This window comes from Blennius ocellaris (genome assembly GCF_963422515.1).
Source record: "Blennius ocellaris genome assembly, chromosome: 5".
Classification (NCBI taxonomy): Eukaryota; Metazoa; Chordata; class Actinopteri; order Blenniiformes; family Blenniidae; genus Blennius; species Blennius ocellaris.
The window spans coordinates 21,604,472-21,711,768 of record NC_137654.1 but is presented as its reverse complement, the minus strand read 5'-3'; the positions used below and the strand labels follow the sequence as shown (position 1 = coordinate 21,711,768).

The 107,297-nt window shown below is 41.0% G+C and overlaps 3 protein-coding genes across 7 annotated transcripts; 1 reads left to right on the top strand and 2 right to left on the bottom strand.

Annotated features, from left to right (window-relative positions):
* Positions 1-8,647: 8,647 nt before the first annotated feature.
* Positions 8,648-9,712, top strand: LOC308130208 (rhodopsin; the record flags this gene model as incomplete). The annotated part of the gene is made up of 1 exon (XM_080496429.1): positions 8,648-9,712. The coding sequence occupies one exon, from the start codon at positions 8,648-8,650 to the stop codon at positions 9,710-9,712; it is 1,065 nt and encodes a 354-aa protein (XP_080352555.1).
* Positions 9,713-11,762: 2,050 nt separating this feature from the next.
* LOC308130423 (membrane-associated guanylate kinase, WW and PDZ domain-containing protein 1-like) lies at positions 11,763-57,972 on the bottom strand. Of its 5 annotated transcripts, none has more exons than XM_080496797.1 (23): positions 57,845-57,972; positions 45,422-45,541; positions 42,703-42,891; positions 41,546-41,768; positions 40,839-40,921; positions 40,324-40,362; positions 38,133-38,190; positions 37,898-38,010; positions 36,924-36,959; positions 36,409-36,531; positions 35,669-35,854; positions 34,938-35,549; positions 28,984-29,018; positions 26,120-26,375; positions 23,448-23,539; positions 22,445-22,640; positions 22,052-22,354; positions 19,530-19,733; positions 18,082-18,166; positions 17,926-17,977; positions 16,511-16,654; positions 16,236-16,374; positions 11,763-14,818 (listed from the first exon to the last, which is right to left on the bottom strand). In XM_080496797.1, the coding sequence occupies exons 3-23, from the start codon at positions 42,776-42,778 to the stop codon at positions 13,713-13,715; spliced, it is 4,161 nt and encodes a 1,386-aa protein (XP_080352923.1). In that variant the 5' UTR covers positions 42,779-42,891; positions 45,422-45,541; positions 57,845-57,972; the 3' UTR covers positions 11,763-13,712. The 5 variants fall into 5 exon arrangements, with proteins under 5 accessions (XP_080352923.1, XP_080352926.1, XP_080352925.1 ...); XM_080496800.1 differs by having other exon boundaries at positions 19,530-19,697; XM_080496799.1 differs by having other exon boundaries at positions 37,916-38,010.
* On the bottom strand, positions 45,372-91,373 carry LOC308130510 (membrane-associated guanylate kinase, WW and PDZ domain-containing protein 1-like; the record flags this gene model as incomplete). Its single annotated transcript, XM_080496913.1, has 3 exons — positions 90,974-91,373; positions 65,514-65,630; positions 45,372-45,541 (listed from the first exon to the last, which is right to left on the bottom strand). Exons 1-3 carry the CDS (start codon positions 91,269-91,271, stop codon positions 45,372-45,374), a joined length of 585 nt encoding a protein of 194 aa, XP_080353039.1. The 5' UTR covers positions 91,272-91,373.
* Between the last annotated feature and the right edge of the window lie 15,924 nt (positions 91,374-107,297).

The window sequence follows — 107,297 nt, the reverse complement described above, 5'->3', positions numbered from 1 at the left end:
CCCGCTGCTCCTGGAGGCTGGATCTGAAGCTTCTGAAATACATCTGTCTTTCAGAGATACACCTGAGTCTTTCACAAACAGTGACTTTACTAAAACACAGAATTCTCTGGTATTTAGACATTGAAGCACTTTTAATTTTGACATATACCTACAGAAAAATACATCTCAGAAACACTTGATCTATAAATCAAGAGATTTAAAAAATTTTTTTTATATATATAAAAGCCAAATAGAAGAAAGTACGAAGCCTTTAAAGCCTGTTCCTAGTAAAACCACTCAAGAGCTCAATTCATCTCCTTCATCTGTTTCTGACACTCTTTTTGTCCCTCCCTTTCATTAAGGAATGAAAGCCTTAATTGGAATTTGTGTTAATTCGGTTACGTGTTTGAAACTCAATATCCCGTCCCTTCTCCTAAATTGGATACACACTTGACAGATTTGGGGAGGCAGCTCCACTGATGCATATCCTGTTTGAATGTTTTCATCCTCGCCCACTTTCTAGTATTCACGCCACATTATGAATTCAATGATTAACGGCATCAAACATTACAAGCATACTGGTTCACCACAACTAATCTGTGAAGGAACATTGGAATGACTCGTGGTGATTTGTTTTTACAGTCATGCATAAATAAAAATGTTTCAAAGCCAAGATGGCTACTGCGCTTTTTGAGGACGTCCATTTCCTCTACCGGCATACAATAACGGACTATAAACATCCAGTTGTTTTTAGTGTCAAGGCTGGGTATGTTTTTATATTCATAGATGTTATTGCTAAAATCAATATTATTTGAACATTTTGTATTTCTAAACCTTCATTCCATCTCTTGGTGGATTGCTGCTGCCTACTGGATTATTTTTATTCCTTGTTTTCATCTAGGAGCAGACAAAGGACAGACAGCCACTGTGAACATGTTGGTCAAAACGTTGCAGCTGCCAACAGAAACAGTGGACTGATATACTCGAACAAAACTTGAGCAATCTCTTTGCTCAACTGGATGATTTCTTACCGCAAATTAATTTTCTCTCTGTGTTTATGCTCACAAATATGTTTCCGTTACAGCCCCGAAATACTAATTCAGACAAAGTACCTCGACTCCACAACTTTGACATGTTTATTCAATTATCATCAACAGTTGATCTGCACATAATCTCCCTGCTTAATTGGTTTATTATTCATTTGTGGAAATAAAGCAGTGTAATTATCATTGTGCAAGATTTTCAGGAACAAATCAGGTGGTAAACAGAGAAAACAATAAAACTTTACCAACAGAAAGAAGCTTGGACAAAGGAGGATTTATTTGCTTAAGAAATTATTCAAATGGACTCCAAAGTAGGTGTTGAATATTTATTGGATAATTCAAAGAAAAAATTTAAGCTCTTGGGATTACAGTCGTACTAACATTGGTATTAGCAGCAGTTATCCAGCCCTGTCAGTCTATAGAAGGCTAATAAGGTGGATATTTATGCAAATTTGTGCAAATGTTGATTATTGATGACATACCAGTCAGCCATAAAAATATGACCAAGGAGAGGTGGCGTGAATAATTATCTGTTTGTGACGATGCATGTTACCTGCAGCTCCCACAAAATCATGTGTGAATATACATTTGATCTTATTTCCAATGTTACTCTGATCTCACTTTGATGAGAAGAATGCATCACATCCCAACATGTCACAAAAACATCACTAAAGCAGACGAGAAAAGCCAAATCGTTACAGCTAGAGTATCTCCAGAATTGACTCATGGCGTGTTTCTGGTCTGTTGTGATGGGTTTCCCTGAAAAAATGGTGACAACAGGCCGGAGTCTGCTCTCACATGAGGCTCAACCTGCAGGGCTTAATGATCTGCTGCTGTCGTCCAAATTCTACAGCAGAGCCTCAGAGGTCGAGTGGAGTCGAGGCCTTGATGGCTCAGGACTACTTTAGCAGCAGAAGTGGGACCCTCACAGTGTCAGGCAGGTTTTCATTGTGTCGTTGCTGATCTGTGTATATATTTGTGTATTCATCATTCGATGACACTTTAGTTCAGACTTTGTGGATGGAGATAAGAGAACAGAAAATGAGCTTTTCATGAGTAGTTTCGGACTCATTCGGTCTGCCCAGACTGATTGAATTTGGCACATAACAGGTGACTAGTCTGGCACGAGCTGGCTATTTGATTAAGAGGTTCCTGTTTGGCTACCTGGCTCCATGTGATCACTGCATCAGAGAGATTCAGGCAAAGCGGCGCTTTTATCACTGCACCAAATGCAAAACAGGAGAAAACATTTGTTCGTACAAGCTTAATAAAAACAAAAACTAACACCAGCTGGACAAAAGCCTGACCTGGTGTTTACCTTCCTTACTGCCATGCTCTACTTTACAACCCCAAAATCCATGTGGCTGTTTAGCATATGAATACTGAGATATGATAAAAGGAGTTTAGAGAGATCTGATGAATACGTGTGGCTTTGAAGCGGTTGTTGTGTGATAGTGTGCAGATGAGAGCGTGGGAGGTGTTTGCGCGTGCGCATGTGCGCGCGTGTGTGTGTGTGTGTGTGTGTGTGTGTGTGTGTGTGCGTGCGTGCGTGCGTGCGTGTGTGTGTGTCTGGAAGTGTTTGTTGATGAGGGTGACATTTGAGCGCACAGCGAGAGGTTTAACCGCCAGCATCTGGGACATTTTTCTCTAAATCCTAAAACATAAGGGCCAAGAGAGGTAACAACTGAGTCCAACCTCCAATTTAATCCACATAGTCAGTATGTGTGTGTCAAACCGCTCTCCACACACTCCGCAGGATTTCAGCACTCTGCACATACACCGTGGATTCATCACCTTAGCAACCAGTCGATTCAAAGATGATGAATCATGCCAAAGACTGCTAATTTCTTTGCAGTTGTCAAACATGAACAATGGGTGGTAAGAGGGAGTCACCGTGCGTGTGCGTGTGTGTGTGTGTGTGTGTGTGTGTGTGTGTGTGTGTGTGTGTGTGTGTGTGTGTGTGTGTGTGTGTGTGTGTCTTTGTGAACTTGAACAATGATAGTACAGAGAATGCCACAGAGAGCAGGAAAGAAAAATCAGGGCTAATAGGGGGACAATGATGGAAACAAGGCCTGAGAGGGACTTGATGCTTGCTCTTTGAACTCGTGAATAAATTGAGATATATTTTTCAGCGGATTGCAAAAATTGTCTTTACAAAAAAAAAGGAATACCAAAAAAATCTCACAATATATGGGCTTGTCTCTGCAGGAATGGCAACTTACCAAAGTATCATCAACTGGCAGACTGCAACAAGTGTGCATATGATTGCACACTGGAGACCAAAGGCTCTGGATAAATAAATATAGGTCAGAGTGTAACAAATACCCAGCCATCTTATTATTACCACTGCACTTATATGGTGCAATGAGATTTCCAGTAAATGTGCAAGTAAAACCACCTCTGACCTCATCTCCTCCATACTTGAAGATGGCTGAGTGGGCCTGAATGCTCCTCCTTACAAATAGCGGCGTTGGGGGCGAGTCAGCGAGGCCCACGTGATACATGCTTGTACAACACAGTAATATCAACAATGGTGTCAAAGATTGAATAGACTCACATCGGTGCAGGATGCAGGAGGAGTGGTGCTGTTACAAACGTGTGGTGTCATAAATAAACCCCTTAAATGCTGCCAACACGAAGCGGTGCTACTAATTCAGCAACAAGATGCAAATGTTGCTTCAGTCAAATCCTGTTGAATCAATAATAATGCAGCGTGAAAGCCTTATGTCACGCTGCGTACTGCAGACAAACAGCGCCCACTGCTGGTAAATGGGAGGAATTGTAATACATAAGGAAAGGCGCATGCTTTATCATCATAAGTGGTATAATGGAGTCCAGTTCAGTTGCAGTGAAAACTGCTCCCGGGTCAATAATACTGTAATGATCTCAAACATATTTTTAATCTTATCACTTTGAAAAAAGCAGAGTTCGTGCTCATGTCACATTGTACATGTTGACTTAGAGAAGACACAGTAGTGAGTTTATCAAGCTCACAATCTAATCTGCCATCCTTCCACGAGAAGTGTAATGAACAACAGAGTTTTCCTTATCTGGACATTTGAACTCTGATGGAGTTTCAACATGCTCAACCCGATGTTATTTTCTGCTCTTTTGGGTCGATGATGTATAACCGGGCTGTGTGATGTATGTGGGAGCTGGAGGTGTGTAATGTGCCATGTCCTGGTCACAGTGTTATCTTCTCTCCACTGGTCACTCAGCAAGAGAGTTCCTGTGGGCAGAGTGAGAGAGCATCACACACTACCCACACGTTTGTTCCTCTAAAAACCACAATCATCTTCATATGCAGAGAGAGAGAGAGAGAAAGAGAGAGAAAAGGAGAAAAGCAAAAGAGAGAAATAAGCAATGTAGTTCTGACTGTTTGAAAAAAATCAAGCTTTAATGTTACTATCAAAAGAACCTCACATAAGGAACCAGCTGTCTAAACGGTGAATCTGACAGTGAAAACTCACAGCATCACTCATATTCAAGTTTTAAATCTCACATCTTACAAAATATAAATGCCACTGGAGAAAGAAATCGTTCATTGATATGGCCTGAATGGGAGATTATTACATCCTGAGCTAATCTTCCTTCAGACTGCCTCACAAATAAATAGACCTGTGGGCAGTAACAGTACATCTCCCTATACTTATCTGATTCCCTTTGGAGAGAAAGTGATGCAATATTCATGAGAAGGCTGACTCTTGGTGTATTATTCATGAGAAGGCCCTTGTCTGAGGCGTCAGCCACACAAGCCACAGATAGATATTTTTTATATGCCATGGGGACGTCTGACAGTGGAAATCCAGCAGTTCATCAAACCCATCAGTCACATAGATGATGTATGATGAGATCAGTCTTTACACAAATAATTCCAGCTGTGTAGTAGCAACTCCAGCAGACGAATCAAAGCAAACTCCTGAGTCAGCTGGTTCAAAAGAAAACAGCTGCAAATGTTGGAAACATTTCAATAACTAATTGGAATTCATGTGATTACAAAGCTTTTCTGTTAGTTCTTTGGTGAGAGAAAACATCAACATAACTGTGAGCACTGTGATGTGGTTTGATGCTTTGAAAGTATAATAATAATACATATGAGACAAATGGTTTGTAAATACTTCTAAGGTAGAGTTCACCAGACAAACAGTCACTCATTCACACTTACCTACATTGTTACAGCTTAACTAACCACAGCTATGTTTTTTTTTTTTTTTTCTGACTGTGGGAGGACACTGGAGTATCTGTAGAATGCCCCGGCACACAACATGCAAACTCCGCTCTGAAAACATTGTATAATAAGAAAAGGAAGAACGAATTGAAATAATCCAGTTTGATATTATTATGCACAACTGTGCCTTCTTTGTCTTCCTGAAGAGGGCAGCAACATACCAACTGATCTGAAAGAGGCGCGAATCATGCAGCTCAGCAACAGGTTCATTCTCTTCCCCTGCAGAGTCGAGAAAACCCTTCCTGGACCTGAGATGAGCGAGTCTCTTTACACACGCCTGCTCGTTGTTTTTCTTTTTTGTTTTGTTTTATTGACACATTAAGCACTTTGATTTAATACCTCCCTTGGACGTCGTTGCGATCAAAGAAGAACTTTATTAGCTGTAGGTCTTTCCAAAAGCTTCCCCGAGGTTATAAATCACCTTATAGTGGTTTGCATTCGGTAGAATATCCAATAATGTCGGAGTTTTTTCATGTAATTCTGGGTTTTTTAATGCAATATTCAGATTATAATTTTGTGCTGTAGTAGAATTTGTCGATTGTCAGAGTGTTAGAATTTTTTTTTTAATACATATTAGTAATTCTTGGGGGTCCATCAGTTTCACACCACAGTTCATGTTCTTCAGTGACGAGTTTGATCAGCAATGCTTTGGGTTATTTCGTAAATAGAATTATTCTGATATACCCCACATCACATACTGTATAAAAGGCTGTTTTATTGACTCATCGACAACAATTCATTGTTACCCAATGAGGACATAATTTAAAAAAGACAAGAAATATTGAAATCACGTTGTTGATAAGATTCTTGTTCATTGTTGTTCTGCTTGTTGAAAATTGTCTCATGCAATTTGGTTGCTTTTGCCATTTATAAAAACAATAATGTGTTGAGCAATTGAAATGAAAAAAAAAACTCTTCTACACAAATGAAGAGTTGTGTACGAAGCATGACAAGCAGAATAAAAGTATTTGTTAGTGGAGAAAGAAGCCGAGGATGTTGTTTCAAAAGACAATTGCAGTGGTATATAAAAAAGAATTGATAGCTTTTTTGTTTGTGTAAATATCAAGAAAATTAGCCGTTTGTCTGGCCAGATGAGAGTATCAATGTGTTTGGTTTTTAAGAATGAGGAGGGAAAAAAATGTATTTCTAGAACTAATCTGTGGCTCTGGAATGAGTTGACAGACGCAACAGTTTCAGTTTGACAGTCCAGCTTTAAGAGTCTCAGCTGATCTCCACCAGACAGCACAATCTTCACAGAAAGCACTAATTTGAAATGATTTTAAAAATAAAGGTGATCACACTGTCATTTCTCACTGGTCTTCCAGTGATGGAGTGATTAAACAATATCATGCATTAAATGTGTTATAAGCCTTCAGATTCCTGCAGCTTTGAACAGGACATGTTGAGCAAACATATGAAAGTCTCTCCTGTCAAAGATCAGCTGATTTTGAACGTTTTTAATGTAAACAAGCAAAAAATTCTCTAAAAGAAATTTATCAGTTGATTTTTTTTTTTATAAATATATTTCCTCTTTTTTCTCAATTAGGTCGAATTTATAATTTTTTTTATGATTCTGCACATTTGTATAATTTTAAGTAATGCCAAACAGTCAAACATGACAACATATCGGTGTGTGTGCGTCAAACATTACAACATATCGGTGTGTGTGCGTGTGTGTGTGCGTGTGTGTGTGCATGTGTGACATTCTTTGCTTAAGTAAATGTATTTTAAAACAAACTTTGTTTCAATATACTGTACACTGTACAAATTTAATTCAATTCCCTTGCTTTTACTGGGACATTTCCAAAGTGATTATTTGAATTACTATTTCAGATGCACATGTGTTGCACTTAATAATCAACTAAATGAGATGACATCCTATCATCAAGTGGACTATTAAATGGAAGAAGCACAACAAAATCCTATATTCAGCTCTAATCTCTGATCAAGTTTTTTTCTTCACTGTGGCTCCTGGCAAACACTTGAGAACACAAATACCCCACAAAAGCAGAATATCAGCACCTCTTTAAAGTATTACTAAAACACTTAAAAAGGACCGTTTCACACCTGCATGACTGTTTCTACCTCTAATCTGGACGAAGATTTACCCGGTACTCTGGCAAATGTCTATTGTATTGGGACATTAGATTAAATAAAGAAAACAAATTGTGTCAGCGGAATATAATGGTGCAAATAGAGCAAACAAAAATGGTTCAGATAGTTTTTTGTTTGTGTGCTGGAACGCTAAAGCCTTAAAACAAAAAGTTTACAAGTGTAAAACAAAGAGAGATGGAGTCAAAATCCCATCCTGTCGATAACAATTCATACATTTTCAATGCTGTGACATGTTGTTGTGCTTTCATAACTCAAACAAAAGGAGTAGTAAAGACAAATATAGTATAATACATGAATGGCCTGCTGCATTTCACTGAGCACGTATGACCCTCTGCAGCATTAAATCCATTACAAGCTTGAGAGGAACACATCTATAAGCCTCAAATCTCTTTAATGCAACACCCATTAGGAAAGTGCTGAGCTCTTTACCAACAGCTAAGATGGACCAGCACTCAGCAGCACCGCTGCCTCTGCTCTATATTCAGCATAGTGCAGAAAATCACAGATTAGCACACATTAATTTGGAAGATCGGAATATGAGTTGATCATTTTTGATGGTCTCTTTTTTGCCGTGCTGCTGTTTTCATCAATATGACAGGGATAGAATTCATTAAGCTGGCCTATTCAAAATATATATTTTTTGATAAATATTTGAGAATATGAGAAGGTGTCTTTGGTATAAAGTGATTCGATATCTTAGAAAAGAAGCTGCAGTTGATATCAGGGGATTTGATAGGCTTCTAGCTGAATGAAGAGACTCATTAAAAATGGTGTTTAAAGGTGAACAAAGGTGAACTGTCTCAAGCTGGAACAAGTATATATTTAAGCAAATTATTCAGGGGAAAAAAGTCCTCTCAAATGTAAGGCTTTTTGCTTGTTACCTGTCGCTTTATTTGCACAAAACAAAACAAAACAAAAATTTAAATACAGCTAAACTATACACATATCAAAGTAATAGTTTTATATTTCACAAGATACCATGTTGTTTTAATGGTTCAAAATAAAGAGTTGTTGAGTTGCACCTTGATAGGCATGATCAGGTGTAACCTTAATATCTTGATGAGTGGTCAGTTATGTTTGCAGTGATGGCTGGATTAGATATTAACTGTGGCCTAAATCAATTTGTGCTGACGGATTTGGAAAATGATAATCCAAGGTGTGCCTTTTATAAGCCGGACTGTGGCCACCTGAGTCCATTTGTAGCAAGGTCCCTCTCCATCACTCTTCCACGCAGCCAGAAGAATCACCACCGAAGGGCTGATCGCAACCGCTAGCCGCAACCATGAACGGCACAGAGGGACCCTATTTTTACATCCCTATGCTGAACACCACTGGTGTTGTCCGGAGTCCTTATGATTACCCTCAGTACTACCTTGTCAATCCAGCAGCTTTTGCTGCTCTGGGCGCCTACATGTTTTTCCTCATCCTTTTTGGCTTTCCCATCAACTTCCTCACTCTGTACGTCACCCTTGAACACAAGAAGCTGCGAACCCCTCTAAACTACATCCTGCTGAACCTCGCGGTTGCCAACCTCTTCATGGTGTTCGGAGGATTCACCACAACGATGTACACCTCCATGCACGGCTACTTCGTCCTCGGTCGCCTTGGCTGCAATCTGGAAGGATTCTTTGCTACCCTTGGTGGTGAAATCGCCCTCTGGTCACTGGTTGTTCTGGCTATTGAAAGGTGGATGGTCGTCTGCAAGCCCATCAGCAACTTCCGCTTCGGAGAGAACCACGCTATTATGGGTTTGGCCTTCACCTGGGTAATGGCCTCTGCTTGCGCCGTGCCCCCGCTCGTCGGCTGGTCTCGTTACATCCCTGAGGGCATGCAGTGCTCATGTGGAGTCGACTACTACACGCGTGCAGAGGGATTCAACAACGATACCTTCGTTGTCTACATGTTCGTTTGCCACTTCTGCATGCCTCTGACTATCGTTGGCTTCTGCTACGGCCGTCTGCTCTGTGCTGTCAAAGAGGCTGCTGCCGCCCAGCAGGAGTCTGAGACCACCCAGAGGGCTGAGAGGGAAGTCACCCGCATGGTCGTTCTCATGGTCATTGCTTTCCTGGTATGTTGGTTGCCCTACGCTAGTGTGGCCTGGTACATTTTCACACATCAGGGCTCTGAATTTGGACCGCTCTTCATGACCATCCCAGCCTTCTTTGCCAAGAGTTCCTCCATCTATAACCCAATGATCTACATCTGCATGAACAAGCAGTTCCGCCACTGCATGATCACCACCTTGTGCTGCGGGAAGAACCCCTTCGAGGAGGAGGAAGGAGCATCCACTACTGCCTCCAAGACCGAGGCCTCCTCTGTCTCCTCCAGCTCTGTGTCTCCTGCATAAAAGGGCCACCAAACGAAGGCTCCGCGATCCACCATCCAAGAAGAAGACTTCTGCTTCCCCAGGGAAACGACTGAAGGCCAATGTCTACAGAAATAACGTCCTTTTTGTATTTTTACAAATGAGTTGGTTCAACCTAAAGACAGTTGCAGGAAAGGTCAAGCCCATTACAGAGTTGTTCCTGTCTGTACAAAATATCCAACTTAAAAATCTATGAGATTTTTTTTTTCCTGAGAAGAAAGGGAAAAATGTTAATCTTCCACAGTTGGATCCTATATGATACTGGCTTATTTTTGATTGTAGAGGCATGTAATCAAGGCAACGTAAAATAAAACGCACTTTGCAAATGACATTCTGTTTATGTTTTACTTACTATTTGGGTGGCAGGATGCATATTTGTACGTAGTAAATTCATTCAAATGAATAAATGTGAATGACCTATTCAGAATGCATTTATGTCTTGAGTCATACATTTACAGTGACATATAAAACTTTCAAAGAAGTGTGTGGGCTTCTTTTGCATTGCTGCTGTAATCCCATTAAAATCACAGGTCACCTTGGACTTGCACTTGTCCTAATAAAGGGATTATCATATTATTAATCAGGAATGAATGTACACATGACACAACACCCAACTTATCTGATAATGGAAATGAATCATACTACTTGAAGGTCAACAAAGATTTGCTTGATAACACTAATCTGGATGAACAAGGGATGCAAAGGTTACAAATATAAATGTTGAGGTAAAGCCAGTGTCAAAGGACGACTGGACAGGACTTTACTGCAAATGAGCACATTTAGTGTTCAATGCAATATATAGACTTGTGGGGACAACAGTAGTGGTTATGTGTCCTTGTGAATTTCTTAAAAACTTGAACACCAAAAAAGGGACATTCATCAACACTACTTCATAGGTTGTTTAACGGAAAGTAATTTAATTATTAATACTATCATATAGCTCACCATTGGACTTCTATGCACGTGTTCTAATACAGCAGTGACAAAAAGAATAAGTAGGAGGATTAATAAGATGTTTTTCAGATTTTGAATTTTGTTCGGTAAATATGAAGGTTTTGTTTCCCACTTCAGCAGCACTAAAACAGGAAATGCAACACAATTAACTCTTTTGTTCTTCAGTGTGTATAAACCAATTCAATATCCTTTCGGTTTTGCTTTACAGGAACATTCTTTGTGTTTCAGGCCATTTCTCCTCTCATTTACATTTCTAAGACAAACATCACAAACTCAAATAATGAGTGAGGTGTGTTTGACTTGGAGGAAGAAATAAACCGCATCACGATCCCGCCTTTAATGACCTTCATGTGTCGCTATGGCAACCATAATACCAGAGGATCTTTTGTAGAAAAAAGATATTCCCGCTGAGCGGTCTGAAGTCGAGCTCCAGCAGAGAGCTGAGAGAGAAAAAAAATCTGTCTTTCTCTGCTGAGTCTGGGAGCAAATTGGGAAGAGCTTCACTTGCAGTGGTTACATAAAGCAGCTTTGAAAGGTTATAGTAAAATAAAATGTATCTAAAGACTCATTGTTTAAATGACCCGTGATTATAATCGACACAAGTATGGTAATACATCTGGAAGAGAGCACAAGAATAATACAAAATCTGTACCACGAGGTGTGAAGCTCTATACTCTTTTATGACTGTACCTCACTGTGATGTGACGTACAAAGAAGGTGAAATGTGTCTCAAAGTAGACGATGCATGAAACACTGCAGGCACATTTCTTTTTAAACATGCAGAAATGTGTGTGCCGTTTCTGTAAAAAAAGTGTTTTTCTCCAGTCTTCAAATCTGACACACCAGAGTGACTTAATCAAAGGGGGAACAAACTAAAAAAAGCCTCTCCTGAGACGTTGGACTGGATAGAAATATAAAAATCCTTTTGAATTTGTATGGAAAACTTTATTTGATAATAAAAATAGCATTCACAGACTTCTTTTGATAGCTACATATACATTGTAATCCATCTCAAGGAAAGAAGCTGGATAAGTCCACATCTACTTGTACTTTGACTAATGTTATGTATAGCTTCATGGGTCAAATAAAGCTATGAACAATGTAGTATTTATATATGCATAGTTATATAAAAAAGATTGGCCCATATACATGTACTGCTTTTATCAACACAGAGACAGCATTATGTCTGGAGCACATTGCAAGAAATAATGCTTGAAGAACACAGACTGCATACAAGTGCTTTATAATACAAAGGCAGGCTAACCATCGAGAGAGATTCAAACCATCAAACAGTTTATGATTGATCAAATACAGTCTTTCATTGTTAAAATGTCTTTACATACCTGATCCGGAGTAAATCAACACATTTCCCATAAATCATCAGGTCCATTTCAGAGATATAAACACAATATCACATTCCTCACTGCTGAGGCTTTTTCATAGATTTCTCTTTTATACAAGAAAAAAGGCAACATTTTATTCCTCGACAGGTTTCTAGGAGTTACATTGTAAAATTTCTTTACAGGTGATGGCCAACATGTTAACTTTTAAATGTGTTTTTTCAGGGGTTTTTTTTGTTTGTTTTTTGTTAAATACAGTACCATGGCGACAACAGTGATCAAACAATGCATTTGTTGTGGTTCATCCAATATATTTTTAGTTTTAAAATGAAACATAAAACAGAGAATACACACAAAACACATTAAAAAGCAGCAGTCAGACTCCAGTGGCGTGACAGCATGGCTCAGCATGGCAGATTGGTTGTCTCCTGTACCGGGACTCTCCACATGTTACCAACACAACAAACCACAGCAGCTTTTTGCGTGAGGACCCAAAAAGGAGGTTGGTGGAAAAAAAAAGTGGGTTATCACAAACGGGGCGAACAATCACTGTGGCTTTACAGTGCATCTTCCTCATCACTTATTCTCCTTCAGACCTATCAGATAAAAGTGGTTAAACTATGGTTTAATTTACACATGCATCTTGCACAGGGAGAATTTACACATTTATCTGACTTAGTTTTCTTTTTTTTTCTTTTTCTTTTTGGCATTTCCGAAAAATCATACTGTATGGCAGCTTCAGCTGGTATTGTGGCAAAATGCAGTCTTGTCTAATCTAAAGTACTTAAATTAGTGAAGCAACAAATTTGGATCAGAGAACAGTTTTACTTGTGGCTGAAAGTGAGTCAGTCTCTTCTCCAGGGGAAGCGAGGACATATTTTTGATATCCTACTACAAGGATAATACAATTAAAAAGAATAAACAATGGTAATATCAATTGTCTGATTTCTAAACCTTGCGTGTGGTTGGATGTACTGTATTTAAGCAAAGCAGGGCGAAGTGCAACACATTTCAATGATAGTGTACAAGTAACAAGTACAGCATGCTTTCCCAGGTACAGTTTTCTACCTCGGTCCTTAGAGATTTAATGCAGCTCGCTCGAGATATGTGCCAAATCAAGAAAATAAATAGTGACCAAATGCAAAAATGTCATATATTAGGTTTTATAATCAGATATTAAAATTTGATTCCTCACCTTGTCCAATGTGATTTTCACAGTTCTGGCGAACCATCAGTGTCTTGTGCTATAGTTTGTTCAGTAAAGCAATTCAGAAATTGAAAAAAGAACATCTAAAAACTGTTTGAAAAGAAGCTTAGTCACCCACAACTGGAAGCATGTTTCATACCTCTGAGGGAACAAATATTTAGAGTCAGCAAATGCCTACAAAAAGCAATATCACTGATTTCATATGCAGGCACATACAATACCTTTACTATAGTACAACAAGCTTTGTTATGTTCAAAATAACAATGACAAAACAACCAGTATGAACTGATAGAAGGATTGTACTCCTGCTGTATGAATCTCTGGATGGGATCACAAGTAGTTAAGTCAATCAAATCAATCAATAAACCATTCGGCCAATTAAATCACAAGAGTTAGTATCCTCTGATATCCAATTCCAGTGTATGGTACATAGTTTGCACAGTTAGAGGAGAGAGTGGTGAGGTGGGATCTCTGCTCTGCTCTAGATGCTGAGGTCTTTGGGGCTTTCTTTGTACAGCCTTCTCTTGGGCTCAGGGAGCTGCTTCGGACTGTGGTCGACTGCGTTGTTGTTATGGCCTGTGTTGTTGTAGGCAGCATTGTTGTGTGCAGCGTTGTTCTTCATCATGCTGTAGTAGTCTTTCAGTCTGGGAGCTGCAGCATAGTTCAGCTCATCCCGGCTGTAATTGCTGTCAGGGGAAGAGTCCCGTTCCACTCTGTATCGTCTCTCCGCCGTCCCGTTCGTCCGATATCTCTCCTCCATCCTCTCTGAGGAAGAGTCCCTCAAAAGGTTGCCGTTCTTGGTGGCTCTTTCATACGTACGGCCCCTGGACAGAGACAAGGAATCCCCGTTGTTGTTGGTGCGTTCGGGCGTTGACAACTCCATGACTCGCCCAGGTGTATGAGAGTCCTTGAGGAGCCTTCGCTCATAGAACTTCCGTTCAGGAGTGGCTGCGAGGAACCCTCCGTCATCGTACTCCCGCTCAGGTGTGTGGTCACGATGCGCTCGCTCGGCCCGGCGGTCCATGGACTTGGCCCGCCGGCGATCAGGGGGAGAGGCGCGCTTTCGGGTTGGTGAGCGGTCGAGGGAGCCGCGACGCTGCAAGCGAAACCTCCCGTCCAAAGTAGAACTGCTGCTTGAGAGCTCTCGCCCTCTCAGTTTCTCAGGAGCTGCAGCCTTTTTCCCTGAGCTGTCTTTCCTCAGAGTCTTTAGGAGTTTCGAGATGCCACTCTCCGACTCAGACTTTTTGACTTTGCGGCCACGGCCCTTCTTGTTGCCACCGCTACTGCTGTTACCGTTGTCAGGAGACTGCTGCATGGGGGTGCTTTGACTGTGATTGTTATTCCAGGGGTGATGATGATGGGGGTTAAATTGCCGACCTTGGTAGTCCATCTGATCCGACCCGGCCCTGTCCCTGTTCCTGTCCATGTCTCGGCCACGCGCAGCCTCCTCCTGGCGTGATGGTTTGTGAAGGTCTGGTGGATAACTGGACTCCAATGAGGTGTGAAATCTGCTATTGTGCGGCAGCATTCTCACTTCCGGAGTGTTTTGTGCCCCGGGTGTGGAAGGGTGCCCGTCACTGCTGCCGTCTGCAAGAGAAGACAAAAAAGCTGACTGAGTACTATTTTCATGTCAAATATGTAACATTCATCGCGTTCAGCAGACATGACTTTCCTTTTCGATTTATGTGAGCTCTTGCATTGATGTGACACAAACTCAATGCAGAGATTTATGGAAATCATGCATATGCGAACTCGTTCATATGCTCTATATAAATCCCAGAAACAATCAGACTCATCTAAATGGATATATAAAACTGTGCTTTGCTATTACACAAGTAAAATACATTGAGGAGATAAATCACTTCAATATATTGTCACTATAGTGCTGCAGGGTTGAAACACGAGGTGATGCCAGCGACAACAGCAGGTACAACACATCAGCCAGTGTAGGGCAGGGGTTATCAATGACACAGCAGGCACCTAGGAGATCATTCAAACACAATGGTGAACAACTCAATGTGCATCAACTGGAAGAACAAACCCAAAAAGAGAAAAAGAAACTGAAAAACTGCATTTAGCCGAGGGTCTGCCAAACGAGAGACGGTCTGGGATGGCAGCAGATTGTGAAGAGCGATGACGTGATTAGTCCCATTCAAAAATATGTGATGTAACGCTGGGAGGGGTGGTGGGGGTGGAGGGGACTGTTGTGCGTGTGCAGGTCCGTAGAAGTTAAATAAGTAAAGTTTATTTTCAGGCACGACGAGACATTAAGCATGTACACAATGTACAACAACCAAATGCAAACAGACACAAAGGTAGGATGCAAGGTAGGGATGAGCTGGAGAGAAACTCAATAAAGAGGGAATAAAATGACGGGGGGAGTGGATTGCGACAGACTTTTGGCTACAAACCGTTGTCTGATTTTGGCCCATTAGGTAGAAACAGGGCTCTCCCATCTTGTCATTCCTCATTGTACCAACAGCGAGATGAGGAGCCATCATCGCTGGAGAGAGGAGGAAGAGCCCAGCAACAGAGACAATCAGAGAGAAAGGAAGAGTAGAGGACAAAGCAAATAAAACAGACAAGAGGCTGTTTTACATTGCACCTTGATATAGAAAAGAAAGGGTTTGTAGTGAAAGACTATTTGCACTCTTTATGATCAAAAACAATCTGAAAGGGGAAAATGTGCGAGATAATTGAACCCAGTAACTTTTACTGATAAAAATCATATTGTGAGAGGGATAATCCTTCAGCAGAGCACCGAGCTCTCAGATGAGGACATCTCTTCAGCATTAAAGCACCTCTGATGCAGATCCCACAGAGAAATAAAATCACCTAACAAACTTGTATCACACAAGAATTTCTTCATCGATCAAATCACAAAGTGTCTTCTCTTTCAATGTTTGTCATAAACAATAACAGCATGTCTGTAAAGTGTACAGGTTGAACAACCATCAACCATATATTTACAAGAAGCACAAAATACAGCAACATGTTTACCTACCATATTCTGGTACTGATCCATCTCCCCGTTTAAGGATGAGCCGTGCCCTCCGTCCCCCATTCTTGATCAGTTCAATGGCACGTGAATGCTTCATATTTTTTGTGCTCTCACCATTAATCTCCAGAATCTCGTCCCCTACCTAGAGAGAGGGAGAGAGAGAGAGAGAGAGAGAGAGAGAGAGAGCGAGAGAGAGAGAGAGAGAGGAAAATTTGAGGCTTTCATGGAAGAAGAAGTAATTTGCAAGATTGTAAAGAGGGGGAGAATCAGTTTCATACCCTCATCTTTCCATTTCTGACTGCAGCCCCGTCCTCTGCTAGTCTCAACACATATAGGTCCATGTTGTACTCCCGTCCTCCTCTCAAACTGAAGCCAAATCCTTTATTGTCTCGCTCGAGGTCCACAGAGTAAAATTCAGCATCCTGAGGAGATAAAGGAGAGATCAAGAGAAAGTTAGCAGAGAAGACTGACTAATCCATAGTGCATAGTGGAGTCAAAAGGTGAGTGCAAACTTCAGGACTAATCAAGCGATGTCCCACAAAAACTCCCAAAATGTCAATGGCACTGCAATACCTTGGGATGCATGAATAATTAATGATGCATTGTCCTGTGAGGAGGGTGTAGATCACTAAGCAAGGGCACCACAAGGGCTGAACCCAAAAACCTGCCGCGCTCATCAGAAGTTCACTCCCGACAGAACTGTCCCTCCAAAAGGCGAACATACTTCATTTACAGACTTCACACGCTTTAACTCCAAGCACATCACAGCTTGTTTTTGTATATAAAGAAAAAACTAGTGGCAATAAAGACAGCTCTGCTAAAACTGCTTGAGGTGTAAACCTTTAGCAAAATTAACTTAAATCCAAATTTTCATCCAGCAGCAAAGTGGTGTGGTCATTTGCATTCTGGCATCACTGTGAGAAGACGACACACTGATCTCCAGTTTGTGGAGTTCATATGTATTTCCATGTGGAAGTGTGTGTTTTCTCTGGGTACTCCAGCTTCCTCCCACAATCCAAAGACTTGTTGGGAGAACACGACCTCAGAATTGTCTGTATGACTGTCCTGTGTTGGACTGGTGACCTATCTGTGTTCAAACTTGGATATGTGGTATACACTGTGCATTGATGGATTATATATTTAAATGTACTTGCTTGCACTCTTTTCTTTGCTTTGTAGTATATCTACATGCATTACTGCATAATAAACAAAACAGGGACTTGAGATTGGAAGTTCACAGGTGCGAATCCCTGTCCCTGAGCGTGACCCTAATGCGACTGTCCACCGCATCGTAGAAATAGGATGTGTATAGTATACTTTCTTCTACTCACAGAAGGGGCAATTATTACAGTTACTTTATGAATTTGACTTTGTTTTTGTCTTCTAAAAATCCATTTCAATTAAGATTTTAACTCACGCCAAGTACACCCATGTTGTTCTTTTGTATTTCCTGCTATGCTTTGTTAACGTGTAAACCACTGCATGAAAGAAGCTCCGCAGATAAAGTTTGAATGATTGAATGAACGCTCGATTGACAAGAGGTTACAAAGTAAACAGGAAGCATTGAGAGGATTTCAGACACTTTCTTCATTTTGGCCCTGCAAACGATCGGAGGCTCTCCTAGTGGTTGTGCTCTGCTTGTTTTACCACTGATGTTAAATCAAGATCATCAATGAAAAGCATCCGTTCTTACCTGTGTTTGAGTTTGTGTGGGAGGAGGAGGAGGAGCTCCTTTTGACTTTAAACTAGTCCATCAAACAAAAACAGAATAAGCTCATTAGTATACACATTGTGAAAATAAAGCACAGTGTTGTCAAATATCTCACAATCAGAATATCTCTTGACCTACCGGGACTCTGAGGACTGAGGTGTGTGTGTGGTGGTGATGGTAGCGATCTTCTCAGCATTGGTCAGTAGAGAAGCGTTGGAAGATTCTGAGAAGATGCCACACAATATGAGATTAATAGAGGGAGCAAACAAAGCTTCTATTAAATGCATTCGGCCTGTAGCTGTGTTTTCAAAAGACACTCTGGAGAACAAAATGTTACTGTCCAGAGGAGCCCGGTGAACCGCCCACAGGCGGCTGTGCTCAACCTGACGCTAACTGCCTGTGATGTTGTCATTTGCCATTTGTTCAGGGACAACACTAAGTCCTCTGCACAAAAGGAAAAAAAAAAACAGCCGTAAAGAAAGAAAAACTATGACATTCATCATCTTCCATCTTCTGTTACATGAGATGAATTTAATGGGGTAAACCTCTTTTCTCTGTTGTTTTTAATTCTGATCACAGTGCAGCAGATGAAATGTTTCCTCAGACATTGGCAGGAGTACAGCTCTGTCTGCGGTTAGCGGGAACATCAGCTTGACACATTCGTCTCTGGGCTCGTTATTCACTCTTCCTTCATTACTTGAAGAAATATGGCTTTCTGTCGCCCACCTCCAATTCAAATATTTTGCTGAAGCAACCCGTTCTGCCCCCAAAATTTGCATTTTGCATTTTTTTCTGCATGCACAAGACTTGTTAGACATGAGTGTGTGGGAGTGATTCTACCTCTCTCACCTCGAGTTTCAATCAAGCTTTATTTTATGTCTCTATGGAGAAAGCTGCAACACAGCTGTGCTCAGTGGCTTTTTATTAATTGACCAGAAGCCCAGTCAGCAACATGCACCCTTGTTTCAGCATTTGACATATTTTAGCCAAAATGTGTAGGTCTGAGTCACACAAGCTGCTTTTACTGAGATATTCTGTAGTTGCATTTCTTTTTTTCTAGGCTAAGCTGAAGAGATTATTACCAACAGGAAGTGCTTGATTAAATGTGAGCAGTGTCTTTAATCCTTTCGAACTGATAATGTATCAAGCAAACAAACAGAAGCCAGTGGGGGGGGAAGAGAGAGGGAGAGAGAGAGAGAGAGAGAGAGAGAGAGAGAGAGAGAGAGAGAGAGACAGAGAGAGAGAGAGAGAGACAGAGAGAGAGAGAGAGAGAGAGAGAGAGAGAGAGAGAGAGCGAGAGAGAGAGAGAGAGAGAGAGAGAGCGAGAGAGAGAGAGAGAGAGACAGAGAGAGAGAGAGAGAGAGAGAGAGAGAGAGAGAGGTGTGCTATTATAGTTTCTCAAGGCATATTCACCTTACCCCTACTCAGTGACTCACTTTCTGAGATACAAGGGTTCACACCCTAATGAAAAGTGCTTTTATTTGTGAAAGGTATCCATGCCCATTGCTTTCCACCACTCCCATGAATAAGTCACTCCCTGGTACATTATGAAACGGCCATGTGAGGCCGGAATCCGAGATTCTTACCATCACCCGGGATGATCCTGAGCGAGACTGTGTTCCCAGCCTCCTTGATCAGGTTGACGATGTCTGAGTGGGACTTGTTGGTGATGGAGCAGGCGTTGACAGCCAGTATTCGGTCCCCAACCTTCAGCTTCCCACAGCGGTCTGCTGGGCTGCCCTCGATGATGCGTCCTATTTTGTGGGGCATGGCCACACAAGCATTTCCAGCTTTTTGTGTAAACGTACATGTTTGGTTGCGTGTATATTTTGAGAATTTGAGAAAGTGTATGTTGATTTTGTTGATTGGTGATATTGATTAGTGATTTAAAAAGAGACAGAACAGAAAGAAAGATAAAGACGAAATATTAATCATCCAAATCAGCTTTCCCTTAATTTGTCCATAGAATTGCAATCTGTGCACATGGTTAGCAACACCACACCTCTCACAACCATGATTTGGCATTATGGTCTCTGGAATGTGAAGCAGGTGACACACTGATGAATATTGTGCCTCAATCAATGATATTAATTAACATACATTTCTAAAATGTTCAAATATCTAAGCAGTGACTGACTCAAAAAACTGAGATGGGCAACCTAGAGCATATAGATTGTGCCAGTCAAGTGATAAAGTACTGCAAGAAAGCCAAGCTGCAACACAGTGACACTGCTCGATACTGCACATCATGTTTACACAGAGGCTCTGAACAGACCCCGGGGAGTTGGAGCTCTCCTTACGCTCCTTCTCTCTCACTCCATTCAGCTGTGCTCCTCCCTACCCAGCATCTTTTGCATCATCCATATTTATTACATCACTTCATAGCGACTCTCCCACTGTCTTGACTGAAAAATGCACTTGTATCCCGTCACTCCGTCTAACTAATGAGATATGGGACATTATGGGGTGTGGCGAGAATTTAATACCCAATCTGTTAAGCACCATGGCAACCCTAGGTCATTGTGGGATGGAAAGAGAGGGGGATGGGCAACGCTGGAGAGCACAATGGTTTATGCATCTCCTATGTATCGAATCAGTTGAAACCGCTTCTCTCTCACACACACACACACACACACACACACACACACACACACACACACACACACACACACACACACACACACACACACACACACACACACACACACACACACACACACACACACACACACACACACACACACACACACACACACACACACACACACACACACACGTATCTATATATATCTCCATATTTCACTATGTAGAATATATGAGAAGAATGTGAGTGGTGCAGGTTGCTACAGCACAATTCCTGATCAGTGCATAAAAGTAAAAAGTCCATTCATCTTAAGACTCCCAAGAGGAGTGTGATGGAGCTGCGGAGGAGAGCGTAGAGAGAAGCAGCAACAAAAACAGGAACCTGAAAAGACTACAGGATGTTCAGACGAGGTTGTTGGCTGTCACTGCTGTCACAGGTGTCATTATAAAGAACACATTATTTCTTGCTTTGCATTCAGCAGACCAACACGGTAAGCTCATGGGAGTTTGAACCATTCTCAGGTCAGTCAGCACACCCCAACAAATCAACCAATCTTGATGCATTTCACCTGTGACACCCCACAGTACATCATTATAATGGCTAAACTACACCAGAGACCTTGGTATGACATTGGTGTTGGAAATCCATCACTTGGAGGTTAATACCAAATTTGTTCAAGGACGACATGTACGATTCCTCATCGATGCTTGAACAATTTTAATACATGCAATTCTGCTGTTGTGCTGTGACACATAAATGGTATGGACAGCTGTGAACTGTGCTGAGTGGACTTCAATTACATGCTGAATGAATTGGTGAGTGTTGCTGTGCACATGAATCTGTGATGATGGTGCTTGTAATAAAGCTGCAGCCAGCCTGATCCATGAGGGACACATGAAGGGTTTCTTTATCCTGAAGCTCACGATAGAAGGTCTGTGACCTCAGACTATGGCATTAAGCACAATCCTGTAAATCTCTACTCCTCTGTTATTCAGAACTACAGCCTTAATGAGGAGCAACTACAAAGACCTGGGTAATTTTGCTGGGAGATGGCATCAGTCATTAAATCTTTTGCAATTTCACACTTTCTGTGAAAGTGTAATTTTTCTGGAAGTGTTTTTATTTTTTCTAGTGGTAATCAGTCAATTTTAAAGCCAATTTGTTCCTTTTGGTATTCCATGTTACAAATATCACAAGCACTCCAAGTGTCATATAAAAATATTTTAACCAATGATGTTGTCACGGAGTGACCTTTAACAAGGTCTGATTTAGGATCACAATATTACCAACGTTATATGTTGTTGCTCGCAATATAATGATCTTGAATAACTCTTCAAGTCGCATGCCCTGATTGAAATTACAAACACACAATCGGACTGTTGAGTGGGATTAAGAGGCAAACTGAAACAGGCGATCTTTTAAAGTCAAACGCAGGCAGCTTGTCGTAAACAAAATAAATTCTGCCCGACTGAATTGAAGTTGCTGTCAATCTCAACTAAGTGCGGCGCAGGTTCCCTCACTTACCAAAGGTGGTGCCAGCATCAGGCCTGGAAACGGATGACACAATGACAAAGCCGAACCCTTCGTTCTCGCCTCGCTGGATCTCCACGTCGTACGGCTGCAGGGAGGCGGGTACCACCGCACTGCCGCTGCCTCCTCCACCACCACTGCCGATCCCGCTGGTGGAGCCGCTGCCAGAGCTGACCGTGTTGAGCGAGTTCTGGCTCCCCTGAGGGGTCCGCTTGCCCTCCGTCAGACTGGGCGCCTGAGTGCTGCTGTGGTGCGAGGACGCCGGCGATGGTGGAACATCACCTTCCCCTTTAGATACTTTAAACACACAGCAGGGCAGGTATGGCTTTAACTGTGGCCAAGGTGTATAAAAGTGCAATGGTGACAGTGCTCGGTACATGTCTTTACCTCCGTATCCTGAGCTCTTGCGTCTGACAGTGAGGTTGACGTGGCCCTGTTTGGCGGCCTGCTGCATCAACTGCACCACCAGCTGGTGAGACTTTCCCACCACTGCTGTGCCGTCCACGCAGATGAGTTCATCGCCTGACCGCAGGCGCCCGTCCTCATCGGCAGCCCCATACTTCACTATGTGCCCTATGTAGATCTAGGAAAGGAAAATATAGACTCACTACTTCATGGTATGTATTATGATCCTGCAAGTTCTTTTTTTTTTTTTTTTTACATGTTACTGTTTTATGAATACTGATGATACAAGTGCCAGTGTTATGATATAAAAAATTTACGGTAACCAATCAAGAATCCTTCAACGCAGAAGTCTATAACATTGTTTAGTATTACCTCAGAGCTTCAGTGGCTGACAGAGGAGAAGCTCGAGACTAGTTAGCCCACTGGGGCAGCAGACATGCTGTGAGCTTTAGACACAGTGTTGGAGTTTACACACAACTCTGACAGAAACAACAGCACAATGCAGTGTAGCATCATTGGTACAAACAACAAGTAATAACTCCTATGGGGTGGACCCGAAGCTTGCTGCCATTTTCTTTCCTTCTATTCTTCAATATCTGCCTTCCACTCCTCTTTTAAAGACAAATATATGGTGCACAACTGAAGGGATTGGTAAGAAGGCCTTTGCTTCTTTTAACAAGCTGTCTACATGGTCCTCTAGAGAGAAACAGATCCAGTTAAAAGAAAGGGAGAGAGGAAGAGGGAGAGAGAGAGAGAGAGAGAGAGCTAGAGGTGGGGGTAGCTGTTACTTTGGTTTGAAAGCAGACTCAACAGAAAAGGAAAAGAAAAGATGAAAAGAACTATTGAAGCGAAGGACTTCTCATGGACAACATTAAATGGTAGTATGGCTGTTCTGTATGAACCTGTGTATGTATATTTTAATTTATAGTGCATGGCTTCAAACACTAAATATTGATGAAATTGAGAGGATGAAAAGGACACTTACAGGCTCCCCGGGCTCATTTCCCCCTAAGATGCGAAAACCAAAGCCGGTATCCTTCCGCCAAAGGAAGATGTCCTGCTCCTGGCAATCTGGCACTGAAATACACAAGAGACAGAGTGAGAAGGCTCCACAACCCCTGAAACCAGCAAAGATCTGTAGGCTGAGGCTGGTGTTCACTGGCTACAACCTCTGTAGGCTAATCAGTGAATGTTTGTAGCTCTGATCACCAAGTGCAAGGCTAGTCTAATTATCATGAACTCAGCTGAACAACAGCCGATCGATAAAGAGCATGTTCATGTCCGAAAGAAAGCAGGCAGATCAGCAGTTTCCTCCTCCTTCTCTTCAGCCCTGCCTCCTTCCTTGTTTTCACGGAAAGACGAGAAACAAAGCTGCATGTGGTCTCCAAAACTAAAAACTAAAAAAAAAAAAAAAGAAGAAAATAACACTGAATGTATATCTCTAAAATTAGCTGTAATTTACAAGGTGATCTATTTTGCATCCACTTGTTTGCAGCATCTCTCTGCAGTGCTCTGGATCGCTTCTACTTTCCACCAAATGCACACATACACATAGACACACCTCCCCGAACATTAGCATCTCGCCACAGACAGAACAGACTGTGGAGGAGGACACAGGCAATTTGGTGTCAGTCTGTTCAGCCCACAGGGCCAGTATGCACAGGAGGCCCAGGCCATTTCTTCCTGCACTACCTGCTGTCTACACGGCTGCCACACAGGGCCAGTAGTGAACCCATTAGCTCCAGCTCTCAGTTCCCCTGATAACTCGCCCCGTGTCAATTATACTGCTCAAGTTAGACATGTAATTAACCCTTGGCTGACCTATCTGATCTATAGAGAAGTGATCAACGCATGGCGTAAACCAATAGTGGAAGAGTGCTATTGGCTGCATTCAGCGACAGGTGATGCAATGCTAGAATCCCAAAAGCTCACCTTTCAGTCACCCCGGCCCTGCCACTAAAATAGCACTCCTTTGATGCGCTCAGTGGATGCATGAATGCACCTTCTCTCAAATTCAAGTACTGCGCATCGTATGTAGCAATGTGCACATGAATATATGATAAAATATGGACCAAAAAATCTGGGCCTCTTTGTCTTTTCTGTGTCTCTTTTTCTTCCTCGTTTCATTGTGTCGCCTCTCCTCCCCCACTGAATCAAAAAAGTGGCTTCAACTCCTTCAGGGGTTATCAAACAGATATACCAATCAGCCACAGCTTAAAGCAGGCCTCTCTGGGCCCAGTTAATATTTAATCAGCAGCAGTCCTAGATTCCACAGGCAGCCATGATTATTAACCAGTATACACGGCCAGCACATCTGGCTGGGAAACAGTCACAAATGTGTAAAGCTAACGTGAGAGCCTGCTATACAAAACTCCCCTCTATGATCACAATCTTGTGCAGGACAGAGCAGGATTTCACTGCCTATACTGTATAAGCCCATCTGCCTCTGTCACTATTGGTAGAACCGGAGGTTCTTGTGCTCACGCTGGAAGAGATGAGGGAACCTGTCATTTAGGAGCATCTCAGTCTCCCTCTTCTTCTCACAGATTCTTCCATTAGAAACAGATACGTGGCTTGACACCTTTACAGTGCTTCACCATGAATAATGCAAGAATAGGCCAAGACTGGAAATCATATTGAGGCGCCTTGCAGAGAAAAAGTCAACTTTTTAGTACTTTGGGTTACCTTCTTGGATCCAGTGCTTTATATCGGCTAAACATGGCATGACAGAAGCTGATTGGGGACTCAAAAGTAAATAACATCACTTTTAAAAAAAAAATCTGGAAAAGATAAAGTACACCCCATCTCCTGGATGATGGCTATGTTCACAAATAGTTCTTTGATTTTTCCACTCGCCCTTTCCAGTTGAGGGGATGAAAATACCGGTGTGTGTACGACTGCCACGCACCACCACACACACTCATCAGCTCACTTGTGTACTTTCAAGGACATTTCTCTTGGAGGCAGCTTTTTTCCCCCCTCAATGGGGGCAGTTTTGACTTGGTAAACACGCAAAAAGGCAGTAACAGGTATGACCACAACCACACTGAATACTAAATGAGTGTATAGCCACTTGACACTTGACAAATACATTTGCTAAAACATATGGACAGCAATCAGAGGCATTACTGGTGTATCATTGTTACTTCAATAAAAATATTTTTATTAGGCAGATTCTCATTCAGCTGATACCAGCCCAAAACTAATTTTATTAACAGCTCCATGTGCAATCCCAAAAGCACTCAATATGTGGTTTAAACAAGACAAATAGGCAGCAATCATCTTTATTCTTCTGTTGTACATTTAAAACCTAGGAAAATAATGCAGACTTTTGTAAAACCTTTTATAACAAAAGGTGTTTCGGGTTTTACAGGTGCGACTCAGAAAATCTGAAATAAAAACTTGTTTTATCAGTTATTCCACACTCATAAGCTGAAATAATCAAGACTGTAACAAGAAAAGGTTTGAAATATTTGTTTGTATGAAAATATATGCAACTTTCACTGTTTGAATGAAATTATGGGGAACCTTTTCATTTTATTCTATTGTTTGTATGAAAGTCATGCTGTATCTCGTGACACGCTTTATTTATGCATACAGGAGGTTAAAAAAAACCAACAACAACAACCCCAGAACTTAAAAAGGAACTATACTTACGTCGACTTTCATACATGCTCCTGGACTGGGCCCAGATCTTAAAGGGGTCCGGCTTCTTCTGCAGGGTGAGCATGCCATCTGCAGGGTCCTGAGGGGGCAGGCCTGGCAGAGGCTGTGTTGGGGCAGCAGGGGTGGGAGCCACCGCCTCACTGGGCATGGCAGAGGGTGGATGGCTGGGAGAATCAGCGTGGGTGCTGCGATGGCTGCACACACTGTGCTGGGAGCTGCTCTGGCTGTCTTTCCTTTCTAACTGGTGCTGCGTGGACAGAAAACAGAGAGGTGTGTGGGTAAATGATGGAGGAGGATTCAAACATATAAACAGAAGGAAGATATTGAGGGCAGGAAGAGGAGGGAGAATGAGTTGAGAAGTGCGTAAGTGTTACGGGTGAGATGCAGGACAAAAGAGATCGGTGAGAAAACGGTTTATGGAGGACAAAGAAAATGAAAAAGCGTCCAAGGTCATCCTTTTAGACTTTGCAGTAGTGCATCGCTCACTGAAGCCATCTGCTGAAGCGTGAGGAGGAATGACTTTGTTTCCATGGTTGCAAGTCAAAGTCAGTTTCAAACATGGGGGAATTTTAATGAACAAAATGTTGCCTTTAAGAATCCCATGAGTTTTGTTTATTGCAGAAGGTCTTCTACAAGGAATCAAGGTTCTTTGCAAGTGAGAAAGAAAATCTGTAAAGCCGGTTTGAAAAACTTTCAGCAGCAGAAAGTGACGGAATCTACCTAGAACATATTTTATTTACTTGGGTAAATGCAAAAAACGGTTTACATAGTTCAACTGGCTATTAATGTATATCTAATTGGTGAAAATTTGCAGGGTGGAATATATCAAACTTTCCAGAGTCTCCTTTGAATTAATTTGTGGGAAGTATAAACCTATATGCAGAATATAGACATTGTGACATTTGGTCTTAGACGGACTGTGGATGTTCCAAGTCATACTTTATTTTACAGATTTAGCTTCAAGCCCCACATCTCGTTAACACAGTTCTAATGCAGAAATCTTTTGTGTTTACGTGAATGGATTTCAAAACATATGAAGCACCACTGCATGGTTTTCTGTAATCATTGCATTCTAATTCTGCAACGAGAAAACATTAATTGTTTGTGGATCTGGATCACAAAACATCTAGTGACTTGAAAAATACAAAAACAAATTAATCGTCTCACTGAGAAAATACAATTGCCGACTGTGAATAAGGGCAAATTCTACAACAGGATAATAATTTATCCTTTATAAATAATAAGCCCATGCATAACATGGTAGAAAAGCCCTGGTACCTCATCACACTACATGAAATGAGGGGTCAAATTCCTGTAATGCTTCCTAATGAGGACAACGGCCATGCAAAATTGATTTCTCATTTGATCAAAGGAGACTTGCTTAATGAGTTGAGATGGCACAGTCTCTCTCACATATGTGAGTTTACCAAAAGTGTCTATTTAGACTCTGAACTGGAGGCAAAATGGTTGTTCTGGGCTGACACGAAGTCGCATGCAGCGTGACATTTCACTGACATAACACAGAGGGGGAAAACTGGCTTTTTTCTATGTGGAAAGCTAATCCAGAGTGACAGTCAGGTTGGGCCACTGTTAGTCCTACTCGACCCCCTTACAGCACACAGCCGCCTCCATCCAGCGCTCCATGTGACGGGGATAGGTAACACCCACCACTCTGACAGACTTCAAATTAAACCTAATCCAAATATCCAGGCTGCTGAGAGGAGGGTTTTCACGTCCATCAGCAGACACTGGGCCAGGTTTTCGTCCTCTGGAGTATTGGACATTTTACCCGTCACTGACCATGGAGGAGTCTGTCCCAAAGGAACATCCCTGTGCTCTGACTGGATGGTTCCCCAGGGGTGAAACAGGGTGACAGTAATTTAAAGCTGAACTGGCATCCCTTCTGAGCTCTATTGATTTTTGATCAGGTCGAGATGAGTTGTAAAAACGAGAAGGCGTTTGCTCTTTAAACTTCTGAATAACTGCACAGTCCTGAGAGGCGCTCGCTCTGCTCACAGAACTCGTCTTTCCAGCTCTTTCTCCCCATCCTTCGCCGGTCCGTCTTATCATTCACAAGTCAGAGTCACATTGCAATCTGTTGCAATCTCTCCTCCAGCTTTCTCTTTCTGTGCTTGTAGTTCACTCTAACATCAGTACCCCTTTTCTACCTGCCTGTTAGCCTCAGTGCTCCCTGTGTGTCTGTGAGCTATCATAGTGATTCAGAGCTGTGGGACCAACCATTTCCACACTGCTCTTCCCCTTCCTCATGCTCATCCCTTTCTGTATCTTTTCTTTTATGCCTCATTCCCCCATCTTCTCTCAGCTGTGCATGTTTGCCCTCCATAACAGCTAGACACCGTTACACTGCTCTGCCCAGGTTATTCTTAATCAGTCACAGCATGGCAGCGTGTCCGGAGTGGAGGCACATGCACACAGAAAGTAAGAGAATATAAGGCAAGGCTGCACAGAGGCAATAAGAGCCAGGAGAACTTTCGAGGACTGAGGCATGCTGGCTCAGAGTTGTGAGGATGAATAACAAGAGCGGGAAAAATTCTGAAAATAAAAAGAACTTCAGTTCATCCATCTTTTTTTCTTTTAAATAGTACTTCCTTCAGTTGGGAGAACGAACACACACACACACACACACACACACACACACACACACACACACACACACACACACACACACACACACACACACACACACACACACACACACACACACACACACACACACACACACACACACACACACACACACACACACACACACACACACACACACACACACACACACACACACACACACACACACACAAAGAGAGAGGGAAAAAGATGGAGATCAGAGCACTCACCACCAGCTTTGGACTCCTCTTGGCTGGCACCACTCCTGCAAAACATCGGCAGAGAGACAGAGAGAGCATTAATGACCTGCGTTGCTCTTCCCTTGTCCCCTCAGATAAAAAAAAAAAAAACTCCCCAGGACAAACGGATGAGGCTCGTTTCCTGCTGCAGAGCAGAGCACAACTGGCCCGCTCTCGCTCCCCTTCCTCCCCCTCTCTGTTGCTTTCCCTTTCTGAGCTCCACACTGCGCTAGGCTGCTCGCTAATCTGTGTGATCTCCTCCCCGTGCTGTGTCCCTCTCCTCTCAGAGCTCTCACCCGAGCCACCGAACGAGCAGCTCCTGCTCTATCTGCATCGGACAGGCTGACCGATGCTGCAGCAGCCTCCTGCAAGCTACAGGTTCCCACAAGAACCCCCAGCCCACTGCACAGCTGTATCCAGCTCCAGATCCCCCGGCAGAATCTCAACTATGACCCACAGAGGAGGAGCTCAGGAGCTAGAGCATCATAAAGGAACGCCTGAGTTTCACCATGCGCGTCTCAGTAACTACTGTGCTGTTTCCTCTCCTCTGAACTCCACTGCTTTACTCAAGGCTTACATTGAGAAGCTGATCTTCTCTCTACTCCTTTTTTATTCCTCGATCCCTCCCCCTTGTCTTCCTCCGTTTCACCATGACTTACTACGCCTCTCTCTCCCTCTCACACGCAGCATACCAGTTAACTTACTGTAGAGAGTCACCAAGAAGATCAATCTCATTTGTGCTAATAAAATATTAATACTTAGAGCCACTTGTCAGGGAAGAAGATTCACAGAATACCAGTGGAGGGAATGATAAACACCCCTACTTTTTTGAACCCGTCACGATCCATCATTGACTGTAATGATTTTTCTACCTCAAACATATTATTACTAACCTAATTCAATCAAACCCCACCTCATTATTTAACCCACATGCCGCTCAGCCACCACTTTCCAAGAATACTCCAGACCCTCCCTGCTTCTCCTTCCTGCCACTTACTACGGGATCGTAAGACAAAGAAAGACAAATGAACACATAAACACACGAGGCGGGATTGGGACACACACAGTTGCTGTTACCAAGGCGATCGAGTAGCATTGTATAGAATGGCGACGATATGCTTTGTTAAATATACGAAGCGAGCAGCGGGAACTGTCGCAACACATCATGTTGATATTGTTTGTGCACCTTTGATCTATATTAAAGCCTCCTTTCTTCATGTTGTTGAGGCCAATAAACATATATTGTGTCTCCAGTGTTGTGATGGATGTACAAGGCATATTAATGGTGTGTTCCACTGACATTAACACATGCAACCACATGCAAGCATCCATCTTAGGCTCTTTCTGCTGCATTGGCAAAAAAATCATTAAATGTTAAAACTCTCTGTTGCTGCAAAGCCCCTCTCTCTACATGTTTCATAATTCATCCCTATTTCTTCTCTCCATCTCTCTCTCTCTATCTTTCTCCCCCTGTTGTATATTAAACGTTACAGTCACAAATACATCATTTCAGTTGCTGATGTGCCGATGGAGGTTTTCCTAGTTGTCTGAATGAGTGTGCATGTATTTGTGGGTGTGTCACGAACCGGAGGGACATTCACATATATCACAAGGTCAGATGTCAATAATAACTGTTTTCCATTACAACAGCAGGTTGTGTGCTCCCTGAGTGCTCAATCGCAATGTGCAGAAGGTCAGTGGAAAACCTCAACCTAAAAAAAAAACTAACTGAAAAACATTGCACACTGGCAATGACGTCAATGTAATTGGCTTTAAGCTTGCAGAGGTTGAGTTTAACTATCATTATATGGCTATACATTTGAGGAAGGAACAAATGAAGAAGAGAAAAATAATCCTTGTAAAGTAGCTTATGTGAGTGGAAGGATGGATCCTTCGTTTCACCTAATGGTGCCTGGGACTAGTCTCCCGTTCTACCACACCGCCTTGGATAACGTTGGAATAGGAATGGATAGATAGATAGCTTGTGTCAGCTGGATCAGCTGATTTGCATGCTACTCAGTGTGAATCCATGCTTGTGCATGACGTCGTTTTTAAATTGTCATGCCAATGTGTACGTGCTGATTGAATCTGCCTGAATGTAACATTTATGAGCAGCTGAAGCTCAGTGAAAGAAAAAAAAGAAGGGAATTGCATGTTCCTGCACACACGCACTTCTGAAGGAGCATCCATAAATGCATGCATACTATACATATGTAGTATCAGGTATGCAAGAAGGTGTGCGTTTATTTATGCAGCAAGCTCCAATAGTGACGAGTTTGCAGGAATGCTCACTCTTAAACAAAGAGACACTGTATTTTTGCACTGAAGTCGTAATCCGTGTGTTTTTTTACTCTGCAAATGAACATGGTTCTGTTTGATGTTTGATGTGATCACCAACAGTGTAAGACTGACTTCAAAGGTCTGATTTCATTGTTACTGAGGCAACCTTCACACACTATGACTAAGACGGTGCCTATTATCATTCAAATGAGAGTAGAAGTAAACAAATTGGGAGTAAAAATGAGCATCATCAGTTGTTTTGTGACCTAATGTGGCTGTAAGCATCATTGTGGAGGAGGCTGACTCTTCTTTTATCTTTAGACAGTGAACTATGTCTCTGACACTTTTACAATTAAAGATATAAATGGGGGGACACACACAGACACACACACACAAACACAACATTTCCATCTGTCATATCTCTCAGTGAAATTCAAAATTCAAGAAAATAGAAAAGACACATTCATACATCAGCTTCCACTGATCGGGGAATGTCAGGAAAATGCACATTGCTGTATAGGTACAGACGTTATGCCCTGACTAACTGAAAAAGCTTGAGCTTTTTAACTTGAATCTGCACCACTGTGAATGGCATCTATTTTAATATGCTGCTGAGGCTGTGGCCTCGGTGGGTCTATGCTGAGCCCACACAAAGCGCCAATGGTCCATCCTCCAGCTTTTCTGTATACATTGTTTGAAAGCGTACAACATGACGAATGCTCTCTTTTGTTGAGTCTAACCTGTCAATATTTGTCCTTGCACTACTCATAACATTATCTAATCGTTTCCTCACTTCTTTTTTTAAATTTTTTTTACCCTAAATTATGTTATCTCCCTCTTCTTCATCCATTATTGCCCAAAATTTCAACACTCCACCTTCCTTTCCTCTGTATTTCCTGTCTCTCTTTTCATTTTCCCTCTTCTTTCTCACCGTCTCTCAGGGGACAGGAGCACTGTGCTCGATTGTCATGGCAACAACGTTACGAAGACAAGATGGAGGAGTCATAGCTGGCCTGGCCTCCTTACAGGGGAGGATCCTGTGGGTGAGGACACCAGATCCTATCTTTGAAAATGATTAGTTTTATTAAACGCTTGCAAATTTATGGGGAAACCCAGTTAAAATATATCTGAGTACATTTTTAACATTCATTTAAACTACACAGTATTCTATCTGGTACTTAATTTCTACACCATAATAACCATGACTAATTTTTTTACATGACTAATGCACATAATGCATGCTGCTGTTGATGAAGCACTGGTGACTTTTCTTGTAGTGAAAAAGCCAAAAATGTAGTGCTGTACACTTGAGAGGCTCTGCTTTACCATCCTAGGAAGCATTAAGCCTTGAAGCTCTACAGCCTTTTGTAAATATGGTGCGACAACACAGACCATCATTTTATCCACATGTGAAGTTTCTAAAGTCTGTATCTGTTTGAGAAGAGACGTTAATTGACTGAACGGTCAGGATGAACTGGTGTAGTGTTACCGATACGAATGACCTGATGGGAGTTTCACTTTTCTATTTTCCTGTCACAGTATCGGAATACATTATGAATTTTCCCACACAATATTTTGCATGAACGTAACTTCCACGCAAATAAAGAAGATATGCAGAATTGATTGTGATCCAATACTCAGTTCTAAAAACAAAGAATACGTCCTTTGACGTTTGAGAGAAAACGATCCAGTTGCATGTTGACCTTGTGCTCCATGTCCTCCCCCCAAAAAACCCACTCTGCTGACTCTGAGTCAGGCGGCGCAGATTGATGAGTCACAGACGAATAGATTAAGGCGTTTTCTCTTCTTGCTGAACTCCACCTTCCTCCTCCTCTTCTTCTTCCTCCTTTCCCTCCACTTGTGCATCTCAAAAACCAATCCTCTCACATATGCTCCTCTCTCTGAACTTCCAGAGCTGTTCAGAAAATCTCACACTCTCCCTAATCCTTTACCTCCACTTTCTCCAAACATGATCCCCGGCTCTCCCATTTTTCATCCCCTACTCTCCTCTTATCTCGCTCCTTTTAGCTCCCATAACTGTTGTTTGTGAACAATTATGTGCTGGCTGCTCGCTATCACTGCAAAGGTCACAGCATCATTCTTAGACAATACTCAAGCACAGCTCAGTCCCCTGAGCTGTTATTATGGAGCACAGCTGCAACTAATGATTATTCCCATTTTTACTGCCTTATCAGTCGCCTGCTGAATAATTTGGACGTATTTATCAATGGAAATAAAATGTTAAAAAGGGGCGCCGTCTTCATTTTCAAAAGTATTTCAAAGAATGCTGAATAGAAGCCTAATTTACTATAATTTAATGTTGCTTCGTGCCTCTTCTCACTTTATTTTCTGATCAACTAGTTTGAATCACTTTGGTTCAACATGTTGGACCCCGTCTTAGTTTTGCTGCAGGCTTTTGTTGAATGGCTAGTGTATATTATTGTGGTTACAGATGCATATATGGTACGATTTGTCTCACAAGCAGTTCAGAGAAATATAAGTGACCCTTCAGGGATTAAACATCGATTTACATTTTCTACAAACTGCATACCTACAAACGGACATATTAAAGCTTTGATGTATTTAGTGGTTTCAAACATCAGTAAATACTATAGCTTTTCACACCTTACAAACTACAGCTGAATAGCAAACTTCTGGCTGCTCCTCATCACCTGCTCATTCACCTGAACACACAATAACAACAAGCTTCTATCAGACTTCACACATGATGCCCCCCTCCCCCCACCCCCAACTGCCTCCAGGACTCCTATCACCTCCCACTCCCTTCAGTGCTCCACTTTGTACCGCTTATATACTTGTACATAATATTCTCTTTTAAACACTCATACTCAAATACACAAAGTCTGTAATGATGCTGACATTTAACCCAATGCAGGTCAGCTCATTAGAAGACATAATAGACATTGGTGCAGAACTCTGCGTGCCACTATCACACGTCTGGGTCGGGCCACTATGAACAGCAAATTAACAGTAAAGACTGGATACAAGTGAAGACCCACTGATGCCACGCAGTGTTCGTGTGGATGTTATACACTCTGGCATACAATTTGTTGACATTTCAACAACCAAACAAATCTGCACAGGGTCACTTCAGGCTAAAAGTGTAGCCTGTAGGAGGGACAACTGAGCAACAATCATAAAGAAAAAAACCCACACAAACTGTTCACACTTAGTTCCACAAGCAAACATTAAAAATCAATTAAAGTATAAAACAGTTGAATCAAAATTTGTCAATTGTTAATTTCACACAGGCCTCAGTCTCTTGTGGATTCATTCAAGTCTTTTTGGAATCAAAATACAACTTTTAAAATACCCAACACAATTATATAGGCAAGATAGTAGACTGACAAAGTGTCTGATGCACAAGCGCCTGACCTAATGTGTTTCTCCCACTCCTTCCCACTCTCATCTGCTCATCCACTGCCATGCTAACTCGTCACAACATCATCTCTCCTCGTTTCATCCCATCTCGTCCGAGCATTTTCAACCAGCCACCCACACTCTTCCTCACTTTTCTCTGGTGCTTTTTCCATCATGCCACCCTTTCTGTGCCAGCTATTCAAGCTGCTGTCTGTTCAGCAGACAATCTTTTAGTGTTTGATTTCAGCACTGTCATGTGAGAACTGAAGAGCAGTAATGCATACCTCTTTGCACGAGCATGGTAACCTCACTCCCTCTGGGACACTTGCTCAAGAGGTCTACCACCTGGTTGTGGCTCATATTCTGGACGTTTCTTTTGTTGACCTCCATCAGGATGTCCCCCTCCTTGAGGCCTCGGCATCTTGGGTAGTCCACTATCTGCTTGACTCTCTGCCCGCCTCCTGTCAGACTGTCCGCGATGGTGAAACCAAAACCCTTGTCTCCTTTCTCCATGTGGATGGTAATCAACTCGGGTTGCGTGGCTATGGACGAGGCTAGCGTCACTACGTCGCTGGTGTAGCTGTGCGAGCCGTTGGACGCCACCTCAGCCGAGGGGCTGTGTGGCCGAGGCTCCCGCATGCCGTTAAGGGGTCCGGCCTGGTTGGATGGCGAGTCAAACGTCTCCTGTCCATTGACAATGATTGGCTCTTTATCCAAAATGGCCACTGAGGTCACCAGGCTGGTATTGGGGTCATCGGGGTCAAAGGGCAGCGGGTAGCCACGGCATAAGGCCAGGTCAACCATGGATCCGATGGGGATGGACTGGAAGATCTTCACCACCTGAGCGTGGGTGTAGCCCAGCACGATCGTGTCATTCACACTCACTATCACGTCACCTGCACACAGAGAGATCGGCATTCATTTATCAAATTCGGTCCACAAAGAGATGAGAACACTGCAGTGTTGTTGTTGAATGGAAACACTGCCCCCCGCGGATGGTGTTTGTGTACTGCACCTGTCTCCATCTTGCCGTCCACAGCAGCAGGCCCGTCCAGCACCAGACTTTTGATCTGCAGGAACTCATCCGGCTCGTCGCCTCCAACTACAGTGAAGCCAAAGCCTCTGCGACTTTTCTTCAGCTTGGTGTTGATGAAGGTTCCTTTGAGCTCTGCAGGGTTTCTTGTGAAGAAAGGTTTCCCTCCTGCAGAGAACAACACCGTTCTTAGGATTATATTATCTTTGAAAGATCCAAATCCTAAATTTGTGAGGTTCAAATGTTATTTTACAGTCCCATCAGAGAACTTGGTTTGCGGCCATGGGGGGAAAAAACAACTTTAAAAATCATCAATTACACTGTATAAAGACAAAAAAACTAAATCAAGGAATTCTGTTTGAAATAATCCAGTCTTGTGAGCTGAGTTTTAAAAACTTAAAAATGACAATTTGACCACTAATTAAGCAAAGATTGAGTTTTACCACCAAAAACCCAAAATGTGAACAGCAATAAAACAGCTGATCAAATGTAGAGGCATATATGTGTTTAACAATAGGCATGTATGCAATTGCTTATCACTGCCGCATATAATACCTTTAAAATTCCAGAGAGTTAAAAAAAAAAGTTAGAAAACAATATTTTGTATCAAAAAAACCTTTCTGCTTCAATACGTTTCATTTAAAAACTGCCAGAAAACCTTTAAAGAAAGAATTATTTATATATACATTCATATATTCATGAGAGATATTCGTGGGATTTACTTTTCACTCCTGCAGGGCCTGGAGGTAGGATTGGTGGAACTTGTGGGTCCCTGTAGGTCTCCAGGTGGTTTGGAGCGTAGTTTGCCAGAGGTGCTGCTGCGGAGGAATGTTCCTCTATCCACTCTGTGCACACACCATCAAGCATAGGTTAATACACACACACACACACCCACACGCACTTACACACACTTACACACTCACACACACTCACACCATTTCTACAATTGTGAATTATTTTGACACACACATACATGCAAACATATAAACACTTAACAGCAACACAACTACAAACACAAAGCTTAAAGCAAATAATTCACATACTTTCCATCTGAATTATTTCACTGTCTCAATTCTTATCAGCTCTTCTTATGTCAGCTGTTTGTTAATTGCACATTTAAAATGTATTCAAATATATAATCCAAAACGGTATCTATCTGAGCTATAATCTGTCCAATTTTCTTTCTTTATTTGGAATAAGGCACAGTAGCACCCCCAGCCCATTGAGACAACAGCACCTATTCGTCCAGGGGGTTCCAATAAAGAGCAAACATCTGTAGAAGAGAGAGGAGTGTCAGTACTCCAGTACAACGAGAATTTAAACAAATATAGTGTCAGCTGTGTGAAACAAATACAGTGCTAATATGACAAGATGGCGTCTCCTGAATCACCCTGCATTTATGTCGTGCTCAGTTTCTATTTGATTTAAGGCTTCTTGAGTAAAGACATATAAGAAATACCATGCAGCCATGCTGTTAGGGAGCTTTGGGTTACAGCATAAGCTCATTTCATGGAGCCTTTTTTTTTAGTGAACTGACACCGATGAAAACATGCTGAGTTAATCAGCTTGTATATGGTGTACTCAGAGCTAGCTATCGATACACATATGAGAAAGAAAGGTAACCTGGTGTTATGAGAAGCTTCTTCATGTTATTATGATTTCACACAATGCCAAATGCCTTGTGATTATTTGAATTTCAAAAATGTAAGTTATGAAGCATGAAAATATGAGTTTAGATATGTGTCTGGGAATGAGCGGCCAATAAATCGACAATTAATTAAAGCAATGAGCAGCTTCACTGGTTTATTTTCTGGTACTTGGGATAAACTGAGCGGACAAATCACCTATTGTGTTTTTTATCATCATCATGCAAATGTTCACTCTGACTTGCACAACACAGTTGGAGAGTTAAAGCTAAAGTCTCTTTCTTGTCTTTTCATGATAATGCAAATTAAATGATCAAATACAAAATGGTATACAATAAATCACACAAAATAAAAACAGACACTAACAACAGATCCAGGGTTTTGGTCAGCTCTAATTTACTAAAGTCTCAGTATGAGAATCGAAATAATGTTTTTTCTTTTTGTTTGTGAGTTGTGACAGGACTTCATGACCAAAACCCTGGAAAGTCACTGGACAAACTAGAAGGACGTGACACTGACAGACATGAAGAAAGAAAGAAATGATGCCGCAGGGCAGGAAACGAACCTCGAATATACCGCTCACCTTCTGGAGGCTGCGGCTGTTGCTGCTGATCCAAGAGTTTTCGACGCCGCACCTCCACCACTGGGTTTTCATACTGAGTCTTCCTGTTTATATGACTGACAACAAGATCATGAGGACTGATTAGAAAGGTGAGAAAAATACACAAGCGGGTCTTTAGTTTGGGTAGAGGATCGTATTATTCAAACCGAGTCGCAAACACAAGATGTGACACACTTACTCTACATAGTAAACCCCGTACACTGGGTCATCTATTCTTTCCCATCCTGGAGGCAGCTCTGAAATAAAGAAGGAAGCAGCATTAAGTCACTTGATCTCGAAAATATTTGCGCTTTATTCATCCATTTTCAGCCGGTGCTGGAACAGATCTCAGCTCACTATCGATTACAACCGGGTACCAGCCAGGTTGTAACCAGATTACAACCAAATTATAGACAGATTATATTAATGTTCGTAGTGGTATAGATTTTGAAATTACTTCAATATTTGTATAGCTTTATTGTATCACTGAAATAGCTGTAGTGTACATCTTCCAAGACTTTAGAAGAAATTAAAATGCTTCTGCTACAACCTCAGGAAAGAGGCAGCATTTGGAGTCCAAACTGTCTGTTTTCAGGTAGAGGGAGCTGAAGCTGTGCCAGCAACACATACTTATCTGTCAGCAGTGTACCTGTTGATCGCTGTTAGATAACAACCTGGATCTCTTTTCCAACACCTACCAACATTTTATTAGGAGCACTTTGAGAAAAACAAAGATGATGTGGAACTTTAAGTAAATCTTCCCATAAATGCTGCTCACCACACAACACATGCATTTAACACAAGCTTATTTAATATAAAACTACAGGTGGAATTGTGGTGACAAATAGTGACAGATAGCCTGAAAAAAGACCATATATAAACACCCAACTGGGTTTGTCTTGATTGTGTGTGCACAGTCACACATCGTACAACCACCTGATGCTTCATGGGAACGGAGACCATATCTCTGACACACTCATTGCCATTAAAATGTTGGCATTTGTTCTCCCCTCCTCACTGTATCTGATTTCATGTGAAGACATTACCTCTTTGAGCTTCTGCGGGCTTCTCATGAGTCCAGTAAACACTTTTATAAGAGACTGAATTTCACAATCAATAATCACACCCTGTCTCATCTCAGCAGCCAGCAATAATAAAGGACCACAGCCAGACATCATAGTCTGTTTGACATGTAGTTCTTGCATCAATACAGTGTTGTTTACATTATTTTTGCAGATCAGACATGTATCCGCAGCTGAGTGATTTGCCAATGAGCATTAATATGCATTTTAATTTCATGTGAAGGAAATTAAAGGGCTCTGAAGTAAAAAAAAAAAAAGACACAGCATCTGGATGGAACACATAAGGAACGAAGGTCTTGCTGTAATTAACGACATATAACTAAAACTCATGGTTTCTCTCACAGTAACACATGTGGATTACAACTATGCTGCTCCGTTGTGACCTGAAATCTCGGGGAGATGATATTTGGAGAGCAAGGCAAGAGTTGTACTAAAACTAACAGCCAAAAACTTGACTTATTTTGGATGGGACATAAAACGTGATGGCCAGAATTACATAAGAATTTCATTTATCAGCTTATATCTGAAACATTAAATCTGATAAATGGTCCCTGAGGTTCTTTAGGGTTGAAGTTATAAAGCCAGTAACCTACATATAGATGAATGATTTTATAATCATAATTAAAGTAACAATAACGCACATTTTTGTAAAACAAAAAAATCTGGGCGATTTTGAAGATGTCAATTTTTGCATTTAGAGGTTTTCATCTGAGCTTATAGGAGTTAGCATAGCATAACAATATGAAGGCTCATTTGTGAAGACAACAAGTTAAAAAAAATTTAGGCATTCTGTAATTTAGGGGAAGATTGAATATGATATGTAGGAGTCACTTAACTTGAGTTTAGCAAGCTTAGCTCTGCATTTAGAACTTTGGCAGATGAGAAACACCTAATGTAGGTTGAGCAGCTTTCACTGCTGCTACACACAGCCAGGAGAACATTCTACACATGTTCCTGGGATTTAAACCCACCAGACAAAAGGTGCACATCACGTTAGACAAGAAAACAAGCAAGACAAAATATTCAGACTGAGCTTTTGTATCTGAAATCAAACCAGAGCTGAAAAGTGAACAGTAAGCCTATACTCAGCTACTGTTACATTGTACTCAATTACAAGTAGAAGTACTGTTGGATTAATGATATAGTGCAATAAGAATCAATTTGCATCTCATGATTATCTCAACGGTTCCCTTAAATTGTTGTCATTTTTCTATCAGAGCACATTACTGCCACCAGCTGTCAATGTGTGCCACCACTCAAACAAGCTGGGAGAGCTCAAACTACCAATATGATATTCTTAAAGCTTACCGAGATCACTCTCCAGATCCTCCGTATGGATTCCTTCTTCTCCACGGTGCAAGCAGAATGAAACGAAAGATAGAAAAAATGAAAGAGGATGGACAGCGGGAGGGAAGAGGGGGTGGAGGAATCGAAAGTAAATAAAGAATGGATGAAGTGACAGTCCAGAGAAAAGGAGAGCCCTTAGAAACTGATAATCACAGGGTAGAACATCCTAAAACAGTCTGAGCAGTTTGAGCTGCAGTGTGATATGTAACAGTTTTCACCACATGATGGTGCAATTCTGCAATCTCTGAATGTACAGTGCATTTTAAATTATGTCACTAAACAACATAGTTTTTATAACACGACTAATCAAGCCACAAATTTCAAGTCAACACATTTTTCAAAACTACACTGAAGTTCTCAAATATCTTGCAAAAGACATGAATTGTCACGACACATGTCTGACACCTCGAGCAACACTTAGTGTTTCGGTACCACCACACACACTTTTGCATTGTGAATCACATGCAGAAGCTCACCATCATCGTCACACTCTTCCAAAGGTCTGGAGGCTTTGTCTCGACACCGAGGATCCAACCATGATGTGGTCTTTGTGTTGTGGCTGAGAGCAAAAAAAGAAAAACAGAAGAAGAGAGACGTTCAGTCCAGGCGATCGAACCGACATACAAAAACACAGCAGGGACACATGACATGAATGCATCAAGAAGAATTAGAGAAAACGAAAAATGCATCAGCAAGTTTTCAGAGCTCAAAAGAGAAATGAAAGGAACAGAGCGACACAGACAGGATATCAACAACACCCCGACTTTTCCCCCTATTGTTAAACAAGAACATTCTGTAATTCAGTGATAGCAGAAATGAACATACAAGCTCTGAAAATACACAGCCATGTCTTGGTGGTGTGCCTTTGTCGTGCTGCAGAGAGGACAGAGAGGTGGAGGTAGTCAGGTGATCAGGATGTGATCTCCTTTTGAGATCGGGACATGGAGGGATTAACAGGAAAGCGGTAGCACCCAGTAGTCTGGGCAGGTTCTCTGGGGAGCCCTAAAAACCAAATCATCGGGGACAACAAGCCACTGGACAAACAAAAAGAATAACAGTGCAGATAAACTACACAAAACACACAACTGCAGCAAGAGCTTGGGTGGGTAATGCTTACTCTGACAGTGCCAAAGGTGTGCTGAGCAGATTAGCTTGTTAAGTACTGCAGGCTGTTGATACATACTCTATGAAGTAAAGTTCTCCGTTCTCAGTGTAGGCCATCTCCCAGTTCTCGGGCAGCGGTCCCAGCGGGTCTTCTGGGGAGACCTGCGGCTCCGCGAGGGTCTGCTGCCCGCTTTCTGCAGTGGAGGTGGCCGCATTGTTCAGACCACAGGATGGAGCATTGTCACGTGCAGGGTACGGCCGGAGGATGCCGCCACGGCTCTCGTCCTGGTCGTTAGGGTTACCTGTGCACAACAAAGGAGAGGGGAAGAGACTACGCACTAAGGATCCTGGGTAACACAACAAGCACAACACAGAACAACAGGAAAACAGAAACAAAGGCAGTTTATGTCTCATGCATGCGAGAAAGTTGTAGACACATTGGATCTGCTTTTGTACATGTTGTGCAAACTCCCAGTGCTTCCCCCTGTTCTCGTCTTGTGTCATGAAAAGAGGCACAGAAATATGCAAATTCCTTCAGCGACAGTCTTTCCCAAACTCCTCTTGACCCCCACCCATTTCATCTCTCCACCCATAAGCCTCTTTCTCTCAAAGCTAGTTATCCCAACCCCCAGTTTTGGCCACATTTCCTCCACCACTTCCGTGGGCCTTTCAGGGTTGATCAAATGCAAATTCAAGCCTCTGGCAGCCTGGCAGGGAGACACAGAGAGGGCATACATCCACAGCAAGAGAGAGAGAGAGAGAGAGAAAACATGCCAACTCCTGCACTCAAAACAGGACAGAACACCCAATATGACTAATAAAAAGGACAGCTTTGGCTTTGGATCTAATTCTATCATTTGTTTACATGCTTTCAATCCTAGTAAGACAGATCTTAATCAATGTGGAAATGCACGACAAGAAATTCAATCAGAAAGGTCCTCTCCTCAAACAGTTAATGCAGAGGGGTGAGGAAATCCAAAATCTTGTGTGGAGATTGGGTTTTCTACCCCTCCTCACAGGCAGATGGCAGTGTTTGGAAGCATCACAAAAACATGATGTAACAGCCAGACTAACGTCAGCCTACAACTCGCAAACATTCACATATTATCTCTCTTGTTCTGCATTCTCATCCGGCAGCTCGTATGTGCACAGACACTCCCGAGGAAGCGCTTGGTGGAAAGCAAACACAACACATGCAGGAGACAGGAGCCGGGAGGGAGGCAGCGGCACCCTCACCTGTAAAACTGTTGTTCATTTCCGAGGCCTGGTCGTCATCATCGTCGTCAGCAGGCACTACACGGGCGTTTTGCATGTCATTGTAAGACTTGGTGCGTGTTGGGGTGGACCAGTGGGAGTCTGCATCACTGAGAATCACTGTCCCGATGATGGGCTGCCTTGGCGGCTTGGGGGTCCCATAATAGTTACCTAGGCAACAAGAAGGACATTAGCATGCTTGAGAGAGAGATGCAGAAGGAGGGAGAAGGAGAAAGTGCGACAGCGAAACGAAGCTGGGAATAAAAAGAGGCAGATCGGGGGACAGAGCGATAGCAGCAGGATCCTCCACAGCTAATCTTACAATGAGAGTAAAAGACATGAGGCTTGATCACAATGTGACTACAAATCGTGGAAATCAGCAGCTGGTTGGGTAAAATCTGCCTCGTAGTTGAGCCTGCAGAGCCGCATTGTCTGGACCTTGAAAGCATACTGGGCAAAACAATAGATCGGCTCTCAGCACCGTGCTTGTTTTCGTCGCCTTTTCAGATTGTAATGGATGTTTATTTGTCAGTGGTACAAACAAGCTTTTGAGCGTTGTACTAATCATGAAGAAGAAAAGAGGAATCTAATCCCCAGCACATAATGGCACCGTTACATCAATAGTTTGACATATCCAATAATCCCAACTGTACTCTTGACCATCATCAGACTAAACTTCCTTTTATTTCTATTTACGCATTATTAAACTCGGTGTTTCATAGGCAATAACATAATATACAACAGTGGTGATCCTCAAAAGATCAATGTCCTGTACTCACTCCGCTTCGCACTTCATTTCTTCAAAACTTAATGATACTATGCAAGAGTTTGGCTTTTCTTAGCATCAATATTAAAAACAGTTACCATATCTTGAGCATTTTTTCCATCTGCTTCTGGGCTTCATGCTAAATTGAACAAACCAGGTGCAGGCTACAGCTTTAAACATACAACTAATATGCATCATCTCAGTCATTTTAGGACAGAAAACAAACAAAGGTAAATATCTAAACCCTTACAGGCAAAATATAACGTGGGGTGAAAAGAGTTTTTAAAATGCGCATTCAAGTACAACTCCTGTTAAACTACTTCACTAAGGTGAGTCAAACAAAGCGCTCAGGAGCCAAAAGTGGCCTGCCAGAGGCAGACGGGTTGTTTTGTTTGACATTTCACTGTATTTTGCATCATTGTGCAATGTATCTTTAAAAGTGGCATATTACTGAATTCACACTTTTTTTCCTTAAATGTTCAACTCAGATTGCGCAAGAAGATTTGAAATGGTCTTTTCATGTAGTCATTTGTCTTTGCAGTGAAACAAAGGGAAATATTTGAGTATATTGAGTTTGGGATCCCTGTCTTTATCCATTTTAATTTAAAGATTGGCAGCTGTGGCTCGGTTGTGGTTGTCTCTCAATCGGAGGGTTTGCAGGTTTGATTCCCCATCTCCTACTTTCCGCATGTTGAAGCATCCTTGATCAAGACATTGACTCCAAAATTGCCTCTTGTCCAATTCCCTGGTGAAAGGTTACCAGGGTACTCACAAAAAAATTATTGTTGACACGGCCCCAGGAATGGATGAGACATACCCAGAGTCTTGACTGCGCCTCTACATCCTGTCCAATTTTCAGATGTCAGTCTACATCCCCACCCTCATCTGTGGTCATGAACTTTGGGTCATGACAGAAACAATGAGACTGCAGACACAAATGGCTGAAATGAGTTTCATCTGCAGGGTGGTGGGCGTCACTGTTCTTGATGGGGTGAGTATCTCCGCCATTCGGGAGAGACTCCGAGTCGAGCCGCTGCTCCTCCACATTGAGGGGAGCCTGCTGAGGTGATCTGATTAGGATGCCCCCTGGTTGCCTCCCATTAGAGGTTTACCAGGCACGTCCAACTGGTTTGAGAGATCATATATCTAGTTCGGTTATGGGGCGATGTGGTGGTCTCCTTGTCGAGCTACAAGAAGTTGCAGGGGAAAGAGATATGTGGGTTTCTCTGCTCTCTATCCACACAGTGACTCAAATAATAAATGTTTTCCAACAAAATACTGAATTAATTTTAGACTTTTATGCAGATACATTGTTTTTTTCTTCATGTGATCATATTAATATTAAATTGAGGTGTCCATTGCTCCTCCAGCTGTTTGGACTCGTGTGAACAGGTATTTGACAACGTCTGCGTGAAACGGGGAACCGTGCCAACACACAGCAGAACCGGTGGAGAGCAGATTAATGCTGCACACACACACACACACACACACACACACACACACACACACACACACACACACACACACACACACACACACACACACACACACACACACACACACACACACACACACACACACACACACACACACACACACACACACACACACACACACACACACACACACACACACACACACACACACACACACACACACACACACACACACACACACACACACACACACACACACACACACGCTTGTGTCAGTATGAAACTCTGTGCCGTCCACACAGTCCTAATCAGAGTGAGAGGGACGGAAGCGGAGTGACCTGCTGTCTCCTGGATGCATCATGCACAGTCCTACAGCCTTCAAGTAGGCACGGACGCATTTGGATGCTCATCGTGTCTGTGGTGAACGAGGGCACCTGCACTAACATGAGTCACGGGAAGTGCCGCTCATCATCAATATCATTGTCATCCTCATCCTCACCTTCATACGTTCCTATTTCCAGTAGCGTGCCACTTTCCTCAAGTTCTAGAAAGTCCTCCACAGAGAGAAAGTTATAATCCACCCCTGGGACCTCACCGTCTCGAGGGGGGCGGGTTGTACCTGTAAACAAAGGGAAAAAAAATTGTGATTAATAAAGCATTAAAATGCAATCCATGCACTCACAGGTGACTGAGTGCATTAGTATTTCCCTCCAGGCACAACGTGTTCAATGTGCTTCTTTTTAAAATCAACACCAAAAGCCTATCATTAAAGTTAAAATGCAGCTGGCATCTCCACATTCATTCAGCTTTTTCAGATGATGAGAGAGTGATTGTGATTCAGCACTGTCATTGGAGAAGAACGGCTTGTTGAGTGGCTGCAAATATTATGTTAGGAAATTAAATCACAGCTCGCATCTTGAGCTGTGTGTGTCTCCCTCTCTGTCTCCATCCCTCTCTCTCACTCTCTGAACATTTTTTTTGCTGGCCTGCTAAGCCAGGGGGTAAAGTAAAGGTCACCTTTAGCCATATACTTATCCTTACACTGCTGTTAATCTATTCATTTCCTTCAGGTGAGACTCCTATAGGGAAATTCAATGCGATGATACTGTTCAACAATTTGTTACAGCTGCATTGTTTCTCTTATGACTGCATTGCTGTGGAGCTACACTCCCCGCATCGATGATGTGATTGCTTTTTGACTGGAGTCCATTCAGTTTGAGACGTAGAAAACAGAGCTTGCCTCTGTTGTATAGTGAAACCAGAGAACATGCGAGACAAGGAAACTGTTTCACGTGGAGAGTTTTGCACACTATCAGTCTGATCATAAACCCTTCGGCTTCAAACCACCTTCAACATTTTCCTTTTTGCCCTGAGTTTGCTCCCCTTGTGGAGTTAATGATTGGTGGTTTGTGGGGTTTTACTTTGAGGAGGGACCTCTCTGCAGGAGGACGCCGACACCAGACAATAGAAACCGGGGCTATTGTGTCTCTGTCCTTACAAAAGAGAAGATGAGCGACCAGATGGTTGATGGAAGTTGTAACCCATCTGTGACCAGGACAGGAGCGCCGACACACACGCACGCACGCACGCACACACACACGCACACCATCTGAAAACACCTTACTGGGTCTGTGTTTTATATGCTTCTTTCACAATTTGAAACAGTCTGTTTCACATCAAATAAAGCATCACACAATGATGTGGTTTGATGAGTCTTCGTTTTTGTCATCCAACATGTCATCAAATCACTCGACCACAACTCACTCGAGATCATCCAACAAGAGTAAAACTAAAAAGACTCACGATGGCCATTTGGACGTCATTTGCGCATTTCATGACTAAATCAAACGTTAGTCTGTTAAAATATGCCATTCTATACTTGCTATATTAATGCAGGAGTTAGTTGTTTTGTAAACAACTTCCCATCATCACTACTCTCTATTCATAAGAAAAGTATTTTATGTGGAAGCGTTTATAGTACACAAGACACACTATTATGCACACTCATACTCCATCCTTCAAGCTACACCCCGCTCACACACAATTTATTACACAAAGTCCTTAAAAAACAAAACCCTCATCATCATGTTTCTTCCAGCAATTTCTTTAAGGACATAAATTCCAGACAACTTTGAAAGGAGGGGGAAACATTTCTGAGACAAGATTTGCGCAAGAAATAAAATCCTTCACATGAGGGAAATAAGTTCCAAATGTAGCTGCCCGTTTATAACAACGTCACACCAGCAGCCAAGTGCTGCTTTGTATTCACCTGTGTGGAGGAGGAGGAGATGAAAGCGAAACTGTCTGGGAGTTTGAGTCATCGGACTGGGTGGTCCCTTGGTGGGAGATGGTGTTCCTGAGGTGAGCTCTAATGACTGATGAATGGATCTGTTATTCCCGGCTATTCCCCACAGTGCAGTGCCCTGATAGTCTGACTAGCTCGGCTCTGCCAATATCATTAAATATTCAAGCTTTTGTTACATCATCATCACACATTTAATATAGAACAACAGTGTCTCTGAACATTTTGGGATTGTAACCTTCCAATAACGTTCAGGCTGGCCTATAATAAAAAAATATCATCCAACTTGATGCATTCAATAAAGTCACAGCCAGGGATCCATCTACTAAAGGTCAGTCAAATCAAACTCAAGAGAAGATCAGTGCTAATTTACATGGAGTTAAAATCACCTCTTTACACCATGTCGGTTTTGTTATTGTCGGCACAATGCTGCTGCATCAAATGATGGAACAAACAACTTTTGGGGGAATCGACAATAATCTGTAAAACAATCTGCCTCAGAAACACACATCCAGAGTCAGACACTGATCATTCAATCATAACAATATAAAATGCGTTCAGCACCATCTATTCGCTCAAAATGAAATACAAACAAACTGACTTGAACAAATACTGTGCAGCAAGATGCTTGGAAACTATCCGAGTGCCACATACAAGTGCTTCACTTCAACAATCATTGACAACACCTGAAAATCAAAAGGCTGATTTTGTAAAGTTTTTGTAGGTCTGATTTCCTGATGTGGGCCACTGCTGGATTTGTAGGCGATAGGCGAAGTTAATCACACAGAGATTTGGCTTCTAATCAGTCATAACTACCATCACATATTTGTTGTCATGTGACATGATTCTCCTACAAACGGTGCGTCCTGTGTTTTGGTTGTTCTTACTGGGTCTCTCTCTCTCTCAGCTCTGCCATCCCAGTAACCAGGCCCAAAGGTGGAACAGATAAACATGAGCACTCAGTGCAACTCAAAGTAACACTTGTTGTCTTATGAAACAACAACACAGTTGTTCCCTTCACAAAGTAACACTGCCAGCTAAAGTTCAAGCGGGATCATTCATTTCACTGCAGCCGGCTTCTTGCTGTCAGCGGATCTCTGCTCTCACGTTCATGACATGTACATCACAAGCTTTTCTTGCGTCTGACACGTTGTGTGTTTATAAAGTAGCGGAGTTCACATTCTGCACTGACTCACTGCTGTGAACATCCAGCTTCCAGCTTGAGTTTTTCTTTCGGTCTTCATCAGAAGATCTTTCATGTTCTGACAAGTGAGACGACTAGAAATTATCAACACACAACAAACTAAAAACAATGACATTTATACTTTTGGTTGATTATTCAATATTATACACATTAAAGGATTGGATACCAGAGTACCAAAACAGTAGAAACGTCTTTGTTCGTGGCATACACTCGGACTGTATCATCGCCTATTGCTAGTCCAAAAGAAAAGTACAATTCTGCACTCCGTTAAGCTAAAGATATACAGAAACAATCAAAACCTGACATTAGACTCAATAAAGAATGACTTGGCTTCTTTGAAAATACTGTTGTGCCAGACCACATTCCTGAACCGAGCTAAAGATATGTTGTGAAGATTTCCTTGAATGCGCTCAGTGTATGACAGTAGCAGTGAGGTCAGCCTCCCCGTCTTGCTATCAGTGTTTTCTCTGGGCCGCGGTGAGCTCCGAGCTTGGCTCTGATAAACCAACTTCCACTGAGAGTCATCAATGTCCCCATTGTTTCACTGTCAGAAACACACGTTAAGATACATCTTCACTTCTGAGAATGAACCCATATTTGCTCACACAGAGGCTGTTTATTCAGAGAGAATACTGCATCTTATTGAAATATAGAAGTTTGTATTTTGCCTTTGAGCTTAAGGAGTAGATATGTTTGACAAATATGTATTTATGATGGGGTGATTTCATTTTTGGTAATCGTTTTTCAGTGGTTTTCCCAGTACAAACCAAAACAAAACAAAAAACAATAACAAAAAGATGAAATGATTCACAAAGACAACAAAAGCCCTGCTCCAAATGTAAGCCTAACAATCAAAACTCTAGGAACACAAGTGCCTGTTTGCTGATGCAGCAGAGCTGTTTGTTAGAAATGCAATAAAGTAAGACGTCTGTGTTACTATGAGCCATTTGTTTTGATGTCGGTAAATTCAAAATGACAGATTTGGGTGTATATCTCCAGATATCAAACACACAAAGCATTTGGAATTTAATGGTGTCAGCGGGTGTGATTATTCCGTGAAAGGAAACAAGAGACAGCAGTGTCAGTCGGCTTATTGATGGTATTTTCATTCAGAAGTTACTCTCCTGTTGGTGCGCTGAAACTAAATGATGCTGCATCCCTGGTGAAGCTGGTCTGGGTGCAAACTCGCACAACAAATCACGGGTAGCTATAAATGGTGAAAGCTTGTGGTGCAAATTCTCTATAACTTCTAACCTTCCTCACTTCGCACTTGTAATCTATCTTGTGGCAGGAGACTGTAGATACATCAAGCATGCACGATGTGTCTACAATCCCATAAACAGCAGAACACGGAATACACAGTGAGGTGGGATGGAAGAAAGTTGTACTATTATATAACAGTAAGAGGCTGACATTGTTTTTATGATGATAAAGAGGCTTTTTGTCTCCTTTTGCAGTAACTCACACCTGCTGATCCGACACAGACTGACAGGCAGTGTGTTCACCCCAGGACTGAACGTGTGTCTCAAATCCACTAAACAATAAGTCACACTTTTACTTTCTCATCGACATGTGTGTTTTCTGAATTTGACGCGACACAGCACACAGAGCAACATGAAACCTCCTTTAAAGTGACGTTCTTTATTGTACTAGGTCACTCGGTAGCTCTCGTTTGTAAAAACGTTTCTCGATAAGACCCACATGATGTTGACCTTAAACGTATCTGATTATTCAATCTAAAATATATACAGTACTATACATTTTAACCAGTCTGCTGTGTTTACCTACGTTTTGGTTTGAGAGGTTCAGTAAACTAAGTAGAGGTATCGTAAGCTAAAATAATCAAATAACTGACTGATCCTTGACACAACAGGTAGAGATGAGATGAGATGAGACTGTAGCTGCTGTTCTGTTGTTAACATCGGATCTGCTCGAACAGAGAAATGACTCCACTCTTGTTATTTCACCACTCTCACAACCTCTCAGCCACCATAACAAAAAAGATTGCAGTGTCTGACATCTTCAAGGATACTTTTCCTTTCAACTCTCACGCAAGATGAAATATGCAAATACAAATGACAAACAAAATATAAATAGTTAAACGCAACAGCTTTGAACTCAGCATGCAGGAACTACACCTTCAGTCATTCACTACTCTGTGTAACAAACTCTCGGTAGTTTCGTTCTGCATTGTGCAACAAAATGAGATATCAAACACTTATTAACCACTGTCAGGTGCTCAGTGAGGACAGATCAGCAATTACTGTGTTGTGGGATTTTCTGCAGCCATGACATTTTGGTCAGAAATTGAAAGTTTACACAGCTGTTTTTGTGTTCTGTTGTAAAGTCATAGTGGATAAAAAAAATAAAAAAAAACCGGCGTCATGCACTATAGGTTAAGTGAAGCCATTTTGACTATGAATCCAGCAACTTTGTGGGTGTGAATATAAACTCAGTGGGAATTATGGATAGTATTAAATAACCTAGCAATCCGACAGGGAAAATACATTTACCAAATTTTCTGTACTATATCTCACAACTGTCATGAAGTGTCATTATGAGGAAAAAAACACACATCGGTAGTTTCTGTTTTTCTCCTCACAAGTTTCTCACGCACTACTCCAAAAATGTATTCACAACAATATTTAAATATCTGAATAAAAATGTTTTTGAAGATAAAACAAGTTATATTTGAATTATAAAATTGGAATATATTTTGATCGACAGGCCAATGTATGTGAAATATACATCTGTATGAGTGCATCTAATGAAATAATGAAAGTATTTCTTTTTATTCCATGTAACCTAAAATGTTTGAAGCAGTTCTGGATTTCGATTTTTGATATAATATGAAGTTTGACTAAATCAGCATTATTCTTCCTGTAAAAGCTCTCAGTCATTAGAGTCAGTAATCACTACTTCGATCGAGGTACTGAACTGCTGACTTGACACGTTCCAGAATGCAGAGCTTTGTTAAAAGGAGTGGTTCAGGCTGGAGAAGCCCGTCAGGTAAAGAAGCTCCACTATGAGTGCACTGAGGCTGGAGCCAGTCTGTCGTCGTCACGGGCAGGAGGATTTTAACTGGGCTAAAAGGAGGAGAAACCATTCATTGCTCCAAAACTCGACTCGTCTTATCTGCTGCATTTAAGAGAATCTTTCAGCTGTTGTCAAGAAGAAGATGACACATTAAAAACCCAAACTACAGACAAGCAGCAGGCTGTTTTGAGAGCAGCCTGGTTCTCTCTCACACTGCATTAAAGTCAAAACTGGTATCGGGAATCAAGTGCAAAAATCTCCAAAAAACATTTTTAAGAGGTCTTTTTCCTGTATTGTGAATCCCACTTTAATTAACCTTTTGAATCTACTAGAACAACATTTTGAGAAATTCAACAGATTTTAAATGACTTGTAAAGAAGAATCGCCCGTTTCAACCTTTTAAAAATGACCCCAAACTGCAAGGCACACAGGAAAAACTGAAACAAACATACATAAAAGAATGCACTAATCAGTTAGACATAGAGAAATGTTGCTCTCAGGAGAACACACTACAGAAATACGCAAGCCATTTTGGCATGATCATGGAAATTACTACACTTTATGCAGGATCTTAGGATCTTATTTGGTTTTAGTTCAGATCATATACATGGTTTGAGTTTTGTCTTTTTGTCAATATTTGGGCCACCCCTTTAGCATGATTAGTTCTGTAAACATGAGAATAATCAGGCAGGTCGATTCTGTTTCTTCATTTGCTCATAATTCACATGCACTCTGTGTCTGAGCTCGAAGTCACAGGAAACACCAACATGTTTGCCACATGTTTACAGGTATGAGCATCCACACTGACACATTTACAGACTCACGATCTGGGAGATGAAGAAAGAGAGGAGGAGTGTGTAAACACACATGTGTAGTCTATTCAGGGAGTGAACTATAAATATCAGGATGCTGAAGCCAGTTTCTGTCCTCACTGGCAGTTCATAAAAAGCTCTGGAGCAGGGGACATGTGTCCCTGAAGCAGGCTGTTTCAGTGCATGCTATGACCCACATCCTGTCTCACCATACTGGGACACTCACTCACTGCGACTGAACATGGACCATAAACCGCAGGACCATCTCACACATTAATTACAGACCTTGAAGTTGCACCCCTTTGGGAAACAATATCGCCTTACAGTGGAGCTCATTCTACTGTGGATTAAGAGGACGTATAACAGGAGGATACAAACTGAGAGACTCCACATTCACTACAGCAGCATTATTATAGGCATGATGAAACATAAAATACAAATGAGCCCGACAGCATTTATCTGGAGCAAGAGTTAGTGAAATGAAGATGCTGACCTCAATGCTTGTAGTTTTCAGCCCATGTGACGAGGGCTGTTTTCTGAAAATGATTCCATACAAAACAGCAGAGGGCAATCCTTTGTTTGGAAAATGTCCTGGTATTTAACTTTCCGAATATAATTAAGTTGGTTTAGATGAGAAAACAGAAACAGAAGTTTTATGACATTTGGCCTGTAAAGCATGTACATGTAAGGTAAAAAGTCACAACTCTTTTTATCTTATACATTCTGACAGACTCAAGTTTCCACTGCCCAAATGTCTTGGACGGCTTTGAGTTAGCATACTATTGGTAAAACATTTAGGGGCTATTTTATCAAGCTTCGGAGAAAAGCTGATTATAAGGCCATCTGGCTGCTGAATCTTTTACAATGCACAAGGCTCAATTTCCACTGTTTTGGCAGCCAGTGATTTATATTTCCTTTCTTATGTTGCTCCAAATCATTTGAGTTTGCATCATCACAAATAGTGACCTCACTAAAACTACAGAAATCTAGAACTGGCCACAGCTTAAAAAAAAAAAAAACATAATCGGCCTGCAAAAAAGAAGACATTTGTGCATGAAGTGAAGCTCCACTGCAGCCTTGGCTGGCAGGCTGGCACAAGCTGTGCGAGTTTCTACCGAGAGAGAAGCTGTTATCTGTGGAGGCCGACTAAATATTTCATTCATGTAGCTGAGTGAATGTTTGTATTGTCTAAAAGTGTCCCAGGCTGGCCAGAAATATCCACACATAAAATAATACTCTGTGCATGAGCAGGATAAAAAGTGTGACGCTAACGTTGAGTTTTTCAGATGGAATGGAAAAGTCAATAGTGAAGGTTTTGATTGCAGTTGATGTTGCATTTTAATTCCCTAAATCAAACTTTATCATGTTGTTGTAAAGCCAGGCTCATGGCATTTCATCCAATGCAGGTGGGGTTGATATTCTTCCACCTCAGAGATCAATCACTCCTGAGGGTGTTTATCTTTTACTTTCAGTTATTTATTTACTCCTCAAATCAATTATACTTGAAATGACACACCATTATGTATCTATGTTCCAAATAATGTATTTGTATAACTTGTTGTAATTTTTACTGAATCATGTTAAAATTTACTGGATAAATTCCTGCTAAAAAAATCACTAACAACTGTTGTCATGCGAGTATTGCAGCTCAGGTTTAGCCAATATCGTGCCATTGGGCAGATTTTAGACTGCAGGGTACATTTACATGAGGACAGTAAATAGATGTGACATGATTTGAGTTATGAACAGTAAAATAATGTAAAAGTCCACCAAAGTCATGATTTGAACAATAATGTTACGGTGAGATTTCATTCATTCAAAACTGCCAATAAAGAACTTCACAATATCAGAGACTTGTTAAAACAAGTTACTATGAACATTCCTGTAATAACTGTGTGAGCGTTTTTTCACATTTAAGCATAAATTAGCCAAAATGTTTATAACAAGCAGCTTCAAAAAGGTCCATCACTCATAACGTACAATGATGGAGCATTTTAGTGTTTGCAAAGCATGCCTTTAAGCTGAAAATTGTTATTATTGTTATTATTATTATTATGCAAATTCGATTGTCCTTATATTTTATTATTAATATCACAGGTATTAGTTGGATGATGATCATTTTAAGCCCATTTGACCAGTATCAGTAGACGTTACTCCAAATTACTGTATTATTGAGTTTATTTGAAGGTAAGTGTATGTCTGTTAATTACAGTTACACTTCTTAAAAAGTGCCATATGATTTATAGACGTTTCCTTTCATTACTGCATTTTTTTTTTAAATCATCCAAACAAAGTGTTGCAGAGCAGGATTTCATTTTATGAGTTGATATTTATCTCTGGACCTTCTGTGGCCTTTCTGGTTGAGTCCGTTTTTGACCGCTGTCTCAGTTTAGTTCTGCTACTTGAGTTCCATGAATAATCCTCTTTCCACACCCACACAACCTCCAGCTCTGTTCACCTCCTCTGATCTGGACTGATCTGAGAAGTTACCATCAGACACACAAACATACATCCATTCATCCATCCCAAAAACATGCACGTTTCCATCTCGCGACGAATCGAGAGCACTAACCGCTGCTCCACCATGCCGCCCCCACCACTAGTGACAACAAACTTTGTGTCTGCAAGAAGCATAACACCATCGACATGCACATACTGCAACAACAGCAATAATCACAAACACACACAAATCAAGGTGAAAAAATGTCCTCCTGTGTGCGAACAATGGGCAGTGGGCTGACATCTGATACCCCCTCAATCGCCTTCCTGCTGTTGATGGTCTGAGGAGCTTCCACTCATTGTCTAACTCAGACATACGCACAGAGAGAGACACACGCACACAGTTGAGCCAAACATCTGCTGTTTTTAACCCCTGCTGCTTGTGAGTGTGATGGTGGCGAGTGGGGAGGGAGGGGAGCCACATGATGACAAGCACTGACCTGGGAGGGAGATTAGCCGGACCAAGGGATTGGAAGTTCTGCAGGGAACTGACCGTTTCTTTCTTTTCCACTTCTTTAGAAAATATTTCCAAACAATGCTCCAATGATGAGAATCCAAGAAGCCAATCCTATCATCAATGCCGTGTCTAAACCTTACAAAACCTAAGCTGCAGCTAAAAATTAGGGATTGTTTCAAGAACAAACACACCGTCTCTGTTGACGGGGAAAGTGTGTGTTATGAAAACAGGAGCAGAGAAGTGACGTGAGGAGACATTACGTACATATCGCAGAGCAGACAGAGCAGAGGAGGGGCAGAGAAAGCAAACAGTCACACGGGGAGTTAGCAGGGAACTCTCTTGGGCCTCTAAGCCAATTACCAGAGCTGCATTGATTGAGGCAGCACTTTAAGGCCTCGTCTACACAAGTAGTCCCTTAATACACTGGTCAGATGATGGGACGGGCTCAACCGCAAAGTATGGATGCACAGCCATTTGCATCCATTACAGTGTCATCGGGGCAAATGGTTTTTAGTAATGCTAATAAGACAATCACAGCACATTTATCCAAGTCAATGTAAATGTCTGCACATGGGATGAACATGAATGAATCAACACATGTGTCCTCCGTCTTCACGTCCTGGAAGTTAGCAGTGCGCTGCAGCTCCACATGTTTCTCAGTGCCAGCTGACCGGGACAGCAAGGTGACTACTACATCTTCAGTGCCGTGTGGCTGTGTTCAATCACTACTTCCATCCCCCATTAAAGAGACTGCTGGCCCATAATGATTTATGAAGGGGAACAGGGAGCGAATCAATGTAGCAGAGGCCGTCAGATTAATGATTAAGCAAATAGCAGTCCCACTACAGATCCTATCAGGGACTGAGGTGCTGCTGAGAGCATGCCATGCTGTAGTGGGTTCAATTAACTTGCACAAGGTTGGGAAAGCTACAGCAGTTCACTGCAAAGACATCCACACATTTTCAAAAGACTTCAAAACAGTAATCCTGATGAATATATGCTGAGTAACGGCTATTTGGGTCAGTACTTTACTAGGAGGATTTAAAAATGCATCTGTGTATCGTATCAACCAATGTCAGACAATAACAGACTATCTTTGTGTCTTAAATTGACAGTCCTGTGAAGGAGTAGTGTAAACAACACTTTTTTCCTCACTTTGGAATATTTTCAAGGAATAATCAGCATATTAAGAATAAAGTGTAACCTGTAATATCCTTGAAGCAAAACTAAATAGCCAAAAGTCTAAACTACAGGTTTTTATGATTCTTTATTTTGTTGTTTATTTTAATTGTTAACATGTTTAAAATAAGTTATTGTATGTCTCTTTAAAATACCATTTGTGATAAATAACATTAAAGAAGAAAATTAAAACAATACAATATATGATGATTTTTCATTTTTGTGGATTTGAACAGTATTTATTTTCCTGTTCTTTCTTTTTCTTTTTCTTTTTTTTTTTTTAAACACATATGCAGTTCTGTGTTTGGGACAGGGAGCAGCTGTTGAATTTGTTGTTTTTAGTCCCCTTCTGTGCTTCAGACTTGTGACCTTTTGGAACCACATCCAAAATAGTGTTAAAATAACGTAGTGAAATAAGATCTGTTGTAAATACAATCTCGTGCAGCAGGACTCCATCTGATTGGACTAAATGTTGACATGCACAGTACATGGAAACAGCTTACTTATATAAAGAGTAACTTAATTTATCAAAAGTCTTTATTTAACTTCTGTGGAAGAAGGAGCAGGATTCTAGCTGTGATTGCGTGAATACGGTCATGATGGACATACCCATTAGAAAAAGGAGCGAGAGAGAGAGAGAGAGGGAGAGAGAGAGAGGCCAGACACACAATACTGCTGCTACCCAACACAACGGGCCATTCTTTCAGCCCGCGCCACAACACTCCTCGCAGCCGAGTCCAGCCGCTATTCTCCTGCTGTTTCCCCAAACTCCCTCCCCAGCTCTCCCCTTTCAATATGGGAGAGCAGAAAGAGGGAGGGGGACTGAATATGAATAGTGGGTAAGCGCACATACAATCTGAGGCATCATTAGCTTGGAAATCTCGTAAAATGCCACAAAAGATGGCAAGGCTGTGCTTGAGAAGACACTGTTTATTGGAGTGAAAACGCACAATAGGGAAAATGGAAAGGAGCTTCATTTAAAGCGGAAAGCTGGGAGAAGAGAGAAGCTCCTGTACAAGGAGGGTTGACACAAGGAGATAAAAAAAAGGGAAAATTGAAAAGAAAAGATGAGGGGGAAAAACATAAATTGAGGAGGCAATGGAAGGCACAAAATGCGTTCTAACATTAGACCAGTGTGTCAACAAATCAGTGTTTAAAACCAACCCATAAACAAACACCACCTAAGACAGAATAACATGCATATTTGTGAATGCATGGTTCCGCACAGAGCACAACACATCACAGTTCATCGATATCATGCCGTAAATCAGCAGAAGCTCTTCCTATAGTCTGTCAAAAATATTAAAATTAATTACCTGTCTGTATTTCTGCCTCTGTTTAACCATCTTTTCTCCCCACCCACATCTCCTCCAATGTAATCCCGGAAGCCAGAGCATCACTCCCAGGAGAAGAAGTAAATGTCACAGAATTACCTCTACAGCGCCACTGCTGCCTCTTTCCTTTCTGCGCCTTCTTCCAGAGTAATATTTATCAAGACAACTCCAAGCAGGCTGAATTCTGCTTTCCCCGCTCTATCCAAGCCAGCCATGGATCATCCAGCTGTCTGTGTGCAAGTGCTAGCTCCCAGCTTGCAAGCTCATTCAGGCAGGCAGCTAGTAGGCAGCTGCCGTTTTTCTTCAAAGCTCTACAAGCAGAGCAAATTAGAGGTCCAGCCCAGCTTAGAGGCTAAGCCAATGTGAGCTATTCACACTCCAGTTCCTGTCTGAGGCCAATGGCTGCAGCCCCACAACCCCCTGCGTGCTCCCGCCCACTCCCACCCTCCCTCTTTCTCTTCTTCCCCTCTCCTTCTCCCGCTATCTTAGTCATAAATATAGACTCTTGACATTACCTAACACATGGTCTCTCATGATAAACAGCGAGCTTCATGCTCGTCTTTCGACTGAGAAAACCTCTGGAGGTTAAAACTGGGTTAAAGGATAAGAACAGCTAGGGACACAGCCAAAGTAGAAGGTGCTACTGATGTATTTAACATGAACAAAGGTGCAACGGTTGACAGCCAATATTTTGGTGCAGCGCTGTTGGCTGGTTGGATTTGTTTACTATCCTTTGATGAGACTAGACCGGAGAGCCTGGACTTGATTAGGACTTCAGGAGATTAATGGCCCAATGGCTGACCAAAGGAAAGCTGGTACCTGGCAGCACAAGCCTATACCTGCATGGACAGGGAGTGCTGCCTCAGTAACCTGACCACAAACCCCAGCGGCTGCCCTGAGGGAAGAGGACTGCAGCTCAGGATGCACATGGTCCATACTCAGACACACAGCTTCATTGTACCACAGCTAAAAAAAAAAAAAAAAGGTTCCTTCACTTAATTTTACCCAAACTTCAACTGAGTCAACTAAAGTATTGGTAGTTTGAGAGTTCACAAATCTTTCTGAATGTGCAACACAGGCCTGATCTACTGAAGATCTGTGCAAAAATCCGGCTCAGCCTTCAATAGATATGTTGTAGTTGTGGTGATGAAAGGTTTTTCCTCAGCTGGCTCCCCAAGACTTTTGTTTGCAAACTTTATGATGAAACATTTTCTCAGTCTGATCATCTCCCACATTGTACTACTCCTTTTGTTTTCCTGGACAAATTCTGATTTATTTGCTGTTACCCTCCAAAATGTTTGAGACCATCCTCCAACGTGTCAAATTCCTCTGTATAATACGATATTTTGTTTCTGTGGGCCATAAACTCACACACTTACATGCTCAGGGCGCCATTCAGTCACTCCATGGAGAACTCAAGCAAACAAACATGGAAACAATGCAGATTCCAACAGGTCTATCTCATATAAACAGTGGATGCAAATCCTCATTTGAATACTCCTCTCACATGATGTTATCCTTAGATGATCACCTGCAAAATCTATTTCATCAATTTAACATGCTTTATGCCTGATTTTAGCAAATCAGGCCCGCAGAGTGAACTTAAAAGATTAATTATACAGGAGTCTCTATTGCTTCTTTAATATTATGTGAGTTTAATTTGTAGAAATAGTACTAATTTAAAATTACATTTTCCAGGTAACAAACAAATATGACATGTTAATTTGCAAGGGATTTCAATTATTTCCCCTCATTAAACTTGTCTCTTGCTTTATACTGACAGAACAGACGGGTAAGTGGCATCAACTTAAGTCACATTATTGTTTCACTAAATCTACACAGACTTAATAGAGCAGTATATCTTGCAACATATTGTCATTTTCACCTCACAAACTAGCTACAGGCACAACTCAGCTACGATGACAGAATAAAATTGATTGCCCTGAAAGGACTTGTTCGGTTTGTTTAATCTAAATACAGTATGTAAATTAAGAGGCTGGTCAAATGGTGCAAAGGGTGTAGCGAAATCTTCCACTGGTGGCTACTTTACTATGGATAAACTAAGGCTGTGTAATAAGAGGCGCACTCATAAACTGGGGTAAAGATGACCAAAGACCCTGCAGAGGCATAAATACAACATTTAGCACTGGAAGTTGAAGCATGTTTAGTTTCAGATCGGTGCAGCACCATCACAAAACTCAATGGAGGAAGTGATGTCAGCTACGATGAAGGCAAAGCAGCCACCAGAGCAGATTCACATCAGAATTATCACAAGACACTCACACACAAATGAGTCTTCAGGAACATAACAGAGAATCAACTGTTCATTTCTCTGTCCTCAAGGGTTGTGATCAGCTAAACAGACCGTCAAGCTCGCTGTCTAAAGCCCGACAAAACCAAACTCTTTATTTTCTTTGGTTCAAGAGGCAGATTTATGTTTGAATCAGATTGAGGTCGGCACATGAAGGTATTACAGATACCCCTCAGCTTTAAAGACTGATTATATGAGGTATTTCTAGACTAAAGGGACAGGATAGAAGCTCATTATTCAGAGACTGATCACTTTACCTTCACCTCAGTGACTGGGTGATCCTGTCAACAATCTTCACATCTTTATACACAAGATCAGAGGAAGGCTGTTTTACATGATGTGGAATCGGAAGCTGAAACAACCTAGCAATTGCAAGGAACAGTACATATTGCTGATCACAGTGGTTCTTTATCAGGATTAATTAAGTTGATCCAAGACAAGACTTGGGGGTACAGTGTGTTCTGAACTCCAGCTGTAAAATGTTGTTTTGCTCTTCTGGATGATATATTGTAGGATGCCTTTGCAAAGGGCCTGAAGGAGATTGTCAATAACAAAACAACATCAGAGACCACAGCCTCCAGGGCCACCTCCCACCCACCTGCCAATCACTGTGACAATAAAATAAAAGGAAAAGATTTGCAGTTCGTTTTGGCCTGTACATGGCATGTAACACGTTTTAATGATGACAAATGAAGCCTGTTTGTCACTGTATCTGTGAAACATGAGGAATCTGGCACAGAATACACCAACATATGCATTAAACATAAACCTTGCACACCCTCGTAAACACACACACACACACACACACACACACACACACACACACACACACACACACACACACACACACACACACACACACACACACACACACACACACACACACACACACACACACACACACACACACACACACACACACACACACACACACACACACACACGGTCTCCACCTGTCTTCGTACATCATCACTATGCAAACTATGCACAAAAAAAAAACAACACACATATTTGCCCAGCTCCCTCAATAAGCTTGTTGTTTTTCCATCTCCACATCGGTCGCAGCGCCACAGACATTTGATCACATGAACGAGATATGAACAGTGTGTATGTGAAAAGCAGGCAAACAGAAGCTGGGGCCCACTCATCCGTTACAAGAATGAATGGCCATCATTAGCATGAGGCTCCCCGGCAGCACCCTGCAATGCAGCGACACACACAATGGCGAGTGCCACGCTTCCCCCTGCCGTTCCCCCAGAGAAGCTCTTTTGTTTGAGCAGCATCTGGACCTGACCTCCATGCATTCAAGGCTGATGACCCCCCCTCTCTGTTCCCTCTCAGCTCCTCATATCTTCTCCTCTTCTCTCCTATCCTAACCTCTTCTTAAAAACCTGCTCTGGTTCTACAGCAGACCCCCACCTCCTCCACCACCTGCTTTCCTCTCCTCTCCTCTCCTTCCCTGTACCCTGTCCGTTCTTCACACACAGATACTCCCTCCTTCTTCCAGCTCAGGAGAGCAGCCATCTCTTGCTTCTTGAAAAGAAGCTCTGTGTATTAGTGGGCCTTATACAAAGCCTGCAGAGTGAATTAGAAAACCAAAAGAGGAAAAAGCACCAGGGCTACTGGCCATCTGTCCCTCTGGGTTGGACGTGCCTGCTCCGAGTGCGCCTGCCCCCCTCTTTCCCTCACATAATTCCCACCCCTACCCCCACCTTTCCTGATTCCCTTAGCCTATATACACAGCATCAACTGCACACACACTCTCTGCCATGCATACATCACAGGCTTTGGATGGCGGATGGTGGTGGTGTGAGTGGAAAAACAAGCAAGAAGGAGAGAAAAAAGGAGAGAATAAGGAGCTGCCACTTGCCTGGATGCAGAGCGAGCCTGGAGCCAGGAAATCAAGCCGTAATCCCTTCCTTTGTGCGAGCGGCAAACAGAGAAATGTGTCTACCACAATGATTTTCCCAAGATCGGCAATGGAGTGGAAAACAAGGAAGCCAGGGAGGTGAAAGACAGCAAGGAGGGGAGGGAGAAAGAGAGAAACAGAGAGAGAGAGAGCGAGAGAGAGAGAGAGGAAGAGAGGGAGAGATGGAGGGTGAGAGCAGCAGAGGCAGGGAGACAGTGCGAGCAGCTCGACTGTGACAGAGAGAGACAGAAGAAGGCAGCAGCCACCGCCAAGCCACAGGGACGCTGACACTCACTGGAGGATTTGAAATGAAGAGAGGAGAGCGACAGCGAGAGGGAGGGAGAGATCGGGTGGGGGAGGGAGGATTGGTTCTCTCTGTCGCTCCAACGCTGGGATAACGGCGAGATAACCCTCATCCACAAGCAGCAGCTGTAGACGTGAGAGGGAAATGAATCCCACGAGAGAGAGACTTCTCTATCAATTGTGACATTTGCCGCACATGATAACAAAGGCCATCTGTAGGAGGGGGCCATGAGGCAGAGGTGGGAGTGTTGATCAGAGAAGACCGAGAAGGGGGGGTGGGTTGCTTTTCCTACAAAATCACATTCACACACACACACACACACAAAAAAAAACCCACCTCGGTCAGTGGTGGAGGGTAAGGGGCACCTGTTCGAGTCAGGCATGAGGAGAGGAGGCAACACATGTACTCAGGAGAGGGGGAGGAGACACCCAGACAAAGGCAGCACAGGGCGGAGAAGTGTGGCTTTTATTTGACTGCTTTTGTCATTCTGCCTTGTCATTCTAAGAAAATATTTGCATGCATGTGTGTGTGTGTGTGTGTGTGTGTGTGTGTGTGTTTTGTGTGTGTGTGTGTGTGTGTGGGGGGGGGGGGGGTGAGAGAGAAACAATAAAAGAGAAACAATAAAACAAGAAGGTGGCAGCATTACTAGGTCACCAAGAAAGCAAGAGAAGGAGGGACAGGAACAAGGGAATAGGAAAGAGAAGTAAAGTGTGAGCTGTCAGACTGACCAACACTGTGTGAGGACCACCCCACCCACCCCCCCTTTTCTTTTTCACTGCAAAACATAAAAAAAAGAAAACACAACATGTATTCAGCCTCACTGAGGGTCAGCCAGTGGTCAATGAATTGAATTCTATTTTCTGCTTACACTCGTTTCTCACTGGATGACACAATCCTTTATCACAATGAAACCGGACACAGTGGTTTATTTTAATGCTGCTTTAAATAATCACTTACTCATCCAATCCACTCAGGAAATACTTAATTTCATCGGGTCTGGGCAAGGTTTTCTTAAAAAAAATACTTTAGAAATCCTTTCAAGGGAAAATATGGATTGACATTAGCCTTGTCCTTTAATGATTTATCCCTGAAACTGTAGAGCACAATCTGTGGCCACACAAGGATGCTTTATTCAGAGACTCTGAAGCCTCCTAATGCTGCAAAACAAACAGAACATGTCAAGTATTATTACGTCAAGAAATATCATGGTCAGGTGGCTGTTCAACAACAAAATGCAGTATACACACAACTTGTGAGGTTAAAGATCAGTCAGATTATGTTTATGACAATGTTGCTCTGTATTTCATCTACATCTGACACCGGTAAATAATGAAGCTAAAAGAGACACAAGCTGTTCTTCTTGTAATATTCATGTGCAAATTTGGTATTTCTGACACTGTCATAAAATAATCTCAGGCTATCTGTGGTTGCAAGACTTTAACAACAGCAGTCCACAGATATCAAAGTACCTTGTATCAGATGAACAACCAATTTATTACTGTATTGTATTACCAAGTCACTAAACTACTATACAAGGATACCGACACCACTCTCCAGTATTGGGTACGATACTGCACGGAGGACTGGTACTTGGAAAAAGCTCTCTGACAAAATCCATAGTACGATGTCACGTCAAGTCGCTCGTAGGTACGCAAGAGATGATGAGCGATGTCCGCGGTTTTAAGATTCTTTAATATTAACGAGAATAACAAAAGTAAAGGGAGCTGCCATGTGTACTGTTACGGCTGCAAGCCTGCTGAAGATGAGCGAAGCGTCAAGGCAGAGGCTGTGCGCAGATGATTCACAGCAACTCATAGCCTTCACATATCAATTGCATATGTAGTATGATTTTGGTGTAATGATATTTAATAAGCATTTGTATCAACACTTAGTATTGGCAAGTCGCTAAAGGTAAGTACTTAAACACTACCCACAATACAATGTATAATTTGAAAGCAAATTTCCAAATGCATTAGGAGTGTGTTTGAAAATGGTACAACAGAGTCACTTGTTTTATTAGTTTAGTGGTCCTGACATCAGCGGCATTGACTGAGATGAAGAGATGTGGATTAAGAAAAAAAAAAAAAAAAAAAAAGAACATTATTTCTGTTACGATGAGAGGTGTAAAGCAAAGTGTTCAACATTGTTGTAGATCTACAGTTAAAAAAAGACAACAACAACAAAAAAAAATGTTCTGCTCATGTTTGATATTTATATGTGTTCTGTACCATACAGTGACGTTGGCAAAAGTCCAACATGCTCATCGTAATCAGACAGGAATCTATTTTCAATATATCAGAACATCATAATCCTGTGCAGGGCACCGGGGGAAGCTCAGAGAGTCGGATTTACACGTCACATGGCAGAGCGTAAGAGGACAGGCAGTCAGAGATTGAGAGGCAGAGAGTAAAAAAAGCAACAAAAAAAACAACAACAACAACAACAACAGCAAAAACCCAAGTGAGAAAAGGAGAGAAAAATACATTAGTATTAGTCTTGAAGCTGCAATTTGTTAGGGAGTGCTGTGATGACAATGCATGCATAATCCACAGCAGGACGCGCTGGTTGATGGAGATGATGGGCCCTTCTTTAGCTGATTAAATCATGTCTGTGCATAGCTGTGATAATCAATTAAATTTCTCATGGGAAAACACAAACACACAAGCCTTCGACGCCGCTGTCGATTCACAGAGCTGCCTCACTGCAACACGTAACGCTCAAGTTGTGCGGTCACCACAGCAAGTCCAGCAAAATGAATTGGGAAAACAAACATGACATGGTTACAGTATGAAAATGGACCGAGTCGCTGCAGATCCAGCTGTGACGTAAGCGAGCCCAGCTGTGGAGTCTGGCGTGGGCTCGAGTCACACTCTTTGTATATTTACAGCGACAGGAGACAGCTGCAAAAACCATGTTCAGACAGGGTCAACGCCAGAATGGCTTTAAGGTACAGTAACAATAAAAAATACCGCTGTAGGAGAGTATTTGTTTTTCTTCTCATTGATGGAGATCACAGCCAGTGAGCATTTTAAATGGTAAAAGGGAAATAATGTGTAATGAGATCATTTATACCCAAGTGAAAATGAGATGAAAGAAATGAGAAAGAGGCCAAAACAAAAGTGTGCCAAGAGGGTAAATATGGAGAGATTTCTGTTAGAGGGTGTCTAAAAGTACCATCCTTCAGCCAGATGTCCACATTCAACCAGCCAGCATCATCTTATTAAGAAAAAATGTTTTTACTTACAAGGCACAGCATGACGGTACAGATTGGCTCGAATGATCTTCTGCAGCTCATGGTCAGGGGAAGACTTCTGAAACCTCAAGCTTAGGTAGTGTTTCAGGTCTTTGTTGAGCTTGTGACCTGGAAAGAAAGCAACAGTCGACATAAACAAACATGACAGGAAAAAAAATATCTTCATAACATATCTTTGTATTTCTTTTTGGGTGGGGGGATTAAAAGCAAGGCCACAGCACCGAAAGTCCTCCGTGCTCAGATCCAAAAAACAGCACAGTTTAAATACTTAAAGACACGGGACAAAACCTTATTTGTCCACTGAATGTAGCTCATCCATCTATCTTCTTTCCTGCTTAATCTACATGAGGCCACGGTGGCAAAATGTCTTAGTTCTAGCTGAGGAACTTAATTAAATGTCTTTTTGAGGTCATGCGAGACACAAATACTAAAAACTGAAAGGGGGAGAGTTTAGGCTAAAAGCTCCGTCAATAGATAAATTCTATTGACAGCGAGCTAATCTGTTGCTCTGCATGTTGACATATTTGACCAATCATATCATATTTCACGTCTTTATTTGAACATTACATCAAACCTGGAGTCAGAAGCACAAAAATCAAGAAAAACCACTACAAAGACAAAAAAAAAATTGGTTAATTTCTGAAATGCTGCTGTTCGAAAATATAGATTCACGTGATCAAAAAAGAAATGCGGTGCAGTTGCTTCCAGGTAAAACTGTTATATTGAAGTGAAAGACAAATTTTATTGCAGTACTCTTACTTACAACAGTATCACAAATTAAATAATAATGTGCAGCCTTCATAGATATATTGCACTTATACTGTCTGTAAAAGTCTGTTATGTTGTCAGATGAAACTGTAAATAGTCCATAGCATAACCTTGTTAACCTTTTTTTTCCCCACACACATTGTTGAACAATTAAGATCAAACTTCTTTTTTACTTTTTAAATATTGCAACCTTTTAGCACTAAGCAATGTGCAGTCAGTGATAATGATGCACCATTGATTGGTGGTGATGAGATATTTAACATTTCCCTTGATTGATGAAAAGAAATGTCAGTTTTCTTCAGATATAAACCACTTTGCTATAGAAAGGGAAACAAATGTAATGGACTTGTTAAAGTTATTGGATCCAACAACCAGCTAAACTGCATAAATGTACAAAATGTCATGTCTTCTGAAAGCAGCAGATGGATCAGTAGATGCTGAAGCCGAGTTTGACAAAAGAGTGAAATGTTCTTCTTCTAGTTATAGGACGACATTTCAAATGAGTGATTCAACAAATACTAAGAGGAGCAGAGGCCCAGTAGGGAATACAGGTTGGTTCTTTCTGTGGAGCAGAGCCTGACCCAGGTTTGGCTAATTGATTAAAAGATGCTCTGATTGGCTGGATCCATCCAATCAGGTGAGCTGATGCTGATGACCGAGTCTGAACAGAGCTCCAACTCTCACAATGGGGCCAGATGGTCAGAGCTCGCTCTCACGCCAGGGTCTCATTTAGGACCATTTAATGATCTCCAAATATATCATCCATGTCTGGGAGAGAACTGGCAGCCTGTTCTGGGGGAGGTGCCACGGCCTCCCGCCGGCCTCAGATCACAGTGTTGGAGTCTCCCTTGGCTCAGTGTGAGGGGATAGTCGGTCAGTAGGTAGAGTTTAAAGTCACAGTCACAGACGTCCAACTGGAACTAATGAGAGAGGATTCTGATCAAATTATTTCAATTTGATTGAAAGTACACATGGCTTGGCAAACACAAAGCGATTTTCAGCTGAAGACGGTTAAGCCTCCACCCACTCAGCAGCTTTTTGGTTGAGCAGGTGCAGGATGAAAGAGGACAACAATATAAAAAAAAAAATCCAATTCAACTTTTTGCTAACGAGAATTCAGCTGATTCAAGTAACTTTTGTAAAATGTGCTCAGTCTTTAGCATTCATTTGTTTGTACTCGGGATGTGCAAAAGTATTGATACTTTTTATAAAACAATGGGATCTCGATATTCAAGCCCTCAATATCGATACCCCCACTGTACCACTTTCATATATATGGTTCAGGGTTCATTTTAATATTAAGTTGGCATGTATGAACACCAACATACAAATGACAGATTTGTTGATTTCTGCAGTGTTGGGAAAACTATGCAATGTCGTTTCAATACATTGGAACAACAGAATCAATCAAGTGAGCTATTATTAGATTATGTTACAGGCTTTTTATGAGACTGTAAAGTCATATCCAATCCAAATGCATCACACTATAGCAAGGTGGTGATGGATTTGTTATTTGTGTATTCTCTACTTGTTCATCATCCTCTGGATGTTCTCTTTTACACCTCTGCTGTACAAGACCTGTGAAAGTGCTGAATTTAAGTGAAAGTGGCAGAATCAGTCCAGTGTGCATGGAGCTCCAGATGACTCTAGTCACACCAAAAGTGGCCTTTTCTTGTTCTAAATGATGTACTCAAGTATTTTGTATCACAATATAATGCCAAGATAGCAGGACATCCTAGAGGTCAAAACACAAAGTTTCACGGTCATGCGGTTATAGACTGAACATTTGTTTGTTGTATGAAGCAGTTTAAGCCAGTCTTCGTGAGGCATTTCCTGAATACAGCTTGCACATCACTATTCTTGCGTGTTGTCGATATCTGTGCATTCAAAGAGTCATCTGCATTACTCATCAGCTCAAACTTGTGGCAGATTTGTTCGTCTAAATACAGCAGCAGTGAAAGCACCCTTAGTGAATCATCCGTGCTGCACTGTGTATCTACGTCTTTCTTGTCCGAATTGGTTCCACCCTCTTGAAACGTTGATAATGCAGATATTGCAAGTGGGCGTTGGACTATTTTGGCTTTCTACTTTAAAATACTTTGACATATTAGCTGCTGTGTTGTTAATGCCACTACAGTGAGGTGACATGATGGTTCTCAGTTTATGGCACCTGTCATTAAAAAAAAAAAAAAAAAAAGTTGGTTGCGCTCATTGGCTCCATTTGCCAAGGGAGATGAATTAAGAAATTCTAAAGTAAGCCCTGATCCCATACTGCTGACCTGAACAGGAGACCCCTGCCGTTAACCTTTTACTTACTTACCGTTTCCTTCTTTCCTGAACATAGTCTCCCTCTTTCCTTCCATTTCATGTTGTTATCGTTCTCTGGCCTGTAGTCTGTGCTCTCCCCTCTCTGTTCTTCCTGCACCTCTGTGCCTTCCTGCAGGATCTCTGACATCTGAGATCTCTGTGATTCCTGCCTCTGGCAAGTCTTAAGTGTGCAGATTAGCTTTCTCTTTGGTGTTTTCTGCCCTGTCTCTTTCTCTCCTTCCATCCCAACGACCACTTCTGAATCTGGATCTGTTGGAGGTTTTTACAGCAAAAGTTGTCGGTGATAAGATTGCACAAATGAAACATGTCTACAACGCCTACCATAAACGTCAACCGGACTATGCAGTCTACACACAGACAGACAATCACATAGCACGCAGTCAAGTCTATGGACAACTTAGGAGCATCAGTGAAGCTAACTTGTATGTCTTTAGTATGTAAAAAGAAGATCAACATAATTCTGAGAATCAAAAAGAAAGCAACCTGACACGGAAATGAGTAGAAGTTTAATTTCACTCAAAATATTTCACTTGTCTTGAAACTTTCACTGGTCTTGAAAGATTTTTTCAAGCAATTCTTAGATTTTTAGAAACGACGATCAGTGATGATCAGCACAAAATCTTTGAGGGTTTTTTTGGGGGCCGTTTTCTTCAGGTGGATCATCTGCTTCCATCGATATCTATCTGCCTCTTCTACTGTTACAAAAACTATCTCCATGTCATCCTTTACTACTTCCACCAGTCCGCTCTGAGGTCTTCCTCTTCTCCTTCGGCCTGGTAGCTTCATCTCAACAGCCTTTCTCTCTTCTTCACGTCACAAATCATACCAACACGGCCTGTAAAGCTTCTCTCTCACATGAGCCCTGACACTCCTCTCCATCCAGCCTGCACTTTCTTCTTCACCTCTTTAGTTACCTGTCCATTCTTGTGGATGGTTGATTCCAGGTACTTAAACTCATCAACCTTCACTGCTTCATGCGTCTTCCATCTTCACCTTTTCACCTGCCTCCGTCTTGTTCACACACACGCGTGCATTTTGTCTCGTCTCTGACCATCGTTCATTTTCTCTAAAGTGCAGACCTCAAACACAAAACAAAAGTGACATATCGTTCATTCCTTGAGATGTTGCAGATGTAATGCGTGTATGATGTAAAGGTTCTACCACACAGGTTAGGAACAAAGCAGGAAGCACCAGGGGTGTGAGAGGAGGAGTCACAATATAGAAGAACAGATCAGTGAACTAAATGTGGACATGACAACTGTCCTCAAAGCGAAGGATCATCATCATCATCATCATCATCATCATGTCAGCCTGAACTAACATCCGCCTAAAGCATCACTGACGATGTGAAGCAATTCTCCTGCAAAAAATATTGAAGTGACCAATAATAATAATAAATAAAGATTTGAAGGCAGAGATGGAAAAAGACACTATCAAGGTGAAATATAAAGGGATAAGAGTGGTTTTCATTGAGAATCAAAAGCAAAGCTGAATCAATATCACATAAGCTAATATTATCCCGCGGGGGGACGGTGGGTCGGGTGTTGGAGGTTTTCTGTCCAGAAGTGGAGTCACGGGCTTGTATTCTTCTTTGCTGTATTTTTCCGTATACGTGTACACACACACACACACACACACACACACACACACACACACACACACACACACACACACACACACACACACACACACACACACACACACACACACACACACACACACACACACACACACACACACACACACACACACACACACACACACACACACACACACACACACACACACACACACACACACAGTGCTAGCAAAGCACAGTCAGGTAATTGTTACCTAGCAACCAGCCAGTGCTGACGACCATCATTACGATCCCTGCTAGGCAAGCAGAAGTGAGATTGTAAAAGGGAAAAAAAAAATCAGATACAACAGCACCCTCTTTCTCTCTCACTGACACACACACACACACACACACACACACACACACACACACACACACACACACACACACACACACACACACACACACACACACACACACACACACACACACACACACACACACACACACACACACACACACACACACACACACACACACACACACACGTCTGTAGCAATTTGATTTATATAAACAACATCTCATCAAAAATGAAATATGTTCCACATACATTAGTGGTGGTATTCAGTGCCTTGTCAGTTGTGCTGGCTCAGATGCTTTCCTTGAGATAAAGACTGGTGTCAGGAACAACCCCCTCCCGAGGGTACGTGCAGTGAGCGCAGGGCGGGCTGCCCAGGTGTCGCACTCCATCAATGAGAAAGTCATCAAATATTCAATATTTATGAGGATTAAAGCCACGTGGATCAGAGATTACAATCACACCACTGTGGTGCGCGTGTGTGTTTCATATTCTGTTTACTTAGAATCTCTGTGGATTTTCAGTCACAAATCATGTTTGCTAAACAAATATGCAGATGTTGCGCCGCAGTAGACGTGTCATTCATATGTCCAATTCGAGAAAGAGAAATGGACGTCCTCCCATCCACACTGACATGACATTGTGGTTGAACTCATACACTTCAGTTGTGTCATTTTTTGATACCTTAGAAGGGAATTTAAACAATTTCATTAAAAAATTATTATATTCTTCAGCTTTCCAAAAGAACATAGGATTATTGCTTACAGCAGCATAACCAGTATATATTGCTAATATACAAGTACTTACAGTACAGCTACTTCCTATGCTTTAACAATCGTCTGTCTTTGTAATAGTAAACTGAATGCTTAATTTATTAGTGCTCTCACCTAAATGTAACCATCAACAATGCCAACAAATGCTGGTAAAAACTGATGTTATTACTAGTAACACAGTCATCTTAAATTTAGTTGAATATGATTGTGCATTAAAAGCTAACGAATAATGTAACATATTATAAATTACAAATCATTAAAAACACAATGATTTCTCTGTGTAGTGCACATTTTGATCATTTAAATTGATTTTAAAATATTTTCTTGCTTTCCATGATCCAAAGTCATCAATGTTTGTCTCTTAAAAGATTTTTGTTTTCATGAACTTCTCCTGATCTGAACATATTAAATACATGCAGGGTATTGAAGATGCTGACATTTAAAATCACATACAATCAATCTCTCATTAAATGATAAGAGCTTTGAGAGGATATTATTGTCATAACAACAACTACCTCAAACGGTGGCACGTATAAAGATATTTCCTGAGAGCTGAGATATTTGAAGGGATAGCAGGTAAAAGACTCAGGATTGGTGCTTTTTGAGATTGATGAAGCAGAAGGGAGCTCCTGTCCTCTTACAGATAGACAGAGTGCCATGGAGATAGATTTAACCCAAATAAGAGTGGATTATACACATCCTCCATGCCTCTAGTCAGCATTACATAACCTTAAATCTAGTTATGCATCCCGTCTCATTTTGGGAATGGGAGTGGGGGTTGGGGAGAGGGCTATGTGTGCACTGTGAGACAAATTATTGCCTATATCCTGTCAACACGTCACACACACAAACAAATTCAATCAGTCTATCTCTTAAGATCTATCTTCAAATATTAAGCGTGAGATAAAAAGGAAAAAAAGATTTTAAAAGATTTCAATAAAAATGTGATTTCAGTTGCTCGAATGAATAGAAGGACCATATGGTCGTAGCTGCCCAAAACATCGGTAAAAGGCTGCTCCTTACAGCAGCAGCCGTCTATAGTAATCACATTACAACTGTCATAGTACACGTCACTGTTACCGCCTGTCAGTCAAGACTGAGGGAGGACATTATTTCAAAGCAGAGAGGGAGAGATCCAAGCCGCAGTCCTTCATGTGGGTGGCTGTGATTATGATTCTGTAAGAGGAGTCGAGTCTAAGATCTTATGGAGTATTCATTTTGACGCGCGCGTGCGTGTGTGTGTGTGTGTGTGTGTGTGTGTGTCTCTCCTCAGCTGCTGATTGGAATTCATCTGCTGTCCTCCAGCTCAACACTGCCCTCTGTGTCGCAGAGCCTCACAATCATTAAGCCTGCTTCACACAGACCCGTTACCATGGTAACCCACAGCCAACCAGTGATTGAGAGAGGCTGTGTGTGTGTGCGTGTGTGTGTGTGTGTGTGTGTGTGTGTGTGTGTGTGTGTGTGTGTGTGTGTGTGTGTGTGTGTGTGTGTGTGTGTGTGTGTGTGCGCGCAACCTTTGTGAGATGCTGCCCCCCAGTGGCGGATCTTAATTCAATGACGTTGGGAAAAGAAAATAGAAAAAAAACAGGCCTTCAAAGGTTCCTTCAAAGATGTGGCAGTTAATCCCTTCAAGCTGCACTGGGAGGTTTTCAGAGATGCTCAATAGTTTGTCTGATGTTCTCTCTGTGGCTGCAGTGTTTTTCTCTGGATTTCCTTCCAGTCCAAAATCATCCATGGGAGGTTAAATAGTGACTCCATATTGCGTGTGTGTGTGTGTGTGTGTGTGTGTGTGTGTGTGTGTGTGTGTGTGTGTGTGTGTGTGTGTGTGTGTGTGTGTGTGTGTGTGTGCGTGCGTGCGTGCGTGCGTGCGTGCGTGCGTGCGTGCGTGCGTGCGTGTACACCCTGCCCGTGAGCTGGAATTAGTTCCAGGACCCCCTGACCCTGAACTAGAAAATTGGTCATTGTAAACGAACAAACCTAAATTAAAGTAACACTTTCGCACCTGCTAGTCAACTATTAGCATCTATATTCCTAATGTCTCTTCAATATTCAAAGAAGTTTGGTTGATTGTATGAAGTGTATACATGAAACCACTGCAAGTGCAATGGTACATCTTCCTTTACACTCTAGAAGTACACTCAATTCAGAGATGATGTATTGAAGCATGAAACTCTACCACCTGCCACATTAAACCAATATTATTATTTGAATAACTCCACATGGAGTGAGTTGGATAGCAGATAGTATATGTAACAATGCTGTGGCAAATGAAGGAAACACACCAAGTAGCAGACCACACATGCAGGTAGACTGCAGCTTTACTCTGGTCACAGCAGAACAAAAATCCCTAAATTACCACTACTCTGTGGGAGAATGCCACTGCTAAGGGGAGTAATTACTGATAGCAAAATATGTATTACAAGAGAGAAAGAACATGGCAATACTGGTAATGTTGAACTCCTGTTTCCTCACAGTATTTAGACTAAAACAAATTCCAAACATCATTTTAAAACTCCAGGCATTGTCCAAAGTCTATAAATGTACAAAGTATGTGTTTATTTTCTGAGCATGTGAAATTCAGGTGAGTCTTTCATGCAAAGTGTTAGTAACTTACAATCTTATTCACACGTAGAAATATGCTGATTTTTGTGGTTTCAAGCCGGGAACCTAATATTGAGACGGAGAAGATCCAGGGTAACTTTTTCCTAACAGCATTTGTTTGAGTATACCTGTCTGCAGTCTCATATTAGCCTAAAAACTAAACGCAACTGTGTCAAACATAAAGCCCGTGGGCCAAAATCAGCACACCTGCAGCTCCAATGTAAACATATGTGCTGCACAACTGACACCAGATATGTTTACAAAGAAAAAAAGTAACTTGAACATTTCAACAGTAACTTTATTTTCTAACAAATTCTCAGAGGATCGCACAACAGCACAACCACAACAAAACCACTGAAAACAAGTCATAAAACCACAACATAACAATGCAAGATAATAAAGCACAACACAACACAACAAAAACACAAAACAACATAATGCAACACCACGATCAAACACGGCAAACAGCACAACACAAAACAAAAACAACACCGAGCACAACAAAACACCACAAAATAACAGCACAACACAGAATTACAACACAGCACCACACTACACCACACCACGAACACAGAAAATAAACCAGAGCACAAAACTGTGCAACACAATGCAACAACACAACAGAACAATGAAACAGAAAACAACACAATACAGCCACACAACACAGTACAACACGACTAACAAAAAACTTTTTTTCTTGTTTCTTCAAAACCAACATTAAACATTATCATCAATTGCTTTACTTTGTTGAAAGTTTTTTTTTGCATGACTGTGGATCTAAAGGTATGTATTGAATGAAGCAACCACACATTGATATTCTTTTACAGGTTGTGGAATCTGTAGTTTTCTGTCAGTTTTGTCAATTAAAATGCTATAAAACAGAAAATGACAAAACACATGTGTTTTCAAATAAATAAAAGTAACCCTGGTAAAAAGCATGCATGCTTTATTTATTGCCACATATTAAGAATGTAATAAATAAGTCAAAGTTAAATTGATGACAGAAGCAAAGAGGAAAACAAGGCTCTACAAATAATGGTCAGTGTGTGTGTGTGTGTGTGTGTGTGTGTGTGTGTGTGTGTGTGTGTGTGTGTGTGTGTGTGTGTGTGTGTGTGTGTGTGTGTGTGTGTGTGTGTGTGTGTGTGTGTGTGTGTGTGTGTGTGTGTGTGTGTGTGTGTGTGTGTGTGTGTGTGTGTGTGTGTGTGTGTGTGTGTGCTTAAACATTTTGATTAAAAAGGCTCCACTCTGTCTGCCTCCTATCAGTTTTAAAGCTCTTGCAGCGGAAACAAAAGTCCAAACTAAAATCACAGACACAAAACCAAACACCAATTGTCTAATATTGTAAATATATATTATTGTCAAAATCTTTAAATGTGTTTGTTTGAGAGTCTCAAGACATCTCAGACTGATAACCCTGAGCTCAGACTGAAGACAAAGAAATGGCATTTCCTCCGGGGAACAAATAATATTGTATTTCCTCTGGTTGATTCTAAATGGTGGCCACAGTGTAGGAACTGGAAATGCTGGTTCCTAAACAGTAATTTCCATTGTTTCAGCAGCTTCCTGTTGGTCTCAGGACATCCCGTCAGTCAACACTGGACTCTCCAATTACAGATGAGAGCATTTAACAGCACATTATCCAGTAATCCAAGGAGAAGCTGCCTGAAAGTGGTGAAGATCAGCAGCAAAGCAAAACTAATCAGATACTCTTGCGCTCACTGAAGTGCTTCCCTTGACTATCCTGGTGCGAGAAAGTAGCTGAAATATCCAGCTATTATACTAAGAGAGTTCATAACATCAGTTGATGTCTTAAACACAGAGCACATTCACCATCCCCTAATGACCTCCACAACCAGCCACACCCAGGCCTCCTTCATGTTTTTCCCATCGAGAACGTCTGTCAGGACAAAAAGGAAACACGGAGCCTCAAAAGACGTCATCATCGCGTTCAGCAAAATCTTTTTCAAATGACTTTAACTTGTGAATTATTCAAGCATAAAGGGTGTGAGATGCTTTTATAGTGATCAATGTGCGATTGGTCATTGGTTTAAATTGATGGACACAGTGAAGATTGTCTTCATGTCTTTATGTGTTTGGTCTTTTCAGATTTTTGATTTCACTACTAATGAGGTCTCATTGTACTTTCAGATGCAACTAAAGAACACCTCTGAATGAAACAAAAAGTAAAAGGCCCATTGAAAGATGAGCAGTAACTGTCCGAAGAAGCAGCATGTTGATTTATTGGAAGCAAAAACATGAATCAGTTTGAGGAGGGACGAATTGTTCTCATCGGGCTTGTACTTTTTGTCAATACAAATGAACGTGACAAAAAACAATTCCAGTCAAGATTTATTGGAAAATCTGTTGTTTTTTTACAACAATCATCAGTGCACTTATTTACTGGATTATCTCACAGCAAAGTCATATAGAGAATCAAATGGGCAAAAACCTCTCGATGAATTACATTTTGTTCTTATTTTGGTCTTTCGAAGAAAAAAAAATGCAAAACCCCATGATCGCATATGGGTAAAATCCTGAATGGCTTGTACAAAGATTTCGTCATATTATATTATAATTGACATTAGATAAAGAAAATCATCACCAAAAAATGAAAGCAGGCTCATCACCACATCCAGAATCCTGCAAATATATTAAGTGTACGGTAAAAGGATTCAGAAAAGAGAAAACAGAACCAGAGAGTTAACTGAGGATTAACGTCATCTTCTGTTTACTGCCTTCAATAGAAAATTGACTGAACAGTTTGAATTTGTAGAGGTGATGCTACATGAAGTTATTTAAAGACGCCACACCGTCCACTCCACACCGGTTTTGGAAGGTTTCTGCAGTTTGGACGACGCAGAATAAACAGTTTATGCAAGTCGGTATGAGCAGGGCCGGCCTGACCCAGTTCTCCGGTGCTGCTGAGTAAGAGTGAGCAGTGAATGATGGGAGAGCGGGTTTGAAGGAAGACACACACACACACACACACACACACACACACACACACACACACACACACACACACACACACACACACACACACACACACACACACACACACACACACACACACACACACACACACACACACACACACACACACACACACACACACACACACACACACTGAAGGGAGCAGAGGCGGTATGTTCCGCTCCAGTGCGCTGCATCTGTTCACTGCTAAATATAACCAGAAGAACCGAGGCCTACCACTCCCTCCGCCCTGTGCTGCTTTCCAGACGGCCAAACGACAGGGGAAGAAAAGGAAGAGAGAAAAAGAGAAGAGAAAAATGGAGGTTGGTACAAGAGTGAAGGCTGAGGTAAAATGTAATAACTTGACAGCTCAGTCTTCAAAGGTGGGCGCAACGCCTGCCCATTCACAGACGTCAACATCGACTAAAGATGGACGATAAACCAGACAAACAATAACATCAAGCTCCAACGAAGCAAAACACCTGAATGTGCCACCTTTGGCATAACAAATAGCACCCATTGTGTCCACTGCATCTTGTTCCTCAAAATGGGCAAGGCGTGTAAAAAAAAAAGAAAGAAGGTTGAAGCTGAAACGTCTGTGATGAAAGCATGAAGCTGCATTCAAATTGTGAGCGGGTTATCACTTCTTACAGGCTGCTTCTGGTTCATGTCACTGTCACACACATGAGAGAGCCCAGGAAGCCGATGTCCACGGCTAACAGCATTGTGATTCTCTCTGTCCCACCAACAACTTATATAATGAAAGACAATGAAACACAAGACAAGGAATTAACGCATTAGGCGTGAATTATGGCTTCTACGCGTTTGGATGAAGGAGTGGAAGACAGGGAAGCTTTTCCACTGGGTGTAATAACCACTAATTTGTACCTTGAGGGTTGTAATTGAAGGGGCTGCTTGTGTTGTGGATGCAGCCCACCAACAAACCAGTGAAGAGGAGACTAGAAGCTGTCTGCTGTGTTAAACCTAAAAATAATTAACATAGGATTTAATCATAGGCTAAATCATAACATTGACATATATAGCACAACTTTTTTTTTTTTTTTTTTTTTTTTTAAATCGGAAGCGAGATCCCATCCGTCAGACGTGCACAGCAGTAAGAGGGAGATATATTTGACAGACAAAAGAGAGTCATTAAACTAATCTGTCATGTGAATTTCCTCAGTTTGTTACCAGATGAATGCTGCTGCCACAATTTTGTGCACAGAGGAAGCACTATTTCAGAAATGTCAACTGGGCATGTTTTTTTTAGAGGATTTAGCTCATGTGCTCAGCAGAAAAAGTAGATTTAGCTGGAAAAATAAGGCAAAAACACACACAAAAATGCAGTTTCAAGTGGAGGAAGCGGGAATGATGCACTCATGGTGTAGCAAACGTCTCACTTTCTATCAGGAATGATAACACAGCAAGGTGACGGCTGAAGAATAAAGACAGGCACCAAATCCCAGCTACAAACTCAAGTGTGTACGATTTTCAAATATGCAGATGCATTTTTCTTTCGTCTACATAATTGGTAGTTTTTTTTTCCCCAAAGAGGAGGTGATTAAACTAGGAGAAACAGCGGGAAAACAGAGAAATGATTCCAACAGTGATGTTATTCTGTGATATGCTATTTCCTACACTGCACGGCTTCTGGTTTTCAGTGATGCAATGTGATTGATTCGTTGGGTAAATCTAAGTATCCCCCATGGGTGACAAGACAACAGATGGTGCAGAGAAGAGCGTAGTCTGTTTTTTTGGTGTTTGTTTTTTTTGGTAAGCAGAGCGTAAAAAACCTGAAACATAAAAAAAATAAATGACATGCTTAAAAACTCAAAAATATTATATGTCAAAGAGTCTTCCTGCCAGCAACAGACAAAATGATGAGGACACAATGATTGTGGCATTTTCTGCAAAATGTTCACTGTGCAATCAAAAAGAAACTGGAAAAGACTGAAGTGAAGCATTCATTCAGTCATTAACTTGAGTTATCTCTGCTTCAAACCTCAGTTCTCTTTTATCATTCTCATCTGAGGACTAAACATAAAAAGTGGAACAACTGCTGAAGACTTTATGTTCTTGTAGGAAATTGTATCACATGCTTAATGAATGAACAGCTTTAATTAATGACAGTGTCATACAGGGACGGACATTGTGGGCCTTGTTGTATATCAGTGAAAATTATTTTTGTGTAATTGTTAAACTCGTATTTAGAAATTCTCTATGAAGTGTAATACTAGAGTCACATCACAAATATCTGCGAAAATAATTTCCAAAGGATAGTTTATCAAAAGTCTTTTTTCAAGCTCTTTTAAATGTCTGACATGATCGACTGGGCCTGAAAGGCTCAAACGGGGTCAGCTGAGATAAGACTCCATTAGTCAGGGTGAAGAATGGGTACTAAATGTTTTCCTTTTCACAAGGTTTCAAATGCATCAGCAGGTGATGAGAACTTCTGACATGAGGCCAAAATCTGCTCACTAAAGGTTTCTGCTCTGCTGAAAATCATTCCTCGTGTAAATGTGAATCACAAATCACCAGCATTGTAATAACATTTACTTTTCCTGGTGTCTTACAGCTCGTCTATCTCATAAAAAAAGAAAGAAAAAAAAGAGTCTCTAATCGAGAGAAAAGTCTGTCACCTCTCAGCACAGACAGATGCTGATAGATCCTGAGGAAAAAAAGTCTCTCCTTCGCTTGGACACACAGAAGACACAGACATCACACCTCTCATCATATAATTATTTAGCTGCTAAGGTTATATTTATTTTTAAGTACCTCTCTTAACTTCACAAATAAGATATTGCATTCAGGACCCACAATGACAGTTACTGCTTGAACAGCCTGTGCTACCTTAGATAACGTCACACTGATGCTCCGTACGGACGGCAGAGATGAACAGAAAAGTGCGCTTTCATTTTGAGAGCTCGATGAGATGTGAGTCAGTTTTGAGGTCACTTTTACAAAGGCAACAAACTAGGATGAGATGGCAAGAGAGTTACACCAGTTAAGCGTTCAAAGTGAGTTCAGATGAAATGTTTACACCATCCTTTCACTTTGTCAGAGTCTAAATTTACCTTGGAAATACAGTGCCTCTGCGCTTCACAGCCCGAACTGGAAAAGCACAGAAAGTGATTTGCTCGGTGGAGGCGTGTGTCAGGTTGTGCTGGAGTTGTACATGAAAGTGATCGAGAAGACTAAAGGAAAATACTGGTTTATAAGTGGGCTCATGTGATATGTTTACCCACTGGTATGACAAGAAAGCCAGACATGCCTTCAGTACACAGAACTGTAGAGACAGCCTGCAAATAAACATGAAAAAGAGATTGTCAAACTGCAAATATTAAAGACCCTTCAAACATCGGACACAAATCATCATATATTGAATTGATAGACTAGCCTGTACAATAATGAATGATTGTGTTTGATAATACCAAAATTAAATAGAGAGTTCCTGATTTTTAAACAACACTAGATGATTCATCATATCTCATCCAAGACTCTGAAGAGAACTTCAAATGTTTAAAAGAGCTGTGATGGTGTCAAGGGAGTTATTTCAGTTTGGACTTTTGAGGAATAAAGGCCTCTTTATAACTATGGTGTTTAAAGGGATGGTTAATTAAGAGAGATTGCAGGGTTTGTCTAAACTCTTTGTTGAAAGTGTCTTTAGGGGTCAGTATCAATCAGACGTTATCCAAAGAAAAAAACAGTCAAATGATGACGGGGCATTGATGGACACAGATTCATATATTTACATGGGGAGTAAATGTGGGCCAGTATGATCCAACAGATGAGATTAATGCTGGTTCGAACATAATCCAACTATTAATCATCAGTTCTTCCCAATGAGTTTAGTTTACATATTCTGGTGCAATGTTTGAAATGTCATTGTGAGCACAACATGACCCAGAACAAAGCAGGAGTATCTCTTTCTTTAACTTTGTCCCAGAGTAAGAAATTATACCATGAGACAAATTTAAACACATTGTTTAAGTGAAAGCAGCATAAAGCCTTCAGGTACTTGAGTATTTGTTGACATCTTTGATGGCAGAGAAGAAGTCAAAGCACCAGTTTTAAAATGAAACCCAGATGTCAATCATTCACATTAAGCGTATGTACTTGAACTTTGTGGAAGTATTGTTCAACTGTCTTTAAAATATTACATCCACGTCAAAAAAAGGAAAGTTGTCCATTTTTTGAGAAGTGTGTCACATTTCAGAAGTGTGTGATGTGCCCGATGAATTCCAGCTGCACATACAGAAATTTACATGGTCCATCCATCACTCAGTGTTGAGCGACTGACCACATGAACTCTGAGCTTTACCCACATTTTAACAATAGCTGCAATGTGTACTTCCCTTTTTTTTTTTTTTCGTCTCCTAATTCATTTTGATTTACAGGTATACATTTTTCAGAAGCCTCGGGACAATCAGCTCCAGCAGGGAGAGTTCCCCTAAAACACTCATCACATTCACCGTTGTGGGTTAAACCTTTTCACATCCTCACATTGGCGCCCTCGGACCACGACAACCGGAACCGTCTTCATCGTCACCTTGACAGTAATGAGAAAATCAGATGGAGAAAGCCAGTTTCCGTAAAGCTGGTTTGATTTAAAAAGCGCATTTTTCCATCTGCTTCAGGTCGTAGATAAATGACTGTGAACGGGGATGAAAGTGGACGCCGGAACTCACACTTATAAACACAGACATATGGAAGGTGTTTGATCCTTCGTCTTCACCTGTTCTTAGCGATCAGCGATGACAGAGTTTCATTGCTTTCATCACTCACAGGTTAAAGACCCAAAGAGAAAGATCATGGGAAAAGTGCGCAGGGTTTCTCAATCCCAGAGATCAAAGCCTTGCGGATATGGTGAAACTGGAGTGTAGCACACTTTATCAAGCCTTTCCTGTGTGTGTAAAGTCATAAAACAAGGTGACAATAACATGAATTCAACATTTACTTTTGATATTTTGTTGCCATATTTAACTCCTGCTTCAAATGAAAACCAAAAATAGGTCACTCAATCTGCAATGTGCTGCATACATTAGAGAAGAAATGACATAAATGGACCATTTACTATTAGAATCTCACATAATCATCAAGGAATGGGTCATTTATGTGTCCTACAAAATCGAATGTTGCACCTTATTGTGTACTGTCTTTCTTTTCAACGTTGTCTCTGATGAAATGCACAGTCATGTGTTCTCCAACCTTTATATATCCAATATTCATGAACATCATAATTGAATGACTTTGAACATTGAGTTTTTCCAGTAAGCCGTCCTTCTCCTGACACTAGAATTCACCATTATTATACTACATGATTCTACCACTGGAGGGCTCTGGATCAGGTTACAGCCACATGGAATGAAACTATTCTGCTTTACAGCAGCCACTCCTGCTGTTTTACAGAAATAGATGTCCTGTATCTGTGATATAAGATCAGAACAAATTACACCTACAAGAAGAAGATGTCTTGCTTTGTCTGGAAATATTAAAAAACAAAAACCAATCAGAGTACGTATGTATGACAATTCTATATCTGGCACTGGGTTTCAACAACATTTTGAATTTTATAAATGTCACATATCAGAATGAACATAAATATAAAATAACATAAATAATAAAAAAAAAAATTCTCAGTTAAACACCTGAATAAAAATAATGTTGCCAGTTTCTATAAAGTCAAATATCAAATAAAAGTTCAAAACATCTGTAAAACAAAGACGACTTTTCATGTAAAACTGTGAAACACAAACAATTCTGATTAACTGAACCTTCTGTCCTTGACTTTCAGCGTCACACTGGGGGAATAATGTTCAACATGCTTTTGGACTGTTGGATGAAGACATTTCAGGATGGGAAGATAAGACAGACCAAACAGTGTCCGCACTTTGTTGATTTCAGCTCTCTGAAGATGTGCCAGGAAAACTCATTTCAGGTCAGATTCACCATAAAACTAAAACAACGATTCGAAAGCTTCTCCATTCTCTCTTCGGGATTCCTCTGCTGTTTCAGTAAAGTAATGATCCTATCATCGACTTTGGAGGGACTTTCAACTGTGAACAAGTTAATCTCTCACAGCATTAGGTTACCCACACTGCAAATTGTTAAATATTAACAAGTAGTGTCCTTCCAAAACAAAGCCTTCAAATACTCTCTGGCGTTCAGCATGACCTGTGTTGTCATGAGTACAAGAAGAAAGCCCATAAACAAGTCTCACAACTGCGTCTTTAAAAACAATCAGAAAATACGATTTAGGGAAGTAACTGTCTTAATGCTTTACTTGTGTGTGTATATAGGAAGAAGCATGCTCAGAGATCAAATGCCAGTGTGAACATTAGTATCAGGATTGGAGATGATAGTGTATAAAGCATTTTATATACTGGAAAACCCTGCAGGGTCAGGTCAGCCTCTCAAGAGCTTACGAGCAACCTGAATCTCTGCAGATTGACAGACTAGGAGGAGGGGATCCTAAGCTCAGCGGCATGAGAAATCCTCTCAGGATCATCTACAAACCTTCCCTTCAACCAAACAACACACTGATAAAGATATTGTCACCAGTGTGGCAGAAGATTCACATGAGTGCAGATTTGTTTATTTTAAGACGTTCAACTGTGCAGTGGGTCCTGCAGCAGAAAACCAGGCTGATGACAGAGGAGCTTCGGGGAAAATTAGAGCGTTTCACACACTATATGCAATTTGCATCTTAAGGGAGGTGTAATTACTGTGCCTGAAAACCACAACAAAACCAAAGAAACAGACTAAAAGTAGGACTATGATTTATGTGTATGATAGAGAGCCTGTGATGGTACATAATCCCCTCCAGATGTGTGATGGGAGAAGGAGCGCAGCTTAAATGTCAATATGTGAGACTCCCATTGCAAGTGAGTGTGCATGTTATGTGTTTGATAGAATTTACCGGATCATGCCTAAGCATCGTTTCATCTGCATGTGCAGTAGTAACAACGAGAGGAAAGCCAATGTTCATAATACTGTATGGATGACTTCATTTATACGACGCTCAAACAGGCGATATAGAAGATGGATGGTAATGTGGGCACTGATCATCTATCAAGAGTCACACAATCAACCTTCCTGAAGTTGACCCAGCCATCTCACTGATCCAAATATCATCAATATTCCTGGAAATAAAACTGAGGCTACAAAATGGTAGGCATTTTAAAGAAATAGCCACCAAATAGAGACGTGTGCATGTGTTTACCTGATCATGCAGACGAACTCTCAGGAAAATCTTTCCTATTTTCTCACATCAATCAAGTATCTGCCTCTTTCTCATTAACGACACACATTTGTATTTTGGGAGTTTAAAGATTTACAAAATTACATTTTCTTTTCTTTTTTTCAAAGTAATGTTTTTGAAGTAACTTGATTTGATAAATAAATATAAAAGTCGTGTTTACTATTAGATCTAGTACATAAAAAAAGATTGATTGAAAACAAAAACTGTTGTTCATCATGATGTTTGCAGAGTGTGGGAGGACTAAATGAGCGACACAAGTGCAGCGAGTTTGTTCTTAATTTAGCCAGTCTTTGTTCTGCATGAATACAACACATCTTACTTTTTAAACCTTTTTAAGAAGAGGAGGACTGACAACAAACACAAAATCTAAAGAAATTATGAATGGGCTGCCTCTGGTGGATGAATTGTTGAGCGTTTATGTACCAATATGAGACCAATAGACAAATAAATTATTAATTTCTGTTATCTGAAGTCTGACTGGTATCAACTGAATTTTGTGTTTGAATGTTAAAATTCTAAGTTTAGTCTGAATGAGACAATCAACATTAATCCACATTTGGTCAGTCCACAAATATTTAATTAATATGATTATACCTGTAAGTACAACCTTTGATTTTGTCATAATGGTTATTCATATTTAATTCCCATTATTTGATTGCAATGTGCATTAGCAGGATAATATCCATCTCCAGGTTGATAAGCGCCACAGTCAGTCAGAAGAACGAGTTCGAGTTTGTTCTTGGCATCCATTTGTTTACACTCTGCAGTGACGGTATAATTTGCTCGGGTTTCACCGGCACTGTAAATAGCTATAACCTCTGTGTACTTACTTTTCTCAACAACATATGATTTAAGCTACAAGTCGGCGTTGTAACTGAAACAAAAAATGGTGCAACATATCGGTTTTTTTCCCTCCAGTATCAAATCAGTTTGTATAGTTTTTCACATCCGGCTAGAGCAAGCAACCTTTGATGAACTTATCGTAGAATATAAAGATTGAAATACTTCAGACAAGCAGACGGCTCTCTGTGTTCGTCACTGTGGAGGAGTCTCCCTCCTTGTGGACATACAGACATGGACTTGCTCTCCTTTATCGCCTGAAGCATTCCTTTCAAGCTGAAGTCATTACTACATTTTAAGTGTTTTTCTCATATGAACATTTACTAGAAACACACACACATTGTAAAAAAAACAAACCCAAAAAACCTTCCTGAAACACAGCTGAGAAAAACATAATGTGTCTGCAGGTCCACCCAGATTTCAGACAAACATAAGAACTCTGGCTTAGTATTAACATAGACAATCCGATTTATTAAGTTGGATTCAGATCAGACAAAAAAAACCAATTGTACCTTAAGATGATACTTGATGATTAAAGAAAAATAAAAAGACACATTAATGTGACTCTGCAACAGAAAGCAGAGGATAAATGCCTCTGCCTGCTGGAGCATCACATACACAGTACTGTTTCTTGTTGCCCTGCTGGCCCGTGCTCCATCCATCCTAACCTCATTTTCACAACACCTGAGGCAAAGTCTAAGAATTACACAAGCGCTTGTTCAAGCTTAAATGACACAGACCGCTTGTGAGGCTTTTTAGTTGCTTTGCTGGTGTGCTGCCACTGTTACTAATCTTACAGAGTCACTTCATCAATGCCACAGTAAAATTCCAGCATACAAACCTCAAAAACAAAGAGCAAACATAGAGATTCTCATAAACTCGAACTTGTTCTGCGCTAAAAAAGCGTGAGCATGTGAAAAAGACGAGAACACACAAAACATCTTAGAGGCTGTCTAAAACACCGAGCTCAAAATGGGACGGCGGTGAGCAAAGGAATAAAAAAAAAAAAGCAGAGAGAGAAGGAGGAAGGAGAGCTGTAGGGTTCATCACAAGCCTCTGACAAGCCATTCAGGGCTGCATGTAGTCTGTTGTATTTAATCAGGTCTGACAAACTCCTCATATTTAAGAAATATGCATGCGCTGTGGGACGAGCCGGTCATACAGGAGAACGGTTTCTGTAAAGATGTTCTATCTTTCTGATGCGTGTTAGTCTTCCTAACCAGGCCGACCAGGCCCAGAAACACGTAAATCGATCCCGAGTCTGTTCAAAATCAACAAAAAAAACACCCACTGAACTATATTTCATTAATAATGGTTTTTCATTTATTGCATGTAACTTTGTCCTTTTTTCCTGCAGTCATAGAGCCGCATCAAACAATACTTTCATTTGAAAGGCTCTGACTTCTGTGTGTTAATGACAGTGGCAGTGACAGTGCCAGTGTTTGTCGGTACTGTAATATATATTGTGGAGTTGGTCTGTAGGGGGCGGGGGCTCCAGGGGAAAGAAAAAAAAATGGTTGGGAGCCACTGGTGTAAATGACAAGTTGATTCAATATCCCCGTTGGTTCATTTCAACAACCTCAGAAGCTGGGCAAACATGGTTAGCCCTCGTTTAGTGCCATCTGTGACTTATTCGAATGCTCCATATGGTTCCTCCATGTAGTCATTGAATTCACAGCTTAACAAGTCAGGCGTCATGTCCTTATCACATGCAGACTCATCAACAGAAACAATGAATGGACCAAAGGACACAAAATACAATAAAATTCACGTTTTTAAAATTGCATAGTTTTTTGGGGGGGACTTTGTTTTCAACATTTGAAATGTAGTTTAAGTTGGTCACAAAAATGTTAGGAAGGTGTGTTAAAATTTTAAAAGGAAATAATTATGTTTAGGGTTAGGGTTCGTAGTGACTTGGGGTTTACGAGCCATAAACAAGCCAGTTCATTCAAAAATGGGCTGGAAGAGTAAAATAACTGCAGAATAAACAATTGTATAATAAATACAAACAACTCCAAATGTTTCCCTTTGTTTTAGTCCAGGGAAGTAAAATTCTCACATTTATTGTATTTATTTATATAGTTTATTGTTAACAACCTAAATGTATTCATAAGAAACGATCATCAACTAACTCCTCTTGTGTGAAGTTTTAATTTAATTGTAAGCGAGCTAACTATAAAATTGCATCTTTCTCCAATCAGCTGTTGAGTTTTGTTTCTGTTAGCTAATCTCATTCAAACGTTTGTATATTATGCATTCTGGTCATGAGGCTGGATTAGAGCATCTGGGGTTTGGGTTTTGGGACGTAGGCATGTGAACATGCTGAGTCTCTCCAAAGTTTAATTCAATAACTAAACCTCTTGTGGCTCCGGGGAGAAAACAAACTCACAAAAGGAAGCAAAAAAAAAAGTGAGATATAGGATGAAATGGGAACCAAATAGGGAGTATAATATGTGAAAGTGTGGTTAGTATCATTTGGGTGTTTGCATGAACTCCAGCCTCCACCTCTCAGGAATGCCTGGCATTCAGTGGGCTGTCCTGATTTTCTCTGCCTGGACTCGGCTCAAGGCAAAATCTGTGGTCACCAAGAACCATTTGTCACAGAGATCACAGACAGACACCTCTTCAAAATGCCATTCATGATCAGACCACCAAGAACCCCGAGGCCCACAAGGCACTGGAGGGGTTTGCGGTTCACTTAAAAGGTGAATAACTTAGCTGTCAACATCTCCTATATCGAAACTCAGACCCATTTCAGACTTGAGGACAAACACTTTTCAGCAGCACTGAAGTCGATACAGCAATGTTACGTGATTCCAATGTTTAACCTTCACCCCTTCTCAAACATGCCACGGTGATCAGGAGATTACAAAAAAAAATGCAGGGCACCAGACAATGACACCAAAACTGTATACAGTGCATTGATTCACCTGCTGACAACAGAGTGGAGCTCCAGAGGTGGGTCGTAACATGTCTGAGACTACTCCCTCTTTGTACTTTAACCTGACAATCAGCCCCTCCCATAAAACTGTCACACACCTGTGTGAGTGCATCTCATATTGTCACATCTGAAAGGACCACGGCCCACAGAAAGGATACATACAGAAAAATATATAGGTGATTGATATTTGCTTTGTATTTAGTTTACTTTGAAAGAGCCGTTGAGGGAGGGCCTGGGGCAATGATGGTGTAAAAGGTGAAAGGGACAGGTGTATCAACACACTGGACAATTCAGCCTGCATTACAGTCAACAATAAAACTAAGTCACCAGTCTCATTCTTACAAAGTCTAAAACCTGTTGGAGAAGAGGGGTCTGTTTCTCTCCAGTTGGTCTGAATAATGCACACTGTGTCACACTTTCATGAAAACTACGAGTCAAAACCACAGGAGTGTAATATTCCCTTGTTCTTCCCAGGAATGCTCAGACTTCACTCAGGTGCTTTTCTTATTGCATTCCTCTGTGGGAGCAACACACCTGTGGGCACTATAGTGCAACACAACCCCGGCCTGTGTGCGAGCACGCTGATAGCGTTTCCACGTACAGTTCTGAGGCCACCTCGCGTAATCTGACCTGCAGCTCACTGGAGGGCAATACGATCCGTCCCCAAAGCCTGTCATCTGGAACAGGACAGCTTTGGATCACTATCCCTTCTGGGTCTGCCCGACAGACTGCCAGGCACAAAGGAAGTCTTGTGGGCTTCCCAGACAATCGAGGGATATAACTCTCCTTTAATTAGGGACCAAAAGAATCTGCTGACTCATGCAAGACACTAATGACAGATGGACGGGGATATCCTTCATGTCTCCATTCAGAGGGCAGCAGATTTCTACAAAGTGTTTTCCAATACGAGTTAGGAATAATTACAACAATGTGGATAAAGAAAATCTCCTGTGGTGCACGCCTGCTCTGATTATATGTCAAACAAATATCCGTCCTGCAAATACACAGTAGCATTAGTCCTGAGCTCTTGTCCCAGGGGTCGGGACTTCAGTTCCAGAGGTCAAACATTCACTGTGTAGCCACTAATGGACGGACATACAGTACAAAGGCAAAGATGCTACACTGACACTAAACCATTGTTATGTAACAGAGTTAATGATTTCCTCAGAGGCAAGGCGCTGCAAGCTTTATCAAACACTGTGTACGTGTGAGCGAGAGGCCCAATGTCAACTTGTATGGAAAGAGACTCCTGAAGTGAACTGTTGGGAAAATTCAGACCTTAAAAATATATTTATTGTCCTCCAATCTTGTCATACGCCTGAGCTTGCATTGAAGTGTCTTCAGGACAGCACCAATAACCACTGGTGTGCGAGAATGGGTGAAAATAAGCACCTGCTAGCAAGTGGAAAGGACATCTATTACAGTATACTACTCATATAGGCATCAAGAGGCATACATGCTTGGCTTTCACTATGAACAATCAAACCAATGCACAATGAAAGGTAGAAAAGCAGCTAAAGTTTGACTCTGAGGCGCTCAGACAGATGCAGGTGCAGCAGACCGTGGCCAATGGGTCAAGCTCATCTACCAGAGGGAGCACTTCCAGAAATAACCCCCACTGCCCATGAAGTGGTGTCTCAACCACACAAACAATGATCCCCGGTTTACATAAACAAGACATCGTTTTCAACCACAGAGGGTGAAGGGTGTGATTGGCCACTCAAGCAAAACTTGTGCAAATGTGGGACATTCTACTTTTCTGCCCTGCACTGAAATTAAGTGAATATTTGAGCTTTATGCAAATGCATAATAAAGCAGGTGAATTAATCTAATTTCATTTGAGAGGTCACACAAATCTCAAATCTAGAGTGGATTGAACAGCATAGATAACAGCATAATATTCTACAAGTACTCTGTAAATAATCACAATCATTGTAGTACCTCGGGCAGCTAAATTGGTATTTTACTTAACTTATTATTGGTCGCTTTTTTAACTTTTACATTACTGCACTATGTCCTTGGGTGTGTGTGAGTGGGTCTGTGTGAGAGCTGAATGGGTGTGTAAAATGTTAGGTTATTCTGTATATATGGCGCGTCTGCTGAGATGAATGCAATGCTGAATGTGAGAATGGCTGCCAGTGTTTACTGTATGTCTATGTTTACTGTGTTTTTAGCTACACCGTAATTTCGTTGTGCAATTTATTGCACAATGACAATAAAAGCAATCTATCTATCTATCTATCTATCTACAACTCCAAATGTTGACCTTTGTTGAAAATTCAATACAATACCGGATGAGAAAACCTGAATAAAGTTTGTAATTACAAAGCAGGAGAGGTTAAAGTGCCATTTTTAAGGATGCCTCTTTGTGCAAAATGCATAGAAGAGTCCAAATGTCTCTTACATTTCTTTTGCAACTAAAAGTGCAGAAAATGACTCCACTTTCTCTCAATTTAGAGGTTCAAAGTTACATTTTTACACTTTGCAAAGTCGTCCCATGGCTTTACTGGAACTTCTGGTGGGCCGGTCTTGGCCACTAAATAATGAATGGGGTTGAAAACCTAGAACATACATTAGTGGTTATTTGCAGCCCTGGGAAGAGGTGTAGTGAAATGTCGAGCTGTTTTTAAAAATAACAAAACGGTAAAGCCATAAGGCTTAGGCAGAGAAACTAAAGGTTTGGGATTTTTTTTCAAATGCATGGGACGTGGATTTTTGTAGTGCATGTCTTAAGTATTGGAGATTAGTTAGCTTAAAGTTAGTGTGAAGTGGTCTAATCTGTGACCCCTCAAGTCTGACCTTAAGTGGCCCTGCCAGTGTTCGAAATGAGGGCAGAGTGACTGCCAGGACAGCTTCATGTCAAAGCCCTGAAAACTCCAGATGAGCAGCAGCTCCCCACGACTTGCTTGTAATATTGTGCCAATTATTTATTTTTTTAATTCCACATGGAGTAATGAAACCTTATGTGAAACAATGATTGAAAAATTTATATTTAATTTTATTTTCCCGTAACCCACCGCCCACTCTTAATACCCGTTTGTTTGTCTTACCTTGGCGCACAGTTTTTAACCTGACGGGACCTTTGCAGCAGTCGATCACAGTGAATATGTCATAGAGGGGTAATCCAGACACTGACAGTCCCTCCACTTCCAGGAGCAGCTCCCCTTCGCTCAGTTTACCGTCCTGATAAAACACAGCATCCTCTCGAACTTGCCCGATGTACGGAAACTCTCCATTCTCCGCTCCCCCGCGCAGCTCCACGTTTATCTCCCCGCAAGAGTCCCGCACGAGCGCGCACTCGTTCACTTTGGTGATCCAGTGGTTCTTCTTTTGGATGACTTTTGACATGATGATTGCAAAGTCCAAACAAAACCCGTTAGTTCCGAGGAGTGGTGCACCGTGCGGCCGGTTCACACCACGCAGACTGTCGCACAGGACAGGAAAGTTGGACAATTCTTCCCCCTGTCCGGAGCCGAGGCATGCTGATCTCAGAGCAGGTCCACAGCCACATCTATTAAAACACACAGACTTTCTGTGTTTGTTTCCGCATCTTTTCCGTCAGCACGCGCTCCAGAGATCTAAATCCCCAGTCCGGACGCTTGTGTCACATCCAAACACTCAGAATCTTCTTTAATCCTCACACTTCGCGGCTTTCTTTTGACACTTTGAAAACAGAAAAAAAACACGTTTACCTATAACATGAGCAGACCTGAGTTGTCCTCGCCACGGGCGGCGCCTTTAAGCAGGTATCACGACAACTTCATCCAATTTGCTGGTGCGCTCGGATGGAGGAGCGCATCCGGAGTGCGCATGCGTCCCGCTGCTGGCGGACTCTTCCGACCAGGTCCGAGGCTCCACCCAACTCACCGCACGGCGTTTACAAACGGATTACAGCGATCTCCGTGGGCAAATCCCCTACTCAGGATCTGCCTCCAGCCTGCTTGCTGTATTCATAAATGATGGGAACTCGTCAGATGGATTATCTACCAGGACGTCCAAATCAGCAGAAGGAATGAAAATCTGTGGAGATGGGAGGTGTCATCATCAACCAGCAGAATTTTATTTCCAACCCTGCATATGAGGTTCAACTTAACATTAGAAAGCTTTTCCACATGATCCCAAGCAGTGAAACAAACCAAGATCACCGACTATAAGATTTATTTCAACAGGCATACACATTCTCCAAGTAAAATCAATGGTCTCATAACACAGTTGAAATTACTTTCAAGTTAGAATTTCAGTTCTTTTTTTCATGACACAATCTTTTTATGGAGGTTGAATCACGTAATCAATAATAAGTGGTACTGTGACTCTCATCATTTCTTTACTCAATAAAATTGAGACCTGGTGGACAAATGTAACATTGGCATGCAGCGAGAGCATTATTAAAAAGATTTTAAAATGTTTCTTAATTAAAATTATACTAGCTCTGCTCTTTGGTATTTCCATTTCTAAAATTTAAGCTAATCATTTCTGAAATGCAGCTCAAACCTGAACTATCTGTGAAGGGTGCAACATATTTTTTTTTTTTGTAAGTTATATTATAAAATAACATTGTATGTTTAACTACATTTCATCATCAGCGTAAGATGTGAAATGTCTATTAGTTGAACAAGAAACCGCTTGGTCCTTTTTCTTATCAGGAGAAAATAAATAAATATATTTCAAAGCACACAATAGTTTTAATGTTGAAAGAAATTCACAGAAGAGCACTAAAAGCTACTTTCATTGTCTTCCTGTAAATGCATTGGATGCCAGAAATGATCAAAGTGAGGAAGTCAGAGGCCGTAACACCTCCTCAAATGTCTTTTTGACCAATGCAGACATATTTTCGTCTTAGATGTTAGTTAAAGCTGTTTCTTTTTTATTTGTTAGTCCAGACATCCTTAAGATTTTTATTTTTAGTTTCTGCAAAAGTTACACGCTTGTAGGTCAATTAGGTTTCCTCTGGCCTCGCCAAATTGATTCAAAAGAGCAGGAAAATAGAGTCAGTGTTGGTGGATGACAATGTCCACATTCACACTCAGTACAGCAATGTAAATATCTGGGGGCTTCTGTAATTTGGGAAGAGTGATGGGGGATCAGGTGAGAAACACATGCCACTGCAAGAGAAAAAAACAGGCTCTGTTTCCTGCCTGTTCACATGAGCCACAGTAACTGGCACTCTACCACTATGAGAGCAGTGGCCTGGATAGCAGTGCATGAAAGACAGCTTTCCATCCCATTACATCTCAGAGGGTTATTTTTTTTCATAGTGACTCAGCTGTAGCACTCTCACTTCTCCCGCTTTTCATCTCCGATTTGAAAATCTTCTCTCAAATTTGATGGGAAACATTCACTGCATTCATATTAATGTGTCCATTTTTAGGTTGATATACATAGCCATGCATGTGTCATTCACTCGGCGTGGCTTTTCTTCTACCAGTCACATGTCACCTGACATTCTCAGCGGGGGAAACGTAGCTGCAGGCGGCCGAACGTGACACACATCCAGAGGGTTGTTGTGCTCTCAGTGGTGAGGTGAACACTGTTCCCAACATGCAGACCCTTCATCACTTCGCCATCTGAATGCTAAACCCGCACATACAGTACAGTGCCGGCTTTATCTGTAATGCTATAATGTACGTGAATAATGGATGAGACCTCCAGGGACTCTGAGGCCATGCAGTGCTTTCACTGTGTTTAATTTGCCTTTAGATTGCTTCCCATACCATGCACAATTTCAGACGTAATATTCCCATGTGGAATCAATCAGTTAACCAAAATTAATATATACACGCTGTTTTGGCAGCTTTGAATGCAGAATATAACATTTTGAGAGGGTTATTGTCAGATTTCTATTACAGGATTGTCAACAGTACATAAATGTCTTAAACACCTGCTGAAGCACAAATGCAACACGTTCTCACAATATTTTAAAACTTCAATACGGGTTGTCGGAATTGCACATTTTACATCCAGAGCTGAGCTTGACTTGAAAAATTAAACTGTTTTATTTTTGTGTTTTTGCTTTTTGAATAAGCATTTACACACTACAACAATTAAGTGATAGTAATAAATGATAATAGTAATAAACCAACTTAGTTCAAAACCCTGACCAGGAGGAGAAAGAGAAAGCACATAAAACCCTACAATTTAAATGACGTAATTCTGGTGTCATTTTTGAAGCGCTTTCCATCCTCCCATCTGAATATACAGCTTGATCCCTCAGATTCTCAACTATGACTTTGTTAGTTGTCCTAAAATAAAGCTGAACTATTTCTTGACTGAAGACAGTCTTAAAGCTTAAAACTAACAACCTTGCTTTCAATGAATTATGTGTTTATCTATTTAAATTTTTGATTTTACTGCGATTTCTTATATTTTTTATCATAATTATTTTTCATATTCCATGTCTTGACCAGTTTTCCTTTGTTGTTTTCATGAAAAGAAAACATAGATTCTGTTTTTGACAGTACACACCTGTACTATGAACACAGTGCCTATAAAAAAAAAAAAAACACACTCGTACACACTCTTTAAAGAAACACAGTTTAAAGAAACAGTTACTTTAGAATAGAATAAACAGAAACACATTGTTTACTGAATGACTTTTTTCAGAATACAAGAAAAGCTTGACTTTCAGTGCAACGTAAAGGCGAGCCTGCAGCGACGTCTGCCGAAGTAAAGAATGTGAATCCTCCAGTAATGTGTAACGGACTGTGTTTGTTGTTCTCAGTGACAGTTATTCTGCGTCCAAACCTCAGGAATGCCACAAGTCCACAATCCACACAGAATAATTAAATATTAACCAGCCAGTCAAACACTGAATCGATCCATCATACATATAAAGCACAAGGTTTCACTGTGAGAACAAACTGTGATGACTTCAGGTGTTTCTTTCAACGTCATCCGTAAATCGTTTCCCAGGATCCAGGTCTACATTTTTAACATAACACAATCACAAATTATATTTCAGTCATGCTGCGATAATATGATGGAATTCAACTTGTAGTCTCTTTTAAACTGTTTCACTCTCCAAACATTCATGTTTGGAGAATTTGGAGCATAAGATGGAAAATACACTGTGTGAACAGTGACAGTGTGGATTTCTTTGCATGAATTGGTCACAGACATATTAGCAAACTGAATTTTTCAAACCAATGATGTTATTGAGAACCATTTTAAAACGGTTTAAAAAAAATTTCTTTTAAGTTCCAGAAATATATTCTTACATAAAAGAATGTTTGATCTCATCAATAGTTTTTTTTTTAATGAATCAGATAAGATAAATATATAAAAGATATTACTGCTTGTGTCTCGTCTATTCCACCATTTAACAAATTTTGTGTATATATTTTTATTATATTAATTTCTTTATAAACTTGCAAAAACTATGAATATGACATTGAAATATATATTTTTGTGAATAGCGAAAGCTCACATATAAGCAGTCAGAAAGACATTGAAACAGTGACACTCAGAAACTGTCTTTCTCAAAGTGATTCGGATTCATGAGTGAATTGAGGACTTAAAAAGCCAGACAGAGCTGGTAGTGAGACAAACATAGGTTTTATTAAACAGGTAACACAAGAAATACAGGAACACAGACGTGGTCGCAGCAATGCGGACACCACAAAGCAATACAGGTGAACTGAAAACGAGGCACACAAACGAAGCCCAGGTGAATCACACAGAATCACACACTCGGGCACAGGTGGAAGACATCTGGGCAGGGAGTGGCAATCAGAAATTAGATGGGGAAGTCAAGGAGGTTGACACAAGAGACTGTGAAAAACATCAAAATAAAACAAACTTGTGGTGGGACTGGCGGAGGAGGTCTGGGGGCCATGCAGGAGGGACAGCCCAGATAAAACAGGAATACCTCTGGGAGTCGCCACAGGCCACATAGACCATAGACCAATGTGTAACCTCCTTTTTATCGCTAGAATTTATTTAAGCACAAACAATCTATTTGATCAGAGACATTTCTGGTCAAAATTACTAATGATTTTCTCATGGCCTGAGAAAAAAACGACTCTTCTGTGTTCTTGTCCCGTTAGATCTCAGTACTGCATTTGATACTATTGGTCATGACATCCTATTACTAGAACAAACAGTATCATCGGGATTAAAGGTACAGCACTAAACTAGTTTCAATCATATTTATCTGACAGGTTCCACTTTGTTCATGTTAATGATGACTCAACAATTCAGACCAAAGTGAAACATAGAGTTTCACAGGATTCTGTCTTAAGACCGATGCTTTTCACATTATGCAGTACATGCGTCATGTCGGGGGTATGATTCAGAAACACTGCATTTACTTCCATTATGATGCAGATGGTGCACAAAGTTTTTACTTTCCACTGCCCTATGCTTGACCATTTGGAATTGTTGTGTTTTTCTCTGTAAAAGTGCATTTAGATGACTGTGTTGTATTTGATGTCAATAAAGTTGAATTTAATCAAATAGAATTGACTCCTCAGTGGTTCAAGCTCTTTGTTTTCATTATCAGTTTCTTCAGGCAATATTCATCCTTTCATACTATCGTTTGATGTGCTGCTATGTATGAAATTGACCAATTATATTGGCTTGAACATAAATATTGTATGTCCAGCAGTGTGAGTGGTGGGAAGGCTGATGCCTTCTTTTGCATGTGAGAGAGATTAGTGCAACACAGTTGAACAGCTGGTGAGTGGACTTTAGCTAGATTTATTTCTGTTCCTCATGGAGAAAAACAAAACAAACCTTGCAGCTTCTCACATTGCAATGCTCAGACTTTGTTTTACATTTGTGCTTGATAAAAGGTCGTAAAAAGTATTTATGAAACACAAGAAACATAAAATGTCCTAAGTCATTCAGTGTTTGCGTGAAATGCCAAATCATGGGAAATAGACTCTTGTACACCTGTGAACAATCAGATGGCTGCAGGGTTTGTTAAGTAAAGCAGCTACAAGCTGAATCCTCATCTTCCAGATGTCTTCAAGATACAGGCTTCTATTTTTTCTCATACGAAACCTGTAATAGATGCACTCCCCTGCAGTTACAGTTCATTGAACACAATTCATATTTTTCTTTTTGAAGATACAAACATTAGTAGTGTTGGTGAAGTAAAAATAGCATGACAGGAGGACATAATTATCCAAGCCAAGGGCTTTTTAAGAAGTCCTGTCGCTAATTATGAGTGTTCTGTGTGAATGATTTCCAGTCAAAGAGAAGAAGCACAGTGAAGGAGAAGGGGCTCAAAGTGAAGGGAAATATAGAAAACAGACTCTGAACGCCAAGACGGAGACAGAAAATGAAATGTCAAAATGGACAAACTCTTTGTGCCTCCCATGTTGACCACTCATTCAAAATTAGCACAGCAGCGAAGTTGTACCACACATACGAAATGAGAGTCGGTGATGGGAGAGACACATGATGACAGAGCTACAAGATTCATGCAGTGGATGTTGTACAACCCCCTCCCTTACATAAGCCACACGCTTGGCTGCGGGCATAGAAAACAAGGTCTGTCCCCATGCATTGAGCCTTCCCCTTCACTGGCTCTTAACCATGCAGTACACAACAGGAGCAGACAGTGAGCAATATTGAATTATTCAGGCACAGAGAACATCGCTACAGAACAGGCCTGTGTTATCTTTCGCCTGGAAAACAGGGGAAAAGAAATCTCAAAAAGGCAAAGATTGTTGTTCATGCAAATTCCCATCATGCAAAGTCCATCTGCTCTTTACTTTGAAAATGATCATTATGCATATGTTGACATTTGGAAACACCGATGAGTTAAACCCGCAAGTTTCTTAAGAAAGTTGTGACCTGAGAAGTGAAGAGACTGTAATCATCAGCGTGTGACCGTACGAGTTTAAATCAAGTGAAATGATATCAAAGTATCTGAGATAAAGCAGACGCATGGTTGGAAACTATAATAATCTGTGCTGGCATTGAATGAAAAAAGATGGGACCACAAAATAAAAAGGCTGTAAAAGGCCATGAGAGGGACGGCAGTCTTCATACTGGATGTGTGGCAGGTGAGCTAATTCAGGTAAGGCTTTCACAAGGTGAAAAAAGATATGACCAACATCCAAATCAAATATCTCCCCATACTGTTCATCTTCCTCTGGAGAAAGCACGTTAGGTCCACAGCACAGGGTAAGAAGCCAGAGGAAATATTTGATTCAAACAGTGGTTTCTTCCCAATAAACAATTTATCCTTTTGGGAAAAACAGCAGCCATCTGTGTGATGATGAAAATACCTTAGACGGTAAAATCTGCCAAGAATAGAAAGACGAATAAAAGAAGTGTTCTTCACATTTCCCTGATATTTGACCATAAAGGGAAATCAACCACTGTGCAGCTTAAAAAGTGCAGGAGTCACAGTGAGGAGACAAACACCAGGATGTTGGTCTGACAGGTGACAAGTGTTTTTCCCACCTTCAGACGGCACCCTTTTCTTTCTTTCTTTTTTAAAAAATCATTATCTTTTTATGAGGCTCAAAACGATTAAATCCTGGTCATTTTATTTCTCACATAAATTTGAACTTCTGATGTGCAGTCAGGCATATTTCCTGGTGCCGCTACCCCTCATGAGCAGATCCCAGTCTGATGCACTTTATTAGAAGCCACGAGATTCACATCAGCCGCAAACCTCATGCTCGGTTTAAAAATATTTGACCCGCAGCAAGACAATACGACTCTTTTCCACCTCCACTCACAGTTCACACAAGGAGACAGAGACAGCAAAGTGAACATTTATACCACAAATCATGAGCTTTTTCTGATAGAGGACAATGTTTTATGTCAAATATCTTGCTCATCACAAGACTGTATTTAACATGATTATACACATGGAGTTTGCCCAACATTAGTGTTTGCTGTCTTCAAGGCCTTTCTGTTGTTTATTTCATTTATTGAGCAGCACATCCAAACATCTTCTAATCTTCTCATGCAACCAAGGGTCCCTTTGAGATTACTTAGAGATCGACTCTCTTCTTCAACCTCAGAGTTTGGGGGGGTTGAGTCGATCCCAGCCAACTACACTCAAGGCTAATTTACACACCCTTACATTCACATCACAGGGCAGTTCAGAGTCACTGTCAGTACATGAACAAAGCACCCTGAGAAAACTATAGGAAGAACATGCAAACTCCATACAGGAAGGTCTGATGTGGACTCAAATCCATGTCTGTGACACCAGCAGAATGCTTTAGAAATTTACTCCATTATTTCACAGTATTATTTATATAATTACACACAGAGGCGTGCAGCTATGAAAAAGAAATAGAAGAAAGAAACCATGAACAATACAAAACTACAGCTACTTTGGCACTTTATAACAACTTGTGTGGCAACTGCACTTATATTAAAGCAGTAACTGTGATTTAGTACTGATTTTCAGAATGTGTCCTCATCATTTTTTAACACTTAGTGTCGCGATTTTTGGAGTTTTGATTCATTTCTTTGATGGATGGACAAACTGTCCCCCGCCTACCTTTTACCCAATGCCAGCCTCCACGTCTCTAATTTAGTTAAAGGGGGTGAAACTGAGCCCAAACCCACAGTTTTCCAGGTCAGACACATACAATCTTTGTTTCATTTTTAGTGGTGATGTGCATCACCCTCAGGGCAATACTCCTTGTTTTTCATTAATGTGGTGGTTTTGTCTATTTTTAGCCACTGGATATGCAAACATCTCATTAGTTTCTAGTAAGACATTTACAGTTGATGAACAGCTGTTCAATTTTTTTTCTTTTTTGGGGAATAAATACTAGCATACACATTAATTGTGGTTCAAGCAACATACTGCTTTTGTCCTGCAGGTTGGTGGGACGGATGGTCATTGGCCAGAGCATCAAACGAGATCAGGTGGTCACATCTTTAGATTTCACCACAGCAGACTCTCCTGCTTGTATCCATGGACAAAACACTTTGCCACATGAAAGTAAGTGGTGTCGCTTCAGTGAGTATTTGGTATGTGGATATACTGAACAACACTTGGCTCACCTTGGCTCACCCACCATGGCTGAGCAGCTGGGTGGGATCTGTTGAACGACGTTATCCATCATCTTCAATGCTCATGGAGTCCATACAAAATTATATGTCAGTAACACAACTGACACCGTGATTAAAAAGTGCATCGCAATTAAAATTGTATTTAAATCTTGTATCTCAAGGATAAAATGCACATTCTGTGTAGATGTTTTGCATCAGTTTTGAGTCTTGGTTCTGCCTAATATAAGTGAGTGTGATAGGCAGTATTTCCAGCAAACCACACATTAATCTAATCTCTTATCCATGAAATCTCGTGGGGTGTCTGAGTGATCTATAAAGGACATTTCTGCCTTTGAGGCATCTTCGGTCCACCTGATGAGGACTGACAGTTTAATAATTGAAGTTAGAGTTATAATTGTAAGTGGAGCAGGAATCTATATGACAGAGTTTATATTTGGAAAACACGAAAATGTTAAAATAACTTCATTAATTGGGGAATTTGCTTCTCTACAATATAACATCTCAACTTTAAGTTGTTTTTTTTTATTTGGTCCCTATACTTTCATCAGGACAAGGACGGATACATCTGAGATTGATCGCAGGCATCAAACGAGGGTTTTTGCATTACGCTCCAAACCATCTGCTCTCTTCCAGAAGCAGCCAATAACAAAGCATAACCTAATTCTAAAGATGTCATAAAGCAATTACACATTGTGAACAAATGATGGAGGGATAATATTAAACTTTTACTGCTTGCAGAACAAATCTACCCTTTAAATGGTTGATGACGTCCAGTTTCGACTGGCCAATAGAGGGCGCCAGGGCGCCGCCCTCCCTGGGATCAAGAAGGGATCATGTATTTGTGTGTGTGTGTGTGTGTGTGTGTGTGTGTGTGTGTGTGTGTGTGTGTGTGTGTGTGTGTGTGTGTGTGTGTGTGTGTGTGTGTGTGTGTGTGTGTGTGTGTGTGTGTGTGTGTGTGTGAGCAGCCTGGGCCTCTGCAGAAAGCCGCCCCAAAGAGGCGAGGTTTAGTTGCGATCTCACCAATGACTGATCAACTCTGAGTGACTGACATAAAATTAAACAAATCAACAGCGCTGCTTAAATAGCCGCTGGCTCGGTGATTGGCTTAGAGTGAATTAATAATAAATAGAAATAATTCTGTTACGTTCTAATTTACTAATTTGAAAGGAAGAAATTAGCTGAAAAGCTGCAGGTGAGGTTCAACTTTCTCCATTGTGGTTATTTTTAAATGCGCACAAACAGAAATGTGTTAAGGATTTGGCAAATATGTCGAGGTTTGTTATGTTTATAAATGTTTAGATATGCTCATATATTTTAATTAGTGAACATCTCAGAGCTTAAAAAAAGCACACTGTTTATTTTGCACTTTTGTTTTTGAGGTTTCTATCAAATAATTCTAAAATGCTTAGAAAGATGGATTCATGTGTTGTTTGACAATATACCTGATCTACTGTACCTTTTGTTTTCCCTAACCTCAGACTAATTGTTATTTCAAGTAAAGCAGCACCAAAACAAATTTGTTTTCTAAAAGGGACTAATGAAGCATTGCTAATATTTGTTTCCAAGTATGTTATTAAAAGAGTCTTGATAAGTGCTCTATTCACTAGCTGTTTCAAAGTTAATTTTCATAACTGGGAGCCTCTCTCAATCTAATGAATGCTTGTTATAATGAGGATTTATAAACGTGCTGCATTTAAATTAAGTTAACATTGGCTGAAATTTAACAATAATGTTTAATAAATGTATCACCAGCCACCACTGATCACTTCTCTTTGGTGTGTTGCTCTTGTCACTGTAATGTTGTAATTGTTTTCATTGTTCCTGTTGTTAATTGCTTGCTTCATCTTCACATTTCTCATTTTTAATGTATGTGAGGTGGATTCAAAATCAAGTGTGACCAACATGACATAGGTTATCAAGATAAAATAATAAAACACAACTCCACAGTCGAGCGGTGTGTTCCAGATTTAATGGCATTATCAGCAGCCACTCGCCTCAGACTTGGTATCTTGTTTTTAAAAAACTACCTAAATAACTGCATTACATGTGTATTATATTGACTTTCATGAATAAATATGAATACACATAAATGTGTCATAGTGAAATATTTCAAGCAGGTAACAAAACGATTTTAGTCACCCTTGTATGACTTTTACAGACTGTAACTCATCACAAAATGAACAAAGGTCAGAGATAATGATTCCTTTTAGAAATCATTCTGTGCTGCTGGCTGTAGTTTGATTATGAGTTGGGTATCAATCATTTCAGCGATCAAAGCAGCATTAAAGCAAAACATAGAAAGTATAGTTGTGTAGACATGTCATGGTTTCTATTCCAATGCTGTGATCATATCTCTGCTATTCGGCCAGTAATAATAAGGCTGCTGGGTTGATTCTGGATAATTATCATGGCAGCAGCGCTGGACTCTTCCTTTGACAGTTTGGGAAATAGAGGCAGCATCGTACTGGTACAATAGGAGATTTCCACTGTGGACGTCCTGAAATGAAGAGATGACTCAGCCTGTTGCTGTGACCAGCACACACACAGGATGTTTGGTGGCTGTGAGGATATGGATGCTTGTTGTCTAGGAAGTCACAAAGCAAAGCAATTATGGGGAGGATGTCTTTTCTGGGTTGTTTTTTTTTTTCCCCTTTAAATGAGGATATCCTGCGTGCACACTCTGGTCGTGTCATTGAGGTAAAGTACAGTTTAAGTTACTCTGACAGATTTTCCGGAGCTGATGGATAAAGATTTTGTCATTCACTACAACATGGATGGATGGTATTGAATAAATGAAGAGACAAAGACATATTTACTTACACTGAAAAAAAAACAACTAATAAATCCTGCACACTGTTGACTACTGGTGCTCAATTTATTTAAATAATATTTGCAATACCAGTCAAAAAAAATAGCAACATACTAAATGTAAAGGTTCAGTAGCAACACTCTCAATATAAACAGAGATATACTATTATCAACTAGTGTATGCCAAATATATCAAAAAGTACTTTCCCCATTTCTTGGGATACTTTATATTTATTGTTTTTTAATCCTTTACACGGCATTTAGGAGCATTAGAAATTACATTTGTGATGCACGTTCGAGGCAGCTGCTGGCAGTGCTCACATTTCTAAATGACTGGATCCTTCCATGTGCTGTGGTCTGTGATCTGACTGCCAGCAGCCCAAATGGCCTTGTTTTTGATATTAGCCACACTTTGCAGGATAAAACATTTGGCTCCACAAAGCTTTCTACTGCAGATTTGCACCCTCATTTATTGAAACATTCAGGCTTCTTTAGCTGCTACTTCTAATATCAGCAGTCTGCAGTTTGTATCTTCATCTTCTGATGCTGTGCACAAAATCACAAAGACACACACACACACACACGCACACGCACGCGCGCGCGCACACACACACACACACACACACACACACACACACACACACACACACACACACACACACACACACACACACACACACACACACACACACACACGAACTCCCCACCAATAACATGCATATAGAGCATATGAATTGAGGTTTCTATTTTTCTATTAATATCAGCTTCACACATCGTCCAATAATACAGTGAAATCAGGTGTAAATACATACAGTCTCAAACATGCATTATTTTTTACTAGTGAACTGCATAAATGAATAGAACATGAAGAAGGTTGTCAACAGGATGTATGAGATAAACTCGCACCATTCAGAGCTACTTCATACTAATAAGGCAGTCCACACATACGTTATTGCATCTACAGTCCTGCTGCCATCAAATATTCATCATTCCAGGTGATGGATGGGCACTTTGTGTTGAATTGCACAGACTGAGCAGCAAAACAAGTGCAGTTGCCATGGTAACTGTGCATTTGCTGGGTGTTTTCTGTTTTTGCACCTGTTTCTTAATAGAGCTCACTGGGATTTTGCATCTTCACAGAGTGCAAACCAGATGTGTTTACAAATCTCACAGCCACGGAACACACCCAGTGGTAACTACAGCTATTAATCCTGATCTTAAAGTAAGGATTCCTCATATATTTATATTACACAATGTTGGATACAAAATATTGATGTATACTATTACATGTACAGTATTAATATTTATCAAAATATAACTAAATATAAACAAAAAATATAGATATATTTTACATTGTTAAATCTGTATTGTGCTTTTCCTTGTGATAGTACATAAGCTGAGTGGAGGACCTGGTTCAAATCCCAGCTGTACCAATAAAATTAGCTAAAATCTCCTGTACAAGCTGGAATAACCCCTGTAAGTAATGGAGCAGTAAAATAGAAATTATGTTTTATATTCTTGGCATGGAGGCTGGTCTGTCTGAGAAAAGCCAGCAGAGGGTCCTGCTCATAATAACGTCTATTCCCACCTCTGAGTGGAGGGGCCCGGAGGGGGGGTGAGGTCTGAGGACACATTTAAACAGTGGCCAGGCACTTCTTCAGCTGGAGGCTTTCTGGTGAACCAGAAAACAGGTTTTTGGACACGAGCAGTTCAGGAAGCTGTCAGACAGCCTTCAGGGCCTTGCGGTCTCAGGGAAACCCTGACTCAGCAGAAGTCTTCAGTCTGGACGGACAGCCACAGTTAAATCAACTAAAAGCAACTTTAATAAGGCCTTGTAGATTTTTGAAGCATTGTTTGTCAGCTCAGGTGGTCTGGAACATGTTTGGCTTCAGCTGTTGTCAGCAGAAATGCAGATCTTCACTCTCTCTTAAACCCAGGCTACATGCTTCTCTTACAGGAATCAGTCCTTCTGGGATATTTGTGTTCATTCCCCTCGTGTAGGTAAATAAACGCTGTCATAAAAACCCCACTTACAGTGTTTGACTGAGTCCATGGTTCTTAAAATTTGGAGCATCTTGATGAAAGAGGCCCCAAGGAGAGTTTATAATTGGCAGTTGGCATGACAACGGCTTTTGGGTTTCCCCCAGGATGAGGTGGATGAAGGCTCACTGATCAGGTTCAGTCCAAGTTGCTCTGTTCACCATTTTGCTACAGTGACACCATGTGGACTTAGTGGGAAATAAGTTTGAATGGACAGGATGATGTGACGACCCATTATGTGACTTTCTTTTATTTACAACAGACTGCTTTGTGACAACCTTTGGATATAAAAAAAGTAAATGATGGGAAACAATCAAATAAAAAAGATTAGATTAGTTTGAGAGACAAAAATGTAACTAACAGGATCCCGAGCATCACAAATGGAGGTCCATTTCTTTCTTGAGAAGCGTGAGTGTGCTTTTACAGATCCAAATATCTGTACCATTGATTTATCCTCTTAATGTCTATTGTTTTGAAAGCGGTTGACAGTCAGCAAGGCATGGCAAAAGTCTGCTTATTGTTCTTCTGCATGACAGAACTGTGTTGTTTTCGGGTCGTTTAGATTCATGATAATCCTGCAGGGCTGTTGGGCTGTTGAGTTGAGACGCTCAGAAATCCAGTCAGAGCTTATGGATAAATACTTCATGGACGGACTGATAATACACGAAATAATCCTTTTTGTGCAAATGTCACATGTTATAATCTGTCTTAAATAAGACTTCTTTGTTTTTAGATTCATGAATAAATCAGATCAGGACTTTAAAAGTCCTCTCTTTCTGTTTGGGTTGTTAACTTGATGAAACATCTGCATAATGTTATTAATAAGTCATGTTTTATCTTCGTTGCGTGTATTCAGAAAAAGCAAACTGACTCCTTTGGTTAAATGTAGTTTGCGCTTATTCTTTTTTTTTTTTTTTTTAATACAATGCTGCCCTCTACTGGTTGACAGAAGTGCAGCAGATGACGACACCAGATTTAAAGATTTTAAAAAAACAACATGTGGGAGCCTAAAAGGGAAAAAAGAAAAAACGAATTCATTTTAATTTATTACAAAATAATACAATTCTCAAAGCCCTCCTTTGATAGAAAAATCATGCTGTTCCACATGAAATGTGTTTTCACTGCCTCTTTTGTCTCTGTTTCTACATTTTTCACCCCCTGGTGGGAAGACTGCCTCATGTATTTTCATACATATTGTGTCCAGATGGAATCCCAGTCTCAGCATTTGTCATTTGACTATTTGTCGGCTTCGAATTCACAAAAAAATGGCATATTGGGAATTCAGGCAAATCTAAACTGTTTTGTGCTGCTTTGTGTTTTCCTTGACTGTATAAAACAAATCTTTTGGATTGAGTTGGAAATGGACAGGCATTTTAGGATTGAAGGCTAGTACCAGCTGGACATGACTTGATGTTGAGTTTTTCTGTCTTTGGGGGTCAGAATTGTTTGAGTGATAACTTCCCTCGTTCCCTTGGAGACTCATTTCCTGCTCTCAACCACGGGTCTGTACCACATCTCTCCTATCAGGAGAGACAACTTAATCCTTTATGATCCTCTCAGGCCAGGCTGGCCTCAAAAGTGTGTGTTCGTCTGCAGAAACTTGTTTGGGATTTATTCTGCTGCAACTTTTAACAGCTATTTTTGTATTTTTTTTATTCCAGTTTTCATTCACAGTGTAAATATCAGTGTTTTACCTGCAGAACAGAGCAGCCAAAGACTTGGCATTGACTTGATGTATAAGTCTCAGACCCAACATTTCTGACATCAAAAACATATGAAATAAATAGATAAATCTTCTTCCATGACACTGTGCTACATTTCCCATGCCCACCAGTGCAGTGGACCCCACTGGAGAGGTGGGAGGCCATGCAGGAGTGACGCATGGTCTCTCCTGGCAGTGTGGGAAAGAGGTTTGAAGGGTTCCATTTAACCAGACAGGTCAAGAGTCAGATTTCTGTCAGATTGTCCAAAAAAAAATGTGCAACCTGCTTTCGAGGTTCAATTGCATAATAAGGCAGGTACTGTACCTCAAATATCAGGGTTTTAAACAAAAGTAAACTATGTTTTTGTGTTAAGCATCGAGACCGCCAAACATCAACATGAATGAAGAAATTGCTTTCAGTCTTCTTTCTATTTGGCCATTTTATTTGTTATATATGTGTGTTCCACTTCACGTTCACTGCTCCCATCTTGTTTCCAGCAGGAGCAAAAAGCTCTTTTGTATTACTTTTTCATAAAACTAATAGAAAGTGTTTGGAGCGTTTTGCAAAAGCCTATTTTTGTTTGCTACCTTAAACAAATTGTCACCACAATATTGAGACAGCACGAAGTTTACCAAGTAAACTCTGGGCATGAATTGCACAAGAGTAGAATCTTCATCTTTCTATGCGCTAAAAGCTTTGCTGTGTCCACCAGCTGTGTTCTGCCTGCACCTGTGTGCTTTGGGGTGCTCAGCAGGCAGTGTTTGATGGGGTTTTTTGGACTCTGCATCTGATAACAGCTGTTTGCTGTGGTTGAAAATAAGCAGCCATGCCA

Bases quoted from the DNA above. Each gene is read 5' to 3' on its own strand.
- LOC308130423 (XM_080496797.1), bottom strand. From the start codon at position 42,778: ATGCAAAACGCCCGTGTAGTGCCTGCTGACGACGATGATGACGACCAG. The intron at 35,855-36,408 runs GTAAATCCCACG...TGTTCTCTGCAG, and splicing joins AGGCCCTGCAGGAGTGAAAA to GAGGGAAACCTTTCTTCACA. The intron at 14,819-16,235 runs GTAGGTAAACAT...CTTCTCTTGCAG, and splicing joins TGGATCAGTACCAGAATATG to ACGGCAGCAGTGACGGGCAC.